The 144,179-nt window shown below is 40.7% G+C and overlaps 2 protein-coding genes and 1 non-coding gene across 7 annotated transcripts; 1 reads left to right on the top strand and 2 right to left on the bottom strand.

The window, feature by feature from the left end:
* Positions 1-11,324: 11,324 nt before the first annotated feature.
* Positions 11,325-11,407, top strand: LOC116505119. Its single transcript, XR_004254902.1, has one exon. It is a non-coding gene; the product is annotated as a small nucleolar RNA R38 (small nucleolar RNA).
* An 8,395-nt stretch (positions 11,408-19,802) lies between these two features.
* ST6GALNAC2 (ST6 N-acetylgalactosaminide alpha-2,6-sialyltransferase 2) lies at positions 19,803-77,506 on the bottom strand. 3 transcript variants are annotated; one of them, XM_032208520.1, is made up of 10 exons: positions 77,259-77,506; positions 44,955-45,047; positions 36,826-36,865; positions 34,367-34,541; positions 26,482-26,647; positions 26,157-26,295; positions 24,934-25,037; positions 23,411-23,494; positions 22,557-22,656; positions 19,803-22,193 (listed from the first exon to the last, which is right to left on the bottom strand). In XM_032208520.1, the coding sequence occupies exons 1-10, from the start codon at positions 77,378-77,380 to the stop codon at positions 22,026-22,028; spliced, it is 1,191 nt and encodes a 396-aa protein (XP_032064411.1). In that variant the 5' UTR covers positions 77,381-77,506; the 3' UTR covers positions 19,803-22,025. The 3 variants fall into 3 exon arrangements, with proteins under 3 accessions (XP_032064411.1, XP_032064412.1, XP_032064413.1); XM_032208521.1 differs by lacking the exon at positions 44,955-45,047; XM_032208522.1 differs by lacking the exon at positions 22,557-22,656.
* A 23,107-nt stretch (positions 77,507-100,613) lies between these two features.
* On the bottom strand, positions 100,614-128,255 carry ST6GALNAC1 (ST6 N-acetylgalactosaminide alpha-2,6-sialyltransferase 1). 3 transcript variants are annotated; one of them, XM_032211826.1, is made up of 10 exons: positions 128,237-128,255; positions 123,491-123,554; positions 118,713-119,484; positions 117,450-117,618; positions 115,073-115,244; positions 111,907-112,045; positions 111,587-111,690; positions 108,754-108,840; positions 104,258-104,357; positions 100,614-101,348 (listed from the first exon to the last, which is right to left on the bottom strand). In XM_032211826.1, the coding sequence occupies exons 3-10, from the start codon at positions 119,049-119,051 to the stop codon at positions 101,178-101,180; spliced, it is 1,281 nt and encodes a 426-aa protein (XP_032067717.1). In that variant the 5' UTR covers positions 119,052-119,484; positions 123,491-123,554; positions 128,237-128,255; the 3' UTR covers positions 100,614-101,177. The 3 variants fall into 3 exon arrangements, with proteins under 3 accessions (XP_032067717.1, XP_032067715.1, XP_032067716.1); XM_032211824.1 differs by lacking the exon at positions 128,237-128,255 and having other exon boundaries at positions 123,491-123,723; XM_032211825.1 differs by lacking the exons at positions 100,614-101,348; positions 104,258-104,357; positions 108,754-108,840; positions 128,237-128,255 and having other exon boundaries at positions 111,599-111,813; positions 123,491-123,727.
* Positions 128,256-144,179: the final 15,924 nt, after the last annotated feature.

The following is a 144,179-nucleotide window of genomic DNA, read 5'->3' on the forward strand; positions in this document are numbered from 1 at the left end:
TCGATCCTCTAGTGAAGATTCTGTGGGTTCAGTAAATCCCCAAATCCCACTCCTGGCTGGCCCTGGCCACCCCTCCGCTACCAGGAGGCTCCATGTGACCCATTTTGGATGCCAGGTAAGTGCAGGGCTCACGTGGCAGCTCAGAAAGGGCCTCCAGGGAGCCTCTGGAGCCTGGGGGAGGCCATTTTCATCCTCCCAGAGGCTCAACAAGTCTCTGGAGCTCGGGAAGGGCGAAAAACACACCTCCTGGAAGTTCCAGAAGGCTGGAAACGGGCCCGTTTCTGTTCTCAAGAAACCCAGGGAGAGTGAAAACGCCCTCCCCCCTCTGGTGCAGGAGGCCGACGAGGCCATGCCTACCATGGTCACATTCACCCAGCAACCAGGCAGAGAACCCGTTGCTATAAATGTTGAGGGCCACCACTGCTGCTAACATATCTCTATTGAGGAGAAGGAGGAAGCTCATCCAAACATATTAATTATTCCTCTCTTCTAGTCTGGATTTCAGAAGGGAGCTGCAAAACTATCCAACTGTCTTTCCTTTTAACAGGCCTGCAGTTCAGGAGCCAGGAGGACCAAAGGAAGATTTCCTCACGAAGAGAAAAGCAACGCTAAAAGGAAATGAACAAATGAACCAAGTCAGTTTTGCTGCTGTTTCAACTATACCTGAAACAAATTAGTTCAATTTATCAATGCTTAGGTGCCTGTGCATTGCTCATCTGTGTATTGAAATATCTGTGTATTGATCTGTTCCAAACTGAGACAGAATCCTTCCTTATGTGGAAGCATTTGTAGACGTATTTCTATTACTGATCAGTTTGAGGGGAAAAGTTGGATTAACCCCCAACTGTGAAGCTATTTTCAGTCTTCATGATACTGTAACACTATAAGACTGATATGTGGGTGTTTTTCTCAGTAAAAGTAAGGGCTGCAGACAAATTATGATACAAGCAGTAAATATTTGTGTTTCTAAACTTAGTTATCTTCCTTCCCTGTCTTTGCTTTAAACAAAATTCTTGAAAATGCAACATTTCAGTAGGGTTGCTGAAGAAACTTACAAAAATCTTGAATTTAACAAAAAGAAGATATTTCTGTATGTTAATCCCTCAGTTAGATTACCAATGTTAAAAAACACACCCAGATTTAAACAATTTTAAATAACTAAGGGCCACTGCTTCCCCATCCAAATAGACATTTTATTGCATCTACACACAAAACACTTCTTTTGTCTTAGATATCATATTTGTACATTATTTTTTTAGTAACTGTTCACCAAAGAGTGTGCAATACAAGTTTAAGACATAATAAAACAAGGTGATATCCAGGGATACTGTTCATTCAATTAAACAGGTATGTGATTCCCTACCTCACCTTCCACATTTGGAGGAATGGGGGACGTAATAAAGCTGAATTGGGGTGTATTCTATGGAACAAAATTGGGTATATATGGAGTTGGAAAGACTGATGAAAACATATGTTGTACAGCTCACTAAATACAGTTGGAAACAACTAAAATGCATATAATACATCTGTAGGAAGTAAAAACCCATCTCTCTCCTAGAAAAATGAAATATCCTGTGACATATTGAAAACACAAGATATGATATTTCCCTGGATAAGAAATGAAAAAACATGTTGTTTTTAGGCAGGAAACGGACTCACTCTTAATAGCCCCCATCTTTTTCAGTGGGCCATTAAAAGGCCTGAGCCAGTCTATTCTACATAACAAAGATCTTCCCCATTCAGCTCCAGGGTGATGGGATTAAGGCATGACAGTATTGGCCCTTTACCCATCTCACCACAGGGCACCTGGGAAGAAGCAATGCTCAACCAAACTTGGACTCAAAACACAGCCTAGAGAATACAAGATCAACATCAAAGGCCAGAGAGGGCATAAAACTCAGGGACTCTCAGCAAGCCCCTTTTCTCTCCTTTCTTTTTCACCCAACATCTTGAAGCATGTGATCCCCATTTTCTGTTCAGGAATTCAAGCCATGTGATCCTATCCACCATTAAATCATCTTTCCAAGCAGCCTCTGTGTTTCCAGTGTCTTTTCCCCCACTTGGAACTGACCCCAGAAGGACATTTCTTCCAACAGTTGGAAAACCTGTTTTGAAGGCCTTCAAGGTGAATAGGCTTGGGGCCAGCCTCACTTCTGGGGAATGATGTTCCACAGAGTGAGGGCAAAGTTAGAGGCAATTGATGCCATGATGACACTGCTCTTCCCTGAGAGATAGAGGCAATGTGACATGTATGACTTCTGCCATTCAGAGCTTCTTCACATTCAGCAACCAATTATAACCATTAGGTTCCTGCCCATATGCAGTACAAGCACAGGAGTCTCTGCTGCGGGCCTCAGAAGCAAGAGGAAGCCATACAAAGCAGTGCAACTCCTTTGCTTTTAAAAGTCAGGACTATCCCACTTCAAAAAGCAGCTTCCAAGAGTTCAAAGTGCAGCGCCTTTCCCAGCTTTGCATTGCCCAAAAGCAAGAAAGGGAACAGGCTATGCATTTGGATAAAGGTGACCAAAGCACCAATTCAGATGGGAGATTCATGGACGTAAGAGAGATTTAATATCACGCGCTCCAGTGAATGTGAGCCCTGGAGTTTTTTTTGGCTCCTGCAATATTTCCATTACTTAAGCTACGGGAACCCATAGGAAACAAAAGGGAGGGACAAAAACTGTGCAAATCAGGACAGTGAGATGCCAGTGGCATTCAGAGCAGCACTTCTGATTGAAAATCCAGGCCTCAGGAGGACATAGGAGCAGCAGCTGTATCAGAGAGCCACTATGCAAATAATTCAGACTAGCTATCAGGAGGAGAAAATGTGTAGGGTATTTGCAGAACTACAGGAGATGCATAAATGCCATACTATTTTCTATGTTTTTCTTATCTTTGTCTTTCTGTGTATAAACACAAAATAATATGGCATATCTTCTGCCAATTAGAAAATGCCAGCTATATTTTCATTTCTGAGATTATCTATCTTTTGATTGTAAGCCGCCCTGAGTCCCCTCAGGGAAAAGGGCGGCCTATAAATGTCCAATAAATACCAAATACCAAAATATCTACCTACCTACCTACCTACCTACCTACCTACCTACCTACCTACCTACCTATCTATCTATCTATCTATCTATCTATCTATCTATCTATCTATCTATCTATCTATCTATCTATCTATCTAATCTATTGTGTGTGTGTGCCAACACAGAGAGACAGAATCACATAACCTAAGCATACTGAGTTTCTCTGAATCTATTATTGATATTAGTTTTCCACTCCAAATTCATGGAAGCCTAGCCCTAACCCTAGGTGGATTTTCATCTCAATAGGATTTTCTCATTTATTTATCCAAGAAATGAAAATAAAGAAGATTGGAAATGTTAAGAGCCTCTTACCACAGCAAGCCTCTTCAAATGCATTAGTGATATTTGTTTTCCTCTCTGAATTCATTAGACACCTAACCCTAAGGGGAGATGTATTTGTATGAGCTCTCCTAAGCACAGTGTGGCACTATGAATTTTTTTATGAAGTTCATTTCCTCTTCCAAATTCATGGAAGTCACACATACACACATACACACATACACACACACATACATGTTTATATAATATGCAGAACTTCTATATATACTAAGATGTCCAAATCTTCAAAAGAGATGGGATGAAATGAATAGCCAATATTTCTCCTATTTTCAATAATGAGTGAACATTATAGAATTTTATTTGGATTTTTCTCTCCTGTCTGTGATTTAGAAACAACAACTTTACTCATGGCAGTACAAATTTTTGCAATGCATCGTATTTTTCCCAAATGAGCTGTTTCTTTCCATTCTTCTGATACTGCAAATCAAATCACTGGATTTTTTGTTTGCAAATTCTTTAATTACCCTTGTCTATCACATTTCAATCCAAATCTTGGGATAAATACTTCATGCTGTTACTACTTCGTACATGTCCTAATTTGTAGAGAATTTTCTCTTTTGTTATTCACAAAAGAATTGTCAGATAAGTGTCAGATAAAAGTGAAACAGCTTATTCTTCAATTTTATGCATATCCTTTTGAAGATAATTATGCTAAATCCATGTCAGTATATTATACAACATGCAACGTTTGTTAGCTTTTTCCTATTTGGCAAGTACTAATGAGCCGATAAATAATCCTGCCTACAGTTTTTATTTAAAAACAAATATATAACTGATTGGGGGGGGGGTATGTTGTAGCAAGACAAACCTCCTAATTTCTATGATATAATGCAAAAGCCATCAGAAGCAGTAAAATGAAAAGTTAGAAATCTGGGTGTGGCAGCAGTGCCCCCTAGTGGTAAAATGTATCCAAAATGAAAATAGCAAAATGTGAGTGTTCTTATAGTAATAATAATCCAGGGCCATGTTTATTAAACGTTTTCCCCCTACAACTCTTCCCACATTTATAAACTATGGACAACCCCCCAAAATGTTTTTATGAATTATATGTATCAATATTTACTATATTAAAAATTGACACACTCAGTGCTGCTAGCATTTCTCACAATTGCTTGATGGGATTTTATTGTATTATTTTTCAACATGAGCAGGCAAATAATTTTCATTTGTGAAGGAATGACTCTGGGTAGTTTATAAGATTAAAAACATATACACCCTCCCACAGTGGTGCCCAAAAAGTAACTATACAGTATGCGTAGTAGAAGATATCATCCTGCCTAGCCTCAAACACTTGGATTCTTCTGAAAATGTCAAACCAGTCTGTCTCAACTATGAAAAAATATGATTTCTTCAATAGGGATCATTAAAAATGGGATCAAAACTCTTCCCCAGATTCAGATGTGAATTCATGATATGTTCATACTTAGATCAAGGAGGGGGGGGAATGGGAGGTGAAAGTTTTAGTAATCTGGTTTGAGATTTCAATTTCAATTTCAATTTAATAAAATTTGTATGCCGCCCACTCCCTTGGGACTCTGGGCGGCTTACAGACAGATAAAAAGCATTTAAAATTTTTAAAGTAAAAAATACAATTGTTAAAATTACACAACATCCATTCAGTCTATGTGGGGCTGGACATTGATCAACAGCCCCAGGCCTGCAGGAACAGGCAGGTCTTAGTGGCTTTACGGAAGGCCGGGAGAGTGGTAAGGGTCCGGATCTCTATGGGTAGATCATTCCACAGGGCCGGTGCAGCTACAGACAAGGCCCTCCCCTGGGGGGCCACCAGCCGGCATTGTCCAGTCGACGGCACTCGGAGGAGGCCCAGCCTGTGAGATCTTGTTGGTCGTTGGGAGGTATGTGGCAGGAGGCGGTCTCTCAGGTAGCCAGGTCCTAAACCATGTAGGGCATTAAAAGTAATGACTAGCACCTTGAAGTGCGTCCAGAGACCAATAGGGAGCCAGTGCAGCTCACGGAGGATGGGTGTAACATGGGTGTATCTAGGTACACTCAGTATCACTCGCGTGGCTGCATTCTGGACCAACTGCAGTCTTCGAACATTCTTCAGGGGCAGCCCCATGTAGAGCGCGTTACAGTAATCCAGTCTTGAGGTGACGAGGGCATGAGTGACCATTTGAAGTGCCTCCCGGTCCAGATAGGGCCGCAACTGGTGCACCAGGCAAACCTGGGCAAAAACCCCTCTGGTCACAGCTGACAGATGGTGTTCTAACGTCAGCTGCAGGTCCAGGAGGACACCCAAATTGTGGGCCCTCTCTGTATAATTTCACCCCCCAGGCTAAGAGGTGGAATGTCTGGACTATCCTTGGGAAGCAACATCAATAGCCACTCGGTCTTGTCTGGATTGAGTGCAAGCTTGTTTGCTCCCATCCAGACCCTGACAGCCTCCAGGCACTGGCATATCACTTCCACTGCTTTGCTGAGTTGGCATGGGGTAGACAGATACAATTGAATATCGTCCGCATACTGATGATATTTGATCCCGTGCCGGCGTATGATCTCACCCAGCGGCTTCATGTAGATATTAAATAGGAGGGGGGACAGGACCGAACCCTGCGGCACCCCACTCCCACTCCCACCTCCCGTAACCGCCACAGAAGGATACCATGGTCAATGGTATCGAAGGCCGCTGAGAGGTCAAGAAGCTCTAGGATAGAGGAATGTCCTCTATCCCTGGCCCGCCAGAGATCATCGATCAGCGCGACCAAAGCAGTTTCGGTGCCGTAACCAGGCCTGAAACCTGACTGAAAGGGATCCAGATAATCTGCTTCATCCAAGGTCCGTCGGAATTAAAAGGCCACCACCTTCTCAACAACCTTCCCTACGAACGGGAGGTTGGAGACTGGATGATAGTTGTTTAAGATGGCTGGATCCAGGGAAGGTTTCTTAAGGAGGGGTCTCACCACCGCATCCTTTAGGGGGTGGGGGAGGGATCCCTCCTAGAGAGAGGTATTAACAGTCCTCTGGAGCCAACCACATGTCACCTCCCTGCTGGTTGAGACCAGCCAGGATGGACACGGGTCCAATAAACAGGTGGAAGCACTCACTGCTCCCATGGCCTTGTCCACTTCCTCAGGAGCGACAAGTTGAAACTCGCTCCACGAAATCCGATCAAGACCCGCCCCTGGCATCTCGGCTGATACTGTCCAAGTGGAGTCCAGGTCCATCCGAATCCGAGGGATTTTATCCGACAGAAACTGAACAAACTCCTCAGCTCTACCCTGTAAGGGCTCACCTGTATCCCTCCCTTTCAAGAGGGAGCGTGCTATCCTAAACAGATTGGCGAGATTCTGTGGATGCAATAAGAGCGGAAAAATGAGCACCTTTTGCCGCCCGTATCGCCACTAGATAAGTCCTAATAAAGGCTCTTAATTGTGTTCGGTCGGATTCAGAGTTACTAGCCCTCCAGCATCGCTCTAGGCATCTCTTTTGGCACTTCATCTCCCGGAGTTCCTTGGTAAACAAGGAGCCCTCCTGGATCCATTGCCGCAGAGAGGCCGTAAAGGCGCAATCCAGTTTAGAGCCTCCGCCGCCGCTGTATTCCAAGCAGCGACCAAGAACTCCGCCGGACTATGGGCCAGGGAGTCAGGTATCTCACCAAGCGCCATCTGAAATCCCATAGGGTGCATCAGGTGCCTGGGGCGGAACCACCTAATCGGTTCCCCCTCCCTACAGTGGGGGATTGGTTTCCGAAAGTCAAGCCTCAGTAGGAAGTGATCTGACCATGACAAGGGCAAGATCTCAATGCCCGTCAAATCTAGATCACGTCTCCACTGCTCCGAGAGAAACACGAGGTCGAGCGTGTGACCCGTTGTATGAGTCGGACCCTGAATTACCTGGGTCAAGTCCATGGCTGTCATGGAAGCCATGAACTCCTGTGCTCCAATCAGAGCGTTCGCCGAGCAACGGCAGGTTGAAATCCCCCAGCACTATAAGCCTGGGGAACTCAAACGCCAGCTCGGCTACTGACTCAAGGAGTCAGTCTGCACTCTCAATCCCCTCATACGTGTCAACCAAGCATTCTTCGCAAACATACCCCACAACAGTTTAAAAGATACAGCAATATAATAAAAATAATAAAATGAGAAATTATATTATTATTATACAATTGTATCACAGCGGCCAGTTGTTTCGCCGGATTTGGCATTGGTTACTAGTCGGGCCCCACCCAGGGGCCTAGGACGTCATAACGTATTTTCGTAATATGCGTGCAGATCCAAGCAGTGCGGCTTTTTTTATTTGACTGATGGTGATTTTGTCAATTTTTAACTGTTTTAAATGTAATTCCAGTGCTTTTGGAATAGCACCCAGTGTGCCAATTACCACTGGAATTATCACTGCTGGTTTGTGCCATAGTCGTTGAATTTCGATTTTTAAGTCCTGGTATCTTGCGATTTTTTCATGTTCCTTCTCAGCGACCCTGCTATCACCTGGTATTGCGATGTCTATGATTGTGACCTTATTTTTCTCAACCGGTGTGATGTCTGGTGTATTATGCGCCAGTATTTTGTCCGTTTGTATACGGAAATCCCACAAGATCTTGACCATCTGATTTTCGGTGACTTTTTCAGGCTGATGTTCCCACCAGTTTGTTGCTGTTTTAATATTATAATTTTTGCACAAATTCCAATGGATCATTTGTGCTACTGAATTGTGCCGCAATTTATAATCAGTCTGCGCGATTTTTTACAGCAGCTGAGTATGTGATCAACAGTTTCATCAGCTTCTTTGCAAAGTCTGCATTTGGCATCATCAGAGGATTTTTCGATTTTGGCTTTAATGGCATTTGTGCAGATAGCTTGTTCTTGCGCAGCCAGGATTAGTGACTCTGTTTCTTTCTTTAATGTACCTGTTGTTAACCATAACCAAGTTTGTTCACTGTCCACTTTATCTTTTATTTTTTCCAGAAATTGGCCATGCAGTGCTTTGTTCTGCCAACTCTCCATTCTTGATTTTATCACATCTTTTCTGTATTCTTGTTTCGTCTGTTGGGCCTTCAGTAGATTTTTGTTCTTTACTTCGATTAATAGATGTTCTTGACTTTCTTTTAAATAATCAGCCAGTGCATGTTTTTCTTCTTCAACTGTTTGCTTCACTTGTAATAATCCTCTGCCACCTGATTTTCGGGGCAGGTACAGTCTATCAGTATCACCACGTGGATGTAAACTGTAGTGCATTGTCATTAGTTTCCTGGTTTTTCGATCCAAAAGGTCCAAATCAGCTTGTGTCCAGTTAACTATATCAGCTGTGTATCTTATAACTGGTATTGCCCAGGTATTTATGGCCTTGATTGTATTTCCACCATTCAATTTAGATTTCAAAATTTTCCTAACTCTGTTGGTGTACTCTCGCCTGACAATAGTTTTTACTTCTCCATGCTTGATGTTATCCAACTGCAGAATGCCTAAGTATTTGTAGGCTTCATTTTCTTTGCATTTAATTAATTGGCCATTGGGCATTTCAGTTCCCTCACATGCAGTGATTTTGCCCCTTTTTATGGATACAGTGGCGCATTTTTCCATGCCAAACTGCATTGAAATATTGGTGCTGAATACTCGGACTGTGTTTGTCAATGATTGGATTTCTATTTCTGACTTTCCATAGAGTTTCAAATCATCCATATATAGTAAATGCGAAATTTTTTCAGCTTCTTTGGCTGTTTGGTAGCCTAATTTCATTTTTTTTAAGATTACTGATAGTGGGATCATTGCGATGATGAAGAGAAGAGGTGAAAGTGAATCACCCTGGAAAATTCCTCGCTTGATATTAACCATTCCGTAGATCTCATTCCCTACTGCCAACTCAGTTCTCCATTGTTTCATCGCCTTTTCAGTAAAGGATGTAACATTTTTGCTAATGCCAGTTGTTTCTAAGCATTTTATGATCCAACTATGTGATTAGCCGATCTATGATTTTGTTGTTTTTAAGCCGTTGCTCATGCATGTTCTTTAAGTTACTAGCATCTGCCCTTAATTTTTTGATTTTTTGTTCTAAACGGATTTTCCACTTTGGCTTTGATGCTTTTTCTGTTGTGTGACTAGGTACTTTAATAATAATAATTATTATTATTATTATTATACAATTGTATCACAGCGGCCAGTTGTTTTGCCGGGATGGAAGTCTCATTGTCTCTCACGCGACTCCAAACACTCCCGGCGAGCATGTGGCTCCTTCAGTCCCTGGGAGGGGTATTTCGATAAGAGGGCAAAGGCGGGCCTTTCTAATGTAGGGGCTTGCTGCAGGAGTATGGTTGCTTCATCTTCGGCAGATGTTCCTCTTTTTAGAGTAGCGCATATTCTTTAAGATTTCTCACAGTGGGCTGGGAGAACAGCTCTGTTAATACGTTGCAAAATTATATTTATTATATTTATTATTATTATTATTATTATTATTATTATATTATTATTATTATTATTATTATTTATTATACAATTGTATCACAGCGGCCAGTTGTTTTAATATAAATTAATATAATTTATTATATTTATTATTATTATTATTATTATTATTATTATTATTATTATTTATACAATTGTATCACAGCGGCCAGTTGTTTTAATATAAATTAATATAATTTTGCAACGTATTAACAGAGCTGTTCTCCCAGCCCACTGTGAGAAATCTTAAAAAATATGCGCTACTCTAAAAAGAGGAACATCTGCCGAAGATGAAGCAACCATACTCCTGCAGCAAGCCCCTACATTAGAAAGGCCCGCCTTTGCCCTCTTATCGAAATACCCCTCCCAGGGACTGAAGGAGCCACATGCTCGCCGGGAGTGTTTGGAGTCGCGCGAGAGACAACGAGACTTCCATCCCGCGCGGAGGAAGTAAAGATCCATTTTGCGCAGGCGCGAGTTCATTTCTACCGCTCGATCGTCGTGATCCCATGGCGGGTAAGACCTTGACTTTTGCGGGATCCAGTGCAATCCTTCGCGGGGTTTGTTTCTAAGAGGACGCGGAACCGAAGTAAGGACGGGGGTGGGGAGGGAAGCGAGAGAGAAGATGAATCGGTTGACTGGCTCCGTCTGCCGCTTTGTTATTTTTAAGGTTATTTCGCTTCTAGGAGCTGGAAAACTCGTGCAGGCGGGTGTTTTCTGATGGTGCATGTGATGCGGTCAGGGTTACAGACGTAGATTGCAAAGATCCCGACGATCATTAGACGGCAGCAGTCAGAATGGTCTTTGCTGCTGCTTCGTGGTCTCCCTGGTTTGTGCAGGGCCGATCTATAATAGCCCTCTTGGTCTCCAAAAGCGAAATGGAGAGCAGACCTCTGTATTAGTAAAACACAAACTTCATTGTTTCTTTAACTTTGGGGGGGGGGGGGATCCACCGATTATGTTTTTATTCTGTAACTATGAACCTTTAATTGAGACCAATATTTTGGGAAAGCTACCATTCGGCAAAGTTTAAAGAACATGGTAGGTTTAAAAGGGGGGGGGGGTTACACAGAACAATAGGTGACTAGTATTTTGTTCATTTTAGGAATAGTTTTATCATTTGTACACTTGTATATAGATTCTTCATGTGGATTCTTCAGTTCAACTCTATCCCCACCCCCTTGTGGGATAAGATTGCAGTTCCATAATTTTTATGTACCTGAAGGGAATTAATTTGGAAAAGTCATGTTAAGAGGTGGTGTGTTCCCCAGCATGTCTTGGGTGTCTGTTCACGAGTATGAATAATAACATAATTTATTTCCTAACATAGCACATCATACAGCATGGAAACATCTCAAGTATCTGTGGACTGGGGGACATAACTCTCCATCAACTTGCATGCATAAGGTATGTTTAAAATTTGCTAGGCATCAGTATTAGGATTTGTTTGCTGCTCAAAAGACAGGTTTGGTTAGGTAACGTTCATCAAAGTTAAAAAGAACTGAGCTACTGATGATACAGAGTTATCCCTGTCTGAAAAGAGAAAGTTACTCTTTTTGTGGAATTGTGGATTCTGAAGCTCACCTGAAAAATGTAAAAGCAAGTGTTGTAAAAATTAAGCTGTCTCTGATAATATGTCTGACTGATCCTCAGGTTGCAAGGCTGCATATATTTGCCATGGGAGTCAACTCAGACAGGAATGCAGATGTCACATATCTTCACTGTAAGCTCTAATCCCAAGAAAATCCCTTTTTGGAGAAGAGTGTTAGAGATGCATCTCTTCAGATCTACATTCCAAGGTATGGGTGCTTGGATGCTTTTGAAAGCTGCAGTTAGGGAAGTCGGACAACTACCCAGTAACCTTTCCATTTATAGTCATTCTGAGGTTAATAAATATTGAAGTATTAATCAAAGGCAGGAAATAGTGCTTCATGTCAGCAAACTTGCTGGAATGCTCTTTAAACACATCCAATGTGATGCATTCTTTTTGTTTGGAGAGTCAATAAGGTGTACGTATTACTGTGCTCCTTGAGGATTAGGAATTCTTTAAATTTGCTCCTGAATTACATTTGCATGATCTTGGGTGACTTTTTGGTAGCTTGCTGGTAGCCTGTTCAGGGCCATGTATTTTAGTCAAGTTGATCAAATTGAATTGTGGTAGGTTTACACAATCCTTATAATATCATGATTCATAAATCAAATGGTAGGGTTTAAACATTGCATTGAGACAAAACAAGGCACAACAACTTTGGGGTGTTCTGGTCACTTTTATGCAAATGCAGGTAGTCCTCATTTAACAACCACTTGTTCAGTGACTGTTCAAAATTACTGGTGTGCTGAATGAGTGGGACTTACAACCCATACCCATAGTTGCAGCCATTCCAGTGTCAGCATGATCATGTGATTGTGATTTAGGCATTTGGTAACTGGCTTTGCAATTAGTATTAATTGCATGTGATCACCATTTTTAACCTTCACTTCCAGCTTCCAACAAGCAAAGTCAAAAGAGAAAGCTGGAAGGAGTTCACAAATGGCAGCCATGTAACTTGGAGACATTGTAACTAAATGGAATTCACCTAATAGCAACTGGACTGCAGGAATGGTTATCATAAGTCTGGTCATGTGACATCCTGCTTTATGACCATCCGACTTAGTAGGGAAGTTCCTGGTCCCAGGGACTGTTGGTAACTGTGCTCATTTGTTTGTACTGAGTAAGTCCACTCTGCCTTAGTTTTTCAAGATCAGTTAGTGTTAATTTAAGAGTTATTTCTCCAGCTGAATTTTAACTGCTTTTCAGTTGTTTTGGCATTTGTTCACTCAAGCCTGTGATGTGATGTTATCCCTGTCTGAAAATTCAGCCGTGAGGGAAAATTAATATCAGCTGAGGCTATTCACCAGGGAGTGGTCTTCTGAAACAATTGCTTTGCAAATGATTACATTGACTTCTTGAGATAGTTAAAATTAAACGCAGCAATTGTATTTTTTTTCTTTAGAACAATCTCAGTGTTTGCTGGTAACAAGCAGCACAACCCACCTCTGAAACTTTTCCTGGAAGCAGAGTTCCATGTAAGCCTGTTGGGAATGCATGTGACAAGATTACATCTGGATGTGAGTAGCACTTTGACATGGACTGGGTTTCAAAGACTCATTACACTAAATTGTGGTTGACTAGCTTGAGGACCAAGCTAGTCAACCACAAAGAATTCAGACAATTGAACAATCCAGTTTGTGGGGGCTAGCATGAATATGGCAATGTCATATGATTGTACATTGCCAGTCTTTGAAATAAAGGAAGATGTTTATGCTTAGGGTCCTTCTATCTAACCGAGTGAAAATGTGGAGTTAAACTTGGTAAGGAAGATTGCAATTATCTCTATGTTAGCAGGATTGCACTCTAAAACCAGAGCCAAGCCAAATTTGGTGTCTGGAAGTGGCAGGCAAAAGAAAAATTGGATTTAACAATAGATCCAGACTAGGGGCTATGGAGAAAACCAAGTGCATCCTGACGGAAGATGTCATTGGAAGCAGCGGCTTGGAATGTTGTCAACACTTTGATTCTAAGCCCTTCCCATCTTGGTCATGTGACCCAGAGTGGAACATAGATTTCCCAAAGCATCTCTTTGCGCAAAGGCATTATTTGATTACATAGAAACTATCCATGCTTTTCTCCTACCTTGTAATTCTTTCCATCCCAATGGGACAGAGGGAAAAAAATGTTGTAAAGGGTCTTCCCAAGGCTCGCTCTGTTAGCTGAATAATTCCAAAAAGGACAGGATCACTTTAGGAGTGATAGTCGCAGCTATCATCAGAAAAAAACGGGAATGGCCCAAATCTGGGCTAGGTCTGTGAAGAAAAATATTTCTAAACCAAGTTTTCTCAATGTATTTCAGTTGGGAGTTGGGCAGTAGCTCAGAATGCCATGGCCACTCCAGTTTATGTCTCCCTCTCAGTCAAATGATCAAGGTTAAAATTCATGCTGCCAATCCTTGTACTTCCCCATGCACATGTACAGGCAAGCATAGTGGCAATACAAGGGGAATACACATACATACCCAGAGGAAGTATTTAGGCAGCCATTTGACTCAGAGGGAGACAATTACCCAAGTCTGAGGCCAGTGCAACATGATGACAATCTGCCAGTACTTGAGCCCTCCAGAGAAAAGGAGCTTAGGTGAAACAGACAAAGATGCTGCAATGCACCAGTCAGGCACAGACAATGATGATGATTCAGATTTTAAATCGTGCATGTCTGGTGAGCCTCATATCTCATAACATAGTCAGAATTAAATGATCTGGTCAGAGAGCGTAGATTTGTCAAAACCAAAGCAGAACTACTGGGTTCAAGACTGCAAGGATGGTGTTTGCTATCTCCAGGGGCGATATACACCGAGACACATTTGAATCCTTGTGATTCAGGTTTTTTGTTGATATCTTTTTTCCAGCTGATCCTTTACACCCATGGTGAACAAGTGGGGAAAGGGTGTGAAACACCTTTTTGCCACCATAGCTTTCTTTTCTGCCCTTCCAAAGAGGAAAAATAGAAAATTAAAACATAAGACAACTAAGGAATGAAGTTAACTACCTAGGGTTTTCTAAAGAGAAGAGTATTCTCTTGTGTTTTTAAAAGGAATGTTTTAAGAATGTTCCATGTCTTTCCTACTTTCCAAAATGATAGGAAATAAGGCCAGGAAAAATCAAAAAGTCATTTCCTCAAGCTTCATATGGAACGTTAAAAAAAGTGGAGCGGGTGAGTGGGATGTGTAGAAGCTTGCTTCCCTGCATAGGTATGTTCCTAAATGTATACATTTTCACAGTAGATACTGTGTAAGCAAATTGCACGTTTGAAATTCCATAATTGCTTTTGTTGCATTGTCTGTAGGTGTTTTAAATGACATGGCATTTAAAATCTGGAGGGAGCTGAAGGTTCGAGCTTCTAACTGTTAGCCTCAAAACCTTAATGACTTGGAGATGTTCTGCAAAGAGGACTGGGACAAAATCCCTCCTGAGACGTGGCCAACCACAAGAAACGTCCAATCTCTGATTGCCAACAAGGGTTTAGCCACGAAGTACTAAGTTTATGTTTTGCAAAGGGGTGAAAAAGTGCAAATCAATTTATAACTTTTAAGTCCATTTTTCTGGATTTTTTTCTTGTTATTCTGTTTCTCACTGTTAAACCTACCATTAAAATTACAGACTGATCATTTCTTTGTCGTACAAAATCAGCAGGGGATCAAATGCTCCCCCCCCATGTGTCTAAATATATACATTTTCAAAGCAAATGTTGTATAAGCAAATTCCATGTTTGATGCACATATCTTGCAAGAACCGTAATTGCTTTTGTTGCATTATCTGTAAGTGTTTTAAATGCCATGGCATTTTTTTTTATATAAAAAGTTGTTTATTTTTAAACATAGACAAAAACATAACGTAAAAAAATCTTCATTATGTACAGTGTTGGTTGGTTACAAGGTTTTTGTGCATTCTTTCCATAGTCATCACTTAAACTTTATATAAGGTCACATATTGTCAATCAAATATGTTTATATACATTGTTATTATAGTACTTCATTTATTTGACTCACTATTATTTCCTCATTTTAAATAATATTCTAAATATTGGTTCATTGTAGTTCATTGCATCATCTTCAATATATCCAATAATAAAATATTTTTATACCCTATTCTGATTCATTTTTTGTAACATTCTCTTAATAATTTTCAATTCCATGTATTTTTTTTTAATCTAACCACATATAAGATAAATACCATATCCTATAAAATTATTTATCTTGTTCTCTAATTTCATATGTCAACTTACTCATTTCAGCACATTCCATTGTTCATATCAATCAAATTATAGATATACAATTATGATTATAAAACATTCATTGGGTATAACTGTTGTTACCTCCTTTTTATGTGAAGCATGCTAACTAAAGTAAATTATATATTATGGCATTTCATTACATCATCCAATGGTATTACATCTTTATATTCTCACAGTTTATATAAAATTCCATATTATCCCTCTAGTATATATAGATACATTATTATCATTATTAAACATTTATTCAATTATATTATTACTTTGTCATACATAATACTCAAAATTTAACTAAGTTTAACTTAATTTCTGTTGTAACATTTCAGTTCGTCATCCTGTATCCTTCTAGAAATAGTGCCATCCAATATCTTGCCATTTGTAAAATCTGTATTCTGTAGTTGTTAGTAAATCTTATGTGGACTTCTTTTAGCAACTTGTTCATTGCATATCTTTTAAACACTCGAAACCCTTCAACTGTTCTTTCCATCAGCTTGTCTTTGGTTATCACTGGTGCTTCTGCCAAAGGTGTTCTTATCTCTGCCAAATTTTCTCCCCTTCCATTATTTTGAGGTCTAAGATAGAGTTCGAGTTCATCAACCTCTCCAATGTCAACAGTTTTCTTATCACTTTGTTCACGTTTTTCTACAACGGCGTGGCATTTTTCAAGACAACTCTAAAGGTTATGCCAGCAAATACAGTGTAGGTTCTTAATTTGTGATTCTGGGGTTTGGGGATCCTCTGGAGATGAGCAATTGGGGCTCTGCAAGATCACACAAAATGGAAACTCCTGTACTAACTGTTCCCAAACTGCTGGCTATCAAGATTTTATCAGCAGCACTTGCCTTGGTTTTGTATTCCAGGACTGCAGCCTCACTTTGCATTTGTATAGTTAGCAAAGGGTAGCTTGGTAGTGTTGCAGAGCATCCAGCCATACTGAGTTGATAACGTGTCCTCATGTTGTCAAGGGTGGGCGATCGAGTGAAATTCATGTAGTAATGGTATTCCCCCCCCCCCTTAATTTCTTACAGCTTAGGTATAAATTGCCATTTAAAGAAACAAAGGTGAATATGAGTTTGGCGCAGATAACAACAGAAATGTACTGAGAAGGCAAAATTGCAAAACTCCCATTTATTTTGGCCATGTCATTGCGGGAATTCACTGGAGAAAATAGTTACATTTGGAATAATTAGAGGTTAAAGGAAATCAGGCTGCCAAAGAACACTGGCTGGATACCATTAAGGCTGACACCAAGCACAGCAGGATTGGATGATGTGGAGATATCTGGCACAGAATTGTTATGTCCATCAAGGAAGCCCTCAAGCTTTACTATCACTCTGCCACTTCATGTTCCCAGATAACTAGGATTCAAGAGATGTGCTACTCCTGATCTGGAGGTGAGGTAGCCAAGAGAATAATTATTTTATTCACTGCTTGCCATAATAGGCAGAAAGAGTCTGGACACTATTTTGTAATGCAATTCTGGAGCACGCTGGGCATTAATCATGTTGATGTTATTACTTACTCTACAACCTTCCAGTGCAACCTTCCATAAAACAATGGATATGCGTGCTGTTCTACCTAAGCTTTTTGCAAGTTGAATATCTTTGTATTGCAGACTGGAGGGGGCAATGGATCATTACATTTGTGAATCAAATGGAACCAGTAATTTCCTCAATGAACAGTCTCTAAATAATGCCTGAGGGTCTTCAGGCCAAACTTATCATGAGAACTCTTGTGTTTGTGATAATGAGGACAGCGGTGGCTGTGCTGGCTTGAAAATACTGCATTATTGCGTGTTTCTTTTTATTTTAGTAGAGCAGGACTCCCAGAAAACTGCTAATGGGCAGGACTGAATGCCTTTTCTGGGTAGGGTCTGCTCATTCATTTTACAATGAGCGGAAAACACGGGTTTTTCTCCTCTTTTTCTCCTCTTTTCCTCCTCTTCTTCAGCCAGGACGCCTTTTTGATTTAATCTATTCAGTCAGAAGGACAGAAATTTCTATTCCTCTCTCCCACCCTCCACCCCATGAAAAACAAAAGCTGAAAGATCATTCAACATTTATGCAATTATACAAAGTGGGGAAACGTTTCAGGTTACATCTATCTATTCCCCTTATGTGCTTGCAACCCGCTGTCACTAGCCATTACTTTTCAGCAGAACAAAGACATGATTCTGATCTTCTCATTGCTATTTAAACTTACCTTACAGAAACCAATGTGAGGTGTTGGCAAGGTTACTTGTGTCAACATCCCTTTCTTTTGCTTCTTGGAACCTTGTGGTTGTTTAATTAGCTTGAGAGGAAATTTTGGCCCCCGTGGACCACAGTTAGTGTTACTCTTGCCCTCTCACTAGGTGCATTCCCTCAAACACCACCAGCCCGGCACTTTGCAATGCTTTCTTGCTCATTTAATATGACTGCGTTTCTAGATGAGGCTGTGCACCCTATGAAACAAAGCATGCACCCTGTGCAAGGGCAGAGGGATGACAGATTGCATAATGCACCTGGGTAGCAGTAGATTTTTTCCCCCCTTCTCCATTTTTCTTTTTAAAAAAAACCTATTTGGTGACACGTGTTTCTCACCACAAATTCTGCTATGGCCTCTGGGAGATGCGTCCAAAATGTTTCCAAAAGTAGCAACTGATTTTATTTTTTAACCTGAGAGCAGGTGAATATGATTACATATAGGTAATTGTAAGACAAGTAAATTTTAGTAATTGTTAATATTTTTTTTAAATAAATTATATTGCTCAGCCCATTTTGGGGGATTCCATTCCCACTTCGTTTGGATAAGATCAACTCCAGTTTGTTATTCACAGGCCTTGAAGCTTCATCCTAGAAAAAACACTTTATACCTTCTTGATATAAAAAATACTGTTGGCTTTGACCCTATGTCAGCCTTTTAAGAGATATAATCACACATGTATGTGGAAATGACTTCTATCGAGTTTTGATTAAATCAATAAGTGGATTGAAATAAATAAAGACACATCATTATAAAAACTTGACATAAAGTCAGCATGTTGTAATAAGTCATTCCAATTTTCTCGAAATGTTATTTAAAATACCACGGGGAAGAGAAAAATACTGGGAAAGCAATAAAGGAAAACATCATAAAGAACTGAAAATTCCACTAGTTCGCAATTTGAATGCATTTTATAGCCCCTTGTTCCGTAAAGCTTTGAATTTCTAAGTTTAAAAATTTGGAATTCAGAATCTGCAGCCAGTTCTATGCTCCATTGGGGGCTGGGAGTGTCTCAGCATCCTGAAATTGGAAATTGTGTGGTGTTACATTGCAGGGACAGTGTCAATTTTTTTTTAATATATGTACAATAACAATGAGAAAATTATATAGCGGAAGAAAGGGTTTTAAGGCGAGACCTTTTTATGATTGTTTCATGTCTCAATGCAGCTGTAAAAGCAGGCAAGCAATTTTACAGAAAGTAACCAAATGGGACCCCTGATGCTAGCAGCATACAAAAGCAAACCCAGTTCTCTATTTGCTTCCAAAAGAGAGGAGATGCAGTGGAGTGGCACATGTCTAGCATGACCCACCTAGAGTACGAATGATAGGGATCCTTTAACAAACTCTAGGAGAATTCTTGGACTGGAACAACTGGATTCAGAACAATGAGAATAAATTAAGGATTACAGAAGTTATTACATCACAATGGTAGGAAATATGCAGTCCCAGCCTCCCAATCCACCTTTATGGAACCACTGAGATTGTGTGAAATTGGCAACAGTATTAACTGCCATTTCATGGCAAGGAACACTAAGGCAAAAGACAAAATCCTAACTGCTCTCAAAAATTTAGCATAGATCCTAGTCTTGCTAAAGGTAAAGGTTCCCCTCACACATATATGCTAGTCGTTCCTGACTCTAGTGGGCGGTGCTCATCTCCGTTTCAAAGTGAAAGACGTCTCCATGGTCATGTAGCCCGCAAGACTCAACAGCGAAGGCGCACGGAATGCTGTTACCTTCCCACCAAAGATGGTTCCTATTTTTCTACTTGCATTTTTAATGTGCCTTCAAACTGCTAGGTTGGCAGAGGCTGTGACAAGTAACAGGCGCTCACTCCGTTATGTGGCGCTAGGGATTCGAACTGCTGACCTTTCTGATCAACAAGCTCAGCGTCTTAGCCACTGAACCACCATGTCCCTTGTCTAGTCTCGTTAGAACAATTAATTAATTCTAATTAAGTGCATTATAAACTCATGCTGTTGGGAACCGGGCTGTGCAAGTGGGGGAGCGTATAAAGCTTCATTTGCACATGGGCAGGATAACATTACGTATAGGAAACCATTCCCCACACTCCCTGTCTCCTGGTGGTCTGGAGAACCGCTGCATTATATTCTAGATCTGAGCTACTTGACCCAGCCAATTGACCTTATCAGGCCTTGTCTTCTGGGAAAGTAAGTCCTCCAAGTAGTCAGTCAGCTCCTTTCTATTGTGATCTCCTTTCTTTGAGGGTTCCTACTGGGGTTTCAAAGATTTCCATCTGAGATGGAGTCCTAGACTGGTCTTATTTTCACACCTATGGATGCAAGAATTGGAAACAAATAAGAGTGATACTCTGGAACTTGTAATGGGCAGTAGGAATAATACTGAGGGATAGGAGAAAAAGCCACAGCCAAGGCCAGTCAGATAAATGAAATCTTTGAGTTTGGGGCAGAAAAGTAATTTGAGAAAGCACTTCAGATAGAACTCTGGTTCTCATTGAAGATAATGGGAGGAGAGGGTGAGGGCACATCCAGACTTGCAAGATTCTATTACTGTAACCTTATACTGTAATAGTATTATGGGCATTCCTAACATGGATCAGCTGAAGGTCTGATAGGTGCCAACCTCCAAAGGGAGGAAAAATTAAAGACCAGAAAAGTGAGAAACTTCCAACTTTCTTTACAATATCTGGTAGGGCTAGTTATAATGGCCACCTGCAGACTCTTGTGCTGACATACAACAGGGGAAGTAGGTTGTTTAGAACAAGGGATAACTGTAACAGGCTATATTATGAGAATAATCATGTGTCACAGGCCCACATGCTTTGCTTTAATACGCCGCCTTCTGATCCTTTAGCCTCTTGTTCATCTCTCTTGTTTTTTTCTTTCTAATGTTTTCCCACAAGGGCAGGCTCATTTTTTTTCAGATCATGGAGTGCTGATCAATTGATTATGAAAGGAATTGACTGACCAGTTTGTTGCCAGAGTCTTGATATTGTGGGTTGAGAGAGTGACTCACCCAAGGTCACCCAGCTGGTTTTCATGATTAAGGTGGAACTAGAACTCACAGCCTTCTGGTTTTAGCCTGGTGCTTTGATCACTAGACTAAACTGGCTGTGTTTATTTATTCATTGGGGGGCTCTTTTGCTTTTTGATATTCCAGAGGTGTCAAAACATGTGTTCTCCACCTCTTAAAGAAAACTGAATCATTTTGAGTAACAGTGACACTCAAATTTATTGCTACTTTATATATAAATACATTTAATAAGAACACTTGGTTAGGTTTGCATCTGCAACTGTCTCTTTTCCCAAGCCACAATTTGTCTTTAGAGAAATCCAGGCTACTGAACATTTAGAGAGGTATCACCCACAACTTTCCTAGCACAGATTGATTTTGAACATCGTAATAGTCAATAGTCTTGACTACCGACTGGACAACATTTAGAGGCTGATCTCTCCCACTGTGGAGGTGGAAAAATTACTCAGTAACATTGCACTTGACTGTGAAAACAGAAGGGGGCCAAATGTTTGTACACCTCAAAGGATCCCTGAGTTCAGGTTTGTGATGGATGAGAGATCTATATAATCCAAGACAGATTGGCGAAGATGCCCCTTCTTACTAGAAACAACTATTGGAATAGTATCCTCTTTATTAGAACTTATTCACCTTCAATAAAGCCATTTTTTCTGGATGCAGGCCATGCTGAGTTTGAGAATAGGAGCCCTGTTGTGATGGCTGTGGCCTTCTGCGTTTAAGACTGTAAAATGATAGTTGTGAGCAAAGTTCTGTGGTCCGCAGCACTGATTAGCTGGAAGTGTCCTAAATGGAGGATAGTGGAGTGACGTCCAAATCTGCATAATGTAAAGCATAAGAGCATTGCTTGCCTACAATAAATAAAACTCTATTTCAGATTCTCCTGTAAAGCAGTAATTTTGCTGCATCTCCTGGCTGCACCACTGTTAACAGCAGATGGGTCTGTCTGTACCAAATCCAATGGGGATGATTCCCAGAGTCCTCAACTGTCCAATATGCCTGGAGTGTGCTGCTGATCAGTTTCATTTCTGGACACACACAAAAAAGGGCTCCTCTTCATGAGAAGAGCTCTTATACAAAGAAAGTCAAGAGAAGATTTTCATCCCCACAGAACAGCTCATCTTCATCGCTGATAGAGCTTCATGATGCCAACTCGATGCAAGCTCTTCCATAGCTCGGCTTCTAGTAACATATCATGATTGGCATAGAATACCAAGGGCTTTTTCTCCTGTTCGTAGTAATGATCCGAAAACAACTTGTAATTCTCCGTGATGAATCCATAGGCACTGACCTAACGAAGGAGAGGAAGTGAAAGGTTGAGCAAGGGACAGGCATGAACCAAGAGATACGGTTTTTCATGCTGGCTGCTTACATGGCCAAGGAATTTCCCTTGGAGAAACAAAGCTGCATCAGATGGAATGTCAGCCAGCATGAAGTAGATGCCCAAATGACACATGGTTTGGAGTAACAAACAAAAAAGCAACATTCCCATTTCCTCCAAAGCATACAAGTGGAATTAGTATACCTTGGAAGCAAAAGATAGGTCTTCCATTTCACTGTTTTTCGTAAGGCACTAATTCACCCTACCAGTAGTTTTAAATCTCCACTGTCTGTTAGTCAGCTATCAAAAACTGGAAAAAGGGACACTGAATACCTGATCACAAGTGTGTAGAGCTGTTAAAAGCATAAGTGCTCCAGTGCTGGGTATGTAGAGATGGCCAAACTGAGAATTAATCATTTCTGATTTTAAAAACCTGGGAAGAGAAAGAGGGAGGTTCAGCAGAAATTTTAATGGAAAAATCAGAATACTTTGATCTTTCCTTAGTTTTCATATGTTAGAAGCTGGCAAATAGGAAGGTTTCACATGTCTCCTTGACATGCAAGGTTTGCAAACTGACAAAATCTGATAGGGAGTGTTTCCAAATGCCTGCTTTCATGTTTGTATTATTGGAGGCGGGGGGGGGGGGTGTCTTTAAATATCATTAGGGTTTCCAGGTCAAAAAGAGTAGGTGTTTTGAACAAAACCCAAATATTGGATATCCAAAGGATGAACTGGTATATAATACAATGCTGTTCTTTGCTTCTTTGCTATTGTTCATATCAGTCAAATAAAATATTCAAATCCCCTTCTCAGCCTTGCCCCTGCCCTAGGTATGTGAAAAATTATGTGAAAGGTACATAACTTTCAGAGTTATGAGGTGGCACAGTGGTTAGACTAAGTCTGCAGGCTACTTCAGCTGACTGCTAGCTGCAGTTCGGCAGTTCAAATCTCACTGGCTCAAGGTTTACTCAGCCTTCCATCCTACCGAGGTGGGTAAAATGGGGACCCAGATTGTTGGCGGCAATATGCTGACTCTGTAAATCGCTTAGAAAGGGCTGCAAAGCACTGTAAAGAGGTATATAAGTCTAAGTGCTATTACTATTCATACATAAATGGCTACTCAGTGAATAATCAACTGCTCTTAACTTCAAGTTCTGTTGCAGCAATAAAAAACTCAAAAACATCACCTTTCTTTTAGATAATACATGAATTCTGGGTGCAGCATCTTGAATTTCCCTGCAGATGTCTCAGATCCAAAATATTTCCAAGGGCTATGGAAAGAAAGAAAAGGAAAACAAAGCTTTAGTAACACTTCTATGATTAAGCAATTCAATTAACCCCACAACTGGAAATAAATTTAAGTGATTAAACAATAGCACTCCTGGTAAGATCTGAAACAACAGGTGTTCACAGTGGGGGGGGGGGACTTCAAATATTCAAGATGGTTTGGAGCCTAGTGTCAAGATATGAAAGGGAACGTCGGATGCTGCCCATGAAGGCCTTATGTTAGGAATATAATCTAACAGTTGGGTTGGCAATATATAAATCATATAGCAATGTTGTACCTGTTTCTTTAAATCATACTGTAAAATGTGATTGGTTGCTGTTTTCCTCAATCGGACATAAGAGGGAGCCAGAACAACTATTAGCTCTCTGTTAGATTCTAGGCTGATCTGATCTGAGTGCCATGAGCTACTGTAAGTTTTGCAACTGCTAGCAAACTTTGAGTACTGAATTGATTATATGATACTAGACTATGTTATTTGGATTATCCCTTAACTGAAAGACATTGATGACTGACTGTCTTAACCGTGTATGACTTGGACTGTTTGATGGACTCTGATACCTCTATTTCCATGAAAGTAAAAGCCTATTTAAACTGCAGTGTCTCTGTATGCTGGTTTGTGTGTTCTCCAACACAATTCTCACAACGCTTCTCTGAATGCACTTGCTCTCCCAACAGGGAGCTTACCTAAACACCTTCACTCTGACCCATCAGAATACCAAGCCTCCCCAATCCAGCTAAATTTTATCATCAACTTCTTCAACAATCTTTTTCCAGCTCAAGAAAGAGGCACAAAAGAGAGGATAGTGTGGCATGCAGAGACAGTTATCCTCTTGCCCCTTTCTTTCTATAACCTGTGCTCATCAACAGGATGATTTATAAGGGATGTAGGGGAGTTATGCATGATGTTCTGTGTTGTTGTTATATGTGCATGTAAGACAGAAATACCCATTCCAACAATAGTCTCTGTGATGCCCTTTCCAATTATGTTATCATATGTGACTCTGTGGTATAGAAAACACTCTATATCTAAAGAAACGTACTGGGCTGCCCACAGTTTAATCTGCTTTGTAAGTGGAAAGTTTTTAATACAGTGGATATTTCTGAAAAAGGAGAGGAACATAACACAGGATGCAGATTAGGATTAGCATAATCCAATCCCTAAAAGTGAGATAAAGTGGTGTGGGTGAAGGTTCGTTCTCCAAGCTTGTGGGTTGGTTTCCAAACATTTCATTACCAGGCTAAGTAACATCTTCAGCGGAGTTTAGGGGATGTCAGTGTTCTTCTGTTTATAAAGGCTTCATGTGGTCAGTAGACTTTGTGATGATGAGGTCACATGCTAAACCAGAAGTTTAAAAACATTAAAATAATATTGTGTGGTTCATTAAGTAGAGGAATAAGAATTCTGCAAGCAGAATTACTTACGTATCACCCTTGTCATAGCCCTCTGGGACAGGACTGCCCAAAATGGCAGACCGAAGCATGATATAGTCTCGTACATTTGATGGAATGAAAATGTATTGTATGCCCTACAATCAACATAAAGGGAAATATAAGCATGAGGTTTGGCAAAGAAAAATATATTGCAGTGAAGCATGTATAATTCCAGCCATTTATGTATACCGTTTCCCAGATAAACCATTTTCTATCTCTGTTCCCCTAGGGACGTGGTGGCTCAGTGGCTAAGACGCTAAGTTTGTCGATCAGAAAAGTTGGCAGTTCAGCAGTTCGAATCCCTAGCGCCACGTAACAGAGTGAGCTCCCATTACTTGTCCCAGCTTCTGCCAACTTAGCAGTTCTAAAGCATGTAAAAATGCAAGTATAAAAATAGGAACCACCTTTGGTGGAAAAGTAACAGTGCTCCGTGTGCCTTCGGCATTTAGTCATGCCGGCCACATGACCACAGAGACAGAGACATCTTTGGACAGCGCTGGCTCTTCGACTTTGAAACGGAGATGAGCACCACCCCCTAGAGTCGGGAATGACTAGAATATATGTGCGAGGGGAACCTTTACCTTTATCTCTGTTCCCAGTTTTTACTCCTTGTACAATAAATACTTAAGTGGGCACTGTATAGCCATGATTTGATTGTTTTTGAAAGCTTTCACATATGCTTAAATAGCTGACTTAATTTAGGAATGTTGTTTTAGCATCAAGCCTACCACTGAAAATCATACAAGATTTTTAAAAGTGAAGCTGGAAAGACTTGTTGTTCTGCCTTCAACCTTCCTGGACTGAAAAGCATTCTACAGGCAATAATCTGCAAAACCAGCTACCCACATTAAAGCAAATGTGACTGAAGTTAATAGTATCTTAGTCCTGCAAGTAAGGAGAATATTTGTAGTTCAGGGTTAAAATTTAGGAGTCCTTGGTGCTCTCTGAGCTTGCTTGTTTTCTTGCAGATGTTTCATTGCAGAAATTGACAAACAGCCATCAGTAAACAGCCCAACCCCTAACACTCCAAGATTACCCACACAAACAAGCAAGTCACCAGAATATAAACTGACAGCAAACAGCACTCCTTACTAGCACTGATGATGCTACCTAGTTAGGATAATGAAACGTCTGCAAGAAAACAAACAAGCTCAGCAAGCATCAAAGACTCCTCAATCCTGCAACTGAAAAAAAAGGATGTAGTTTGCTTTTACTTTTCCCTGTGGGATCTGTGTGAAGCCATATTCTGCATAAGCAACAAGGGAATTCTTCATAGTGTTCACGGTAAAGCCATAGAAGGAAGTCTTTGTCCCAACATCTTCCTCAAAACCTTTGGTGACTGCCCCGTTAAGCCTGTAAGGAACGACAGAAGCAAAGACACAAGAATTTATAGTTGTCAACAAGGCACAACTAAGTAAATAACTCAAATCTGAGATTTTATTCTGAAAGTTTAAGAGCATGGATCTTGTGGGTTTATTAAATCTCCATAACCTCCCCAAAATGGTGCCTTTGTCCCATTCAAAGGAAGAGGGTTTCTACCTGAAGACAAAATCATGAGCATCTATCTTCTTCCCTTGGCGAGACCCATTCAAAATTCCTCCATTCCCAACCACCGCACAGCTGAGGCAACAGTTAAGGAACCTGGTTTCATCGACCAGTTGACTGTGGACAGACTCAGTGAGAAGCTGCACCGTGGATGCAATAACTGCAGATTAAAACAATGCAATAATGCAAGTTAGGAAAAAGTTTGAGCAACAACTCTAGCAAGAGAATGAAAACACTATCTATAGATTCAAGGCAGCAAGAGAAGTAAGTAGAGGGAACTACCCTGAGATTAAGTACCATGAGACAAGCAAAACACTCAATTCAATAGCTGAATACAAGCTATTCAGAGGACCCCACACCTTTATTTTTTATTTTTTTTATTATAAACACTTATACACATTGACAAAAAACATACACAACACTTACAAATAATATCAGAATTACGTGTTCCTTCTTACAGCAGATATCTACCAGTGGATCTTTGTAAACACTATTTCCCTCTCAATACATTCTAATTTTACACTTATAGTCCTATTATTTCTCACTCTTTTGCTTATCAGCCTGTGTTTCGTTTTTTGTATCAGACAGTCTTTGTTCTTCTTCTATTACTATATAATGTTTCCTACTTTTGCAAATCCTACTTTTCCTACATTCTTATCTCTATTTCCTACTTCTTCTATAATACAAATTACATTTCTCAAATTCTTATTTCCTATTTCTATCATCTAACCACTTATACCATTTTCCCCCACGCCTTTCATCTCATTTGGAAATGGGACATTTTAAGCTAAATCTGAGGGAGAGAAAGACCATTTTGTGGTTATGGATTGCGTTGAGCTCTATAAGGTAATCCTCAATCTATGACCATTTATTCAGAAACCATTTGAAATTACAATGGCGTTGAACATTATGACTGGTCCTTGGAGTTGTGTCATCTCAGCATCCTCAGTCATGTTTGTAATTAGGGCACTTGGCAACCTGTTCCTACTTATGATCAACTGTAGTATTTTTCAATCATAGTTTGCAACCTTTCCTACTGGCTTCCCCAGAAAGTCAAAGAGGAAGTCAGCAGGGAAGGTCACCAAGTCACTGAGATAAGTCTTCCCCACCTGCACACCCTCCCCCAGTCCCTCTATGTTTCCACACAGCCACCCAAGACACCCCCACGTACCTTGCCTGGCCTGTGCCACATCCTCACTGACCCAGGCCTCTCACACACACCCTTGCACATGCTCTCCGACCCACACTGCATCTCTAGTGCTTCACCATGCTCCCTATCCCATCCAGAATTAGTCATTTATCTGCTTGCCAGCCTGGGACTTGAAACTTTCTGCTGGCTTGTCCACTGATTTGGTTGTAGGAAGCCAGCAGAAAATTGCCTTACCTAACAACAACAGGATTCAGTTAATGACAACAGCCAAGACTACTTCAGGGATTGACTGCTGTTGCTAAGCTAGGTAGTTACACTTTATGACTGCATTGATACAGCCACTGTGATGCAGTGGTTAGAATGCAGTACCAGCAGTTCGATTCTCACTGGCTCAAAGTTGACTCAGCATTCCATCCTTCTGAGGTGATAGATAGATAGATAGATAGATAGATAGATAGATAGATAGATAGATAGATAGATAGATAGATATAGATAGACAGACAGACAGACTCAAGTATTATCCAAATATCAACTTTACAACTCAACGTACAAACGTGTATGTATGTGTGTATATGTATGTGTATGTATGTGTGTGTGTGTTTGTTTTTGTATATATGTTTGTTTTCGTAGATTTTCACTGGTGTAGGTATGCTGGTCTTGTTGTATTCGGGTCTTTTCCCGTGTAAGATTGAGATTGTCTTGGCAACGTTTCGGCGAGGTCCCACTTGCCATCTTCAGGCTGGTATTTTCGGCTTCGTGCTTGTGCGAGTAAGGCATGGTTGGAGCTGCCATCTTTCTATAAATCTTGGTGGGGAGGTGGAGTGCTGGCTTTGTTGCTGTAAGTGGGTTGATTGGCCGTGTAGTTGCATCCTGATTGGTAGACGGAGTTGATGTTTGTAGATTGGTTGGCTGTTTCGTATCATCCTGTGTAGTTGAAGTGCTGGCTGTGTGTCCGTTGTTCTTTTTGTGTTGTAACGACCTGAGTGGTGATGGGGGGGGGGTCATTTGTTGACTAGGGCTGGTTTTCAGATGTCTGGTAGGCGGGAGGTATCGTCACATTTATTCATGTTGTGGGGATGTTTCTCTAGTCTGGAGATGAGGCTCTTGGCTACAGAGTTGATCTGTGCAGGGTGGTGATAGGATTGTGTGTTTAAGTAGTGGTTGGTGTGTGTTTTTTTCTAGTAGATGGTGTGTCCTAGGGAATCATTGGGTTTTTTGTAGATTAGGACGTCCAGAAAGGGAAGTTGGTTGTTTGCTTCTATTTCCATGGTGAATAGTATTTTGGGGTGTAGGCTGTTGAGAGGTGTGAGGAAGTTGTCCAGTTTTTCTTTCCCGTGTAGCCAAATCATGAAAGTGTCATCAATATATCTAAGCCAGAGTTTGGGTTTGTGTTCAGATTTATCTAAGGCGTTAGTTCCAAAATGTTCCAAGTATAAGTTTGCGATGACGGGTGAGAGGGATGATCCCACGGGTGCTCCTTCTATCTGTTTGTATCTTTGTCCATTATGGATGAAGTATGTCTTGGTTAGGTAGTGGTTGGTCAGATCCAGGATGTGCTTAGGGGGTTGTGTTTGTTCTGGATAGCTGTCAAGGCTTCTTTTATAGGCACTTGGGTGAAGAGGGATATGACATCAAAGCTCACAAGTAGGTCGCTGGGTTGTAGGTTTTGTTTCTTTGTTGTTTCTATGAAGTGGAGTGAGTTTTGTACGTGTGAGGTGATGGATTCTGCGTAGGGTTGGAGTTGTTTGGCGAGGAATTTGGCAAGATTCTGTAGAGGTGAGCCTATGGAGCTTACTATGGGTCCACCAAATCCAAAATAAAAGCCTCTCCCATCAGTGAAGAGATCCAGCGAAGAATCAGCCCCAGAGAGAAATCTTCCAGATGCCCCAAACTCTATGACCTCCCCAAGATACACAAAGAAGGAACACCACTCAGATCCATAATCAGCTCCATAGGCTCACCTCTACAGAATCTTGCCAAATTCCAATCTACCAATCATGATACAACCACACAACCAATCATACTTTAAGCCCATACATACAGAATGCGGCCGCGTGAGCGATCGTGGGTGCACCTTGTTTCACCCACATAACACCTATCCTCCGCGAGCTGCACTGGCTACCTGTCGATCTCCGGGTACGCTTCAAGGTGCTACTTGTCACCTACAAAGCCCTTCATGGTAGTGGATCTGGGTACTTGAGAGACCGCCTACTGCCAATTACCTCCACTCGACCAATTAGATCCCATAGATTAGGCCTCCTCCGAGTCCCATCAGCCGGTCAGTGTAGACTGGCAACCACGCGGAGGAGAGCTTTCTCAGTGGCAGCTCCGACCCTATGGAACGATCTCCCCGTGGAGATTCGTACCCTCACCACCCTTCAGACCTTCCGCATAGCCCTTAAAACCTGGCTGTCCCGACAGGCCTGGGGCTAAAGACCGCAACCCACCCGAATTGTATGAATGTCGTGCTTTTAATGATGTACTGTCTTATGTGTTTAATCTGTTTGTCCTCCCTTCCTTCCGAACTGTGAGCCGCCCTGAGTCCCCCCAGGGAAAAGGGCGGCATATAAATAAACTACCTAAACCTAAACCTAAACCTAAACATACATACATACACACACACACACACACACACACACAAACAAATACACACACACACACACACACACCATATATGGTATATATACCATATATACATGGAGAGAAATGTGCAGAAAAGTTAAAGTTTACACTTAGGCAAGAAAAAACAAATGCCCGAATACAAAATGGATGGTACCTGGCTCAATAACAGTAACAGTGAAAGCAATCTAGGAGTCTTAGTGAACAATCATTTAAATATGAGCCAGCAGTGTGCTGCAACTGTCAAAAAAGCTAACACAGTTCTAGGCTGCATAAACAGAGGGATAGAATCAAGATCACAGGAGGTATTAATACCACTTTATAATGTCTTGGTAAGGCCACACTTGGAATCTTGCATCCAGTTTTGGTCAACATAATACAAAAAAGATGTTGAGATTTAGAAAGAGTGCAGAGAACAACAACAGAGATGATTAGGGGTCTGGAGGTTAAAAAAAAAGGAAGAACATTGCAAGAATTGGGTGTCTCTAGTCTAGTGAAAAGAAGGAATAGGGGTGACATTTTAGCAGTGTTCCAATATTTGAGAAGCTTCCACAAGAAGGGAGAGGGCAACCTATTCTCCAAAGCATCAGAAGGCAGGACAAGAAGCAAAGAATGGAAACTAATCAAGGAGAGAACCAACCTAGAAGTAAGGAGAAATTTCCTGACAGAACAATTAATCAGTAGATCAGTTTGCCTCTGGAAGTTGTCCCCATCACTGGAGATTTTTAAGAATTTGTCTGAAAGAATATGGGGTCTCCTGCTTGAGCCAGGTTAGACTAGAAGACCTCCAAGGTCCCTTCCAACTCTCTTATCCTGTAATATTGAAGTAGTTTAGGAATGATGGTGTGAGTCATAATTGAAATGAACACTTAATTCCTATGTGACCCTACAAGACATCCATGAATGTATATTATACAGATATATCTATGTTGCATACTGAACAACACAGTTTGAGCATATTTAATGAACATAAGTAGTACTATTTTTACTAAAGCAAAGATATACTGATGTCCACTATGAACAGTCTTTTTGTGTCAGGAATCTTTTTAAGTCTGAATTCTTTGATGAATTATATGTCTCAAAAATGATTAATGGTTCCACTCCTGCTTCTAAAATGTCAGGCGCGGAACTTCAGCTTTACTGCTTTAATAATTCCTTTTGAATTAGCATGAGGTCCTGCAAGGAGTGGTGGTGAAAAGTATTTCTTTGTTCTTTCCTACTCTTTCTTGGCACTGGGGCTACCTCTTTTTGTTGTACATCAGTCACAAATAACTTTTACACAAGAAATGTCTGGGAAAGTAGCAACCTTGCAAATAATCCTTTTACCAAGTTCTAGGTCCAGACACACTGGGGATTCTCACATGTTCTCCCTAAAGTTGTCTATCTCTAGTTTAGTCCTACGCTGCTTCACTTCTCCTTCATTCAAAGTGTGCCCCTTGCTCACTCCCGTCTGAGAGATGCAGGGCATGAGCCAGAGATATTTGGCAAATAACTAAGAATGGGCACGGGGCAGGAAGCAAGATAATTCCCAGAAGTCACTGGGTAAAAAGCAACAATAGAGTGGGTTGTGTCAAAGCCTTTTTCTTCAAGTTACTCATCAGAAAGACACTGGGATCTTTGATACAGGCAAATGTCATAAGACATGGATAGTACCAGCATTTCCAATTACGATTTCTCCCCTCCCAGAACTCAGTCTTTAAAGAAAAACAACAGCTTTCATGAACACAAAAATGGTGCTAAGCAATCCAAAATTTTGGATGCTGCAAGTAGGTAGAGAAAGAGGTTTTTCCAGTCAAATGAACTTATAAAGAGTAAAGCAAAGTATATTCCCTCTTGTGCCCAGAAACTACAGTGATCACATTTCAAAGGTATGGTGTATTCCTAACCATAGTGCTCCCTTTATCTATTTTGGGTCAAATTGGACATTAGAAAATAGCAGCAAGACTTGCTCAGCTGGGAACTTTATTTTTGTATCTTCACAACACCGGGCTGAGGTACTATAATCCCTCTGTGATATATAGATTAAAATGTATCAAAGGTAGCGTGTTTATTTCTTGCCTAAGCCGAATAATAAGCTTTATTCACATCAGAGAGGTATTGAACACATTATTTTCTCATTTTAGGGAACCATAAACAATTTGATTTAGAACATGTCATAAAAGTGTAATGTTATTGGAGATCTATTGATACTGCAAATGAATGCCAGTAGGTGGTTATGTCTTTAAATGGAAATTACTCTAGATAAAAACATGTTTAAATAATGGTAACCAAATGAGAATTGTGGTACAGGGATAGTAAAATACATAATTTTTCTTTCTTGACTTAAAATGTACAACTTGATTTGAATGAAGTATATGTAAGAATTGTGGAAGAAACACATGGAATATATTTGTAACCAACTGATACGCTTTCTACAAGATGTAACGAAAGACGATTCTTTTTTTGTGTGTTTTTGTTTAACTAAAACAATAAAAAAAATTCTCAGAAAAAAAAGCACACAGTTTGAGAGTTTCCCCCAATTTCTTGTCTATGGATCTAGAAGTAGCAGCATCCACAGGGGGATGAAAACAGGCAAGGGAATGCCTAGGGCAGTGTGATCAAAGCATTACCCATCAACAGATCAATATGTGTACAAAAGGTGCAGGGGTTCAATTGTATGCTACAACCAGCCATCAGCCATCTGATTTGACAAGCCACATTCACCCATCCCAGTCACTACTGTCTGCTATTCTGCAATTCCCAGAATCCAATAGTACTGTGATGGCGAATCTATGTCACACATGCCACAGGGGGCACACAGAGGTATGCGCATGCCTCCCGCTGGCCAGGTCTCTGCTATGCATGCATGTGTATGCAAGGCACATGTGGGAGATGTACGTCATGCACGGGGTGGGGCGCACACTGGGTGTTGCACATGCCCCTGAGGGAGGGGGTTATAGGTGGGGGTGTCTGCATGCATGGGGGGCCATTCGGGGAGGTCTCTCGTGCATATGTGGGATGGGACACATGGGAGGGTCATGTGCGCATTGCATTATGGGTGCACACACGCATGATTTGAGCACTCAGTGCTGAAAAGGTTAGCCATTACTGCAATAGTCAATACCTTAGCAAAGCATTATGTTGAGATCCACGTGTCACATTCTTTTGATCCTTAGTTGGGGCATGAGCTGCAACTAGTATGAGCACAAGTCTACCTTGCCCCACTGCTATTTAATCTACACGAAGTTCCACTGGATGTTTCCACTCACTGTTTGCACGTTTTAAAAAGTTGCAAGGTTATTGAATCTGAATTTGTACACAGCAGGATGCTAAACCTTATCCTTTATATTGCAGCTCTTACAGACTCAAGCTGCAACTTTTCTTGAGAAGAGGGATTTTTGGTTAGGGCAGCCAGGCAATAAAAAGTGTTAACTTCCTTTTCCTGCTGGCCTCATCATGGACCCCTGTGCAGTGTTTCTAGTCAACTTTGAAATGTGATTAATGCTGACTGGGAAAATCTGGGAATTGTCCTCCACACAGTTTAAACTTGCCAAGGTTAAGAAGCATTGCCCCTCTGGCTTCTCATTTAAGAGAAAACTACATCCATGTGCAAAGACAGATGATGACAGACTTCATCTTTAATACAAAGAGTGGTTTAAATCTTTAATATGATCTCTGATGCATGTTAGGGATAGTAGTCCTCTGTGATCTATATCATTTCAAATGAAAATATCAATTTTGATATTTTGATATGCATCTATTTTTTTAAAAGTACATGTTTTTTTTTTGAATAAGGCAAGGCATTGCACCATAATGCAATGCGCACGTGACCCTCCCATGTGTCCCATCCCGCGTATGCACGAGAGACCTCCCCGCAATCTCTAAAAGGGAATGGAGATGCCCTGAAGAAAATATATAATATGAAACTCCTGGCCCTGTGTCTTGTAAATTTGGAAAGTTTAAAACTCTTGAAAAATTTATGTGAATCATGAACACTGGTTTGTCTGCTAACCCTTTTGACATCTGTTGCAGCAATGAGGTTAGGCCAATAATCAAACAATTTGGTCCAACAAGACACAACGTTCATCAAAGCCCCATCTTCCACCACTAAAGCTCTATATGGGTCTATACCTGGATATGGCACATCACGCCAACCATATGGAACACTGCGATCCTTCAGTCTCCCCCAAGTCTCAGGAGTGAAGTGCTGCTCCCACATAAACACAGGGATATCAAAATCAAACTGCTTCTCAAATGTGGGATTGTGCTTCACTCTGGATTTTAATGATGAGAGGCATGATCTAGACTGAGAGAGATTAGAAGTGAGTAAATTTGAAAGGCAGGAAACATTGCAATCTATCTATAGTTTTTTGGAAAGACCACTTTCACTGGCCATTCAGAGCAATGTGCATACAACAGGTCCAAATATATTATAGCATACCTATATTATAATTCAAGTAGTCCTCGATTTACAACAGTTCGTTTAGTGACTGTTTAAAGTTACAATGGAATTGAAAAAGTGAGTTGTGACTGTTTTTCACACTTATGACCAGTATCCCCATAGCCATGTGATCAAAATTCAGAAACTTGGCAACTGACTCATATTTATGACAATTGCAATATGATTATGGGTTCCCTTTTGAGACCTTCTGACAAGCAAAGTCAATGGGGAAACCAGATCCGCATAGCAACCGTGTGACTAATTTAACAATGGCAGTAATTCACTTGACAAATGTAGCAAGAAAAGTCGTAAAATGGGGCAAAACCCACTTAATAAATGTCTCAGCAACATAAATTTGGGGCTCAATTCTGGTTGTAACTCGAGGATTACTTGTACCCCAAATGCAATTTCTGTTGTAAATAATAGAAAATCCAACTCTTGATTCAGAATAAAGTGATCAAATTTTTAAAAGATAGATTCCATTTTGACACATTCAGAGTATTTGAGATTGTCCAGGAGTTTGGTTTTTAATCTCTGGAAATCTCCTACTGCACTTAAAGTAGGCAGAAATATACAGAACGTATACTGCATACTTAAAAGTATATAGAAGAATGCGAGAATATTCCGAATGTGTTTAAATCATGTGAAAATGTACAGGAACAATAGCACTGATTTATTAACTGTTTATCGATTCTAGACTCATTGTGCTGTAGTTGTGCTGAACCATACTTTATGAATAAATCACATTGGAAAGATCATGCAATACACAGAGTCATCACCCAACGAATTATTTCACTTTGGTATGAAGTTAAGAAGGTAGGTATCTACTGCTACTTGCAAAGTTTTCTTATATGTGAGAAGTAATCGTTGGCCTTCATTTTTTGTTAAAATCTACAAGGACAATAGTTGTCAAGTCTAGGCCAGGCCGTACCCATACTTAAAGTTAATTAATCTGCTTAATTAACACAGAGATAAGACTGATATTATTCAACTGCAAGCAATAATCTTAATCCCAGTTCCTACAATAAAAAAGAAACTTTTTTTTTCAAGCTTGACACCTCAATTCCCAAGAACTGGGAAATAACCAATGTGACTTTGATTTCTGAAAAGGGATAGCTGTTAAAAGAACCATATAGGGCAATAAGCATCTCATCCATGTAAAACGGAGGAGGAGTATCATTAAAGCACGTAAGAAAAAGCTAGCTGAAGATGAACTCTTGCTTTAAAATAATGTCACGTATGATATGAAAAATAAAGAACTCCTTGACTCTTATGCAGGGATCCTGAACAAACTTAGCAGTACGAAGGTACATTCTATCCCAGTGTCTAAGGAGTTTCTCAGTCATCCAGATCATAGTTGTTCCAAAGGTGCTTTTTCAAGAGGCAACTGGACTTTCTGTTTTTTTTTTCTTTGAAGACATTTCGCTTCTCATCCAAGAAGCTTCTTTAGCTCTGACTGGATGGTGCGGAATGGAAGGATTTATAATCCTTTCCATTCATTTGCATTCTTTTAGAAAGTCCTTGAGGCCCCTTGGAGGTTTATCTGTGTCAGGGTCACCTTGAGTGGTGCAAATGGGTGTGGAGCCTTCTTGGAACTGTTGAAAGGACTGTGTGGTAGACTGGAGATAGGTATGCCGGGAAATAACCAATGTGACTTTGATTTCTGAAAAGGGATAGCTGTTAAAAGAACCATATAGGGCAATAAGCATCTCATCCATGTAAAATGGAGGAGGAGTATCATTAAATGCCTCTCCCTCTGTTGAGCAGGGGCTGATCAGTTTTGACATAGATGGCCACTTTGACCCCTCTTTCAAGCCAGCCATCCTCTCTGTCCAAAATATGGATTTTGCTTTCTTAAAAAGGGTGGCCTTTATCTTTTAAACGCAGATGGGCTGCTGAACCTTGTCCTGATGCATTTTTAAAAGTACAATTACATCTGTATGCAGCCCTATATGCAAGGGTCTGAGAGGACCCAAGTCCTTCATTTCTTCAGTAAGTGCTAGAGGTACATACTAAAGGAGGTATAGCAGAGAATAATAAAAAAAATGGTTACTAATGCATCAAAGTGGTCATTTGAGCATTATCACTGAAACAACAAACTGACAAATAAGATATTTTAATATGCATGATATGCTGATATGCTTGTTACCTTCTCCTTGGGGCTAGACACATCTTTCGTTGAATTTCTCCTGAAAATAAAATAACAAGGAAAAGGAGTAAAACTTGCATTTCATTGTTCAAAAACTATGGATTCTGCATTCACAGAAACAATAACATTTTCTGAGGAAGTTATGCTTCCTACAATTCAAATCAAAAGACCTGCATGTAAATAGCAATATTAGATTTCACTCTCATCCCTGTTATAAGCATTGGCTAAAAGACAGGCAATATGAAAATCCACCACACTGGTACATTTTGTTATCTCCCCCCACCCCCACAATGGTTAATTTTTAAGTAGACAATCATATACATTCAGCATTTGCTTGCATTGTACTTGCGAAGATGAAACCTGTGGTAATCTCAAACCAAGGTGAACAACCAGAATATTTAACCATTTAAGAATGAAGTTCAGCTGTCCCTCTAGTTCCTTCCTCTACTTTTTGGGTGACAAGAGCTGTCTGCCAGATTCATCAGGAACCTGTTTGATCTCCCACTTGGTGCAGAGTTTGTCTCCCTTTTAGAGCCAAGGTGGCGCAGTGGTTAAATGCAGCACTGCAGGCTACTGCTAGATCAGCAGGTCAGCGGTTCAAATCTCACCGGCTCAGGGTTGACTCAGCCTTCCATCCTTCCGAGGTGGGTAAAATGAGGACCCAGATTGTTGGGGGCAATATGCTGACTCTCTGTAAACCGCTTAGAGAGGCCTGAAAGGCCTATGAAGCGGTATATAAGTCTACTGCTATTGCTATTATTGCTATTTTGATGTCAGGGTAGTTAAAAGTCTCCCATTATTATTGTGGTATATTTCCTGAACATCTAACTAATTTATTAGCAGAAAGTTCATCTATTTTCTGTGTTTGGCTGGGTGGTTTTTGGTAAACACTTACGGCAATGTCATTCCTTTTATATTAACTCACATGCATTCATGAAGGTTTTCATCCTTTTAGAGGTATATTTATTTCTTACATATAATGCAACTCCACCTCCTCTTTTTTTAGGTCTGTTTCTTTTGAACAATTTAAATCCTTCTAGCAGTACATTCCGGAAATGGGTTTCACCCCTCCAAGTTTGGGTAATGGCAACAATGTCATATCTGCCCTCATGTCCTAGGACTTCAAATTCACCCTGTTTGTTCCTCATACTTAGAGCGTTAGTGGATAGGCATCCGAGTCCTTTTTAATTGACCCGTTTGCTTCAGAGGTGGTGTTCAGCAGGTTCTAACCAGTTCTGGAGAACCGGTAGTGGAAATTTTGAGTAATTCGGAGAACCAGTAAATACCACCTCTGACTTGCCCTGCCCCTATGTATTCTCTGCCTGCCAAGTCCCAGCTGGTCGGGAGGAACTGGGGATTGTGCAATAACCCCTCCCCTGGAGTGGGGGTGTGTGGAGATTTTACAGTACCCTTCCCTTGCCACACCCACCAAGCCATGCCACACCCACCAAGCCAAGCCCACAGAAGTAGTAATTTAAAAAAATGAATCCCACCACTGGTTTGCTTCCTACATCTCCTGCTTCGTAGCGGAGTTCCCTTTCTTTCTTACCAGTTGGTTGATTGCCAAAAGGTTTATGCTTTGGATTAGGTCCTGAAAATTGCCTTCTCCCTCTCCTCCAGTTTTAGTTTGCTTGTTAGTTTGTTTAGTTTAAACTGGAAACTGATCTGTGGCTTCAGCCTTTAAAATTGTCCAGAGCATTCTGAGAGTAAATATGAAATACAATTGTGTAATTCTGTAGATTTCTATCAGATCAGCTATTGAAAGCATGCCTTGCCTCCATAACGTATTTGTGTATTTACTCCAACAGAAACAATTCTTGATCATCAATTTCTAAGGACAAACATGGGTCACTCTTTTTTTTTTTAAATATAATTTTTATTAAACATTATTACCTTTAAAAAACAAGAAGAAAAATACAACAACATAAATACAACGACATAAGCAAGACAAATCATACATAACAATATAGAGTAAAACATACAGATACAAATGCCGTTTTAAACATACAACCCCCCTCCCCCCCCACGGTGACAGTCATTCACAGCCCAATTTTTTCTTTCTTTCCTCATTATTAGGTCTCTAAGCCACATCTTCTCATTGCAAGATTCAGGGATCTATTACGGTACCTACGTTAACTTTCCCCATTTTAAGTCCCTGCTGTTCTCCTAGTCGCCCACATATACCATAGGTTCCAGCTAAGATAATGTTCTGTTTCTCCTTTGTCTCTCAGCCAGCCCGTCATTCTGTCCATTTCTGCACATTCGTAGATCTTTTTAATTATAGCATCTTCCGACGGTATAGTGGTGGATTTCCAAGATTGTGCATAGGTTATTCTTGCAGCCACAATTATATGCAGGCTCAAGTGCCATATTGAACTGCTTATGTTATCTGGTTTGATGCTTAGTAACAGGTTCTCAGGTCTCCATTCAATGTTTGCCCCGGTAACCTCTTTTAACCATTTTTTAATCCTTTTCCAATATTTCGTGGCCTCAGTACAGGACCACCAAATATGATAGAATGTGCCCTCCTTTCTTCCACATTTCCAACACAATGGAGATAACCCAGGAAACATCTTGGCTAACCTCGTTGGGGGGAAGTGCCACCTATAAACCATCTTGTATATGTTTTCTTTGAATGCAGTGGATGTTGTAAGTTTAATGGTCTTACTCCATAGCTCCCACCATTTGCCCATTTCAATTTCATAACCTAGGTTTCTCTCCCATACTATTAGAAGGCTTTTGTCCATCTCTTCATTAGTATCTTGGCAGGTCAAAAATTGGAAGATCTTCGATAACATTTTCTTGTCTCCACCAAACAAAATCTTATCTAGCCCCTGAGGGTTTGGGTAGATCCCGAAACGTGCCTTATCACTTTTAAACTTGTTTCTAACCTGTAAATATTCCCACCATTCCAAATTCCTTCCCTGTTGCTCTAATTCCATTTTTGTTTTCATGTTGCCCTCTTCTGTCATGATATCTTTATATGTTATGTTTCTTGTCCAATTAAATAAACTCGGATGCGTTAAGGCCTCTAATGGTGCCAACCAACACGGAACCCTAAGATAATATTTTTTCCTCATTTTTTCCCAGACCCCCATCAAAATCTTCCGAATATAATGTCCCATGAAGTACCTATGGGGGGTGTCTCTTTCTTGCCAGAGGGAGGCATGCCATCCCTGGGGGAGGTCATGTCCCTCTATAGCCAATAGGCGCCTTCTATTCAACATCACCCAATCTTTCACCCATGTCATGATTGCTGCGTTATAATATGCTTCCCAGTTGGGTACTCCGAAGCCTCCCAGTTCTCTGCGTTTTTGCAAAGTTTGGGCTTTAATTCGTGCTTTCTTGCCTTGCCATATAAACTGTGTCACTATTGTCTCCAAGGATTTAAAAAAATTTTTGTCCAATTTAGTTGGTGCCGTTTGAAACAAAAACAAAAATTTTGGTAATACATATGTCTTGACTGTCGCAATCCTGCCCATCAGAGATAATTGTTTGCTACTCCAATTAGTCATATCTTTGGATACCTGTTGTAGCAATTTCATATAGTTATCTACCTTGATAGAGGAACATCTCTCCGTCAGCCAAATTCCCAAATATTGTACTTTGTGGGCCATGTTGATCCCTAACAGGCTTTGTACTTCCCTTTTCTGGTTCAGAGTCATATTTTTAATTAACAGTTTTGTCTTCTCTTTGTTTATACGTAGCCCCGCTATCCTGCCGTACTCCTCTATTTTACGTAAAAGTTGTATCCCAGACGCCATAGGGTCCTCCAGGATAAAAACAAGGTCATCGGCGAAAGCCTGGACCTTAAATTCCTGAGCTTTAGCTCGTAACCCTTTAATTTGTGTATCGCTTCTCACTATTCTAAGAAGGGGTTCTAATGTGAGGATAAACAATAGGGGGGATAGCAGGCATCCTTGTCTTGTGCCTTTACCAATCACAATGTCACCCGCCTCTTCTCCGTTTACCAATATTGTCGCGGTTTGTCGTACATAAATTGCCCGAATTGCATTTAAGAAGCTTTCTCCAAACTTCATGTTTTCTAGTTGTGACAACATAAAATTCCAATTTACCCGATCAAAAGCCTTTTGTGCGTCAAGAAACATAAAGGCCACTTGTTTATCTGGCCGAGCTTCATAATATTCTAAGGCATCCAAAATAATTCTGACATTGTCTTTCAAATGCCTTGACGGCAGGAAGCCGTTCTGATCAGGGTGTATAAATTTGTTAAGGAAAAATTTGAGTCTATCTGCCAATATAGCTGCAAAGATTTTATAATCCACATTCAAAAGTGAAATGGGCCTATAGTTTTTAATTTGGGTACGGTCAGCTCCAACTTTAGGCAAAAGGGTTATATAAGCCTCAGCCCATGATTTCGGTGCAATAGAATCCGTCAAGACAGCATTAAATATTGCTATCATCTCTTGTCCTAAAATTTCCAAAAAAGATTTATAGATTTCAACTGGCAAACCATCCATGCCCGGAGTTTTGTTGTTTCCCATTTTTTTAACTGCCTTTTCTAGTTCCTCTAATGTTATCTTTTGGTTCAGTACCCCTTTTGCTTCATTTGAAATCTTGGGTAGATTTGCATTATCTAAAAATTCCTTAATTTGGACCTCAGAAACTTCTTCCCTACTATATAGTTGCTGAAAAAGCCTTGGATAATTTCCTGTTTCTCCCCCTTGGTTTCTACTAATTCCCCTTTACTATTCTGCAGTTGAGCTATACGTCTGCTCTCTCTTTCTTTTCGAAGTCTATAAGAGAGCCAGCGACCCGGTTTGTTGGCATGCTCAAAAAAGTTTTGCTTAATCCCCCTAAGTTTTCGAGTGACATCCTCCTGGTCTAAAAGAGAGATCCCATGCTTAATTCTAGCCATTTCTTCTTTTTTCCTATCGTCTAGTGGGTTCTGTTGCAAGGCTTTTTCTACCACCTCCAGTTTAGTTACCCATTTTGCCCTCTCTTCTAATTTTTTCTTGTGGGTACCTATTGTATGTTTAATAGCTAGGCCTCTCATATAAGCCTTGGCCGTATCCCAAAGTATTTGTGGGGTTACTCCTTTCCTATTTTCTTCAAAAAAAAACCTCATTTCCCTTTTAAACATTTGCTGAAATTCTTGTTCTTTCACTATCTCTGTATTCATCATCCACCTTCTCTTCCTCCCCTGCCTTACTCCCTTCCACACCAATAAGAGTGGATTGTGATCGGCCCAAGTGTTGACCTCAATTGCTGCTTCCTTAATCAAGTCCCCAATTTCTGGTGTCAACCAGGCCATGTCGATCCTAGAACAGGATTGGTGTCTATGTGAAAAAAAAGTAAATTGTTGTTTCTGTGGGTGGAGTTCACGCCATACATCCTTTAATTCATATTCCTCCCTCATGTCTTCAAAGGTTTTGGGGAGAACTCTCCTCCTTTCTCTTAATTTCCCCCCCTTTTGGATGTTTCCTGGGTTGTAGTCCATTGTCCTATCTGCCACTGCGTTATAGTCACCCACCACACAAATATGATCATAGCCTAACTCTGCAATTTTTAAATGTAACCTTCTGAAGAAGGTACTTTGGTTGTCATTCGGTGCGTATATAGCCACCAGCAAGATTTTATATCGACCAAATTTCAATTCGACCATTAAGATTCTACCCTCCCCATCCGTATACACCAATTTAGAATCGATATGGTCTTTAACATACAACACAATGCCCCTTTTCTTTTCATCTGCTAAGCTTGTATACATAATACCCAGCCGGGGGTAATACAACACATTTTGCTGGTGGTTCGCTATATGTACTTCTTGCAAGCATGTCAAATCACAATTCTTTTTCCGTAAAGCATTCAGTATTTATTTCTCTTTCTTAGTGAATTCAAACCATTTATATTTAAGGAAATTAGGCGAAGTTCATCCGCCATGTTTATTTGTTTAAGGCTTTAGCTTTTGTTGTCTGCCTCGTTTGCGGTCTCTCATCTCTGCTTTGTTTCTCATTTCCCCCTTTCTCATCTCCCGGGACACTATTCTTTCGCTCTTCTCCTTGGCTTTTATTGTCCAATTCTCCCTCATTATTCTGAGTTCCCTTCTTCAACTGGCTTTCGATAAAGTCTTGCGCATCTTGCAATGATTCAATCCGAAACCTCTGGCCTTGCCAGAGAAAAGATAACCCTTCTGGGAAAAGCCACCTATACATCACCTGAAGTTTCCTCAGTTGTGTTGTTAGGTCCTGATATTTCTGCCTCCTTTCCCTCACTCTTCTTGGTATCTGTTTTAGTACTATGACCATCTCCCCCGCATACATGGTATTCTGATTACGTGCCTTCTGGTAAATTTCTTCCCTCAGGGATCGCTTAGTAAACCTCACGTGCACTTCACGTGGCAGTTTCTGTCTCCTAGTATAAGAAGTGTAGACTCTATATACGTCATCGATGTCACTCTGTATCAACAATTTCTCTTTCTGGGCGATCCCTGCTATCATCTCCACCATGATTTCTTTCAGTTTCTCCCCTCTTTCCTCTGGGATATTTTGAAATCTGAGAAAGAAGGCTGACTTTTCTAATTCCAACATAGCAATCTCATCCTCCAACCTTCTGTTAGTATGTAGCTGCCTCATTTCCCACCTCGCCATATTCTCTTCTCTTTCCTTCATTTTTACTCCTAACTCTTGAATTTGACCCTCCTGTTTCTCCATTTTTGCCCAAATCTCCTTTTGCTGTAAATTCAACTGTTTCAGTTCACCCCTCATGTCTCCCATTTCATTTTTGATGTCGGCCAGGGATTTTTCGGTGGTCTCTTGATTCCTAGCAATACTATTTTGTATCGATAGCAAAGTTGTCTGTATACTTTGCAATGTGGGTGCCTTCTCTACCCCAGCCATATTGTCTAAAGTTCTGTGTGTTATTGGAGGAGTTGAAGATGGGGACGGCTGAGTAGGTAATGTCGAGGTTTTTTTTCCCACCTTTGCCCAGCTCATATCAATTAAGTTAAGAATATCCCACTGTTTCATAAGCTATCTGCTACCAGTTTGAGCAATGTTCCAACTTATTTTGCTGCTATCTATACAGAAAAAATATATATAAATATAGTCCCATAAAAGGTCTAAAAAAGGTACAGGGAGGGGCTCATATCAGGAAGAAAGGAAAGAGGGGGAGGCAAATACATCAACACAAAAAGAAAAAAAGAAAAAAACAAACCTCAAAGAGAAGAGAATAAAAAAGGAAAAAAGGTTCAACTTGAAGTGTTCACCTTTCAAGTGTCCAACACCAGTTCCAAAAGGAGAAAAGAGAAAACAATGCACACGGTGGATATAATATTGACTGTCTCACGTGGAGCCTCAGCGCAAAAGTTTTCCAAAAGTCTTAATAGCAAGCAGGGCAAGTTCGCTGGTTACTCAGCAAAAAAGTTTTCCACAGGTCTTGATAGCAAGCTAAGCAGATTCGCCGAGTACTGTCAGCTATGCCTCTGGGTAGAAAAAAAAAAACTTCCCTCTTCTGTTTCCACCAACCTAAGCCGCCTTCAACGACTCTTTATAATGTAAATCCGTCTTCAATTGTTAGTTCATTTACTCCTGTTTGTCTTAATTGCCGCTAAAAGTCCCATCAAAGAGGAAAAAAAAGATTGCCAGAGATGCAGTAACCAAATAGTAAATCCAACTTACACTTCAAAAAAGTTAGGGCGTCCAGATTCACTCCAAAAAATCCTACACCAGACAAAAATGCTGTATCATGGCTGGGACAGCTCACGCGTCCCTCTCCAGGAGTCTGGGATCAATGCAGAGCCTCTGTTTAGCCAAGGAGATTGCACTTCCCCCCGCCTGCAGAGAAGCACCTCTATTCTTCGCTGAGTCCCTCCAAGACAGCGAACGGCAGCTCTCTATGCCGCCAGACCCCCTGATTGTCAGCACGGCTTCGGAGCAATCTCCAAGCCTGCCGCCATAGCCAATGACGTCACCGGAACCCAAACATGGGTCACTCTTGGCAACAAGAACAGTAGCAGTTAACCATATAGAAAGATCACAAAAATTTAACATGCAAGGCTGGTTTTAGCTAACGAAGTGAGCTGCAGGCTCTTGCTATCCCAAAATGATAAGTTTGAAACCCTATGGTATTTTATCAGAAGAAAACCACATTTCTATGAGAAGCCTAACCTCTTCATGATGGCTCTTCTAATCAAATCACGATTTCTTACATCTTGCAATATGTCTGCATCTTCTAGGTCCCATATTTCTTGCTGCTGTGTTCTGGAAAATAACAGGCAAGAGGGAAAGTTTAACCAAAGCAACCCACAAGGGCTTGTATGATGTTAGAAATCATTTCGCAGTGAACAACAATGGAGTACAGCTGTACCCCATTGGATTGGTGCATGGATTAAATTAAGAGAGGCAGTAATATTAAAATAAACACTGGATAAGCAATATTGTTTAAATTTCTAGAAAAATAGCCATGCTATTCTGTAGCTGCATACATTTCTGACCTCCCATTTTACAACCCCCTTCTCAAATTATGTTTCTGTATCTCCTTCCTCCAAACTATATGCAAATGTAATTTAGAATAACAATTATAGAATAACAATTAATCTGATAGTGGCTAGCAACCCATGAAAATGTACTAAAACCTACATATGTGTGTGTGTGTGTGTGTGTGTGTGTGTGTGTGTGTGTATTTTCCAGCATAATTCTGGAAAATGCCTCAAGCAATTTCAACCAAACTTGGAACACAGATGACTTACTCTCTGGAAACAAATACTGTGGGAGTAAGATACCCCTAACACCTCTCAGGGGGGGGTGTCTGTGTGTGTCTGTGTGTTACAGCATAACTCCAGAACACCCGGCCACTGAAATGAAAACGACTGAATTATATCTATTGTGTCAAGTCACAGTACTTTTGACAGTGATAATGTGTATTTTGGATTCAGGTTCTGTTAAGATACAGCCTGTTGTGCCTTACAATGGCTTCTACTGTACAGCACAGTGGAGTTGCCATGGTAATGGCTTCACAGTATTCCACAAGGGGACTCCCTCTAATGTAGGATAGGGATAGTAGTATAGTAGTAGTATAGTATAGTATAAGTTTATTTATAGGCCGCCCTTTTCCCTGAGGGGACTCAGGGCGGCTTACAACTTATGTAGGAGGGGATACATACAATGACGTATAGAACAATACATAATTTAAAAAATAGAGCAACATTCATCATTCGGGCTGGGACGGATTATAATCTTTAACCCCAGGCCTGACGGGATAGCCAGATCTTGAGGGCTGTGCGGAAGGTCTGGAGGGTGGTGAGGGTACGAATCTCCACGGGGAGATCGTTCCAAAGGGTCGGAGCTACTACTGAAAAGGCATACCCGGGCTATGCCGGGTTATCAGCTAGTTAGACTCTAAAAAACACTTTGTTAGTATCTACCACACCTGCCTGAGTCAACTTCACCTTGACTATGGCTCCCTAAAGTCAATTGATGCTGTCTATAAAGTGTTTTGCTAAGGAGGGAATGGAATTGACCAGATCAAAACAAAATACAAGCTGCTTCCATGCCACTTCTTGTTCTTCAAATCCTCTGTTCCAGAGCTGTGTTTCCATGCCACTATCACTGACCAAGCTAATTAATTTTGGCTCAACTATGGTACAGCTGAAATCATTTCTCTCTTACTGACACACCTTTTCCATTTGTAATGTTGAGGCTCTGCGAATTTGTGAGCTCTTTGTCGTTCCCATTGGCAACTCTTCCCTCCTCCCATTTCCACACTGTCAACACAGGTGCAGCATCCTGCAGAAGGCTCTGTAAAGGTTTCTTGATGGCTTCACAAGTCTCCCTTCCTATTAACTTTTAAAAAATTTACTTTGGAAAGAACCAGGCAAGTGTAGACCATTCTGCTGGTTCCATATTAAAATGCAGCCAGGATGGATTGGGGTGCTTGACTCTTGGATGATCCTTACAACTGTTCCTCAATATGCCATTAGCCTATGTAAAGTTAGAGTGAATTTTGTATGGGGCCTTTTTATTCCCTCTTTGTCTCTGCCAGGGACCAGTTGACTGCACTGTCCCAAGTTGCTTTTAAAAAAAGGGGAGGGGATCCCATGTCTGGGATATGTGTATGAACAATTCCTTCTGTATGGAGGGGATATCAGTCTCTCCCTCGCCCTAGCAATATTTGGCACCTTGCCTGTTGGAATTATTTAGACCAAGCATGTCCAGCCCATGGCCCGCCACAACGTTGCCATGGACAGCCAGTAATGCGGGCCCACAAGAATGTAACCTTTAACATGAATAGGTGATTTCTATACATCAACTACATATTTATATGTGGCCCAAGACAATTCCTCTTCATTCAGTGTGGCCCAGGCAAGTCAAATGGTTGCACATCCCTGATTTAGACTTATCTCCACTATAAAAAAAATGCAACCCCTATTAGTGTCACTGGGGAAATCATTTGATTGTACAATTACCAGCATTCTCTCTTTCATCATCACAACTTCCAGGAAGCTTTTAAGTGCTACAAAGGAATGGGAACGTGATGGCCTCTCATTTATAGCAAATAAACATAGACATTTACAGACAAATGCACGTAGTACATTTGAACATATCAGAGCAGCTAATTAACTCAATTTTCTTTCTAAATGAAGTGGGGGGGGGGAAGGGATTGTGTTTTTCTTGCTCTGAGAACTGAACAGCTCAGAATGAGACATTCACCGATTAACGTTTTCTGCAATACCCTATTGGTGAGCTGGAAAGTGGCCACTGACAGGCTTCTGGTATTGCTGGCATACACATAGTGCTCAATTAAAAGTATTCATTTAGTGACCATTCGAAGTTACAACAGCAGTGAACAAAGTGACTTATGACTGGTTTTCACATTTACAACTGTTGCAGCATCCCGATGGGCACCTGATCAAAATATGGGTGCTTAGCAATACATTTATGACAGCTGCATTGTCCCGGGGGTCATGTGATCAGCATTTGTAACCTTCCTAGCTGGCTTCTGACAAAGTCAATGTGGGAAGCCAGATTTATTTAACAATTACAGTGGTTTATTTAACAACTGTGGCAAAAAAGGTAATCAAAGTCATTTAACAACTGTCTTGCTTAGGACCAGACGTTTTGGGCTCTATTGTGGCCGTAAGTCAAGGGCTACCTGTAGTCCTTCTCTATGATAGATTAGACAGAACTTCTCCAGAAAAGGAAAGGAAAGGAGAACGCCTGTATAAGTACTCCAGCTACTCCTTCCAAGCAGACTACAGGACAGTAGTTTCCGGTAGGATTGAGCCCCGGGAGATGACGGCATCAACCATCTTATTTATGTATTCTATTTATTGGCTACCTATCTTACCACAGGGTAACTCTTTCTCAACATACTTTCTCGCAGTAATGCCCTTTAAAGAACATTAAGTTTACAAGCCTCCCTTTCTAATCATGATTGGAACTTGCCAAGGACTTCCCAAGTTCACAAAAACGGCATGCACAACTGTTGAGAAACAATCTGAAACACGTCAATTTTAACAATTTACATTCAAAGGTAAATTTTCCTGAGGTTGCAGATATGACAGGAAAGAAGCTTGTTACTGATTTTTTTTTGACAAAAGTATTTATATGCTGCTTCTCATAGCACACATTCCTGAAGCAGTTTATAAAAAAAGTATTGTGGAATTTAAAAAATAATAATGAAATTCACCTCTTAAAAGGCATGCCATACAAAAGTTAACATGGGAGGCTACTTATAAAAGAGGTGTAGAATGTCAGTTACCACAAAAAGTCATTATGCCATTAGGCCATGAAATTTACAAACCACATCTCTCAAGCCATAACTAACCAAGTTTTCTGTCCTGCACAATCACCTACTAATATGGGATAGTACCATAGCATATTTTTCAGGTATAAGACACACTTTTTACCTACTAAAGAGGCTGAAAATTTGGATATGTCTTATACTCCGAATGTAGCTTTTTACGAAGCTATTTTTCAGCTCTAATGAGGCGCTAATGAGCAAAGCGATCTTCTGTGCTTTGTTTGTTTTTCTCATTGCTGCTTCCTCTGATGATCAGCTGTCCTTTAGAAGCTGTTTTTCAGCTCTAATGAGGCGCTAGTGAGTGAAGTGATCTTCCGGCTTCCCCTGCTTTTCTCATTGCTTTTCTCTCCAACAATCAGCTGTGCTTACAAGCTGTTTTTTATCCCAACCAGGTGCGTGCTCAAAACCAGCAAACTTATGTGCTGAAGCTGACCAGACTAAGGATGCTAGCCAGATGAATACCTGGTAGGCAGGATTTTTTCCCCTATTTCCTCCCCAAAAACTAAGGTGCATCTTATACTCCAGTGCATCTTATACTCCAAAAATACGGTAAGTTGCAGAATTAAAGCCTTGCACTCTTCATCATGCTGAAAAGGATAAAAAACAAAGGGGAGACGTCAATCCTGATTCAGTAAGTTTTGCACCCCACCACTGCTCTCCATCACCCAAATAATTGATATTCTCAGCTCAGGCATCACTGATTGCCTGTAGAAGAACACAGACTTAAACACAGAACTGGCAAAGCCGATAACGCTGTCTGGCAGCATTATTGCAACATACAAACACAACAATCTGCGAATCGCAAAGGTGCTTTTTTCAGAGGCAACTGGTCTTTGTTTTTTCTTTAATGACGTTTCACTTCTCATCCAAGAAGCTTTTTCAGCTCTGACTGGATGGTGGGAAGAAGAGCTGAGGAAGTTTCTTGGATGAGAAGCAAAACGTCTTCAAAAGAAAGTCCAGTTGCGTGTTGAAAAAGCACGTTTGGGACAAGCAGGACCTGGATGACTTGAGAATCTCCATAGACAACACTCTGAGAAGCAAGTCAGGTTCTCTGGATCTGAGATTTTGCATTCTGCAGAAACACTAAACCACAATGCATGTGAACAGAATTCTCATGTCCAGCTGCACAGCATTGCTCACTCTTAGTATTAGCATCAAATAGCGTGCTTAGCATTCAACTCCTTTTTAGCTTTGGTGAGACCTGATTGCTAATAACAATGTTAATTATTATTCAATAGCCCATTCCCTGATTACGGACATCAGAGCCAGGGGCGTCAGTAGAGAATATCGACAGTGTCAAAGTGATTGGTAGAATCAAGTGATCAAAGCCCTGCTCCTTTTATATGTGAGTTGCATGCACACCATTCAAAGAGGTAAGGCTTTGATAACCCCAGTTATGCCTACCAGGTTTGTCACCATTGATTACCCTCCCACCCCACCCCACCCCATTCAGGCCAGCAACAAAAGTCTACAATCCTATAGACATTCATATATTGCCACATGAAAGCTGTAAATCATTGTGCTTGACAGATTGGATAGAGTAATAAAAAAACGAATGGCATTTAATTCTCCACCAATATTTTACACTACTACAGAATAATAAAATTAAAGATAGTCCTCAACTTACAACCACAATTCAGTCCAGAATTTATGCTGGGCGAAGTGAGAATTTTTAAAGTTAAGTTTTGCCCATTTTAAGACTTTTCTTGCTACATTTGTTAAGTGAATTGTTTCAGTTGTTAAATTAGTGACCCGGTTGTTAAGTGAATCTGCTTCCCCATTGACTTTGCTTGCCAAAAGGTCGGAAAAGGGGGATCACACGATCCAGGGACACTGCCACCATCATAAATGTGAATCAGTTGTCAGCATCAGAAAAATCACGTAACCTTGAGATGCTGCAATGGTTATAAATCTGCCAAATGGTCATAATTAACTTTTTCACTGTCGTAACTTTGAAAAGATCACTAAGTGAACTTGACGTCCGGGGGAGGGGCTCGCCGTCATCGGCAGCTTAACTGAGCTGCCCCCAGAGTTCTGGTTCGTATATCTACTTAACATCTATAGATATCTCTTTTTTCAGGCAAGAAAAAAGCAGGGAGGGGACCCAGTCGGTTAGATCCTTCTTTGTAGTTTGCAGTTTTTTTTTTTTTGGCTGTAAACGAGAAGGAGGATCACCTTAAGCTGAGTCATTTACTCCGGCCAGATCTTCTCAGCTGTTTTTTTTCAGCTCAAGGCGAGGAACCCCCCCCCCCTCAGGACATTCTTTTGAAACTAAGCCATTGAAAATAAATACAAGCAGAGACCAAACCTGTGAACTTTTCTTTATTTTTTTTCTATCAAATACCAGCTTCAATGTTATAAAAACTCCTTTGTTTAATTGTTTTAAAATGGGACTTTTTAGCTTCCGCATTTGCTATAACGATATATCTCCAACTTCCTGGCACAGAATCAAAGGAATAATTTCTCACAATTTATTAGCCCCCTTGAAGATCTTTTCTTATCAACCTCTAAAAAATTACTGAAATTATATTATCTGAAATCAACGCGAGCAGAGACTTTGTTTGCTTCCTTTCTATAATGGCACCAAAATCAAAGTTGGGGAGACATCCTCTTAGCAATACATCTCAGGCATTTGCTACAAAGTCGCAGCCCTTACCTTCTACGCCCCCTACTGGAGATTTGTTAACGAAAAAATTTCTTTCGAGACTCTGAAAGAATTTAGAGAGGAGATGAAGCAACTTATTACAGACTTATGTGATAAGCTTGATACCAAGATTGCTCAAAACAAAGGAGGATATGGTAGGACTTGTAACTGTATTGACAGATTATGTTGCTGGAATGGAAGATAAGTTGGAGCTCCTGGAGGAAGCCAACACCAACCTGACAACTAAATTGAAGTGCTGCAACAGAAAGTTGAAAACGCAGAAAAAACAACTTGTTATGACAAATTACAAAAAGATGGAGCTTGCATTAAGAGGTAGGGGATTGCGTGAAAACGAACAGGAGAACTTGAAACAGATTTTTTCAGAGGCTTTCAGTCGTTGGTGGGAAGTCCGGGACTCAACTGTGATTGGCAGATCCAAAAAATCTACCGTCATAATTCGTGGTGGCGAAACAGAGACAGCTTCCGAAGATGTAGTTATATATTTTGCTACATAGAATCCAGAAATGCGATATTACAAAAGTTTTATAATACAGGCTGCGAATTGACGGACAGGACTTGATTGTTTCAAGGAAATACCACCCCAAATGTGAGACTATGGTTTTTTAGTTAAGAACTCAGAAATCGTCAAATACAGTATAGATGGGATGCGCCATTTGGTATTATAATTACATTCGGTGAGCAAAAATATCGTCTCAACTCTGTATGGGAAGCCCGAGATTTTTATTATAAGACCCTAAAGGCGGGACATCCTGAACCACCTGGACCCGGAGAAAGACAAAGAGAAGGACAAGAGAAACAACAAAACACACAATCACAAGACAGGAAGTATAAGCTTTCCCCCTCCCGAAGAGCAGAAGACCAGAGAACAAGGACCTAGCCGTGCTCCCAGACGAATGGAAAATAAGGTGGATCGCAGCAACATCTATAGTATCAGCCATTGATTAAGGAGATATCTACGAAACCATTATAAAAGAGAAAGTAAACATCTTGCTATATCAAACAGGCTCAAAAACGACATAACTTCTCTGTAGAAAATTATATTAAATTAACTGATCCAAAATATTTGCTTAACTTTGAACTTGGTCAATATTTTGTGACTTTTGTTTTGCATAAAATGGTATAGTTGTATAACGATGAAGAGACATTAAGGCTGAAAGAACTGATGCTGATCTCTTTGGAAGATATATTGTATGGGATCTAAAAAGACTTGATGGATAATTTTGAATTTTTATATAAATTACTGATGACTTATTTCCAGGGTGAGGAGGGCGGAGATCGTGGTGATTTTCCTGGATCGCGGCCCAGTTCGGATGGAGTTGGGAGGTGTGGTGTAGACGGCAGGGTACTAGAGGTCGAATGAGAGCTTATTTGAGATGGAAACTTATTGATGTTTGTAAAATTGTTATCTGAATATACTGTTTGGAAGGATACATCCAGGGAGTTTGCAGGAGATCTAGGCGGGAGCATATATGAGAGGAGCACGGATGAATATAAAACATGTATGTGTATGTATATGTGTGTGTGTATATATATATATACATTATATATATGTGTGTATGTGTATATATATGTATATGGATACGGACAGAGGCAGGGACGAGAAGAGCTGGAAGAGGAAATCGAGAGAATTCGAGATGTGTTTAAATTGTGTCATAGAGGAAGGAGGCATAAAAGGGACAATTAAGGGTTTAACAGACAGATATTTAGATAAAGAGATAAGGCCTCTAGCTAGAGAAGAATTCTACTTGGTTAACTTACTTGGTTTAACATAGTCCTGAAAACCTGCAAGTAATTAATTAATTGAGATTAGACTGTTTAACTTTTGTAGTGATAAGAGCTGAGCTCAAAGGGAGAGTTTATTGACTTTTTTTCTTTCTTATTCTTCTTTTCTTTTACTCTTTTTTTTCTTTTAACTCTTAACTTACTTGGTTCTAATATACTCCAGACTGTGTTTGATAAAAAGTTTATACCGGGTATGGGATCTGGGAAGTCGGAAGGGGGGAGGGAGGGGGGAATCATAGGGGGGAGGGGGGGGAGGGGGGGAAATATAGTTTATGTCAATTTTTAAAACAATAAGAACGCACTTGTATACTGTTGCTTTTTTTTTTCTTTTATTTTAGTATAAAATAAGAAGCCGAATACATTGATGAATAGTAGAAATACACCGAAGTGAGGAGTAGAGGGAAAGAAGAGGGAGGGGCAGAGAGGGAGTGAGAGGGAAGGGAAGGAGGGTGAGATGGAAGGGAGGGGGAGAAAGGAATGTTAGAGGGGGAGGGGAAGTAGAAGAGGGGAATGTTGAAGGGGAGAAAAGGAAAGTTGGAGGGGGGAGAAAGAAAGGGTGTATGGAGGGTTGAAGCATTATGTTGGTTTTGTATTTTGGAATATAAGAAGAGTTATGTTTATTGCTTAATGTTATATGGCCTCAATCTTGCACAGTATATATGTGATTATATAAAATGAAAATGAATAAAAATATTTTAAACTAAAAGATCACTAAGTGAACTGTTGTAAGTCGAGGACTACCTGTAAACTATGAAAAAGAACTCACCATTTCCCCCTAGTGACTGATTACACCACTTTTATTGTTGAAAAGCTTTTTCTAACAATGAATCAACACCTCCCTTTCTGTTGTAATTTAAGTTGACTAAAGTTGAAAAAATCAGTCACAAAAGGAACAAGAACACTTTGAATTTTTTTGCCCTCTTCATTTCTTTGCTGCATACCTCCAAATTCCTCCTTGCTCTATTTGGGAGACGGAGTAGGGAAGCATTATTGATCCCATTATTCCACTGCTTCGGCTGTATAGTGAAAGAATATATACACCAGCTGAGCAATGAAGCATTATTGTGCAACTCCAGCACAATGTTACTGTGTCCAACTTTTTAGGGAGACAAGATCAGAATCATGGCATTTGCAAATGAGGCTCACTGGGAACCGGACAGGGGTAGATGCCCTGCATTAGCCTAAAATCTATATAGATATAGAAATGGCTGTCTTTGTATGTTCCAGCATAATTCTGGAATGCCTCGAGCAATTTCAACCAAACTTGGTACACAGATGACTTACTCTCTGGAAACAAATACTGTGGGGGTGTTGTAACAGCCCTCCGGGGTGGGGGTGGTGTTCTATTACGATAGTCTGTTGTGCCTTCAAATGGCTTCTACTATACTGCCATAAAATGGCTTCTACTGTACAGTGCAGTAGAGTTGCCCTGGTAGCAGCTTCACAGTACTCCACAAGGGGGAAAATCCAACATTAGAAATCACGTTTGGTCTGGACATTTTCCCCCTATAAATAAATACCAGGACAAGGGCAGATAGTCAATAAATACTGTTATGACCCCATTCACCAGCAGTCTTCTGTCTTGATCTTCAACATAAAGAACAGTGAAATTGAATATATTTTCCACATATTATAGTTCTCACTGGATGCTATTGGTTTAAGGAGGAAAAATACCATTTTATCAATGGCACAGCTAAGTCAGGGTTTCTTAAACATGGCATGCTGGCTAGGGAATTCTGGGAGTTGAAGTCCACACGTTGCAAAATTGCCAAGTTTGAAATATACTGAGCAAAGCTGAGTTAAGCTACATTACACTAAGGTTGTGCTGTTTATACCTGGAGCAATATTATGGTGTCAACGTTTTTAAAATGTTGCTAGGGAATATTTGTGCATAAGTAGGAGCCAGCAGTAAATGGCTCTAAGGGAAATATTTCTACATCCTAACACAACTGAGCTAGTTTATAAACCTGAATGTCGTGGTTAACTGCTTTGGTGTTTGACCTCAGTGATCTCGCAGCTTGCCTTTCACACAAAAAACTTCCACCAAGGATACTATGCTTTATAAGACAAGTCATGCTTAGCTGGGTAACTGCATGGATTCTTCATATAAAGCTTCAGATACGGTTAAGCTAGCGTTTTAAGCCTTCAGTGCAGAAGCCCATGTAAATATATTTATTTTTTGTACAATAATGTACACATTTCCATCTGGCCATCACAAAGGTTTTCTGGACAACTTGGTCTAGCTCTACCTACACAAACATTGACAAAAGGTCAAGTACCTAAGCTGTAACAGTTAGAATGGACTCAAGAAACCCATCTCCACAGGCCTGGAGACTATAAATATATAAAAATTGAGAATTATTTCAAGTTAAGATACATTAAAATTTGATAAGAGTTTCCTAGATCTAAGCAAGGTAAACCCGAGTGGATGAAAAATGAAAGAATCAGGACTATAAGGCTGTGAAGTTAAAAATATCACACCAGAACAGAGTGCCAAATCACATTCATGTGTTGCTCACTAGAAGTTAATCTCAGCTAGAGGGAATATTTAAATGTTTTCACTCTGGAACACAAATTCACTCTATTATCACTTAGATGGTAATTACAACCTCAGAACAGCAGCAAAATTTATCCCAGATATAAAACACAAAGCAGACACGCAACCTATTAACAGATAATGGGTGAACCTGCAATAATTTTTAGTTGGCTTGTTTACTAGTGAATCCAGCTACCTTGTATATAACAGGCTGCTTAACTGAGAGAAAATAAACAATGCAAATAACTCATATGAATATCCAGAAAGAGACCATTAAAAAGGCAACATCAAGCCATTGTTTCTATCTGCACTTTTTTTAAAAAAATCACAGCTTAAGACAATAGAGTCAACCATTTCCAGGATTCCAGAATCACAAGGGGAAATGGTTCATGAATAAGGGAATAATTAAATCTATTATTGAATATTGTTGTTGAGCAATTTGCAATGAAATAAAGAAATAAAGTAAATGGCAGTATATGAAAACATGCTCCTGCAATGGTTTTCTAGTATCTGTATATGTGTTTTCAAGTCAGTGTTATCTTCCCTGTAATTTTCTTGGCAAGATTTAGGAAATGGTTTGCCCTTGCCTGCTACCTAGGACTCAGAGACAGACCCTAACTATTAGACTACACTGGGCCCCTTTCTAGTATCTAGGCTCAATCAAAACAGACAAGAGGCTGGTTCTCGGCTGGGATTGGACTTCCAAATTCTGGATTTGGAGGAGGGGGGAGCTCTGCATAAATCATGATTTCTCAATCCAAAACTCAAGCATGTAGGCCAGTCATGACTCATAGGTAGTAGGAGCTCTGGAGAACAAGCATACATACAAAGTTTCATTCGAATTGACTACCACCAGTAAATGTTAAAAAAGACAGACCAACTTATATATCTGAACAGGCAAAGGAGGATATGAGCAATTGGAAAGGAGGACAAACAGGGAGAAGGTGGACACACAGTTTAAATTTCTTAATACCCACAAAATACCCTTTTTTAAACTGCAATATTTTTCCAACAAATCATAATTTTCAAGAACATAGGCTAATGATAATATAGCGCCAATAATACAATTCTCAAATTTGTCCATATAAACATAGGATGAGTAGTGTGGTATAAAAATTAGAATGATCATAGATTTGAAGGGAATGGGTTGAAGTCGACTGTTGGGAGTCAGGAAATGAATAACATAAATCTAGGCTGTCAAACCTGTCGACAGATGAGGAAAAGGAGCAATTAGAAAGCCATAATACCCCCTCCCCCCAAAGTTTGAACAACTACTGCTATGGAAACAGTTCAATTATTATTATTTTTTTTAAACCCAAGATATTCAAAAGCAGACAGCATTTGACATAAATTTAACCAGCCAGACAAACTTAGGACAGGCAAATTCAGCACTTCAGCTTCCAATTAAAGATTGTATCAGATACTGGTAGAAGTCTGGGGTTTGAAGCAGTGGTGAAATTCATTTTTTTTACTACCGGTTCTGTGGGCGTGGCTTGGTGGGTGTGGCAGGGGAAGGATACTGCAAAATCTCCATTCCCTTGCCACTCCTGGGGGAAGGATATTACAAAATCTCCATTCCCACCCCACTCTGGGGCAAGCCAGTTCTCTGAACTACTCAAAATTTCTGCTACTGGTTCTCCAGAACCTGTGGAATTTCACCCCTGGTTTGAAGGATAGCCTTCAAATTAAATTGACCTCTCTTAATGTTGGCAAAAGTGAAACACTGCTCTATCTGGACTCCCCAAAGAAACCAAGCTAGTGATTTAGTCACAAACAACTTTATAGCTGCTGGTAGAAAATCATCTCCTTTCAAGTGGAAAAAGTGCAGAACAGCTGCTGACATCTCTTTGGCCAACAAGGTCACTTAATTGACTTGAGCTTCCCTCCTTCCTGCAGTATGAAATATTGCACCTGGGGGGGTTTAAACATCTAACCAGATCAATAACCTTACCATTGATACTGGGTTTACATATCCTTGGTCTTTTAACAAAGACCATTAATTTTTACCTTTTGATAACTAATTCAAAGGTTAGTAGTGGCAATCTTTAATAATAAATGGAGACTTCCTGGGAGGAGCCTGCTGGTGTGGCAGCAAAAAATCAGCTGCCTCCGAATTCCTGGCTACGTACCTGTTTAGAGGATCTTCCATCTGACGTCTTATCAGGTTTCTTATCCTTCAGGCAAGAAGGAAAGAAGAAACTGTTTGCTGGCAAATGCTCTTCGATTTTTGCAGCTTTGTGCTTGCAGGGAAAGGGGGGCTAGCCCAAGGCAGAACGGCTGTCCGTGCTGGGAACTTCAAACTGCCTTGTGCAGGACAAAGTAGGTCTCCCCCACTCAGTTCAAAGTTTTGTTTGATTTAATCTTATCACGAGCTGAATCCATTTCCGTGCACAATAATTGTTTATCAACATTTAGCTTCTTTTCTTTTTCTCCTCCGAAAAATTATTTACTTAGAGGCTTTTAAAATGGCGCCGAGCAGGCTGGGTTTCTCCGGTAATAATGAAACACTTTTTGTTAATCCTCACAAGAATTCACAAGAATTCAAAACAAAAGAGATTGCTTATCATATGTTTTGGTTTCACATAGGCCAGCAGAAGCTTTTTAATTAGCTTTATTTCTACAAGAATGTTACTCCTTCATTAATTTTGCTTATCTGGAAGTTAAATGGTGATGAATCTGCTGAACGGTCTTGTTACAATGTTTACTCACTGAAAGTTTTGCCAAGCCTTAACTTCAAATAAAAGGGGAACTCAGCCTCTTTACTTAAAGCTGCATATTCAGGCAATAGAGTTTTATTAACTGCAGGCAGATAAATTTTGAAATGGCTTCAAACCAAATATTAACTTGAAGTTGTAAATTTTTTTCTTATTACTATTCAAAATACCAGCTTCAATTTTGTAAAAGGCTTTCTTATCCAGCTGCGTTACAAGATGGCGATTTTATAGCTTCTGCGTTTGATATATGACACCCTCAATCAGTTCTATTCTCCTGAAGACTTCTCCTTATTAACTGTTAAAAGTCTATAATAGTATCCCATTTAAAACCGAGGGGAGCAGAGACTTTGTTGTTTGTGCATTTTTTTATAATGGCTCCCAAATCGAAGCAGTCTAAGCGTTTCCTTAATAATACATCTCAAGAAATTGTTACAAAATCGCTGCCTTGCCTCCCACGCCCTCTACTGGAGATCTCTTAACGCAAGAATTTCTTTTTGAACCCATTAAAGAGTTCAGACAGGAAATTAAACAACTTTTATCGGACTTATATGATAAACTGGAACGCCAAGATTGCTCAAACAAGGGAAGATACGATCAGAGTTATGACTGTTTGACAGGCTATGTTTCTGAAATGGAGGACAAATTGGAACTTTGGAAAAAACTAATTCTAATTTGAACATCTAAAATTCAAACGTTACAACAGGAAGTTGAAAATGCTCAAAAACAACTCGTTATGATAAATTACAATAAGACTGCGTTGCAATAAGAGTCAGAGGATTGCGTGAAAAGGAACAGGAGAATTGAAACAGACCTTTTTTGAAGCTTTCAGACGTTCGGTGGGAAGTCCGGGATTTAACTTTGATTGGCAGATTCAAAAAATTTATCGCCAGAACTCGTGTGTAGCAAAACAACAACAGCTTCCGAGGGACATAATTATATATTTCACCACAAGAGAATCCAGAAATGCGGTAATACAGAAGTTCTACAATAACAGGCTGCGAATCGATGGACAGGACTTGATTGTTTTTAAAGAAATACCATCTCAAATATTAAGAGCAAGGAGAGACTACACTTTCTTAACTGAAAAACTCAGAGATTCTCAGATACAATATAAATGGGAAGTGCCATCTGGTATCACAGTCACATTTGAGAACCAAAAATATCGTCTCAATTCTGTTTGCGAAGCCCGAGATTTTTACTACAAAATTCTGAAGGCGGGACTTCCTGATTCACCCGGACTTGGAGAAAGACAAGGAGAAGGAGAAGATAAGCAGCGGGACACGTGGCTACAAGGCGGAGGGTGTTGCTTTCCCTTTCCGGAAGGGCAGAAGAGTAAAGAATAAAGATCCAGCTATGCCTTTAAATACTTCTTAAATTTTTAATTTGAATAAAATTTCAGGACTCCTGTCTGGTATAAAATGACAAAGCTGTATACCGATGAAGAGATATTGAGACTGAAAGAAGCGTGCTGAATTTGGACATATATTGTATGGGACTTATATAAGACTTGTTTGAATCTTAATTTAAACTGCGCATGATCTATTCTTTGGGGCGAGGAGAGCGGAGATCATAGTTTCTTGGATTGTGGTTTGGGATGAATGGAGTCGGGTGCGTGGGGTAGATGGAAGGGTAGTGAAAGTTCAATTAGATTATCTTGATCCAGAATGTAAGCTGATTTTTGTATAAATTGTTATTTGAATACAAGGTTAAGAAAGATTATCTGGAGAGCCTACACGAGGGTGGAGTAAATATGAGAGGAGCAATGGATGAGGATAAAATATATATGCGGACACGGGTAAAGGCAGGATGGGAGGTATAGAATTTATATGCGGAAGCAGGTAAGACATTGTTTAAGATTTTAAAAATAATGAGAAGCTGAGTTTAATGTTAGAGAGTATATTGACTTCTCTTTCTTGGGGGGGGTTCCCCCCCTTTTTTTCTTTTTCTTTTATTATTCTTTTCTTTTTTGTTCTTTATTTTTTATTATTTTTTATTATTTTGTAACTTCTAATCTATTTGGTTTCAATATACTCCAGACTTTGCTTGATAAAGAACGATGCCGGGAATGGGACCTGGGAAGTCGGAAGGGGGTCAGGGAGGGGGTTCAGGGGGTGGGTGGGGGGAGGGTGGAAGTATAGACTCAATTTTCAGAACAATGAATGCACTTGGATACTGTTGCTTTTTTTTCTTTTTTCTTTCTTCTTTCTTTCCTTTTATTTTCTTTGTTTTAGTACAAAACAAATAGACCAATGAATACTAGAAATACACCGAGCGAGGTTGTAGAGGGAAAGAAGAGGGGGGAATTAAGAGGGAGTGAGAAAGGAATGTAAGGAGGGTGAGATGGTGGGAAGGGGAGAAAGGAATGGCTGAGGGGAGGGGAAGTAGAAGAGAGGATTGTTGGAAGGGAGAAATGAAAGTTGGAGGGGTAGAAGGAAGGGTGTATGTAGGATAGAAGTGTTATGAGTTGTTTATTGCTTCTTTTTTTTTACTGCACAGTATTTAAGTGATTGTATAAAGGAAAATGAAAATGTAATAAAAGAATCTTTGATTATTAAAAAAAAAAGATGCCTAATAAATGAAGCATCTGAAAAAGTAGGAGTGTTAACACACTAACATATTTAGCTTTCTTCTGTGTTGAAAATTGATCATGTAGCCGGCTTTGTGGGTCACATCAGAATTGTTTATATTCATATACAATAGTACAGTTCATTTTTCTTATAGGATTTCTCTTCAGATCAAATCTAAAGTTGTCACTGAAATCAACGAAGTTCTAGGCTTGATGGAATGTTTTTACCCAGATCCAATTCCCCAGTCAATAGTGGTGGATTGATCAATTCTAATCCATCTTGCTTCTCTTCTATTTCCTGATTCAATCTTGGAATTTTCAACTTAATTGCCTAGCATAGAGCTAATTAATTAATTAATTTAGTCCACGAGATTAAAAGATCTATAGCTAGTGCTCAATACTGTCCCTTTTATAAAAAGAGGGTGGCCATTTCCAGAGGTCTTGGCATTATTATCAAAATATGCTAAAAGTGAAACAAGTACCCATCCCCACCAATAAGCTTTAGTTTAACTAATGGTGCTGTGGTATAATTATAACTTGTATTATAATGTATAACGTATAAAGTATTAACACAAAAGTACTCTCCAGATTTTAGGAAAGTAACCAGTAGATTTCCAAATTCTATTGGCCAGTAATATGTGCCCATAAGGCTTGAGCTGTTGGAAATTTGGAATTCATCATCTGGAGGTCAGATATTGCTTAGCCCTTTTGTTACTTGCTTGTTTGCTTGCTTATTAAAATATTTATATAGTTGCTATCTTATAATCAACTCTGGTTGGCTCCAAAATCCATTAAAGGATTTCCTCTTATTTCTAAATATCTGATTTTTGAGAACTAACTACTCCAAACACATGTTTCATGCTGAGTTATTCAAAGATGATGACCTTCCAGCTTCTTCCATATGTGATATGGTTATTTCATGAAGGGTTAAATGGTACAGAGAGAAAGCCAGCTAAATTAAACAATGATGTTGTTCCTTGATGTACATTTGCCTTGTTACTGATTCAACACAAGGAAGTTCACAGTATTCCCACTCATTGTCATGGAAAGTGTAAAGTAGTCTGCAGTAGTTATTACAAGGTACACTAAAGTAGTTATTTCCCAATCAAATATTTTCCAGGTAGCTTTGGTATGGCCAATACATAGTGGCTTGAACTCTGGGGACTTCCAGTCCAAACACCAGATAAAGCAAGTGTGTGTGTGTGTGTGTGCGCGCGCACACACACACACACACACACACAGGAGGAAACAAAAGTGAGGGAAGAATTACTGCTTAAAGGGAATGTTTGAGAAATTTATTTAGGATAGCAAACAGAGTTTAATGTAATTTGACTTTCTCAAGTATCTTCCATATCATTTCCATGTTTTTAGAGGGAACTTAAAGTTAACGAGAACTAAAATATAAGATTTTTAGCAGAATCTCCATTAAGAAAAATGTCCACCGATATACTGTTAAAACTTGGTTTAGACATATTTCTTGACTCCATGTTGTTCTTAGCCTTCCCAAAAATATATGCTTTGAATTAATATTTAATGAGACACATATTCTACTTTAAGTTGCTGACTGATTTTAATGAACACATTTGCAAAAATCACTCTATGAATGAACTACTAAAACTTTGATATAAACGCTTAGATTAAGTTTACTGTAAAGAGAGATCAGAGTCTGGGCAGATGGAAGGTTGGTATTCCTAATTAGTTTTGCTCCATCACAATCATTCTTAGAATTACACAACAAATACAGGCCAGAGATAAAATGATTAGTGATAAAACAGTGTATCTGAAATCTATCAACTTTTCATATTTTGTAGTCAGAAACAAACTTAGCAGATCCTAAAATGAGGATGGGCAAGAATGGTAATCTAATTAGTTAATTATAGTGGGGCATCATTTCACAGCATGGTACTCTCCAAGTAATCTGCATCTTCAGTTAGTATATGGAAGTTTTTCTTTTGCAGTGTTTGTGTTGTAAATCATATCAGTTTAATTAGACAATAAAATGAAACCTAAAACCTCAGGCAAGAATTACTGAGGAACGGATAATTTCCAGCCCCTGAAGATAAAGAAAATGGGGTCAAACTATTTTCCAAAGCACCTGAAGCCAGGACAAGAAACAATGGATGGAAACTAATGAAGGAGAGAACCAACCTAGAACTAAGAAGAAAATTCCTGACAGTTAGAACAATTGGAAAACTTTCTTTGAGAAGTATGGGGTGCTCCAACACTAGAGATTTAAAGAAGATATTGGACAACATTTGTCTATCCAATCTATATTCTGTTATTCCCCATCTGCTTCACTGAAGCTTGGTAGAAATCTTAATCTACTTCTCCCAAAACCTGAGAGAGTGGAATCTATGGAAAGATTTGGTTTCCTCTCTCACTCGATTATCGTATGTCCGAGGAACACAGCTATTGTGTTTCCCCGAAACTACGATATGTCCTGATAATAAGGCCATGCCATATTTTTCCTGTGGGCAAAAATATATGCCCTCCCCCGATAATAAGCCCCCTGGACAACCCCCCACCCTCCAGCCAGGCAGAGCACCAGTCATCAACCTAGCGATATCCGAAGGCGCCGAGGGAGGGGAGGGAGGGAGGGCAAAGGCCCTCACATTGTTTGCCGCCTTTGGGATACTACTAGTTGGTGAGTGGTGCTTTGCCCAGTTGGGCACTTGGCAACCAGCATTAATTTACAATGGTTGTTATATCCCTGGGTCATCTGATCATCATTTGCAATCTCTCAAAAGCAGAGCTTCTGAAAAGCACAATCAATGGAAGGAAGTTGGATTTGCTTAACAAATCTGTGACAAAAAAGTTGTAAAATTGGGTACGACTCATTTAACCACCACCTTGCTTAGTAAGAGATATTCTGATCCAACTGTGGTCATAAATCAAGGACTATCTATAATGGAAGCAGGGGAGAAAGGTATCATATCTCTTCCTCCATGACTTCCTCTTCCTGGATTTCTTTCTGTATGAATGAAGGCGAATATATGTGTCCCAGGATAATGTTGCAGGATCCAATCTGGGTCAGTCCCCAGCACCAGAGATTTTGCCTCTCAAGCTTTTGGACTCATGCTGGAGCCCATCCTCTCTCTAGTTTCCCTGAGGATGGGCTCCAGCACAAGTCCAAACGCTTGGAAGACAAAACCTCTGGTCCTGGTGACCGACCCAGATTGGATTCTTTCTGTATTCTTCCAAGAAGAGTCCGATGCCTACATGTATAGCAAGCTAAACCTGAATGGTGGGTAAGTGAATGAAGGTGATTGAGCTCACCTACTATGAACTATGGACCTGACCCCTGGGCCACTAAATGATACACTTCAGGGCACATTAAAACTCTTATGTGTGCCATACAAGATGACACAGAATATTACTTGACATGGAATAGATTTTATGAGTCATTAGAGATAAGAGATAGAAATTAGATGAAGAAAGATTATAGCTATGTATGAACTAAATATAAAGATGGTCTATATTATAAATATGCCAATATATTCAACAGAATTATAAATAAGTAATATAAAAAGAAATCTAGGCAAAACCATTCTGTTATATTATTACTATTGTTACCAGATACCGTATGTGTTAATATTTTTATTGGTTTTTTTTTTCATTTTTTTTTGTAAATGATAGACCCTGACAATACACTGTATTCAAAATGTTTATGAAATAAAAAATAAAATAAAACTCTTCATGTGTGCCATGCAGCATGTAATCAAATCTTCTATAATGTGTTTGAAGCTGTCCAATAGGTATGTATGAGACCCAAGTAGAACCAATGTGGAAACTTCAGTAATTGCTGGTGAAATATACGTATAAACAGAGCACAACGCAAAGAGAGAGAACTTGAATAACCAAAATGCATAAAATCTGGTTTCTAGCTGACAGGAAGAAAGAGCGATTTGAAAACTAACAGTTTGACTTGCAGTAATTGAATTAAAAAGTATAAACATGTGATTCCCAGATTAAGAAGTGTAGATAAAAGTTCCATTCCAATTTAAATGGAACTTTTATATTGACAGAGTAAGAGATCTATTTAATTAGACTGTGAAACTTGGGTCTAATATTCTAATGATTGGATTAGAGAAAGACTTTTTCAAAAATGGCCACTCTACATGTTGGGTAATCTAGACTAGGGAAAAGATGTTGGAAGGCGAAAAAACAAAAAAAAAAAAAAAAAAAAAAGAAAACAGGAAAGGGCAAGTCGTAGTCAACATCATCTGAAGACATTATCTTGAAGAATGCGTATAGTATCAGCACAAGCAAACCGAAAAAAAAGACTTTTAAACTCTCAAGTACTACAAGACTTTTATTATTATGCTGCAAGAGACTAAAGATACTCGGATACCATGGCTAAAGGGGATTCTATAGTTCTTAACACATTCATTTTGGCTGTCAATGTTTCAGAGACCATTTAAATGACTCATAAGAAGATAAGAAACACCAAAACCACATCAAAGGCATTTAAACTTTTAAGAAAACATTCTAGTCTCCATTCTACTCAAGACACCAGAAGCACATTTGTGGATGTTTAATACTACCCTATTTTAGTTTGAATTCCTTCCGGCACCTTATGTACCTCAGATCAAAAGATTGCCCTAAAGTGTGCACTTCAAAATATTTTAAAAATGGTTGCGGGAAACTCTTCATAAGAAAACCATGGACCAAGAAACAAAAGCTACCTCATTCATACACTTTGCATATGTACACACACACACACACACACACACCACTTTGCATCTTTAAAGTTCGGTCTAAATAATTAACTATGTTTTTCTTGAGAACTGATTGCAAGTAGGTAGAAATTATGAATTTTGGTGATGCAGATGATAAATGAAGGCTGTGAAATAAAATTTGTAAAAAGACGATATGCTAGAGATATTGCCTATTATTCTCTACAAAATATAGTAGATGAAAAACTGATTCATATTTAAAGGGCCTCAAAGTGTCCTTGAGGGCACATTTCCAAATATGACTAAGTAAAGAGACGCAGACAGATCTTGCTTTGTTACTTGAAGTACAACTTATTCCTGAACAGATGCAATATGGTTAAGGTGACCAGAGTCCCGATTTGGCGGGACAGTCACGACTTTGCACAATTCGTCCGCATCCCAGGGCATTCTTAAAAAGTCCGATTTTGTGACCGGACCGGACGTAAGCCTGCCCCGCCCCAGCCCTGTATGCCCATCCCGGCCGGCCGGTATTTTGTCCCTTCTGTCTCCAGTTGCTCAGAAAAGCAACTTCGGGAAGGTCCTTTGCTAGCAGGCAGGTTCTAGGACCTGCCGCCACCAAAGGACCTTCCCAGAGTTGATTTTCTGAGCAACGGGGAGACAGAAGGGACGCAATCTCCTTTCATTCTCCCTCTGCCTCATTCACTCGTTTGGGCAGAAAAACAAGAACATAAAGAAGAAAAAATTGCATAGCCGAGGACAAGGAGCCTGCAGCCTCCTCCATCAAATGTTCAGACAGCGGGGATGGGGGGGGCTTTCTTGCATGCCTTCTTTCTCGAAGCCGCGCCGGATTCAGCAAAGGGCAGAGCGGCCCTGGGATTGTGCAACAAGCGAAGAACAGGAGGCGAGGAATTCGGGTACTGCACAAGGCCATGGGCACGCCCTACCCTTTTCTCTGATAGCTCCTGGTTAAAAAGGAGGAGGCGACTCCGCTGGTCGGAGCCCATCTGGAAGACGAGGAACGCAAGGGGGATCCTCCCCTGCAGATGGGCTCCGGGCCAGCGGAGCCTCCTCCTCCTTTTAAACCAGGCAGCTATCAGAGAGAAGAGGGCAGCGCGGCCCTTGGGCTTATGCAGCAGCGAAGATCGCCTGGTTAAAAAGGAGGAAGAGGAGGCTCCGCTAGTCCAGAGCCCATCCGCAGGGGAAGGATCCCCCTCGCATCCTTGTCTTCCTCGATGGGCTCCTCCTCCTTTTTAACCAGGCGGCTATCAGAGAGAGGAGGGCAGCGCAAAGGAGGAGCAGAACAGCCTTAATCAGTCGAGCTGCCCAGTCAAAAACCCTTTCCTTTTGTAGAAAAAAAACGGGGGGGGGGAATTCCAGAGAACGACTGAAAGAGGGAATCCTCAGCCAGGGCACCTTTGCTCTGCCACAGCACCTTTTCAAGCAGGATCAGACTAGTTTGAAAGCTCACCTTCTACTTCGACGGGGAAATTCCCTTCCACCCAGGCTCCGCCTGCAGAAAAAATCTCCTTCGCTGAAACGAGAGGCAAGCGCTGCCTCCGCCTGCCAGAATATCTGGAGAGAACTTTACAACTAGCTGAGGAGCAGCGAGCAGCGGACTTGAGCATTTGCACGCATTAAGCCAAGGTCCTGCTGAGCCCCGCTACTTTGGACGACCCGATGGATTTTACGATGGATGTGCACTCCAGGAGGTGCTGAAGAAAGACAGGCAGCTCAGCCTGATCCAGGACGATAGGTGCGACAGCAGCTTACAGAGAGAGAGGACACACACACAGAGTGAGAAACACACACACACACACATGCACACACACACACACAAACACAGGGAGGGATGAGAGACAGAGAGAGAGAGACACAGAGAGACAGACACACAGAGAGAACGACAGAGAGAGAGAGACAGAGGGAGGGAGACAGAGGCAAAGAGCCATACAGAGAGTGAGAGACAACAGATACAGAGAGAGAGAGAGAGGCTGAAGGAGCGTTTATGCATATAGAAGGGGGATTTAAGATAAGAAAACTTCGGAGTGAATCCAGGAAGAGGGAAGAGAGGAGGACTGGTTTTGCTCCGATTTCTGAGCCCCCAGCTGTTAGTGACGGAAGAGGAGGAGGACGAAGGAAGGGGTTGCATTTGTCAGGCTGACAGACCATTCTATGGCGTTTTTAAAAAGTCCCATTTTTTTTTAAGCACAAAAGTAAAAATCTGCAAAAAGTCGGGGAGGCCCTGGGATTGTTCCTTGCAAAGCATCATGGTCGCAGAGAAGCAAATGAAGGTGCTTATCTCCCGCCTGGCTCCATGTCCTTCTATTCAAATCGGAGTCATGCTGAGTCCCATTCAGAGGGCGGAGGGACGCTGTGCTTTTTTGTTTTGTTTTTACCCATGTTCTCACAACCATGCAAAGATGGGTTTTGTGCTACAAGGATCTTTCTTTCTTTCCTGTCTGCGGTTCCGATTGCAGTTGCTTCGGATTTAAAGCGTTGTCAGCCTCCACTTTGCTGCTGCTTCGGCTGCCATTGAAACGGGGAGGGGGGGCATGGTATTTGGGAGGGGACTCATTGTTGTGTGGAGGAAGATTCTAGATTTTGAACTGTCCACCTTACTGCGCATTGGAGGAGGAGGCGTGTTTCCTGCCAAGGCCAACGGACCAGCATTCCATCCTGGTGATGCCTTTCAAAGTATCTCACACCTGACATTTGGGAGAATTATGATTGGACTGTGCACGGGATGCCAAGGGGAGGGGAATGAATTATATATTATTCTTCGCTTTCGCGCCTAAATATTCAGACTTAGCTTAGCTTCGCTTCTATTCATTTAATTAGTAAAAGTACACTTGATTTCTACCAATGGAGTCCTGTGGTTTTCTTCCTGATTTTGAATGAAGAAGAGCTGACACCGTTCTCATTCCTTGCAAAACTGGTGAAATGGCAGGGCTGCCTCCCTCCCCCCTTTCTTGCAGCACCCTCGGTTGCAAAATGTTCCCTGATTTGGTTTATAAGTTCACAGCAATGCGATCCAACAAATAGGAAAGTTTTAATAAGATCTTCTGACTTTATTTGGTCTCTGCTGCCCCCCACTCCGCCCCCTTAGCCCTTGGGTTTTGTCCCTCCCAAGGAGAGAGTGGGAAGGAGAGGAAGGAAGGAGGGAGGGGGGAAGGAAAAAAGAAGGGATGGGGGAGAAGATGGAAGGGAAAAGATGGCAGGGAAGGAGAAAGAATAGAAGAAGAAGAAGGAGAAGGGGAGGAGGAAGATGGAAGAAGAAAGGAAGAAAAGAAGGAAGAAGGGGGAGGGAGAAAGAGGGAAGGAGGTAGGAAGAAAAGGGGAAGAGAGGGAAAGAGCAGAAAGAAAGAGAATGAAGTTGGATAGGCAAGAGGAAGGAGGAAGGAAAGAAGAAAGAAAAAGGGAGAGAGAGGAAAGAAGAAAAGATGGAACTAGAAAGGAAAGAAGGAGGAGGGAGGGAGGGAGGAAAAGGGAAGACAGGGAAAGAGCAGAAAGACAGAGAAGGTGAAGGTAGATAGGCAGAAGGAAGGAAGAAGGAAGAAATAGGAAGGAGGGAAGGTGAAGGATGGAAGGAGGAAGGAACAGAAGCGAAGGGGAAGAGAGAGATGGAAAGAGCAGAAAGACAGAGAAGGTAGATAGGCAAAAGAAAGGAAGCTGAAAGAATGGAAGGAGGAAGGAAGAGAAAAGGGAGGAGGGAGTGGTGAGGAAAGAGAGAATGGAAGGAGAAAGGAAGGAGAGAGGAGGGAAAGAGCAGAAGACGGCTAAGGTAGATAAGCAAGAGGAATGAAGGAAGGAAGTGAGGTGTCTCGAGGAGGGGGAAAACCTTTAGTGACCAAAGTTACAATGGCATTGAAAAAAGTGACTGATTATCATTTTTCACACTTAGCGACCGTTGCGACCATATTTCACACTTAGCGACCGTTGCAGCATCATCATGGTCACATGACCAAAATTTTGTTGGCAACAGATTCGTATTTATGATGGTTTCAGTGTCCTGGGGTCATTAATCGCCTTTTTGAGCTTTTGACAAAATATAAAAATTTAATCAAACACCCCCCCCCCCGGTCAATGGTGTCCCTCTTACCAATCTGAAAATCTGGTCACCTTAAATATGGTGAAGTAGTTCAGATAAGAATAATGTTACATAATTTTGTACGTTAGCTAGTTCCTGCCATATATCTTCAGCACAATCAGAAAACCAGTATTATTCATATTTCATCTAGGAGGTTGGATGTTACATCTTGCAGTCTACCGTCCTCCTATAGCCAATGTGTCAGTTTGTTGCATAAATTCAAATCCAGAAAGCAGATAACTGATTCAGTTGGATTCATTAACTTCTTTATATACATATGAATAGATGAATAAATGTACAATACCAACAGGTGGTTCTTCCAAGTAAACAGAAGGCAGGAGAGTTACAGGCAAACACAGTTAGTTTCAGCAGACAAGCCCAGACAGACTGCTAGTTTTCTTCTCAGAGCAGCAGACAGCTTAAGTTTCCATTTCAATTCTTTGCACAGACTCAGATCTGTTTCAGCTCCCATTGGCTGACTTAGCTGCTATGCCTATTCATTGGCTAACCTTGCTTTCCTGTCTCTCCCAGTCATGAATATTTTAACAAATGAACTATGAACTCATCATCTTTAAATCCAAAACTTGAAAGCTTTTCATCTCCTTTCCCTCCTTCTCTCTCAATGACCACCATTCATAGCCCTACATTTTCACTGGAAAAAGCATTTACTATTCTTGCTGTCATAAAGTATTATCCTTAACAGAAATATTATATTTTCAATCTCATCTCCCTCACTTCTCTAGCACTCTATCAGTATTTATCAAACAGTTGAGCCAAAGGAAACAAAACTATACATCTCCTTCATTTTTTCCATTAACCATTAGTTGTGAATCCATTAAGCATTATACACACTTTCTTTTAAAGAATGGTGGCAGGGATGCCACTAAAGTGAAAGGTTGGCATCTAACCACCAGTTATTTTATTCCCCAGATGGAACCAGAAGGCCATTTTAGAAGCAAAGGTGATAGGCATCTGGAGGTGAGGCTTTGTTCTGAAGCATTTTCAGACATACAAAAAAAAGGACAGGCAGGTCTCATTACCACTACCTAATAAGGAAAGGTTTTGAGACTGGCAGTGAGGCAAACAGGCTGGGATGACTTGGGGAATGGAAAAAGTAAGCTGGGAGACCAAGATAGGGCTGCAATAGCTCAGGGCGTCTGCAAAAGCAATAGATAAGGAATGGCACGCCTGGCAAAAGGCCATGTGCTTGTTTCTGGGCATATGAAGGTGTAGGAAGTTAGCAACCCCACTTTCTTAGAAAAAATAATATCCTAGGAAATATTGAAGAGGCAGAATATTATATTTCCCTGGATGTGAAAAGGAGAAATATGCTTTTAAAGCAAAGTAGCTCCCTGCCCCTCCCCCCTTGCCAAGGAGCCATTAAAGCCTGAGCTAGTGTACTTTACATAATAAAGGAAGGATTAGCCTTCCAGAGAAACTCACCATATGGCATCTGGAAACGAAAAATTGGACCCATGGGAGCCTGACAACCAATCAGAATACATTTCTTACACAGGAACAGGAAACAGAGGTGGGGCCAAACAGAGTGTATAAAGCCAGGAACTTCTAGGGCTTCTGTCTCTTCTTTCTTCTTCACCCAACATTGAAACATTCGATCCTCCTTTTCTGTTCAGGAACTCAAGTCATGTGGTCCTGTCCACCATTAAACCATCTTTCCAAGCAGCCTCCCTGTCTCCAGTGTCTTTTTCCCCACTTGGAGCTGAACCCAGAAGGACTTCTACCAACAGAGGTTTTAGGAAAGTTTAAAAGTGAAAGATGGGGGGTGGAATCAAAGAATGGGATGGCTGGATATTGTAAGCTGAATGAAAAGAAAAAAAATTGTAAAAGGAAAAAGGCAAGAGCTGAGGTCAGGCTGAGCTAGTTGCAGCCAGAGTCACCATGGATGACTCTGCTTAGTCGACTTTTATGATCACTCGAGCAGAGTTAAGCAAGGGTTAAAAGCTGGAAAATTCCTGATGTAGATGAGGCATGTCATTCTCCTGCCTCTTCCTGTAGAGGGTACTTTTTAAGAGGCTTTTTAAACAGTTAAGCAGAGTCATCCATGGTGACTCTGGCAGCAACTAGCCCAGCCTGACCTCAGCTCTTGCTTTTTCCTTTTACATTTTTTTTTTTCATGGCAGGCAAGAGCAGAGTTGAAATCCTCTCTGAAACAGCTGGAAAGATACATGTGGGTCGGAGGGAGGGGGAGGAATTCAAACTTCATCCCCCTGGTGCAACTTGTGGTGTGTGTGTGTGTGTGTGTGTGTGTGTGTGTGTTGAGAGAGAGGGGGAGGGAGGGAGGGAGGAAGGAGAGGAGAGGAAGAAAGAAAGAAAAAGAAAGAAGAAAACTTATTTAGCAAAGGAGAAGAGAAAAAAGAAAAACAGAAAGGGAAAAACAAATGCTGTCGCTTTAAATCGGAACTGAGCATGCCTGGCTGTGGAATTCTGGGAGTTGAAGTCCACAAGTCTAAAAAATTTCTGCCTCACCAGCCATAAACCTCACCGCACGTCACTGCTAAGTAGGTATGCATGAGCGAGAGAAAGGATCATGTATATAAAGCAGTGAGATGCAGCCTTAGCCAATATCTTTAGCAATGCACTAGAGAGTTGGGGGAAATTGCTTATTAACTTCAATCATTTATCTTTCCGTGAAAAGGGCTTCTGTAGGAGTATTTTTCTACTTCAAACCCCCTCTTCCTGTGGCTGCCTTTTAGCTTTTGTAAGATTCTTTGTACTTTTACTTACAGAACTCCAGGGGGGGGACGCTAAGGAAAGAATTGATCTTTTTCTCAATAATTCCTCCAATAATCCAACTGCAATACAGCAACAGCCCATCATACAATTGCCAACCAGATACTTTTAAGAAGCTCACAAACAGGAACTGCTACTGAAGAGTTTGTTCTACAAGAGAAGTAGCGGATCATTCTTCCTTGACTTGTCCTATTTTTAAAACTATTTTGACTGGTCACTACCCCACATCTGATAGCAATGATTTCTACATTTCAAGTATGCATTGTACAATGAAAAACACTTTTTTTGGAACTAAGATGGAAAAACAGAACTTTTGTCAGCAAAGTAAAGAATTACCAATAAATCACTTCTTAGCAGACCTCAGGCAATTCTGAATTTCTGAGCCAAATTTACTTCATCCATCATGAATAGTTTATGGAAAGAAAAAAAAATCAGAAGGCTTTAGGAAAGGCTTTAGCAAAATCTGTATGCCTTCTTCAGTTTAAAAGTTTTGACATAAAAAAGAGACAAAAAAAAGTTGACTTTCTTTGTTTTACTCCCAATTCTTAACTTCACTATAAACCCTTAAACTTCAACATAACACAACTGAAGTCAAATATATTTTACTGTAACCTTTTCAGCAATAGATTTTTTTAAATATTACACTGAAAGGTAGAGAGGTGATAAGAGTAATTTATTTATGTATTCTAATTATGAATTAAAATGACATGGTTGTCACTCACCAAATAACTCTAGGAAGTTACAAGAAAGTTTTTAAAAAGGCGAGCCCTTGGTGCTCTCTGTGTTTGGTTGTTTCCTTGCCGACATTTGAATACCCAACTAAGCAACATAAGTATGGGATTTGCTCCCTGTTTATTTACAGTGGCTTGCCTTGCCAGCATTAGTAAGGGGGTAGTCTTCTCCTTGGTAGTTCCTAAATTAGGGTATTGTTTTCTGCTTGACTGTTTGTCTGATATTAATCCCTGCTTATTTATCTGCTTATCTATTAACCTCCTTATTTAAAATAAGTCCCATTAGGTGACACTGTTAAATCGATGGACTTCAAACACATCAACCCTGCTAGATCTTGTGGGGTGGTCAGAGATAATTGGAGATAGATGGTCCTGTAAATATATCCAGGTCCTCTGCAATGTAAGATTGGGAATAAAGTGATGCGGGTCCAAATCCATACTTAACTAGGGAAAGTCAGTGGTGAGTTTGAGCCAGTCACTATCTTTCAGCCTGATTTATTTTGCAAGTTTTTTTTAGTGCAATTAAGATTGTAATCCAAAAATGACAATTACTATGACCACAACAAAATGAGAAGACTATTAAGTAGGGCTTGAACATGGAATATTTAGCAGCATTTCAGCCCTATAAAAGAACCTGCCTGCGCAATTTGTATTTCATATGTAATGTTCCCACTTTGGATGCTGGATTAGTTGCCCAGCCTTGCTCTTAGCTTCAAGTTTTTCATTTTCCTGGAGAAAATAAACAAGCATGAGTCTCGCAGAAGATCCTAACAGAGATCTGCAAACTCTCATTTTCTCTCATTTTCCCACATTTAAAGAAGCATACTTTAAGCTTAATAAAAGCAAGGTTATTCATAAATACTGTGTCTGATTTTACCGTTGTTCTGAGACAACTGTGGGATGAGGCTTTGCTGTAACTTTTTGATAAGAAGATTATGCAATACATCCTTGAAATCCCATATCTCCTCAATAGTTTTGTTTACTACTAAAAGTTAAGAACAGTTTTAAAAAATGGAATGGTAGAAGAGTGAACCAAAGCTTCAAATATATTATGAGCTTGTATGACCTTTTAAAATAGAAGTTTCATTTTACATTGAAAAAGAATCATGAATTCCTTTCGATTCTATCAAACTATGATGACCTAATCCGTGATGGAGAACCTATGGCAAGCATTCCACAGGTGGTACGCAGCACCCTCTTTGTGTACATATGAGCCATCCCCTTAGTCCAGTGCCACTGTGCATGCACGCATGCCGACAGTCTCTGCTGCACATGTGGGGGCACATGCAGGGAGTGCGCACATGCAGCAGGGGGCCAGGCACATTCGCAGGGGCCACACACGCATGTACGAGGGTGCACGGTACAGGCATGTGGGGAGTGCACGTGCATTGCATTTTGGGGTGCGGGGCGCACGCGTATTCGCACACAGAAGCTTCAGGTACTTGGTCCGGAAAAGGTTAGCCATCACTGACCTAGATAAACAAACAACTTCTCCATTCACTTCAGTTTCTCAGAGTTTATAGTATAGCCAAAAGTGCTGATCCATTCAGACAAGATTATAAATAATTTTTTTATACTACAGATTTTGTATACAATCATTATCACATTATTAACAGAATAATGCTTCCCAATATGACCTTTTGAGTTTTTATAGAATACACACATCTTTCCTAGATGTAACTGAACAGCCAGTAAATCTCCAAAATTCTTTTGAAGTCCTGCAACATTGCACTTCATTTTACATTCTTATTAGAATCAGTAATCCTATTAATATATACAAGAATATAGAAAGTTACATTTATGATAACCAGGGTCACATTATTTGATGACCGCCTGATTGCTGCCACAGAATATTTGACCACAATTACACATGCTATCATTAGAATCAGAACATAGAAATTGTGTGTGCCAAAGATCTGGGATGTTGTTGCTAGGTAAAATAAATGGGTTCCTAAAATACCTATAAAAGTTACAATACAACATGATTTCAACTTCTTCTGAACCACAAGGATAAGTCCATTCAAAGGGGGACAACAGTGTTCCTTAAGACAAAAGACTTTATGATGGAAAATTATCAAGGAAAGATGCAACCTAGAACTAAGGAGAAATTTCCTGAGAGAACAATTAACCAGTGGAAGGGCTTATCTCCAAAACTTGTAGGTGCTCCATCAATAAAAAGTAATTGGGCAGCCATTTCTCTGGAACAGTACAGGATCTCCTGCTTGACAGGGGCTTGGACTAGAAGGCCTGCAAGGTCCCTTCCAACACTCACTCTGTATTCTATGACAAATGTCTGAGTCAATCGGAGACTGTACACGATAAGCATGACAAAGTCTGAAAGTTCAATTGCTCTCAAAGGTAGGTGCTTCCCAGCTATTACAAAACTATATAGCTGATTTTCTCCCATAAAGCTCATGCATTTTTAGTTTGGAATCCACTCAGAGATACTGTTTTGCAAGTTTTTCTAGGATCAGATTGTTTTGTGCTGTTGTGTTTTTTGTAGTTCCTTCCATTAGATAGGTTGAAACCAAGTTTATAAGCAATTGGCACAACTAGAGTACAGCCTGGATGGATCTGAGATAGGTTTTGCTATAAGCATATTTTGTAAGAATGAGGACATTCTTTCCTCTCTGAATGTATTTTCAGGAGCCAGCAAACAGGTACAGAAAGATTTTCTGAAATCTAGGAAATAAAAGGCTCAATGAAGGTCTACTTGTGGTTTTATTCATTTATGTATATGTGTCTCTATCAGAGCAAGCACAAACTTTTCATTTTGTAAAATAACACTCTTCAGAATATCCTGCTTTAAAATGTGTTAAGAATCAAGAGTGGACACTGCTCCCATATGCTATCTTGGCAGGAAAGATGGAAGTATTCATTCATACATCTTTATGTGGATATGGTAACATTTTAATTATGGCCACTGTCATTTACAAAGTTTAAAAAACCCAACTGACATGACTAACTTGTCCACAAGGAACCTCCACAGACCATTCAGGCTTTTTTCCTGTCTTAGTGATCTCCAAATATGCTGGATCAACTATTTCACTCATTTTAAAACTCCAGAAGCTCAAAATCTAGGAAGGCATGTATAAGAGGATACACAATGCAATAATCTTAGAGGAAAGGAGACCTTCCCAAATATTTTCTTTCATTACCCATTATCAGAAATTCCTTTTTACCCAATGTAGGCAAAACACTTTAAGGCCATTTAAATATCCATGTTGTGATTGGTTAATGGGTTTGTGTGTCATTACCCAAAAGAACATAGGGTACCTCCTTTACCCAATTTGGGGTAATTTACCCAGGTTTGGGAAGTACTGAACTAAATGTTTAAACTTTAAACTCTCCGTGGTTTATAAAATAGGCATCCTTCCCCAAAAAGTATATGTCTAAAGTAATCGATAATACATGTGTGATTTCTCCTTGACCATATCTTTTGAAACATCATGAGCCACATCCTATTACATTTCTGCATTTTTCCCAACACCGAGGTGAAGGTTTTTTTTAGTGTTAAATCCATTTGTAACTTCTCAACCTACATGGATTCTTGATTACAAGCAAAGAAACCATGGAATATATTACTCGCTCAGGGCTAGACCACAAATATGAGGTAATACAATTCTAACCCTTACCACATCTTTTCTTTACCTGCTGTTTATGGGCTCTTAGCCATGGTGGCTGAGCATTCTGGGAGCTGTAGTCCACACACATCTGCAGGACGCAGAGTTAGGGGGAAAGCCGATTACCCTTACAATATATTCAAAACCCTTCAGCTGAAAAGAAAAATACGAAACGGGCCCTCTGAATTACGGGTCTGCCTACTTTGAAACTTTTAACATCTTCCTTGGGAGGCTGAGGAAGAACATTAAGTAGTAGCTCCACCGCCTTCCTGGCTGCCTTGAGCGCTTTGTTCTTCCACAGAGATGCTAAGTGCTACTTCAATGGCACGATTGTGCATGTGTTTGTTTTCACCAATAAAAAATAAAAATGAATTACACCTTGTTTCCCCACCCACTCATCTTAATCAGAATACCAGGATGGCTGCCCTGGCTTCCGAACAAGTCTCCCATTCTCAGCCACCAACAACGTTAAGGGGTTTTTTTTCCCCACCAGCCTTTGATTTTGAAAGATTCCCTTTTGAGTCTCTCCCAAATCTTCTTACCTGGCCGCAGTCCCGGCGCAGAGGGGCGAATCCGCCGTGTAGTGAAGTCCGAGGAGAATGACAGAGAGCCCTAATCCTACTAGGAACAAAAGGCAGAGCCTCTTCCTCCGGGGAGACCCCATTCAGGAAAAGGAGGACGCGCTGAGGAAAAACGCGCCTCCTGCGCCGCGGGGACTCGTCTCGCTAGCTAGGCTGGAGCACCCTAACCCTGACTAGGGAAGAAATCAAGTCACCTCCACTCTCCAGCGACGCGCCCCCCCCCCAGCTTTAAACAGCGGAGGCTTTATTTCCTCCTCCTCTCCTCCCTCCTCCTCCCAGCTCTTTGGAAAAGTTACAGAGCTCAGCCGATAAAGGTTTTCCTTGCCGCGCCGCAATGAAGACTTTGGACTCGCCTGGTTTCTCCCTGCCCTTTCCATCTGTTGCTCGCTGCTTGATGCACCTTCTGCCGGTTAGCTAAGAGAGCGAAAAAAATGGGGGGCTGGAGCGGGGAGAAACGCCGCGCCTGACTAACTGGTTCGGACTCGTTTGCAGTGGTGGAGAGGGGCGACGCTCCTGGGAGCTGGCTTAAAATGTTCCCTTCGAAGTCTTTCACGTCGACCTTGAAAAAGAAGTAGTACAATAAGATATTTCACTGGGAGAGAAACCGGGCGGGTTTTTTCTAGAGTCACCAGTTTAACCCACACTTTGCACGGATCGATACAAAACAAGACTAGAGTACACCCAGACAGGGAAAGCTGCGCCGTGAATTCACCCAACTTCTCTACTACAGTGCATAAAAGTTAGATTGGGGGTGGGGGGGGGGGGGGAGAAGACAGTGGAGAGAAACAGTGGCAGTCATTTAGTGAATGATCCGATACTATAATGCCGGCTTGCCTTGCCCAAAAGAGCAGTCATTAGAAACCCAACAACGAACGGCGGTCGTATAGGCCTAACACCGAAAAGGGGAAGTTGAGGGATTTTCTGCCAGCTTCTAACTTGAACACCCTATGAACCAATCAGTACCCTAATACAACTGACCAATAGGAGAATGCAAAGAACATCATTCAAGTTGCCCCAGTTGGACTTGTCACCTGTTTTGGAGTAAGAAAAATCCCGGTTCCAAGAAAGAAAAAAGAAAAACAAAATATCCTGCTCATGTCCTCGTTTCCAACCTTGTTTTTATTTTATGGGTGTATTTCGTTGGTTGCAAAAACAAAATTGCCACCCCAAGTTGATTTGAGTGGAAACTGGGTGCAAAGCTTTATTTCTTTGTGCATTTATAAACTCTTCATGGCGGTAAGGAAATGAAGGTATGGTAACCATTTTGCAAATGGGTGCATGCTAATATTGCTGTTCTGATCTGGTAGAGAGGAAGAATATCTTATAAATAGCAGGCCAAGGAGGTGAATCTCAGTGGAAGGAGGTGTTGTCAGACAGAAAAGCAAGAATGAAATGTGGCAAATACTTCCAAGCTGAATGCTTTATTGTTGACACCTATAGACAAAATTGTCCCAGATTAAAGACTGAATCTACAATATACTCTGTGAACTATTGGGCTGCTGTTACCTTCTTACTCTCCTGCATGATGTACAGAGTGAGTTACAGTATTTCTTACTTCTCTGGAATGCACCTCTTCTTTCCTGGGGATCCATCTCTTCACTACATTCCATCACAGGTATAAATATAATCAATAAATAATAAATGATTAAAATCCAAGAATCAAGAGGCAGAATGAAGCCAACAGTTCCCACCAATTAGGAAACAGGAGAGATGTGCAAAACACTTTCCTGGAGATGTGAGAGTCTGCATGTGTTTGGCAGATCATTAGATGATAATACTGTACATTACAGAAGATCAACAGAGCCAGCACATTACAAAGAAAATACCAATGGACTGTTTCAAATAAACTTCAGTAGATTCACCCAACTTTTTCTAAAATTGCTGTGTATTGCACAAGGATAGAGTTGGTTCTGAACCTGTGCCAAGGATGTGGTATGGAGGTGTTCTTAATATTGCCTAAGGGGTGGGATCTTAAATTGGAGCTGAGGGGCTATGTCCTATCCTCAATCAGAAGTCAGATTACTGATGACACAGCCTCCCAGATGATCATTTTTTATTTTAATTCTACCAGTCTTGCATTTAGAACTATTACAGTAACATAATAATCATAATTTATTAAACTTGTCTGCCGCCTGACTCCCAACAACTCTGAATGATTCTAATAACAGAATCAATATCATTATCAGGTTGTTTTGTTTCCTTCTAAATATGTTTGCACATATTTAAAGTCAAATAAAGCCCTTTCAAAATTAGGGGAAGATTTTGTGTGTGTGTAATAGTATACATAAGATCCTCTCTTCCAGCTTTTTCCCTCCACAGTCCTATTGGATAGATCAAGCAGATGAATACAGGTAGAATATTCCTATTATATATTATGGGGAGGGAAGCTTCCAATGCTCTAAGGATCAGATCCACCCCTCAATTCATCCTGAAGAAAACTGAGTGCTTCACCCTCTATTTGATGGTAAGAATTGCTGATGTTCTCAACTACAGTAAAGCATGGAATCAGATATAAAATGCAGTCTCAATATATTTGTCAAAAAGTTAATGGCAAAATAGTCTTCCTCGATTTGAGGGAAATAAGCAACTCTAGAGCTAGTTATAACTAGAACAGACAGACTTAAATATTGATTAAAAGGATTATGAAAGAGTAAAAGGGGGGTATTTTCATATTGTTGGAAAATGTATCTATCTGGTTCAGTTCCAAGCTGGGAGAACGGCACTGGAGACAAAATGGAGGCTGATTGAAAAGAGGGTTTAATGATGGAGAACCACATGGGTTCTGGGCAGCTGACCACATGGAGTTGGGTGGGGGTTATACCTTCTCTTGGGTTTTGCACTTGAGCTTCCTGTTCCTGTGCAAGAACATATGTTCTATTGGCTGTTGTCAGACTCTCATGGGGCCATGTAGGGATCATATCTGGCTCTATAGGCAAACTACAAATCCTAGGTGTTTGCCTGAGCTACGTTTGGTTGACGTTTGGACTACTGATGCAATGAAGGGCAATTCCTACTGTGGCTGAGGGCTAATCCTATTTTTCTTCAGACCTTGCTGCAGGGAATTTCAAAATATCCTGTCTTGAATAGGTTTCTGCCTACAGTATTTGCTTTGCCGATGAATAGAGCTACCTGTCTCTTTATCTCTTAAGTGCTGACATCTGCTGTGGACTGCTTTCTCCCTCTAAAAAACATGTTTCTCAATTTCTCCTGTAGGGAAATATAATATTCTGCCTTTTTAAATATTTCTCAAAATATTTCATTCTTCTAAGGGGAAGGTGGGTGCTAACTTTCTTCAATATGGGGCAGGCAGTATAGGTCTGGAAATAGGGTGCCCCCAGTGGTGGGATTCAATTTTTTTTACTACTGATTCTGTGGGCTTGGTTTGATGGGTTTGGTGTAACTTGGTGGGCATGGCAGGGGCTAATATACTATAAATCTCTATTTCCTCCCCACTTCAGGGGAAGGTTACTGCAAAATCCCCATTTCCTCCTGATCAACTGGACTTGGAAGGCAGAGAATCGATGGGATCGTGGCCAGCCAAGGTATTACCGGTTCTCCAACTACTCAAAATTTCTGTACTGGGTCCTAGAAGTGGTTAGAAGCTGCTGAATACCACCTCTGGTGCCCCCATGTTTAGCTTTGATAACTCTGCAGTCAGCTGTTATGATATTTTCTGGAATATCCCGTACTTTCCAGAACTGGGTATAGCAAATAAAGCTGCCTAGATAACATTTGGCTTTTTTTTAAAAAATCATGCTTTTACTGGGCATATTATATTCTGCTCTATTTCATGAACTTCAAGGTAGTTTTGATGGAACCATTGGTTGAAGGAGATGAGGCCACAATGTTAAAAGATTTTAAAAGATACCTAGGGTTAAAAAATACTCCAGCTTAGAGACATGGAGGGGAGGAAATTGATGTCCATATCAGGCTACGCCAAGGGAAGACAGACCATTTGGCAAATTTTTTATAATCTGGCAATTAACAATAAAGAAACCTACCTGATCCATTACTGAAACTCTTCTGGTTGTTTGCACCTGACAGTAGTTCTCATGTGGTTTTCCCTTAATGGTTATCCTTACAACAACCCTACGAAGAAGACTAGGCTGAGAGAATTCAAATTCAAAACCTTTTATGCAGATGATGTTATCTCTTTTTTTAAGATTTTGGGCCCAGCTAAACCATATCTATAAGCCTGTTAAAACTCTCTTTGCAAAGCTTACACAGCCTAATTCTGTGATGGTGAACCTATGGCATGCGTGCCACAGATGGCACGCGGAGCCATTTGTTAAGGCACGCAAGGCGTTGCTCTGTCAGCTCTACCTGACTTTGGCCTTCTTTTAAGGCCGTTTTTTGCCTTAAAAGGAACGGACTTCTGCTTTGGTCTTAGGGCTGTTTTTTGCCCTCCTGAGCCTTCAGGGAAGCCTCCTGAAGGCTCTGGAGGTTCCAAAGGGCGAAAAACGGCCCTATGGACAAACCAGAAGTCACCGTTCCTGAACTTCCAGTTTGGCTGTAGGGCTCTTTTTCGCCCTCCGGAGACTTCAGGGAAGCTCTTGAATCCTCCGGAGGGCCTCGGGGTGGGAAGGCTGTTTTCGCCCTCCCCGGGCTCCTAGAAAGCCTCTGGAGCCTGGGGAGGGCGAAAAAAGCGCACCAAAAGCAGAGTGGAGTGCTGCTCACGTGTGCATAGCAATAGGGGTAGCAATAGCAATAGCAGTTCGACTTATATACCGCTTCATAGGGCTTTCAGCCCTCTCTAAGCGGTTTACAGGGTCAGCATATTGCCCCCACAGTCTGGGTCCTCATTTTACCCACCTTGGAAGGATGGAAGGCTGAGTCAACTTTGAACCGCCGAATTGCAGATAACAGTCAGCTGAATTGGCTGCAGTACAGCATTCTAACCACTGTGCCACCTCGGTATGGGCATACCCACGCACGACCTCCCTGTGCTCCCCCCCCTTTTGGCACATGATCCAAATTTCACCCTCCCCGTTTCTCAATCAACGGGTCATCAAACCTCCTCTTCATTGCAGCCATAAAGTCATTAAAATTCCTCAGGAGAGGGGAATTGCATTGGTGTAAGCCCACCATCCATTCAGCCACTTTTTTCTTCAATGCCAGTAAGACCATTCTCACTTTCATATCATCAGTTTCTAAATCCGGACCATAAATTTCCATATAGTTCCAGACCTGTATGATAAACAACCCTAAACCCCTGGGATCACCATCATATTTTACTGTTAAGGGAGGGACTTTTGCCATCTGGCATCGCCTGCCCCGCCCTACTCTTGGAGCAGCCCTAGCTGGGGGGGGGAGGCTGGTTCTGGGTTTCCTTGCTCCCAACCCCCCTCAGCCTCTTCACCCTCCCTTAACCTGTGCATGGAGTACCTTTGCTCAAATTCTTCAGCTTGCTCCCTTTCCACTGCTCTTCCATGGCTTTTGCGTTCGGACCAAGCTTCCTCGAGGAGTCTCATAGCATGGAACAATTTGCAATCCGCTTCCCCAGCGTCACCCCATTCGCTGATTTATTTATTTTTTTTGTCTCCTCGTGACTCCCGCATCCAATTCCTCCGACTCCTCTCTTTGTCCCACACCCAAAGTCCATCGGGGACGAACAGTAGGCTCTTCCTCCCTCAGTCCAGCCAGCCTTTCAGTTAAAGATGGTTCTGCTGCCGCCCCTTCAGTTTCCTCTTGATCATTCACATGCAAAGACATTCTTTTTCTTCTTGTGAGGACACCCCCTCGGTAGGTTGTAGCTCTGGGTGGGGTGAAGGTGAGACTTAGCTTAAATTGTCAGCCCTTCTTCATTTAAAAATCAGGAAAGAAAACCACAGGACTCCATTGGTAGAAATCAAGTGTACTTTTACTAATTAATAATGAATAGAAGCGAAGCTAAGCTAAGTCTGAATATTTAGGCGCGAAAGCGAAGAATATATTGTATAATTCATTCCCCTCCCATTGGCATCCCATATACAGTCCAATCATAATTCTCCCAAATGTCAGGTGTGAGATAACTTCGAAAAGCATCACCAGGATGGAATGTTGGTCCGTTGGCCTTGGCGAAACACTCCTCCTCCACATGCGCAGTAAGGTGGACAGTCCAAAATCTAGAATCTTCCTCCAGCACAACAATGAGTCCCCTCCCAAATACCATGCCGTCCCCGTCCCCGTTTCAATGGCAGCCGAAGCAGCAGCAAAGCGGAGGCTGACACCTAGATTAGAAACCAGGAGATTGTGAATTCAAGTCCTGCCTTAGACATAAAAGTCGGCTGGATGACTTTGGATCATTCTTTCTCAGCCTCACCCATCTCACAGGGTTGCTGCTATGGGCAAAATAGAAAATGGGCTTTCAGCCTTCATATACAAAACAAAAGTAGGATATAAATAATAGCTGAGTTTACACAATACAAGAAAACCAAACTTTATAAACAGTGTACAGTAACTGTTTTCCACAGTAAGGGAATCCAGTGTAAGATCCAGATAGTGAGTTTCCTATAGAGCAGGAGTGCCAAACTTGTAGCCCATAGGCTGGATGCTTCACACGCTAGCCACACCCACTCCCATTTTAGCGGGGGGGGGGGGTTGTGATAAATCACGTGACAACAACATGTCACAAATTTTGACACCCTGGCTGTAGAACAACAATTAAGATTGAATAAATAATTTCTTTGTGTCTCAAGAGATTTATAATTTCTAAATCTCTAGCAAAGTTAATATGTCCTAGGGCTGCTTATTTTGTCTTAGGGTTGCTTATTTTAGTAGCTGACATAGAAAAAGAAAATCATTCAGTGAGCTCTCTAACAATCTGGTGTATTTTGCAGGCATTGTGGTGGTTTTTAATTGTATTTTATTGCTTTATATTAGCTTGTATTGTTATCCATCCAGAATTATTTGCTTAAGATGAGTAGCCATATCTCTTTCCCAAATAAATAAAAATCTTTTCTTCATCCCTATCATCATTCATCAGGTAAAAACTCCATTTCCAGCTAAACTTAACTGACCTAAGATTTCTAGTTCAGAAGATATCCAAGAGTTTAGTTAAACATCCCACCTGATTTTTATTTTTATGTTTTGCAAATCTGTCCCTCATTTGATTGGTGATAGCAGAATTTTTAGAAAGGTTTTAAAGGCTAATTATCTCATAAATTAATAAATAGTACATAAATTACTATAAATTGGTCAAAACATTATTAAAGAGAAAATAATATCTCAGTCATGATCAGTTTTACCAAAATAAAATTCATACTACTATAAAGGAAACCTCTGCCTCAGTCACATTTAAAGTTCTTGTATTTCAAAAGTTTTATTTCTTTTAAGGCAAACATTTCATCATTCCTCAATCAGTAAGACATCGAAGTACAGTTTTTTGTATGTCAAAATAATTCTAGTTTACCACCAAATTCTTGTCTAGCCTAATATATAGCCCTCCTTCCCTCCACCCTCTCCCCCAACCCTCCTCCTCCTCCCCCCCGACTTCCCAGAACCCATACACGGTATGGATTTCTAACAAACAGTCTAAAATCTATTGAGAAAAAAAGAAATAAAAAATTAATAACATTCTACATTGACCTTAGCTTCTTCTTGCTGAACCAACTTTAAACAATTTAAATCATTTCTGATCTTAAACATAGGCTAACTGGAATTTGTTGGTCCCGTATTTATTTTGTATATAGTCAATCCATTTTTTCCAGTCTCGTTTATATCTCTCATTTGAGTGATCTTTAAGATATGCCGATATTTTAGCCATCTCGGCTAAGTTTGTAACTTTCAATGTCCATTCTTGAGTTGTAGGCAAGTCTTCCTTCTTCCAGTATTGCGCCACCAACAGTCTTGCTGCCGTTATTAGATGCAGAATCAAGTTAGTCTCTACCACTGTAAAGTCAGTACATATACCTAGTAAGAATAGCTGAGGAGTAAACTTTATCCTTCTTTTAAAGATATTTTGCATAATCCACCATATTTTTATCCAAAATGCCTTAACCTTTTGGCAGGTCTACCATATATGAAAATATGTAGCATCAAGAGAGACACATCTCCAACATTTAGGCTGTAAGTTCGGATACATAGAAGCCAGCTTTTTAGGATCTAAATGCCATCTATAGAACATCTTATAAAAATTTTCTCTCGGGTTTTGAGCTTGTGTAAATTTCACATTTCTTACCCAGATTCTTTCCCATGTATCCAGCATTATTGGTTCTTCAATGTTTTGAGCCCACTTTATCATACAGTCTTTAACTAATTCTGTTTCCGAATCCATCTGTATTAATACATTATATATCCTGAAGAAACCATCTTTGGATCCAGCCGTTCTTAACAATTACCGTCCAGTCTCCAACCTCCCCTTTGTTGGGAAGGTTGTTGAGAAGGTGGTGGCCTCCCAGCTTCAGCGGTCCTTGGAGGAAGCCAGTTACCTTGACCCATTCCAGTCCGGCTTCAGGCCTGGTTACAGCACAGAAACCGCTTTGGTCGCATTGACCGATGATCTCTGGAGAGCCAGGGATGGAGGCCATGCCTCCATCTTGGTTCTCCTTGACCTCTCGGCGGCTTTCGATACCATCGACCATGGTATCCTTCTGCGACGACTGCGGGAGGTGGGGGTGGGAGGCACTGTTCTGCAGTGGTTCTCCTCCTATCTCTCGGACAGGTCGCAGTCGGTGTTGGTCGGGGGGCAGAGATCGACCCCTAGGCCCCTAACATATGGGGTGCCGCAGGGGTCGGTCTTGTCCCCCTACTATTTAACATCTACATGAAACCGCTGGGCGAGATCATTCGGAGGCATGGGATAAGATACCACCAATACGCGGACGATACGCAGTTGTATCTGTCCGCCCCGGGCCAACTCACTGAAGCGGTGGACGTGATGAACCGGGGTCTCGAAGCCATTAGGGACTGGATGAGGGCTAACAAGCTTGTACTCAACCCGGAAAAGACCGAGTGGCTGTTGTGTTTTCCTCCCAATAATTTGGCTAGTGTTCCATCACTCAGGCTGGGGGGCCAAATATTATACCCCGCAGACAGGGTTCGCAACTTGGGAGTCCTTCTGGACCCACAGCTGACCTTTGATTACCATCTGTCGGCTGTGACCAGGGGGGCATTTGCCCAGGTTCGCCTGGTGCGCCAGTTGCGACCCTACCTGAACCGGGAGGCTCTCACAACAGTCACTCGTGCCCTTGTGACCTCTAGGCTGGAATACTGCAACGTGCTCTACATGGGGCTGCCCTTGAAGAGCATCCGGCGACTTCAGCTAGTCCAGAATGCGACCGCGCGAGTGATTGTGGGTGCACCTCGGTTCGCCCACATAACACCTATCCTCCGCGAGCTGCGCTGGCTACCTGTTGATCTCCGGGTGCGCTTCAAGGTGCTACTTACCACCCATAAAGCCCTTCATGGTAGTGGATCTGGGTACTTGAGAGACCGCCTCCTGCCAATTACCTCCTCGCGACCTATAAGATCTCACAGATTAGGCCTCCTCCGAGTTCCATCTGCCAGTCAGTGTCGACTGGCAACTATGCGGAGGAGAGCCTTTTCAGTAGTAGCTCCGACCCTTTGGAACAATCTCCCCGTGGAGATTCGTACCCTCACCACCCTTCAGACTTTCCGCACAGCCCTCAAGATCTGGCTATCCCGTCAGGCCTGGGGTTAAAGATTATAATCCGTCCCCACCCGAATGATGAATGTTGCTCTATTTTTTTAATTATGTATGTTCTATACGTCATTGTATGTATCCCCTCCCACATAAGTTGTAAGCCGCCCTGAGTCCCCTCAGGGAAAAGGGCGGCCTATAAATAAACTTATACCAAATACCAAATATACCAAATATCCTCTTTATATGCTTAAGCTTTGATCTCTTATTTGTTTAAACAGATTATCCTCAACTTGAATAAAATCAATTTTTTGATCTATTTTCCACCTAGCCTGTAATTGCCCATACTGGAACCATGTTTGAACTACCTTCTCCTCTTTTAATACCTCTAAAGAGTTTAATTGTAGTACCCCCCTTTCCGAGATAAGAAGCTGTCTGTAAGTAATTCTATCCTGTTTTTGTGCTATATTCATATTTTCAATTGCGTGTCTAGGAATTGCCCACATGGGTATCTTGTCATTTAATTTATATTGGTATTTTTTCCAGACCCGCAGTAAAGCATTTCTTAAAATATGACTTTTAAAATTCTTATCCAATTTTTTGTTGAATAACAGGTAAGCATGCCAACCATATACCAGATCGTGTCCCTCAATATTCAATGTTCTATCATTAGTTAAATGAGTCCAATCACTAATTACAGATAGTGCCACTGCATCATAATATAGTTTTAAGTTAGGTAGTTTCAAGCCTCCTCTCACGTACATCTTGCATTATTTTCATCTTTACCCTCGGCTTCTTTCCTGCCCATACAAATTTGTTGATACCCTTCTGCCATTCTAAAAGATTCGCATCTTTTTTAAGTATAGGTAACATTTGGAAAAGAAATAAAAATTTTGGTAAGATGTTCATTTTCACTGCCGCTATCCTACCCAACAAAGATAAGTGCAATTTCTCCCATTTTTTCATCTCTGTCTGTATACTATGCCAAAGTGGTTCATAATTGCTTATATAATTTCCCATTTGAAGTTAAGATATTAACTCCAAGATATTGACTTTTTTAACTACCTCACATCTTAGCATCACTCCTAATTCTTCCTTTTGTTTAGTATTCATATTTATAGCTAATATTTTTGTTTTTCCTAAATTTATTTTAAAACCAGACACTTGACCATATTGATTAATCGTATTCATTAAGACCATACTGGATTCCTGCGGTTGTTCCAATATTATGACCAAATCATCCGCAAAAGCGCGCACTCTGTATTCTTGCTGCCTAATCTTGATCCCTTTTAGACCATCCAAGCCCCGTATTTTATTCAACAATACTTCCAAAGTTATAATAAACAATAATGGGGACAAAGGACAGCCCTGTCTTGTACCTTTTCCAATTTGAAAAGAGTCTGTTAAACTTCCATTGACTATGATTTGTGCTGTTTGCTGTTGGTATATTGCTTTAATTGACTGTAAAAAATTATCTCCTATCTGCATTTTTTGCAATATCTTCAACAGAAATTGCCAGTTAACTCGATCAAAGGCCTTCTCAGCATCCAAGAATATAAACGCAGCAGGGATCTGGTTGTTCTTTCCCAAATATTCTAATGCATTAATAATCTGACATTACTTTTCATCTGTCTCCCCTGTATAAAACCTGTTTGGTCCGTGTGTATCAATTGTTGAATGACCAGCATTAACCTATTTGCTAGTATTTTAGTAAAGATTTTATAATCTACATTAAGTAATGAAATAGGTCTATAATTTTGGGTTGGGTAGTATCTTGATCTTCTTTGGGTATCAAAGATATAAACGCTGTCTTCCAAGATGGAGGCACTTTACCTTCCGTTTGAATCATATTAAATAATTCTCTAAGAGGTTCTACCATTTCTAACTGTAAATTTTTATAGTAAACCGCTGTCAAACCGTCTGTACCTGGTGCTTTCCCTAACTTTAATTGCTTAATTACCTGCAAGATTTCCCCCGAGGTTATTGGTTGATTCAATTTTTGCCTGTGCTCTTCTCTAACTGAAGGTATTTTCTCTTATCTAAATTTGTCTATAGACCATTAATTTTATCCCCTTTATACAGTTCTATAAAAAATTCCCGAAATGCCTTTTAAATCTCTTCCTGTTGAAACACCTCCTTCCCTCTGTAAATCAGTTTAGATATTTTGAGTTTTCCTTTTCTTCCTAATCTGATAAGCTAACCATCTGCCAGGTTTGTTTGCATTACAAAAAGTATTGTGTTTTGCATATAATAAATTAGTGGCTACCTGATCAGAGATCAACATGTCAAATTGAGATTTTAATATGGTAATAGCTTCCTTAACCTTTGTATCGCCTGGGTTCATTGTTAACTCCAACTCTTTTCTCTTAATTTCCTCTTCCAGTTCTGTTCGTTTTAACCCTTGTTTATTTCTATGTGTTTTATTTATATTCATCAGCACTCCTCTCATATACGCTTTGCTTGCATCCATACAAATTCCATAGATGTACCCTTATTCATATTCAAAACAAAATATTCAGATAACAATTTTTTACAATCATTAATATACTTTCATATCTAAATAAGTTTTCATTCAATCTCCAAGACCTTCTTGCCTGCACTACCCATCCCAACTCCATCCAAACTGGGTTATGGTCCGAAAGGACCCTAGCCGCAATCTTTGTCTTCTTGACCCTAGAAAGCAAATCATTAGTGGTTAGTATAAAATCAATCCTTGAAAGGGATTGATGCCTATCAGAGAAGAAAGTGAAATCATGTTCCTCTGCATTTCTTTCTCACCAAATATCTCTCGATTCAAAGTCATCCATGATGTCAAAGAAAGGTTTGGGTAACTTTGCTCACATCTTAGTATTTGGGCGAGAAGTCTTCTTATCTCTCTTAGTATCTATCACTCCATTCCAATCACCCAATAGTATACAGGAACTATAATCCCACTGTACTAATTTAGCATGAAGATTTCTATAGAATCCATCTTGCTGTTGATTGGGGGCATAAATTCCCAAAAGTAATGTCTTTTTCCCTTCTAGGATTAGGTCTAAAGCAATATATCTTCCGAAGGGATCTGCTTCAATTAATTCAGCTTTCATGTCTTTTCTTAAGTATACAACTATACCATTCTTCTTTTCCATAGCAGAAGCTACAAAATGTTGACCAAGTTTTGAGTTAATCAAATATTTTTGATCAGTTGATTGATATGAGTTTCTTGCAAACAAATTACGTCATTCTTAAACTGTTTGAGATAGTGAAATATTTTCTTTCTCTTCTGTGGAGAATTCAGTCCATTGACATTCCATGTTAAAATCTTAGTTGTCATCTTTGGTTGGCTGAAGCATTTTAGAGCTTCCTGCATGGCCTGTTTAACCTTAGGCCTAGCTCCTCCCACTGCTTCCAGACTTGTTATTGTAGCTCCTTGATCGATGGCCGGTGATTGTTGATGTTGTTGTTTTTTAGCTTGTTTCTCCATTCGTCTAGTAATCATGCGGCTAGGTCTTTGTTCCATAACACCTTGCGCTTCTAGAAGAGAGAGATGCTCCATCTTATCTGGTGGTTGTGTAGTTTGCTGTCTATCCTGTCATTCTTGTGGTCTTTCTCCAGGTCCAGATGATGCAGGATATCCAGCCTTCAAAATATTATAATAAAAATCTCGGGCTTTCCATACAGAGTTGAGGTGATATCTTTGCCTATCAAATGTAAATATAATGCCAAATGGTGCGTCCCATCTATACTGTATTTGACGATTTCTGAGTTCTTCGACCAAAAAAGCGTAGTCTCTCCTGGCTCTTAACATTTGAGGTGGTATCTCTTTCAAAACAATCAGGTCTTGACCGCCAATTTGAAGCTTAGTGTTATAAGACTCTTGTAGTACCATATTTCTAAGCTCTCTTGTAGTGAAGTATATAACAATGTCTCGAGGAAGCTGCTTCTGCTTTGCCACCCAAGAGTTAACTCGATAAATTTTGTCGATTTGCCAGTCGAGATTGGTCCCTGGTTTTCCCACCAGGCGGTCACATTTAAAGTTCTTGTGTGAGAGTGAATCAACATGTGTGCACAACTGTACTTGCAGATGATTACTTCTATTTTTAATAACCTTTTGTTGAAATTCTGCACTAAAGTCACCCGAAAAAAGCCTTGGGAAGAATGGAGAAGCCCTCATATGAACTAGTGACTTGTTCATAAACTGGAAACAGAAGATGGCCCCTCACAAAGAAATTCGAACAGTGGCATGAAATCAGCATTGGAAATAATTTTGTTAGGGATGACAGATAGCCAGGAATACTGACAATATCAAATTATTTAGGAGAAATTAATGGAAAGAATTTCATAAAGAATTCAAAATTCTGTTGACTGAATTGAGTGGCAATATGAATCTTCCAAATAATAAAATGGAATAATATATTCAGACTTGGTGTGATTAAATGGCAAACTCAATGAGTTAAAGGTAGATATAAAACATGTGTTTCAGATATATTTTATTTATTTATTGCTTTTAAAGTAGTAGCAAAAGAAAAAAAGGAACATGACAATAACTGTGATACAGTTAAAGAAAAAAAATACACAGAAGGTGCTTTAACAAAAAAGTGAAAAATTACAATAAAGAAAAAAATAGTATGTTATAACACTAACAGTAAACCGTTACACTATATATATACTTATCCAATGCAAATATTATTTATGTATGTATATATTTTAGTACATCTGTACAACTCTTTTTAACCTCTGTATTTTGAATAAATAAGTCCCATATTTCATTTTATTGTTCCACACGATCTGCTCATAGGAGGCAAATGCAATCAGGTCTTCAGTGCATTGAGTGAATGGAGCAATACATTTATCTTTCTGAAACTGCAGTATCAGTCTTGGCCATAGTAAGGGCATGTAGAATCCATTTATATTGTCTGGTTGTCAAAGCAAGTACTAGGTATGTAATTTCAGGATAAGGTTATCCTCTGAAAGTTTTAGCTCTTATTATGCCATCATATTTATAATCCACTTTTTTCTCCCAAATCCTAGTAAGTATAGAACATTGCAAACCATACTATAATATCACACAGACAGAATTTATGATAATATGTTTATGACAATGATATTGGGAGAAGAGTGAAAGACCTGGTAAAATGGCTAATTACTTAAAGCAAAAATAAAATAATAAATAAAAAATAGGGCACTGATTTCACTTATTAGAGATTAAATTTATAAAACTTCAGTGGGTATAAATTGACAATGTTTAAAATTCCATTTAGAATTATGTAGCAAACCAGAGTATATTGAAAATACTAACTTTTTAAAATAACATTAATTTACCTCATTTAACTGATGCACAAAAACAATTTTTATTTGCTCCTCTGTCTAAGGTAGAGAGTAAACAAATAATTTTAATCATGGGAAGTGGTAAAACACCAGGATTGGATGCATTCCCAATTCAGTGGTATAAAACATTTATAGATCTTTTGGTGCCAAAACTTAGTTAATTGTATGATGAGATATTTGATAAGGAAATTTTATCAGCAGCATTTAATCAAGCTTATATTACAGTTATACCAAAGATCACACTCCAAGTGCTAATTATCATCCAATCTCATTGATTAATGTTGATACAAAATATTAACAGCAGTGTTAGCAAATATATTATAACAAGTAATATTGTTTGTTGTTAAGAATGATCAAGCAGGGTTTATAAAAAAAACTCAGCAAGAAGCAGACAATTATAAACATAAGAGATTTGAATAAAGGTAAAGAACAACTTGTAGTTTTATCATTAGGTGCTGAAAAAGCCTTTAACAAAATACATAAACAATACATGTTTACCGAACTAGACAAGTTTGGATTTCCTTTGGAATTGATAAAAGTGGACAACCTTGACTAGTTCCTCTAAATAGTGAAAAAGTAGGAGAAAACATACCATTAACCTTCATTTTAGATGTAGGAGACTGATATAATATCTTGAGCCATTTTATGAATTCCAAAGGAAATCTAAACTACGTTCAGTAGTTTTAAACTGATGAAAGAAAAGTCCTTCTGGGTTCGGCTCCAAGTGGGGGGAAAGACACTGGAGACATGGAGGCTTCTTGGAAAAATGGTTTAATGGTGGACAGGACCACATGGCTTGAGTCCTGAACAGAAAAGGTGATCACATGCTTCAATGTTGGGTGGAGAAGAAGAGAAGGGAGCCTGAGATGCTGAGTCCCTGGTTTTATGCCCCCTCTGGCCTTTGATCTTGAGCTTGTACTCTGATTGGTTGTCAGACTCCCATGGGGCCATGCAGGGGCAACTCTCTAGGTAGGCTGTGTTTTGAATCCAGGTTTGGTTGAGTTCTCAGATGCCATGTGGTGAGTTGGGTAAAGGGCCAATATTATCATGCCTTAATCCTATCCCCCTGGAGCTGAAGGGGAGAACTCTTTATTATGTGAAGGGACTGGCTTGGACATTTTAATGGCCCATTGACAAAGGGGAATGGGCAGGAAGCTGCAGGGAGCTACTCTGTCTTTTTAAAACATGTTTCTTCCTTTTCATATCCAAGGAAATATAATATTCTGCCATTTCAATATTTCCTAGTGTTAGATTGGGTAATGGATAGGCACACACAGGCTTAACAGTAACAACAGCTCTTTATTGAATACAACAAGTGAGAACAATCCAGCAAAGGTTGAGTCTGACAGCAGTCCTTTTATAGGGAGCTGTCAGACCCTTCGATCAATAGGATTAAAGCTCTGTTCCTGCCGGAACAGAGGACCTTGGTGGAAACCACAGTAGATAGGGTGAATATCTAACACCCCTCCCCTCTTAGATAGAACAATCCTACTAGTAACATAGCCACGCAGGTAGGCGGGCTTTTGGACAGCTCTGCTTGACCTGTGCAGTTCAGTAGGAGGGGTTTCCTTGGACTGGTTGGATGGACCTGTTTGCTCCGTGGCTCTGTTTGGTGGAAGCTCCTGGAACCTTTTACAGGCCGCAGCTGGAGCTTCTAGAGCCGGTTTGCTTGGAGTTCGCTGCGGGCCTGCAACAAAACCAGATAAATTGGGGGGCGATGAGGCAGAATAATTGGGGTGTAGCCGGTCTAAGTGGGACCTTAGCCGGCGACCCATGAGAAGCTCCGAGGGGCTTCTCCCTGTACTGCACTTGGTGTGATGTGCTGAATTAGCAAATAGTAATCAATCTGTGTTTGCCAATCTCCCGGGCCCATCCTAGGGAGGGCCTCTTTTGCAGATCTCACCATTCTCTCTGCCTGACCATTGGAGGCCGGATGGAATGGCGCGACTAGGGCATGCCTGATTCCCTGAGCTGCTAGGAAGGTCTTGAATTGTATGGCCATGAATTGGAGCCCGTTCTGAGCCAAGATGTCGGACACGCCGTGCGTGGAGAAAAGTCTCCATAGAACCTTGATGACCACTTCTGCCAAAGTGGAGGTCATCAGGACTACCTCTAACCATTTCGAGTAGGCATCCACAACTACGAGAAATGTCTGGCCATGAACTGGGCCAGCAAAGTCAATGTGCACCCTAGACCATGGTACTTGAGGTGCTCCCACTCCTAGCTGGCGCCTCTGGGGGAGCTGGTCTGGACTCCTGGCACGGTGTGCAGATAGCCACCCACTCTTCAATCTCCCTGTCCATTGTTAGGCCACCACACGTAACTCCTAGCCAAAGACTTCATCTGACAATTCCAGGATGCCCTACGTGTAAAGCCTCTAATACTGCAATGCGCAGTGTGGATGGAACAATGATCCACCCCCCCCACAGAAAACAGCCATTAACAACCAATAAATCATGACATTTGGCAAAATACATTTTGAAATCAGTCCCAACAGGCCCCTTGAGCCACCCTCTCCCACACCCAGTTGAAAATTTGCTTCATGGTGGAGTCCTTTGCAGAGTGATGGGCAACATCACTGGACAAGACAGGCCCAATCTCAAGGCATTCAATGAGAAGGACTAGTGTCTCGGGGTCAGGTCAGCGAGAAGTTCTAGCAATGGGCAGCGGCTCAAAGCGTCAGCGTTCCCCAAAGTGGATCCAGGTCAGTGGATACGGTGGTAGGAGTAGGCAGCTAGGAAGATGGTCCACCTGGTCATGTGAGGTAATAACGACACTGGAGTAGGTCGGGCCCCAGCCAGTAAACCAACAACGGCTTGTGGTCAGTAACCAGTTCAAAGTCCCTGCCGTAAAGGTTCTTGTGAACCTCTTTACTCCAGCTACTGCAGCCAAAGCCTCACGGTCCAACGGCTGTAGTTCCGCTTAGCGCGGACAAGATCCTGGAGTAAAATGCAATAGGGGCTTCGGTTCCGTTGGGCATGTGGTGGCTGAGGACAGCACCAATGCCAAAAGGGGAAGTGTCGCAGGTCAGTACCAATGGTAGGGTCTGGCTGTATTGGACTAGAAAGGAGTCTGCCAACAGGAGTCGTTTTACCATGGCAAATGTGGCAGCCTTGGCTCTGCCCAGGATCATTTCACGTTTCTTAGCCAGGAGACAGTGTAAGGGCGCAGCAACGGTGGCTTTCTGTTTGAGAAAGAGGCTGTAGAAATTAAGGAGCCCAAGGAATGCCTGCAGTTTTGGTTTGATTGCAAGGTGTGGGGGCATCCTGAATAGCTTTAATTTTTTTGTAGTTGGGTGAATCCCAGACCATCGATCAGGTACCCTAAGAATTCAACACTTGACACATTAATTTGGCATTTCTCTTTTTTGAGACGGAGGCCTTTGTCTCTAATTCGAGCCAAAACTGTTTGTACGTGTTTAAAAAGTTGCACCTTGTTTGCAGCTGATACCAAGATGTCGTCGAAATAGGGGACGGACTCCTGGAATCCCCTGCAAAAAGCCGTTCCATGATACTTTGGAACAGTCCAGGGGCAATATTAATGCCGAATTGCAAGTGGTAATGTTTGAATGTAACCGTGCATCACAATGGTTTGGGCCTCCACCGTAGCGCCATCTACAGGCAGTTGTTGGTATGCCTGCGCCATTGTCTAATTTTGCGAAGATTTTTCCTGGGCCTAGTGAATGGAGTAAGTGCTGTACAATGGGTACAGAGTAGGCGCTTGTTGTAGGGCTTTATTTATTGTGCATTTGTAGTCTATGCGATGCGGACAGACCCGTCAGATTTGACAGGTGTCACTATAGGGGTTGCCCAGCGTGCGTGATCAACCGGTTTAGGATTCCTGGCTTACGAGCTGGTCAATTTCCCTGTCAATTTTGGGGCGAAGAGCAAAAGGTACTCTCCTGGGTTTTAGCCTAATTGGGGCTATGCTGGGGTCCAAACTAAAGGAAATTGGAGTCCCCACATACTTACCCCAGACCGGTGCCAAAGACGTCCCCGAATTCCTTAAAGATGGCCTCAGCGCCATCGTCTTTCAAGGCGTTGATACCTGTCACTTCTAGGCCCAGGCTTGGAACCAATCTAGCCCTAGGAGGCTCTGCAGGTTGCTGCTGACCAGTGTCACTGGGAGTTTCCTGTTGAATTAACTTGAAGTTCATCTGGAAGGTGCCTGGCCCACTATGGGAACCCGGTTTCCCTGGTAATCAGGCGGATGTCAGGGGTGCGTAGTGCTGCTTCTGTAGGCTAGGGATAGCCTACTTTAGGGTCGACCATGGTAATGATGGTCATGAGGACCCAGTGTCGATCTCCATCTCACATGGAGAGTCCTCATGAGGACTGTGACCTTCAGCTTTTTGGGCCACCTGGAGCAGGACTTGGCCTATTGACGTATGGTAGGGTGACTCCATTGTCGCCCCTGAGCGCCATGGTGGCTTCTGCCAGGCCCCTGGTTGGGCCTCTTGTTGGCGGCTTGGTGCACTTTTAGGCTGCCAGGTGGATCTTTAGCATCTGCTGGCAGCACGTACCAGGGAACTGTTTGAAGCAGTGTCGGCTCAGAAAAGTTTTTTGCCATCGCAAACACTTCCCGCCACAGAATCCGAGGAACATGTTCTTCTTGCAGCCTTTGGGAATGCCCATGAGGTCATTTGCCTTGAGGAAACAGTCAAACCGTAGCATGTACGATTCCCAGTGCTTGGTCACTGGGTCATATGGAGTCGGTGGGGCATGCATAGCCATTTTTGCGTACAGAGGGCGATTTGAGTTTGCCGCTCAAAAATGGCTGCTTGATGCCGCGCTGAGCTCCAGGCTGGATGTACTTTCTGGATTGCTATGCTCTTTTTGGTTCACCTAGTTTGCCTTCCAATCCCATCCTGGTCGCCAGTGTTAGATTGGGTAATGGATAGGCACACACAGGCTTAATGGTAACAACAGCTCTTTATTGAATGCAACAAGTGAGAACAATCCAGCAAAGGTTGAGTCTGACAGCAGCCCTTTTATAGGGAGCTGTGAGACCCTTCGACCAATAGGATTAAAGCTCTGTTCCCACCGGAACAGAGGACCTTGGTGGAAACCACTGTAGATAGGGTGAATATCTAAACACCTAGGATATTTCATTTTTCTGGGAGAGGGCTGGGTGATAACTTCCTACAAAACTATTAATAAGAGACTCATGGAAATGTGGACTTTTGGAAAGAACAGAATAATAGACATGTGAGGTTCAGATGGGGAACTGCCATTGAGTAATGTTTATTTGTACCTTCAATGTTCAAATTCAAAATACCTATATGAGTATTTCAGAAACCATGCCCTATTTTACAGATTTCTCCACCTTTTGAGGGTGGGGAATTTGTAATGGCTCAGGTGCTGGTGCATGACAATGGTACCTATTATCTTTAACCATCCCAATTAAAAACAACTTTCAAGTAACATCTGGACAGTTATATTTTTCATTATTTTCTTCCGCTCGCCATATTGCCATAGTTCTTACTGCCATTACATCTATAATTATTAGCAGCATTAAGAGCTTTGACTTTAAACAATGCAAGCAAATTATAGCAACCTTATTGGTTTCTCTGTGTGCTTGACTCTGCTGTCTAGTGAAATGTCCATCTTTAGAATCAGATATACTATATTCTCTTTGTCTTTCTTCCCTGCTGCTCTATCCAATTTAGTCATGTATTCTTTGCTATTTATAAAACCCGTTTTTCCCTGCATTTTCATAATAAGCACTAGTAAATACCAAATCAGAAAGGTCATTGAAGTTTATCTAGATCTTCAGTAGGGCAAGCAGTCTGTTGCTATAGAATCTTAGTGGGTCAGCCTTTGCTTGAAAATGAGAATTGCTGAGAATTCATCATCTCCCTGGGCAGTGGCTAGATTCCTGCATCATGCTAAGGCATGTTGGGTTTCAGTAGGGTTTGTTCTATTGTCCATATTTGAATTTTAATGGGTATATGCTGTCCTGAAACATGCTGACAAAAAGTGAAGTTTAGGACATAGAATCCTTAAGAAGAAACGTGTCAGATGTAAGAAAACTTTTCAGACTGGAGAGCAGTTCTCCTTAACTTCCATGCCTCTTGCTCTGAGTCAGCCCCAGATGGACAAATGTTCTTTGCCATGTACTAGACTACCTATAACTGGGTTATACCTGTATAGATTAGCCTAGAATATAAATAAGAACATATATTTTTGCTGATTGTAAAAAAACTGGAGATCTGGCCTTGGAAAGGGGGAAGAGAGCAGTGAAACATAAATGGAGAAGAAACAGCAGTTTAATCTCAAGAAAATGAGATAGAAACTCAAACTAACCACACTTTGATTCTGTTTCATGGGACAGAGAGAAACTCTGTCAGTCTTCAAGATTGTCATTATACCTTACAACAACAAAACAGCATTTTTAGAATCTCCACTGCTTGTTTCTTGGGCTTGAAATTGAATAATGTATCTTCAATAGCAAGTGATTTGTGCTGCACATATTTCTATCTCTGAATTATTGCAGGCCAGTAAAAGCATATGCAATACATCCCAGATACCTGAAATAGGGACTACAGCAGATGAACAACTAATAGGAAGTGAAAAAATCCTGATTGAAAATCTCTGCACCAGCTGTACTCATTTGTAACCATGATGTGCAATTACATGTTTGGGTTATTGGTAAATTCAGTACCTCTCTAATTATAAAATGCCCTAATATCATCACACTGTTTCTGATATAAAATTTTCAGAGTTGATCCAATTTCCAATTGTACCATAAATATGAAATTGATGTGATATTTAACCTATGAAATCATGATTTCTATTCCATTACAATTATTGATCTCAAACCATTTATGTGATCTTTATGGAACAATATAGAGATGGTCTGGGCCATTCAAATAATCTTTGTTCGTGTTTCCATTTCCTTATTTATTCCATTACTTTCTAAAGGACTTTTCCACCATCTTCCATGTTGTGAAGGAGACTAAGATTAATGCCCTCTCTGCAATAGAAAAACACAAGGGAGAAAGGGGGCCTCTACAGAGAAAAAACATTTGAAAAACATTCAATTGTAAAGGTCCTATTCAGGCTTGAAGAATACCAGGACAGAGTTGTCACTTAGCAACCTGGAGCAATGTGGCATGATTTGGATTCCAGAGTGGGAAGGCGAACAATAACTCCTTGCTTCCCTACTGAGAACTCAAAAGCTGGAGGCTCTACTCTTGAGAGCAAGCAACCAAGTGCGAAGGATGAGGAAACATCTCTATAGAGAACAGTCTTTATTAGAGAGATGGCAAATATAACAAATGGTTTTGCAAATTCCCACTTCACACCCCCAAATATCAGGAAGAAAGGCATCACTGTTGTGGTTTGCAGTTCTCCAGCGGAAATCAAAAAGTTAAGCAAATCTAGAAAGTTACATTAATTTCCCAGTAGCAAGAAGAGAGAAATAAATTTTACTCCTCTCTTCTTTCCAACATAGGAGGGTCCCTTAATTTAGGTCATCTTGCTCAGTTGTGCCTACTCTGTTAGCCAGTAACTTTGCAGGGAGTCATAAGGGAATTTTTCGTGGTCTCTTAAAACTCCAATGAGACCCTTTTAGGTGCAAAATATGAGAGCCCCTCTGTGAGGGAGAGGGGTGATTGATAAGTTTGGTTTATATGAATAAATAAATAAATATCTGCTTCACCATTTTTTCTAACTTAATTCTAGAGCAAAGAAAGAAAGAACAGTCCTCACAATCTACATATGAAATTTTTCTTTACTGTTAAACCAAGTCCATTTTGATATTGAAAGGTAATGGCTTCACATTAAAACCAATCATGGTTCTTGTTTGTCTACCGATGAAGGGGGGAGGAGAGTTCACATTTATGCAGATAGGGTTCAAGGCTAGTATTTCAGGTAGGGCAAGTATATCAGGGTCCAATGATCAGGAAGGCAACTAGGTAGCACCTAAGAGTTATCTGTATCCCTTTTGGTCCTATTTAGTGGTTACCGGTATTTGGATTCAGATTTATTAGTTTTAACCTCAAGTATCAAAAATCTCTTTATCTGAACATTTGGAAAAAAAGTGGTCAGACGCCATAAATTGCTTGTGACACTACCTCTCTCTTAAGTGTAATCAAATTCTAGAATGTAATTATTCCAGAGATGGGTTGCTCCCGGTTGGTTCACCAAAAAATGCACACTCGACAAAAGCGTGCCAACAAAACAGTGGCGAGAAAACCGCGAGGTTGAAATTGCACCGATGAATGAGCGTAGAAGCACGCCAACAACAGCGCGCCGACAAAAGCGCGCCTTCAACAAAGAACTAATAACAACCTAATAACCCTAACCCTAATCCTAAACCTAAACCTAACCCAAAACCTAACCCTTACCTTAACTTAAATTGCGCTTCCCTTACCTTAACTGAAATCGTGCTTTTGTGGTTTTGTCGGCGCGTTGTTGTGGGTGCATTTATGACATTGCGGTTTTATCGCTGTGGTTTCGTTGGCGCGCTTTTGTCGTGCACGCATTTGTCAGGTCACGCTCCCGGTTCAGCCTTGCTCAGACTGGGTTGCAAAACTGGCAGTGACCCAGGCCTGCCACGCCCTAGAACTGGTTTCCTCACCGCTGCCGGGCTGTCGCCATTTTGGGTTTTAGTGGCTGCATGTGCATAGTTCACTGTATATTGTTCTGTGCATGCATGAATAACAATTTACATTGAACAGCATGTACACAGCACGCATCTGGCATGCACGGAGGTTCCGAACTGATAGTAAAACCAGCAGCAATCCACCCCTGAATTATTCCTACATTAAATTATGCTCTTAAATTATGTAATCTTTTTGTACTAGATGGATAATAATGGTTCATGGTCTGTATATTTTTGGAAATATCTTAAATGTTATGGAAACATTCAGAAAAAGAATTACTAGTGCATTTTAGTTAACAGCATGTCCAAATAACACCTTTGTTTTCAGAGTTTCTGCCCTATAGCAATATAACCCACTCCAGTCAGGAGTTCATAATCTCCTTCCATCAGGTTCGTTGATAGAGCTTCATAATATTTGCGTCATGAAGTTGTTTCCATACCCTTCGTTCCAGATCAAAGTCATGGTTGGTATAAAAGATTAAACGGTTCTTTTTTGTATCATAATAGTGATCTGAATACTTTTGGTAGCCTTCGGTGATGTACCCATAAGCGCTTACCTAGGAAAGCAACGGATTATCATTGGGGAGGGAAATAAATGTGGTTAGTTTGAAAAAAAAAAGCCTAGTAAAATACATTAGAAATACTTAATAAATCCACAAGCTCATTGGATTTACTGAGATAGCTTCTTCATTATCATTATCTACCAATAGCTCCATGGGAAGCTTGTTTGAAGGCTGGGATAGTAGCAATTTGCTCTTTCCCCCAGGGTTAATGATGATGGAGGAGAAAAGGCAAAACTACATTAAATGCTATTCCTATGAGATTGGGAGGGTGGGGGAATCAATCTTCTTCAGACCACCAACTCCCCAATCTTAAAGACAACCCTTATAATGCAATGAATAAATTGCAAGAGATGGGACAATAGATCTAACCAAGTATGCCACACAATATCCACAGAGTATAGAGCTTTGATTTGAGAAAATGCAAAGCTACTTGCTGTTTAAAGGCAGTGCAAATGGATGAAGACATACATATAAGTATGCATGTTTGTTATCTAGATAAAGCATGCATTCCTTAAACAAAAATTAGGAGCTGTAACCAAGAAACTATGACTGTTAAGATGTTGAGTTACATATTCTATTTTTTTTTCAAAAAAATTATTTGTTTTGTTTATGTAATATGTAAAAATTCAATTTCAGTCAAACTGTGTTGTCTGGGTATAATTATTTTTAGGAATCATAATCAAAGTATTTACAATAGTATTCATCACAATGATAGTTGTGTCCCATGTCAAAAAGTATTCAGTTCCTTCTTTTTCCTTAATAGTAAGCATTAATCTGTCAATTTCTGCACATTGTAATATTTCTTTAAATTACACTCTCATCTGTCGGGATCGCTTCACTTTTCCCTTATTGTGCAAATACAATTCTGGCTGCAGTTAGCACATATAAAATTAAATATATATTCCTTTTGTCATACTTTTCCAGTAGGATTCCTGTTGTGACTCAGCAGTTATGCTGAGAGCTTTTTCAGGATACAAAATTCAGTGTGGGGATTCAGCAGTTCTGCTGAGAGTTTTTTCAGCATACAAAATTCAGTGTGGTGATTCAACAGTTCTGCTGAGAGCTTTTTCAGGATCAAGATTCATTATGCAGCTGGGGGCGGGTTTGAGGCAAGTTTGGAGATAAAAGGACAGATGCTGCCATGCCCCAGTTGCTGGAGTCAACATACGTTCCTTCGTGTGTTCCGTGTCTGATACAATATTGCTTGCTTATTACTCGTGATTATGCCTGTTACATTTGGAGAAATGCTTTGATGTTTTCATGTAAAACTGTTCCATGAAGACTTTGGAAGAAGTGCATATTGCTTGTAAGCGTTTGTTTTGGAATTCTTATCAGAGATTTATGTTTATGTTATTTTCTGGGCTCGAAGCCAGTTTGAACTGAAAACTGATAAAAGAAAGCCTTCCTTTTAAGTTTTGCCTGCGTTTGTTAACGAGCCGTGCAAGAGGGGGTCAGAACAGATTCCCAACAAAAATATTTCTGGTTTCAAATCTATATGCTGCTTTATCATTTTTTCCAACCAAGTATGTATTTTCGTCCAATATTTTTTTGGTTTGGGGCATGTCCACCACATATGATAATACGAACCAGGCGTCTGGTTACATTTCCAACATTTAGCAGACCTGTCTTTAAACATTTTTGCCAATCTTATTGGTGAGAAATGCCATCTATAAAACATTTTATACAGATTTTCTTTATATGCAGTTGGCATAGTTAATTTAACATTTCTATGCCACAATTTCTGCCATTAATCCAGTTCTATTGCATATGCAAAGTTTTTAGACTAAGCTATCATTATCTCCTTTACTTGCTCACTTTCCAATTTGATGCTTGGTAAATATATTTTGTTTATTAATTCTTCATCTGTTCCAGTTAATATCTGGTTCAATTCTGCTAATTCTTTATTAAAACCATACATTTTAGCATCTTTCTTAGATCGAGATTGTGAGTTACGTATTCTTATATTTTGTCCAGGACATGAGTAAATGTCTGTAAAGCTTAGTTCTTAGTTGCTCAACAATTAACTAATCCACACTTTGTCCTTCCTCTGGAGAGCATTTCCATGAGTAATGTGAAAACAGGCAACTTCAAACCAGCTATGTGAAGTAAGTGGGGAGAAAAATATGTGCTATTATAGCAACCATTATTCTGCAACTGAGGATTGTTGGAAGATGAGGGGGAAGCATAGCACGTAACCTTGAGAAGGGTGCTTAACAGTTGAAAGTTAAAAAAGAAAAGGGAAGAGGAAGAAGGCAAGCTAATTTAAACTTTTTTGGAAGAATGGGAGATGGCTTTGCCCCTCTATGGATATGGTGAATTAACTCTGTGGAGATGTCAAAGAAATGCAAGGCTATAAGAGGAAGTTGAGGAAAGAAATGAGCTTATCTCATTAAAATCTGCTCTTTAAGAAGCCTTGGGGATGTTGGGACTTTCAGAGTTCCTTCAAACATTTTTTTTACTGAAATTAACTTCACTAAAATATGAGAAAGACATGCAACAGAAAAGGTTTAACCACAAGTTAAGCATTAGAACTGCATTATGTGGCTGGCATGCAGATGTGGCATTCATGAAGTAAATCAGTGCCAGGATAACTCACTCAGGCAGAAAGGGTTTTAATTTGAGGTTTCTGTTGTTTTAAGTCAAGAAAGGAAGAGTTGAAAGAATATGATTAAAGGAACAGCAGCACAGAAGTGGTCATGCAGGGGGACAAGGGCTAAAAGCACATATCCCTGCCCTGGGGCATTTCTCTAGTGAAGTAGAGAGGGGAAAAAACCAAATGTTGAAATAGCAGCAGATCCACTGATTGCTAAATACGTTTTTCCTAAAGGATGGTGCAAGAGACAAATGTCTCTGTTAACTTTGTGGCTCGCCTTTAAATTCTCTGCAGCATCTTTGAACCTTACCTGATCACAGAGATGGAGTGCAGTCAAAAGAAGGAAGGCGCCTGTTGTAGGTCTATAAATGCGCCAGTAGGACTTTTCTAGACTTTTGGACTTCAAAAACCTGGGGTGGGTTGTAAAATGAGATTTCAAAAGGTGGCACTGGGAGACAATGAAAGCTGAGCAGGTCCTCTCCTTGAGGCCTTCTCAGAGAATGAGCTGCTGTTCAGCACTCAACAAACAGGTTGAAATACATTTATAAGGCATTCTTTAAACTGACCATAGACATATGCTCACAATGAATTGTGTTTGTTTTCAAAGTTGCCTTGGGTTCAATCTGATAAGGCAGTGATGGCTAACCTTTTCAACACCGAGTGCTGAAACTGGAGCGCATGCGCATATGTGCATCCACGCCGGAGCACCGGAACCCAGAAGAGAGCAGCTGGCTCGTGCGCATGTGTGCAACGGAACTCAGAAGAGCAGCTGGCGATGGCGCAGTGCCCACAGAGAGAGCTCTATGAGCCTGCTCTGGTATGCATGCCATAGGTTCTCCATCACGGTGATAAGGTTGTGAAGGAGGAATAGTTTCAAGAGACACACTAGTTTTTCACAGCTACATTCCAGACAAATCTTGCTTAATGCCATCCTGATTACTCAAACTCCAGGAATCCCATCCTGAAGCGAATCTGGCAGGTGGGGATGGCAAAAGGTTCCATCCTTGGAACATGCCAAGCACAAAAGAGCCATTTCAATGTTCTGAGTGCAGGTGCTTTGAGAAATTTTATTCTGCGCATGAAATAAAATTCGTACTATTTTATTCCAAGCGAGAAAGAAAATTTCAGCCATTTCAAGAGGCCTAGCTTTGAGGGTTTTGACTGCTCCAAATCCTGGGATGGAGTTAGCTGTTTTGTGGTTCGTGTTTGTGCTTCTTCCTTCAAAGTTTCAATACTGACTAGTTCAGAAGCTTGAACTACTCCTGTTCCTGCTATTGTTGTCTGGGAGTGGATGGAGCAATGTGAGGGTAGAACATCAAGAGGGAAGGGGAAAAATGTAGGTAAATACATGGCAGAAGAAGATGGCTGCCTTCCTGGTTAGTTGGTTTTTAAAGAAACTTTTTTCTGGGGAAGCTGGAGTTCATGTGGGTGGATGGATGCTTCCTATGAGAACAAAGATTCTCTCCCCTCCCCCTCTCCCAGGAAATAATGCAAAGGGGAAGATCCAGAAGTTTGTGTCCTCTCCACAAGAGTTCTTACTATACTGTTCCTGAGATTCAAATACAAAGATTAATAATACAGGATTGGCATGCTGAGCTTTGTGTATGTGTATATCCTGTGCATCAGGGGTGGGTTCCTCCCGGATCGCCCCAGTTCGCGCGCACCGATGGGTCGGTGAACCCGGAAGTAAATAACTTCCGGGAATGCCGGTACCGCTCCTTGCCCCTGTCGCTGCAAAGCACCCTTGCCGACAAGGCAGCGCGACCCGCTCGGCATGTAGAAACAGCAAAAGAAGGAACAGGAGAGGAGTTCCAAGCAGGGCTTTTCAAACAGCCGAACTCCTCTCCTGTCCCTTTCTTTTGCTCTTTGAACAAGCCGTGCGGGTTGCGCACCCTTGTCTTTCATAGCCAGCTCATTTCCAATTGGGGTGTGAATCCATGGAAAGGGACGGAAAAAATCAATTTCTTCCCCCTTCCCCAATTGGAAACGAGCTGGCTATGAAAGAAAAGGGAGCGCAACCCACACGGCTTGTTCAAAGAGCAAAAGAAAGGGACAGGAGAGGAGTTTGGCTATTTGAAAAGCCCCGCTTGGAACTCCTCACCTGTCCCTTCTTTTGCTGTTTCTACATGCAGTGCGGGATGCGCTCCCTTTTCTTTCACAGCCAGCTCATTTCCAATTGGGGGAGGGGAAAGAAATTGATTTTTTTCCGTCCCTCTCCATGGATCCCCACCCCAATTGGAAACAAGCTGGCTATGAAAGACAAGGGGGTGCGACCCGCACTGCATGTACAGACAGCAAAAGAAGGAAAAGGAGAGCAGTTCCAAGTGGGGCTTTTCAAACAGCCTCCTCTCCTGTTCCTTCTTTTGCTATTTGAACAAGGCGTGCGTGTTGCACTCCCTTGTCCCGGATGCCCCGCTGCCCGCGCGCGTCTATGTTTTCCACAGCATGGAGCGATTCCAAAGCCCATCTGTCACCCCCATGGAAAACATAAGCACGCACGCGCAGCCTGCACAATTACAGCCCCGGAGAGAGGAGACTCTCGGAAGGAAGCCAGAGACAGCGGGGCAGCCGGGTCCCTCACTCTCAGAGGGAGGAAGGGCCAGTTGGGAGAGGGGCTTTGGTCCTGTTGCCTCTGGTGGACGAAGCTTTACTGGCCCGTGGCAAAGATTCCGTCCCTCATCCCGGAGCCATTGGTCTTGGGATGTTCTGCGGAGCCCCGCAGGGAAGAACGCCTCTGCCAGGTACTTTTAACCATATATTTTGCCCCCATGTCTGCAGAATGCTGCAAAAAACCATGAATACAAGCCAGTTGTTTAGTGTTTCAAATGTGATTGGAACACTCAACAAAGTGACCACAGTATGTGTGTGTGTGTCTGTTTCTGTGTCTATGTGTGTGTGTGATAGAGACAGACAGACAGACAGAGGCACAGAGATATAGAGAGAATGAGAGAGACACAGACACAGAGGGAGGGAGGAGAGAGATACACAGAGAGAGAAAGAGAGACAGACAGATGCAGAGAGAGAATCACATAGAGAGACACAGAGGGAGGGAGGGAGGGAGGGAGAGAGGCAAAGAGCCACACACACACACACACACACACACACACACACACAGACTCACACAGAGAGAGAAAGAAAAAGGAAGGAAGAAAGAAAGAAAAAAAGAAAAAGTGAGAGAGAGATGAAAGAAAAAAAGGACAGAGAGACAAAAGGAAGGAAAGAGAAAGAGAGAGAGAGAGAACACATGGCCGGCAAGCCACTCCCACTAAGGAGGCCACACCCACAGAGTAGGTTCGAAAAAAATTGAAACCCACCACTGCTGTGCATGCTATCAAATCTGATCATAACATTACAGAATTATTATTTCGGTTAGGAAGCATCATCAATCTGCTGGTTCATCCCAGAATGATTCTGTTGCTTTTGTTAGGATTGCACCTGGCAAGCAGGCCAAAAAATAAAATAAAAATCTGTGCCTTCTGAAACTTAGCTAAGGAAATGTAAACAAAAACTTAAACTAATTTTAAGATAACAAATCAATCACCAAAGACTGAAAGAAATGCTAGATAATTTAGGGGGGGGGGGGTTGTATCCTAATGTGTTGGGTAAGTGACCCTGAAGGTTTACTTAAAGAAGAAACATCATCTCTTCTTTCTGTTGAGAAAGAGTAGGGGAATGGAAAAGAGCTGATAACAGATGCTAATCTAAATATAACTTTCAGATGTTTTTGAAACTTGTTTCTACTATTTTCAGCAGAGATCTTTTGTAAGAGGTTGATGTTTTTAAAGTCACAAGTTGTCAAATGTTCTTCCATTTGAGCATTGTGGCATTCTCTGTTGCAGCCTCTGCCCTATGGAGCAGCCTTCCCCAATTTGGTTTGTCGCCCTGATGACAGAGCAGTTCTTCCCCCACAGGCACTGGACCAGGAAGTTAGAGGAGCCTGCTGTGCAACATGTATTACGTATCTGGTTGCTGGTATAGGGTGTTTCACATTATATTTTTTCATTGTCGTTGTCCTACATATTTTTAATCCTTGTTAGCCACCCAGACTCATTTAGCAAGAAGGAACCATATAAATACAGGCAGTCCTGATTTGCAACAGTTAACTTAGTGACCATTTGAAGTTACAGTGGCACTGAAAAAATGATTTGTAACCGTTTTTCACTTATGACCATTGTAGCGTCCACATGGTCACATGATCAAAATTCAGACACTTTGCAACTGACTCACATTTATGACTATTGCAGTCATATGATTACCATTTGTGACCTTCGGACAAACAAAGTCAATGGGAAAACCAGATTAATTTCATAAACATGTTACTAATTTAACAACTGCAGTGATTCATTTAACAACTATACACCCCAAAAATTCATAAAATGGGACAAAATTCACTTAACAAATCTTTCAATTAGCAACAAAAATTTGGGGCTCAATTCTGGTCATGAGTTGAGGACTACTTATAATTTAAATAAATCAATGAAATGCCACCACTACCATCTAATTCTTATAATCCTAAAATAAATGAAAATAAGGCAGTAGCAGCTGGCTCCAAATTCTCATTGTTTCCTATACAGTCAGAGCACAAAATATTTTGGGTTTTGTTTTGAGCAGATATTGAATGCTCAACTGTTTTATGTTTCATTCCAATAGCATACAGCCAATTTGTAATACTTTTTATGGAATGTTTTGTACTTTGTTGCAAATTTGAAACAAATGTTTTGTACATCTATTCATACTGCCAACATTGCTTATTTAAAATCTTGAAACTGTTCCTGAGGTTTGAAATTCACTTCACTTATGTCTTACCTGTTTTTAGTGTATCTGAGGAAGTCTGGATGAATCACAAAGTATTGATCCAAATTGAAATTGTCAAATTTATCCCGGGGCCTTCGTCTATAAAAACAAGATATATCTTAAGGAAACTATGTACAGTTCAAATTATAGCTGGTTTGGCCAGGTTTTCTATAAATTAGAGTGAATGATGCAAGGTCTTATCTTTTCGCACACTGTATCTAAGATCAGAATGGGGAAAACTGAGACTTCAAGGTTGTATTTTTATACTGTATTCTTTGGTTAAAGTCACGTTGACATAAAATAACAGCTATTATTAAAAGGAAAAGTGAGAAAAAATAGTGGATCAACCGAGTGTTTTTTGAAAAGAAAGAAGGTGGCAAAATTTTTAAGGAATATGATTGTTTAAAAAGGGACCAGAGACCGATGGCAAAACGTGGGTGATACAAAACATATGTCAGAAGATATGTACTTAATGGCAGTATTTGAACGATACCTTTATGCACGTTTTGGCTTCCCTCTGATTTGCTTAGGACTCTACCCTGTGGGTTCAGCTACACAGCTCTGAGATGTTCATCTATTCTTTGTGGAGGACTTTTCATTCCCACAGTGTTTCCTCTATACTGTCATCCCATTCCTGAGGGAGGCTGAGATCAGGTCAAGGAAAGTAACATTTTCCATCAGAAAACGGAACAAAACCATCCATGTAAACAATCTGTACTCCTAGTAAACATTGGAAGCTTTCAGGGCTCCAAATGATAAGACCTTGCTCTATCATTGACAAAAGTTATTCCTTCTATAGTTGCCAGAGAGAACAAAACTTCACTAAAATTTTCTCTTTTTTTCAACTCAGGGAATATTGACCTTGTGAAATTCCTTCTCTGAGGCCAGACTTTCTGTTGCTGTAGCATCTTCTACCATGAAGGCCTTTGTGAAATGGGCAATGCTACAAACACTTACTTTACTCGTCCTTCTCCTCTTTGGTCCATTATCTTAGTCAATCATGGAAGGAATATTGCAGCAGTGCACAGGAAATATGCCAACCTGTTCAACAACCTGTGTTTGTGTTTTTTCTCCCCTCCTTTTCGGTATTATTTAAATGTTACTGTTATGGTGAATGTTATTTGATGTTACTTGATTTTTGACAGAATTGTGGGGGAACTGAAAATTGTAGGCAAAGAAACTGGGTCGTTCAGCAAAATAGAAATAGACAATTGAATAAGAGGAGGGATCCCAGTCTTTTTTTCTCCTTAACTCTGAAAATATTCATTTACAGGCATTTCACAACACATGTCTTTAGCAAGAAATGAGGAGGGCCACTGCAATGGTGAAAGTCAGCTGGGTCACCAACTTCCGAATGTTCTTAAAATTGTTAGTCCAAGTCCCAGTGAGGGAGGAAAAGGGCACCAGAGGGCAAGAAATTGGACAGTGGCTTCAGTGGTGGGATTCACATAATTTAACAACCGGTTCTCTGCCCTAATGATTTCTTCCAAAAGCCAGTACACCAAACTGCTCAGAAAGTTAACAATCGGTTCTCCTGAAGTGGTGTGAACTGGCTGAATCCCACCACTGAGTGGGTTTCAAAACAACATACTTCACTCCCATTGTAAGAACAGGAGAAAGCACATCACAACAAGACTGAAGGGATAAGCTCTATGAAAGATAGAAATTGTTATACTCAAAACTATTTTTTTCATCTCTTTGCCATTTATTTTCATTAACAGGAAACTGATGGACCACCAGATATTCTTGAAAATAGAATTCACAAAATTAATCTAAATTTTGTCTGGTTCATCTCCTGATTATTCACTAAAATATTGAGGGTGGGAGAATGTTTTTAGAGTTCTTATTTGAGAATGTTATTTCTCTGTTATGTCAAATGAGATGTGGGCACAGTGTGCCAAAATGTTAATAAATTATGAAAATGCAGCCATCCTTATTAACGTTTTACACACTGAAGAAAGATCTTCAAAATGTTTGCAAGGAGTCAGCAATGCAAGGTCGAGAAAATCTCTCTCCCTCCCCCTCTCCCTCTCCCTCCCTCCCTCCCTCCCTCCCTCCCTCTCTCTCTCTCTCTCTCTCCACATACATACATACATACATACATACATACATACATGCCATATTTTCGGAGTATAAGTCACACCTTTTTCCCTCAAAAAATCTGAGTGCATCTTATACATTGAGTGCAGCATTTTTTGCCTCCTTAAACTCCACCCCCTTCACCAAAATGGTCATGCATAGCCTTTAGGAGGCTTTCAGAGTGCTCCTAGGGGCTGGGAGGGCATAAATGAGCAAAGAACGGCCCGTTTATTTTGCTCAATTTTGCCCCACAGCCCCCAGGAGCACTCTATAAGCCTCCTAAAGGGTATCCATGCCCTTTTTTTGACAAAAAAATGCACCCGTTTTTGTGAACAATGGGCCATTTCTGGGAGGTTTGCAGAGTGCAAAAACCTTTTTTTTTTTAATTTGCCTCTTCAAAACCTTGGTGCGTATAAGGCAGTACAAATACAATTTTGCATCTGGACCTGCTTTCAATTGAATATGTCTATTATGCTACATTAGTTTTATGCATTTCAAATGGGAATTTTTATGCCCATATTCTATTGATACATATTAATTTCTGCATTTTTCTTCTCAGCAGCATCCGTAGTGAACTACACAACGACACCGCAATGTCATCAGGCATATCCAATACCATTATGTACTTGCAACCCAACACCTGACGTTATGAGATTATGCAAATCACAACATTTGCAAGATGACCTTGTCACTACATGTCTTGTCATTTGACCCCTCTTGCCTTCCATTGTGGCAGTCCTCATCAAGGAAGCACAGCACTACTCACCCATAATAGTCCAAAAATCCCTTCCTGACATTGATGTTCTGAAGAAGAGCTTTCAGCCATTCATAATCTCTTGCTCCTTCCAGGAAGTGTAGATACTTGATCTCCTAGGAAACATGCCACAGATACACTGGGAAGGGGCGCAGCAGATGGTGTGCCACAGCGGCATAAGAGATAGGGCTGGGCACTCTCTGCTGGCCTTGGGTGAAAGACGGATAAAGCAGAGTTGGCTTGTGGAGGAAAGTTACAGATTTTTAATCTAAGTTGCTCTCACAACTACTGTTCAACTAGGCGGAGGAGAGATATAAGGATATCTGCCTTACTTTTCCTGCAGGGATCTTCTTGAACCCACGATTCCCCAGAATCATAATTGAAGTCATTAAGGAGTAGGATGTGAATCCATAGAAAGAAGTTCTTGTTCCCACATCTTTTTCATAACCCTTGATCACAGCTCCGCTCACTCTGGTAAAAGAGATCATATAAAATCACCAAGTTAGCTAAGTGGAGCTACTTCAGATACATATGCATAATTTGCAAGATTCCAGAAATATTAAGATACATTCCATACATGCATACACATTGGTCAATGAGTGAGAATTGCTCTCATTAATTCCAACTGGATTCAGGAAATGTCTTAGCTTTAAGCTTTCACAGAGCACTTCTGTCGCCTTTTTTGTGTGTCCAGTCACTAGCAAGAGTTTTTCCTGCTGTCTAATTTCCACAGCGCTGATTACTGACTTCCAGTAAGTCATCTGCCGGTGCCCCCAGCTGGCCAAAGGGAAAGTACACAAAAAGCAGCTAGACAGCTGTTCTTTCATGTGAAGAAGAAGGGGAAAAAAATCAAAGCCAGCCAGTCACTGTGGAGACATTGTCTGGGAAGAAGATATGTCAGAAAATCTTAGATGCAGGAAGAACTTGCAGGGACCAGGAAGTGGAACAAGATGAAAGTTTCCTTCAAAGGGAATACATCTTCCTTGCTGCACTAGAAGGAAACTTGCAAAACTGCCTCTAGAAGAAGAACTGAGCTGATAGTTAATCAGCTCAGTTTCCCAAGGTCCTTGCCCACAGGCATAGATATGAAAGAAACCTCTCAGCCGATCAAATATGACAATTGGAGTAACAATCACTTTGTTTTTCCAAGAAAACCTTAAGAAAGTACCTTGTTTCCCCAAAAAATAGGACATGTCCTGATACTAAACCCAATCAGGCTTTTCAGGGCATGGGCTAAAATAACCCCCCTCCCCAAAATTAGCTGCCCCAGTAAAAAGAGCGCTTGCCGCAAAAAGAACACCTGCTGCGCCTCGCACCCCACTTGCCATCCCCAAATTGCACCCCAGTGCGAGACACGCATTTTACCAGATACTGGCCATCACATCTTTCGGCTGGTCTGTGCAGGGAAACACCTTGCACAGTAAAGAAAAATCTTCTCACGAGTTCAAGAAGTTGTTAATTGCTCACGCTTGCGAGAAGTTTTTCTTTACTGTGCAAGGTGTTTCCCTGCACAGACTGGCCGAGAGATGTGATGGAGCTGTCAGTGTCCAGTAAGATGCATGTCTCGCAGCCTGCCCTGCCACATCCCCCGCCCCATCTGCCACCCTCCAAAATTGCACCAAGCGTGAGACACGCGTCTTACTGGACACTGACAGCTTTGTTGCGTTCCTCGCCATTATGTCCAGGGAAACACATTGTAAAAAAACTTTATCGTGAGTTCAAGAAGTTTGAACTCGTGAGAAGGGATTTTTTTTATGTGTTTCCCTGGACACAACGGCGAGGAACGCAACGGAGTTGGAAAGGTAAGACGTGTGTCTCGCTTCTTGCTCACCCCACCTGCCAGAAAATAATAAGCCCACGTCCCCCTCCTCGATAATAAGACCAAGCCCTTATTATGGGGGTCAAAAGAAAATAAGACCCTGTCTTATTTTTGGGGAAACACGGTATATTATTAGCAGTATTATATTGGTACTGATAGAATGGAACTAAAACTGACTATTCCTGGTTCCTGTTTGGGTAAACTAAGGAATCATCCAGACATCCTGCTTGTCATGGCCATGAAGATATCTGACTGTTTGTGGAGAATGTGAACATACAATATTATCTATTCTGGCCCATTGCAAAGGCAGCCACTGTCTGTCTCTTCTTCAATTGCTTCAGGGTTATATTTTCCAGCTTCTTCCAGCAGTAGTCATGGACCCGGACTGAAAGACTGAGCATCAGACAAAGGTAAGATTAGAAGCAAGATCCATTGGCTAACTGAAACTGCCACAGACCTTTTTCTGATATTTGGTCTCTGATTTTCAGCTCCATTTGCTTTCTGGCACTGGGCAAATCACAGCTTTCACTCTGTGCTAAACAAAACACTTCTCTTCTGCGCCGAGGTGGCGCAGTGGTTAAATGCAGCACTGCAGGCTACTTCAGCTGACTGCAGTTCTGCAGTTCAGCTGTTCAAATCTCACCGGCTCAGAGTTGACTCAGCCTTCCATCCTTCCGAGGTGGGTAAAATGAGGACCCGGATTGTTGTTGGAGGCAATATGCTGACTCTGTAAACCGCTTAGAGAGGGCTGAAAGCCCTATGAAGCGGTATATAAGTCTAACTGCTATTGCTATTGCTACTAATTAAAAAAAAACCAATATCTTCCATCTCTTTTAATAATCACTAGCCGATAACCCAGCATTGCCAAGGTATTTATTTATAGCAGGAAAATGTCCGGACCAAACATAATTTCTAATGTTGGATTTTCCCCCTTACCAGAAGGAACCCCCTTGTAGAGTATTGTGAAGTCATTACCACGGCAATTCCACTGTTCTGTACAGTAGAATCCATTTTATGGCAGTACAGTAGAAACTATTTTAGGGCACAACAGGCTGTATCTTAACAGAACACACACCCCGAGGGGTTTAAGGGCATCTTACCACCACAGTATTTGTTTCCAGAGAGTAAGTCATCTATTTACCAAGTTTGGCTGAAACATACAGTACATACACACAGCCGTTTTTATATAGAGGAGGAGGAGGAGGAGGAGGAGGAGGAGGAAGGGAGGGAGGGAGGGAGGGAGGGAGGTAAGTATATTTGGTACCAGTTCTCCTAGTCCTCAAAAAGCTTACTTCTCTCCATGGAGTGGCAGCTGAAAAGCCATTTTCCAATTCTCTTTCTCCAGGTAGCGGTAAGAAAATTGGGGTGGAAATAGCTAGCACCTTCAAACTTCGTTGCAGCACAGAATACAAAGAGGCACAATACAGCTGCCTATTCCAGTACACTTTGGGGGGGGGGATGCTTTTTATTTCTGCACCCAGCAGTCTTCTGAAAGGTGACTGACTACCTGGCTAAAGAGTTCCTGCTGTAACATAGATGATGCAGCAGTTAAGCTGGAGGGGAGGAAGTAGCTATGCTTCAGGGATGACAGCAGAAGAATTGTGACTGTGCAGGTGGCATCTTAATAGGTAAATCTGCATACAACTTAGGGCCTTCTGCAGAACTACAGTTACTCTTACCGGAACACATAATCATGAGAGTCGATTTCCTTGCCCATTCTGGAATTATTCAGTATCCCTCCATTTCCTACTACTGCACAAGTGATGCACTTGGAGGCCTGACTGTTGTTGTGTGCAAAGAGAATGTGATGGTAGGGTTTAGAAGGAAGCATGGATATCACTTCTTTTACCACTGGAAAGAAATGAGACACTATTATTCATAGGAAGAGGCTAGCAGGTTACATAAAATCAGACAGGTCCAAACTGGGTAGGACACAACAAACATTTCGAGCATAGCTGAAAAACTAAATTAGAATATATTACATCGACTATCTTGTCTTTGCATTGAAAGTTCAGTTGTACATAGAGCTTGTGATCTTCCCTGATACAAATTGAATCTGGAATTGTCAGTGCCATCTCATAACCCTGGTCAGAAAATAAAAAGCTAGCATGTTTTCCCCAAATCACTAGAATATAGGAAGGAGAAAAAAGTACATGCAACATTCTATTATTATACAGGCAGTCTTCAGTTTACAATTGTTCGGCAGGCATTCAAAGTTACAGTGGTGCTGCATGAAGGGTACTTACAACCGGTCCTTGAAATTCTGACCAAACCCCTCCGGTCATGTGATTGTGATCTGAGCACCTATCAACCAGATCACACTTAAGATGGATGCAATGTCCCATGGTCATATGATTGTCATTTGTGGCCTTCCCTGCCAGCTTCCCACAAGAAAAGTCAATGGGGAAGCTGGCAAATCACTCCACTCCCACTGTTTTTTTCTCTCGAGGAGCCTGGCTATGGTATATGAGATTCCAGGAGACTTGTATTTCCTAGCATGCATGCCCTTGTAGCAATCCCTCCACCTGCCTTCTGTAGTATCTGCCCACAGACACAATAGCAAAAAGCGAATCATTTGCCTGATATTATAATGTGCATAATGGAATTTGGTCCCTTGCATGCCAAGAGAATGAAGTGGCTGGATGGAGTCACCGAAGCAGTAGGCGCGAGCTTAAATGGACTCCAGAGGATGGTAGAGGACAGGAAAGCCTGGAGGAACATAGTCCACGGGGTTGCGATGTGTCGGACACGACTTCACAACTAACAACAACAAAATGCCAAGTCTATTGCATGGAGGTATTGCTCTACTCTGAATGAAAGCCGAACACCTTCATTAACGTGCTTCCTATGGAGCATGTTCCTTAGTCTGGTAACTATGTAAGAGAACATCCTTTTCCATAGTTCCACAAGTTTACTTTCTAGCAACAGGAACATCTTCAGATAAGTTTTTTTTCCCCCAGCTAATCTATGTAACCTGATGGGTTCATAGCAGGAAAAGTGCTCCTGCAGATAATTGTGTCCTAAGACATTTAGAATTTTAAAAATTAAATTATACCTAGTAGATAACTTGTAGCTAGGACAAATCTTTCAACATAATTGTATTTATGTCCACCTTTCTCAGGATATGACTCTGGGCAACTAATAACAATTTAAAGCAGCAACAATAATGATAATAAATAAAATGATACAGATAATATATCCATCAATACAGCACAATTCATTGGGGTTTAGCTGAAAAAAAAACCTCCCAACACTGAAATCATATGAATCATAATCACTTAAGGTTTGGAGAAATCTTAAAGGCCTTATAGAAGACCAAGAGGGTCTTTGGGGGTGGAGATGGGGTGTTTAAAGTAGGGACCATGACAGAGAAGGCATACTTTGGGGACCTCATTACTCTGTTTCATAGAAGAGAGTTGAAGCATGCCTGCTATGTCACATCGGGTGGGATGGGCAGAAATAATTGCAGATAAGGGCCCCCACAAATAACTTGGTTCTGTGCCATGATCATATGACCCTGTGCCTTGCTTTAGTCATCAGAGGAGAGAGTACTATTATCTCTCATTGTCTTTCATCACCTATTTTTCTGTATGAAGGATCCTTTTCCACTCATGTGTTTAATGGCATTGTATTTAGCAGAGAACCAGTAATATTGCACTCGAGTTTAGAATCAGAGTGCCATTGGGACACAAGACAGTTTAAGGCATAGAAAAAGGCTATAATTGTTGGCATCGTCCTCTATAATTGTTGGCATCGTCCTCTATAATTGTTGGCTTCATCCTATGGTGCATAGTAAACCAACCCTATTACTGACAATAAATTTTGTAGTAGATATTAATGCAATCACATGTCAATCTAGTGACTTTTGTTTCTTCTTTTCTTAGGATCACGCTGAGAATATGGACTTTTCCCTTATCACAAAATGGGGAAACATGGAGCAGGTTTTGGGTGGATGGATTGATAACTGACTCAGTATATGACTTCTAATACCTTCTACCAGAAGAAGCAGTCTTGTTTTTAACCCACACTATGCAACCCGATAATAGTAATGCTCACATGAGTAGTTTAGCTCCATGAAGCCAAACGGTGGAGCAAAATGGTCCATACGCTTCCATTCACTGTCACTGAAGTGACTCCTGTCCATGAAGATTGTGATGTTGGGTAGGAAAATGTCATGTAACCAATCAGATTTGGCAGCCTTGTTCCTCAGAGAATCTGGACAGGTCTAAGAAGTGGAGAAAGAAGGGAAGAAAAGTTACAGGACAACTGTTTGAAAAAACAGTATTTTGCCCAATACTTAATATTCATGTATGTATATGAAAAATCATTGAATTTCTATTTCTTCCCAGGGTACAACAACACAATCACAACATGAACTAGTCTTCAGATTCATCTTCCGTGGAGATTGTTGCAATGTATCTTTAGGAAATTTTGCTCTTTTCTCATTTTATAAGGTCCTATGCAATCCTACCCATTTAGATACCTAGATGGGCATTGCCTAATTTGATAAGTAAATAAAATACATTTGGATTATGTGGTTGGAGAGTTCAATTCCAAAACTGTCTGAAAGTTGGAAGAACCATGCAGGCAAGCATGACATGACGTTTACTCTGAGTTCTGCTAGAAGTGAAGCTAAGCAGATGTTACAGCCCAGGATGGGCCTTCATAATATATGATTTCCCAGAACAATTAAGTGCCATTAAGAGAACAGGAAGCATCGTACATCGCAATAAAACCTACCCCTTGTTTGCTTATATCACATCATATAATTATTAATGTGTGTGTGCGTGTTGCAGCAAGCACACGTCTCTAGGAAATTTATGGTAAGATCGCGCTATGGTACTTACCAGAGGTGGGTTCCTGCCAGTTCTAACTTCTTCTATAGAAGAGGTTCCACAAATCTACAGTGCCGTTTAAAACTGGTTCCAGCTCCCTCCCCCCGCCCGTCCGCACATCATCAAGATGAAGAGCAAGAGGAGGAATTCTGGGAGTTGAAGTCTACAAGTCTTAAAGTTCTCAAGTTTGAACACCCCTGGCGTTTTTTTTCTAAAGGGTTAGGGGTGCAAGGGTCTTGTAACTTGACAGCTGTAAGACTTGAGTGCTTCAAATGCCAGAGTTTCTGAGCCAACATTTTGGTTGCTTAGCAAGAGCGTTGTTAAGTGAGTTTCACCACATTTTACAAATTGCCCACGCCCACCCAGTCACATGACTGGCAAGCCACTCCCTCTTGGTCACATGGCTGGCAAGCCATTCCCACAAAGCAGGCCACACATACAGAAGAGGTTCTAAAAAATTTTGAAACCCACCACTGGTACTTACCGACCGCGGTGTTGAATTATCCAAGAGGTAAATGTCATCAAACTCCCAACGGGGCTCAGATTTAAAGTCAGCTGCTTTTAATCTTTTAGGGGTTGTTGGTAAAGGAGCCGGATGTGTGACATGTTGAACATCAGGTGCCTTGGCAGAGTGTTCTTTAATTAGGTTTGTGTTGTTGGACTGGTTTCTCAGGTGAATTTGATTTACTCTAGAGGGCAGTGTGGCATTTTTACCAAGGAACTGCTGCTGTTTGGCTGCTTTTCCTGCAGTCTGCTGTCTTGGGGGTACTGGTGTCACTCGTTTAGCCTTTGCTTTCTCCTTTTCTTCATTTCCTGGTGCCATATCTTTATTTGTTTCTTCCTTTTTGTTGGAGGCTGGTGATGAATGATTCTTCTCATCTATAAATGATCGTGTTTCAACCAAAGTTTTGGAAAGGGTTTGGCTTGCTCCTGGTATCTCCTTACTCGCATGAGTTTTGTTTAATGAAGGCCTTTCTTTCTTCTCGGCTGATTTTTGACCAGTTTCCACTATGACAAGCCTACTCCTGTTTTGCTTTTGAAGTGATGCTGATGCACCTTGGAACTCCGTAAGCCTCTCATGGGCATTGTAGTTTGCCGGTTTCTTCACAGGATCTTTCTGTTGTGAGGAGCTGCCTGGTCCCACTCTTGTATCTGGAAGCTCTAATGTCTTTGGATTGGTAGCTACCACTTCTTGAACATTGTTTTGGATGTCAAACAGAGACACGTTTTTGGCATATTGGAAACTAAACAAATGGCTGAAATGCAGTTAAAAAGATAATTGGATTCAAAATGTATTTATTTAAAGTAATCCATATGTATGGCATTTAGAACGCAGATGCCTACATATGATAAAAATCAAAAACCTAAGTAAATCTCCTGAACCCATCTGGATTGCAGACTTCCTGTTCAGAAATGTTTGCCTTTCAAACCATCCCTTTTTATCTTTTTAAATGCTGCACCTAATTACAAATTGCTATAGGTATATTTTTATTATCTAGTTAATTCAAGAAAAATGGAAGAATGGAATGGAAGGTACGGACAAGCAGTTGCAGGAGAACTTTCAAAACAGATTTCACAGAAAGAGGGAAGTGTGAGGGGAACCTCTCCCCACAAAATAACCTAACCTTGATTTTAGTATAGGATGGGGAGAAACCAATATGGGGAGGCTTTCAATACCCCGTTATTCTACTGTCCTACAACAAGGAGCAATTATCCTGCTTTGAACACATTACACAAAGACTCTCTGGAGGAGGCTCTAAATGCTGGGGGAGTTAGGAGGATTACCAGCAATAAGGTGGATAAATTCAGTTACAGTGATGGTGAAAACTTGAAGGACCAAGTCAGGGGCAGATTATCAGAGAGAAAAATTACCTATGTGGTCACCAAGTCCATATCATAAGGATAGCAGAGCCAAGGTGGTGCAGTGGTTAAATGCAGCACTGCAGGCTACTTCAGCTGACTGTAATTCTACAGTTCGGCTGTTCAAATCTCACCGGTTCAGGGTTGACTCAGCCTTCCATCCTTCCGAGGTGGGTAAAATGAGGACCCGGATTGTTGTTGGGGGCAATATGCTGACTCTGTAAACCGCTTAGAGAGGGCTGAAAGCCCTATGAAGCGGTATATAAGTCTAACTGCTATTGCTATTGCTAATTAATCACAAACAGCAATGAACATTCTTGGAACCCCTGCAGTGACGGTTTCTTGATGTGGCCAATCTCAAAGGGTTCACAAGACCACTCCATACTACATTTTATATTTGGCTTTAGGTTGCAAAGGTGAGGAGTATACCAAAAAGTGTGATAATGAGGACACAGATTGTTGGGGGCAATATGCTGACTCTGTAAACTGCTAGAGAAAGAAAGGGCTGTAAATCCCTGTGAAGCGGTATATAAGTCTAAGTGCTATTGCTATAATAACTATCTTTTGGGGTTCTCCACCATATTTATAGATTGTATTTTCATTTAATTTTAAAAGTGGAAAAGAGAAGCAAAACTCCTATTTCTTTATAGCAATTAGAAATTTGGTATATCAGTATCTTGGATGGTAGGAAAACATAATCAGTCCACCTCTCCAGATACGTTTATATAAATATATGTAGATATAATGCAGTAAATTAACAAAAGGCAAAAAAAATCCCCAGTGTACAGATACTGTCTAGTGAATGGTTGTGATTTATAAAAGCAGTTTTTCCTCCTTTCTTTCCTTCTTCCATCTAGGGTTGACATTGCAGCTCATAAATTGTGTTTGAAAATATTTATTAGGTAAGTAAAGGGACGAAACAGTTCTTGCTGGAACATAGTCTGCAATGATTAACATATAGATATGAAGTCAAAGAAAATTCAGTCTACAACAAAGTGTTTATATGCCTCAGCTTGCCATGGCTTTGAAAAAATTGTATGGTAATGATGGTATACCCATTTATCATTCACGGAAGTGCAATGGAAATACACTGCTAAGGTGCCAGCCTTTTAAAAAATGATTTCTGTGAGAATTGTTGGCCTCTCTCTGACTCACAATTGTGTGCTGGCCAGTATGATTTTTCTAGAACTGTTTCCCAACCTTGCCAAATTTAAGACATGTGAACTTCAACTTCCAGAATTCCCCAGCCATGTTGACTGGAGAATTCTGGGAACTGAAATCCACATGTCTTAAAGTTGACCAAATTAGGAAACACTGCTGTAAATAATAATCCAGCTGTAGACATAAGACTTTGATTTATAAATAAATATTATTTCTTCACTCTCTGAACATTATTCTACCCTTCTTTTGCCTTAAGAGCACACATTTAGATTACATACTAAGTCTTTCTAAATGAACAGAATCTTAGACATATTATTAACCAACTTCAAACTTAAAAAGATGCCAACTTTTAAAAACAGAATATATAAAAGTTTCCAGTCACATAGTTACATGCCTTCAATTGTTAAACACGTCTGGAACATTTAGTAAACATTGAAGCACCCTATGAATAACACAAATAGATTCAAGGAACATGTAATTTATTCTCTGTGCCAGTCAGGTGAAATAGAAAATATTGCAGTCAAACTTTGCAAGAAATAAGAGGCATGAATAACACTTCTTCCTCCTGTGAAGGCTAAATAATCGGTTGTTGTCTTCTTACAACAATGGAAGAAGAACCAAGAGGAGGAGGAAAAAGTCCCATTCTCCCCTCACCGCCATGCCATCACTCTGCTAAACAGCTAATTCCCACAGCACTGTCTTATGCTTAAGGATATCTAACCATGTAGTAGGACTATATTACTATTATCTTTTTCATCTTTTCTATTACCTACTCCTATTGATATCTTATGGCTATCATTTTGTTGTTGTATCTTATGATTTATGACTTTGTTGCTTTGTTGTTATGTACACCGAGAGCTTATGCACCAAACACAAATAGCTTGTCCAATCACACTTGCCAAAAAATTATATTCCTATTCTTATTATTCCTGTTCCTACAAATTCCAGGCAGTGAACATATCCAACATTACTTCCTCCTCCTATTTTCCCCACAACAACCTGTGAGAGAGGTTACTAGAGAGAGAATGACTAGAGCAGACAGCTTTCATGGCTAAAGCAGAACTAAAATTGCTCCAGGTTTATAATTCTTGACCTAATAAAAACTTTAAAAGATTTTCCTCCTTTTTATCTAACAACCAAACCCCAGGTCATTACTTAGAAGAGTTAAACTCATGCTCTTTACTAATTTCTGAGTGAAAATAGTCACACCTGAAAGTGCTATAATTTTATAGGTAGGAAATGGCATCTTTTGTTTTGTGATCTGATACTATTTTTAAAAAATATTGGAAAGTAGCAAGAGTTCACTACCAACAGTCTAGGAAAATTAAATGATCTTTCACTTCATTGCTGCAGAACGTATTTGTGATAAATTATACTTGTTGCACTCCATTATCCATTCTTTTTTTGAAACAAAACTTTATATCAGTTATTTACCTCAGCAATCTGGTAAGCTACATAAATTCTACCCTGTCATTATTGTTTAAGGAATATGTTACAAAAAAATGAAAACTTTTCAATTAAACATGCACACACACACAACAGAAACGGATATGTTTCTAGACCTAATCATTCATATACAAATTGGTAGGTATTTGTATACCCATAGATATGTACACATTTTAATAAGTTTTTAGATTTCTGCTTTCTCTAGAATCATAATCACTTTGCTTTTACTTATGTCCCAATAAAAGAAATTTCAGGTGGGACATAGAAGATCAAAGCAAGAATTGAATCTCTCCAAACCCCCTTAAAAATGATCACAATGATATTAAGGATTGGAAGATACCCACACTCAGCCTATGGGCAAAACAACATGATTTTCAGGGACTGCCATGGGCTGAAAGAGACAAGGATGAGGTTGAAGCATACTGCTGGGAGCAGCATTATTTTTATTGATGTTTTATCTATATTATGCACAAATTTGAGGAAAGGTTATTAACCTTGGGAACAACATTAGTCACATTGCTGGGACCTATCCTGATAACGCAAAAGACGTATCTTGCAAAAAACAAACAAAACTGACCCCATCCCAAAGCGGGATGGGAATGATAATAATGGAAGATATTTTATAACTTGACAAGTCACAAATACTTGCCTGGAGAACATATTGCCATATCCACAAAAGAGAAGATATAGATAACTACAACACATAGTACTTCTCAGTACCCAATCAAAGACCAGCTGATCATGTTAGAGCAAGAAGTATATAATTGTCATTTGAGAAGTTGAATTTCTTCTTACCTGTATGGGTATTTTTCAATCAAGCCAATGTAAGCAGCAAATGACAGAACGAGGAACAAAAAGCCTAGGAGAAAGAGATGGGATGATGTAGGAAACTTCCCCCTTAATCTCATGGTGTTATCCTGAACGTTCAGACTATCCCTACCTGTCCTGGCCCCAGATATAGTGCAGATTGGCTAATCCTGCAGCCTTTGTCCTCTGATATCACCTGTCCAAAGAGGGAGGGAGGGAGGAAGGGAGGGCAGGGCAGGGCAGGGTAGGACTAGAAATTAAAATGTCTAGTCTTCATTCCTTTGCCAGAAAATTAGAGAAGACTATTTCCTCCTATTAGAATTACTGTTCTTGGGGGCAGGCTGCCCAAATGGAAAGACTCACACAAGTTAAACAAGTAGATGCAAATATTTCCTGAATTCACAAAAGTGTGTAGTTAAGATGAATGAGTTATGAAAGGAACCGGGCTCCTTTGCAAAGTTGCAGGAGATGCAATTCTCCCTCCCCCAATCTGCTTAAATAAGATGCACCTGCCCAAATCCCCTCCTTTTTTCTGACTCCTTTCTGATAATTTCTTAGTTGACACAGAAGAAAGAAGAGTAATTTTTGCCTATTGCTTCTTGCAAAGTTTGGGTGCAATATTTGGCTGTTCTGCTTATTTGCCCCAAATATTGACTCCTTCAGAATTAGAACAACAGAGTTGGAAGGGACCTCAGAGGTCTTCTACTCCAACACCCTTCTAAGGTAGGAAACCCTATACCACTTCAGACAAATGATTATCCAAAATCTTCTTGAAAACTTCCAGTGTTGGAGCATTTACAACTTCTGGAGGCAAGTTATTCCACTGATCAAATGTTCTAACTGTCAGAAAATTTATCCTTAGTTCTAAGTTGCATCACCTACCCTCAGGTGCTTTGGAGAATAGCTTGACTCCCTCTTTTTTTTAAAAAAAACTTTTTTATTTTGTTTGTACAAACGTCACATCTTTGCAACATTACATTTTTTTTACATATCTGTTGTGGTCCTTTTATCTATACAAATAAATATTTTATAACTATATATGTGTGCGTGTGTGTGTGCATTTATATTATTTCACATTTTTTTCATTCTATATATAATATTCTATCTATACTATGTATAACAGTCTTTACTACATTTGAGTTGTTTTGTATAATATTTGCTACAGTCTATCTCATATTTCTATCTTTTAATCATTTTCCGGTTTTGTAGTTGTTTATTAATTTGTTGATCTTTCTTCCCTTTTTTGCTTTCCTGCTTCCCCCACCTTCCTAGCCAATTATACAATAAATCCCATACAGAGTAATATTCAGATTCTTCTTTCTCTTTTAGTTCTTTCGTGAGCCTATCCATCTCTGCACTTTCCAATATTTTTATTACATTTTCTTCTGTTGGTGTATAATTATTTTTCTAGTTTTGTGCGAATGTAATTCTCGCTGCCGTGATTATGTGTAGAATTAAGTATCTGTTTTTTTTCATAATTTACTTTTATAATTCCTAACAAAAATATTTCAGGTTTTAGTGCAATTTAGTGTGTAGTAATCTCCTCTAGCCAATCTTTTATTTTTCTCCAATACTTTTTCGCAGATGTGCACATATGGTAGTATGTTCCATGTTGTTGGTTGCATTTCCAACAGATAGGTGAGCACTCTGGGAACATTTTCGCAATTCTCGCTGGTGGGAGATGCCATCTGTAGAACATCTTGTACATGTTCTCTCTATATGCCGTTGCCATCGTTAATTTGTAATTTTTTTCCCAATTTTTTTCCCATTCCGACAATTCTATACTATACCCAAAATTTATCACCCATGTTATCATCGTTTTTTTCACAGTTTCTTCTTCCATTTTAAATTTTAATAGATAATGATATTTTTTTAATCAATTTTTCTTAGTTCCCTGCAGAATTTTATCCAGCTCTTGTGGCTTCTTATAAAATTCATCCCTTTCCCTGTCTTTTTTATACCTTGCCTGTATTTGTAAATAGGGCCACCAGCGTATATCTATTCCCTCTTTTCAAATCTTGCCTTGATTTTAGTCTTTCTTGGTTGTCTAATATATCTTTATATCTTATTATCTTGTTTATGTCCAAAATGTTCGGGTATATCAGAGCTTCCATGGTAGATAGTCAGGTTGGGATTTTGTTGTAGTGTTTTGTTTTGATTTTTAACCATATTTGAAGTAGAGCTTTTCTAATTAAATATTTTTGGAAATAGCTATGGATTTTGTCTTTCCGATCCCAGATAAAGGTGTGCCAACCCAGTTCCAAATTATAACCTTCTATTGTTAGTAATCTTCTGTTTTTTAGATTGATCCAGTCCCTTATCCAGGTGAGAGCCGCTACTTGATAATAAAGCTCTCAATCGGGAAGTCCAAATCCTCCTTTTTCTCTACTATCCTGTAACAATTTTAATTTAATTCGTGGTTTTTCCCCCTGACCAAATAAAATGTGCAATTAATTTGTTTAAATCTATAAAAAAGTTTTTCCCTAGGCTAATCGGTACCACTTGAAATAGAACTAAAATTTTTGGTAGTAGCTTCATTTTAATGATGGCAATTCCTCCTATTAGTGATATTTGTAGTTTCCTCCAATTTTCCAAATCTTTCTTAATTTTCTGAATCATTTTATCATAATTATCTTCCTTAATTGTTGAACATTTCCCTGTCAGCCAAATTCCTAAATATTTTACTTTTTTTACTATTTGCATTCCCATGTTTTTCTCTAATTCTTGCTCTTGTTTTTTGGTGAAATTCTTCGTAATGATCTTTGTTTTGTTCTTATTAATTTTAAGTCCTGCTACCTTACCGAATTCCTCTAATTTTTGGATTAATTTAATTCCTGGTTTTAATGGATCCTCTTGTTGCAGAAAATGAGACAAGACCAGCTCTTTGTCAAAGGGAAAGGTTTATTTGCGCAAAGGTTCAGGAGCAAAACCTGAACCCCGAATGACAGTTGTGTACAATCTTTTATACTCTTTGACAACCTATCGATCATCCCCAAATACCTGGCCTTCCTGTGTCACGTAGACCCCTTTCCTGTGTCATGTAGACCTTTACACAATCTCCCAAAACAGAGACATGACATTCATTACTCATTTACCTCCCCACAGGGGGTATTGGTAGAAATATCCTGTTTCATTTGTTTTAGTTAGGGGAAGCAAACAGAACAACTAATCTTAAGGGTAATCATTCCTTTTTCCCATTCCACACAGTAAAGAAACTTTTAATACCCAAAGAATCTGTCTAGTTGTCAAATTCTCTTTTACTCTAATATGAATACCATATCATCTGCAAATGACTGTGTTTTATATTCCTCTTTTTTAATTTTTAATCCCTTTATTTCTTGATTGTTTCTAATTTCTGTTAATAGAACTTCCAGTATTAATATAAATAATAAAAGTGATAATGGACATCCTTGTCTCACTCCTTTCCATATTTTAAATTCTTTGGTAGTGTCACTATTTATTATTATTTTTGCTGTCTGAGCCGAATATATTGATTCTATCTTTTTATAAATTTTTCTCCAAATCTCATCATTTTTAACTGTGTGATAATGAAATGCCAATTCAAATTATCAAAGACCTTTTGGGCATCTAAAAAGACCAGTACAACTTGTTTTCTTGGATTCTCTTCTTAATATTCTAGTGTATTTATAATTATTCTCATATTGTTTTTTAACTGGCGTTTTAGTAAGAAGCTGTTTTGCACTGTGTGAATGATTTTATGTAATATTTTTTTTAATTAGCTCTGCCATTATTGATGTAAAGATTTTCTAGTCTGCATTTAGTAAAGAAATTGGTCTATAATGTTTTATTTGTTGATGGTCCGAATCTTCTTTGGGTATCAATGTTATATATGCTTCCCTCCATGATTTTGGTAGCTTCACTTCTATAAGTGCTTCATTAAATAAATCTAAGATCACTGTTTCTGTCTGCTCTTGCATGGCTTTATAAAATTATACAGGTATACCATCTGGGCCTGGTATTTTATTATTTTTTTGTCTTCAATGCTTCCTTTAATTCCATCATTGTGATTTTTTTTGTTTAGCATGTCTCTTCTCTCTTCCTCAATTTCATGTAGATTCTTTTTGTTTAAGTATTGTTAGATATTGTCTTGTAATATGTTTTGTTTGCTGTATAGTTTTTTGAAAAATTAAAGAAATTAATAAAAGAAATAAAGAAATAAAAAAATTACAAGCAGGACATATAAAATCAAAGCAAGAATTGAATCTCTCCAAACCCCCTTAAAAATGATCACAATGATATTAAGGATTGGAAGATACCCACACTCAGCCTATGGGCAAAACAACATGATTTTCAGGGACTGCCATGGGCTGAAAGGGACAAGGATGAGGTTGAAGCATACCGCTGGGAGCAGCATTATTTTTATTGATGTTTTTTCTATATTATGCACAAATTTGAGGAAAGGTTTTAAACCTTGGGAGCAACATTAGTCACATTGCTGGGACCTATCCTGATAACGCAAAAGACGTATCTTGCAAAAAACAAAAACAAAACTGACCCCATCCCAAAGCGGGATGGGAATGATAATAATGGAAGATATTTTATAACTTGACAAGTCACAAATACTTGCCTGGAGAACATATTGCCATATCCACAAAAGAGAAGATATAGATAACTACAACACATAGTACTTCTCAGTACCCAATCAAAGACCAGCTGATCATGTTAGAGCAAGAAGTGTATAATTGTCATTTGAGAAGTTGAATTTCTTCTTACCTGTATGGGTATTTTTCAATCAAGCCAATGTAAGCAGCAAATGACAGAATGAGGAAGTCCGGTCGTCCGGGGCGAAAGATCGCCTGGTTGTCCCATTCTGGGGTGCCAGAAATGTTGCAGAAAATGAGACAAGACCAGCTCTTTGTCAAAGGGAAAGGTTTATTTGCGCAAAGGTTCAGGAGCAAAACCTGAACCCCGAATGACAGTTGTGTACAGTCTTTTATACTCTTAGACATCTTACTGATCATCCCAAAGTACCTAGCCTTCCTGTGTCACGTAGACCCCTTTCCTGTGTCATGTAGACCTCTACACAATCTCCCAAAACAGAGACATGACATTCATTACTCATTTACCTCCCCACAGGGGGTATTGGTAGAAATATCCTGTTTCATTTGTTTTAGTTAGGGGAAGCAAACAGAACAACTAATCTTAAGGGTAATCATTCCTTTTTCCCATTCCACACGGTAAAGAAACTTTAATACCCAAAGAATCTGTCTAGTTGTCAAATTCTCTTTTATTCCCCCCATTGAAACTCTTCCGCCTTTTAGGAGGAGTTTCACAATGTTATGTACCCGTTATTCTCTCATATTCCCACATTGCCATCATCTGTGTCACTGCCTCCCTTTTTGCTAATAATCATAGGCTGTTAGTTATCGTTTTTATGAAGATGGGGAGAATGCATGGGATGATGATACAACCTCATTAACCTGCGATTAAACCTATTAGAGCCAATTTAGCTTACAGACCAGGCAGTACAGGGAACCATCCACTAAAGATCTCTTTAAAATTATATCTACTCCATTTCTGGTCAGCATTATGAGTGAGTTGTCTCATTTCAGTGGTCAATTGTTTAATGACTTTTCCTGTTTCACCCATTTGTAAACAACAATTAGAAAGGTTAAATTTTCCACACACACCTCCCTCCTTAGCCAGGATATAATCCAGAGCCAATCTATTTTGGTATTCAGCTATCCTGAGTTTGTCCGTGGCTCCAGATAATACGTTTAGGGCCTTATCTAACCTTTTACCAGCCAGATCCAACACCGCTTGTAATCGGATAATTCAGTTTAACATATAGATAGGTGTCCGGTATCCATATGACCCATCCTCTGCCCAAGTAACTCGCCCATAGGTACAGACTATTCTTTCCGAGTCCCAAACATCAGTCTTTTCATACGCGTCCAACTCTTTACAGGGGAAAGTGGAAAATGCTGTTTCCTTGTCCCTTCTACACCATAAACAGGGACTCCCAGTACCTGCCTGGACTGGATGGGTAATAGGAAGAAGGAGGGCTTGAGCCATCCAAGAACACAGGATCCTGACCAAATCCCTGGTAATCTCTCATATGCAAGGTTGCCACCTATCCAATACATATTATCTGGGGCAATCCACACTTCTGATTTACTACCCAGATAATGAAGTATGGTGGCATCAAAGTTTTCAGGCTCTGTTCCATTATTGGATGACGTCCAGAATTTATATTCCTAGTCCCAGAGCCCTAAACATATGAGGTCTCCCAATGTTACACTCTTGTTTCTTGTAAATCAGTTCCTTCCCATTAAGTTGGTTGACAGAATCCAGATAATACCGGCAAAGCGAGTTCTGGCTGTGATGTTTCTTGCTCTAAACATATTATTGAATATCTGTGGGATAGCTTCCAAGACTTCCCATGGCCACTGTTCTCCCATTTTCGTACCACCGCACATAAAACAGTTTTTTTTTTTCCGTAAGAGTTTTCTCTTTTTCAGCCAATTGTACAAACAGATTTTCAACTCTCATGGAGAATTCAGGCAATTCTAATGTTTCAAATTCCCAATATTATGACTAAATATACTTCTATGTATTTGTTTTAGTTTTTTTCAATACTAGCCAACCCTATGGATCTTTTCCTTTTCTATCTATTCCAATTCCAAATTCTTTATATTGTGGTCCCTTTTCCAGTGATTAATTGGTGTATAAACACCTTACACCCAACACACAAAACACAATCAATACAATGAGAACAACAACAACAATATCCACAAGTACAATTACAAAACCAAGACATTCGAGAGGGCACGCAATGGAATTTGTTCAATCATAGTTTTCTGCAATTGAGATAAGAGCATAGGCAACCACTCTGCTCTTCATAACACAAAAATTAGTCCGAGTGCAAATATTTCCCTTCTTATCGGTAGCATGATTGTCCACCAGTCCATTAAGTCCATTGAAACTTCAGCTTCAGTGGGTCTCCTTGGTGAGACTCCACCTTCCATTCCTTTAGGGCTGGCACAGGCTCTCTCATTCAGAAGTAATGAGTCCCTTTGTCAGCAGTACAAAATGCAGTCTCAGTAGTTTACAGGACAATTAAAGGTCCTTCCCAACTTGGAGTTTGTTTTCCATCTCTCCAGGTCTTCATCAGCACCCACTGTCCTGCTTTTAACTGGTGCACTGCAAAGTTCAAGGGTGGTGTTTTGCACATGAATGCCTTTCTGTCTTAAGAAAAAAACATCTGGACAGTTCCTGTAGATATTTTCTAAAGATTTTCTCTTTTACTTCAATGTTTGGTAGACCTTCCCTCCCCATATTTGGTATTCCAAATAACATCTTAAATGGTGATATTCCCACTTCTTTCCTCTGGGTACAATATGTTCCAACAAAATTCTAACAGTAGTTTTTGCATTTGCATTTCCCCGCATCGAGTCAAATGATCCACAATAACCAACAAACGTTTCATCCTTCCCATCCTATTCTTCATCCTCATCCATCAGTCAATATACTTGCTGTTCCCTCTCTCTTTCTATTTCCTTTTGTGGACAGTTTCTAGAAAAATGTCCACCCTTTTCACATCTAAAACACTGAGTCCTTCCACTTTGTTCTGCCCACATTCCTCTTCCCCTGCCTTGCCACCTTCCTTTCCATTATCCTCAATTTCCAAAGTCCCTTCTCTTTCTTTTCTGGTCTCCTAACCGCTTATCCATCATTACTCCTACAACTGACAACAACACTTTCTTATCCTTTCTTCCATCTTTATTCACATATACTTTCTGAGCTTCTGTCACAATTTCCATTCCACATTTCCCATCTTTTAGATTTTTTTTCCTAAAAGGGGCAACAACTTGTGATGCCCCAACAAAGCATTCAAAATGCATTCAAACATAAAGGAAGGGGAAAAATAGGGGTAAGAAAAGCAGCTTCAAAAATAAAACAAACAATCTAAACAAAAGAACCTAACTTTATTCTTTAAAAGAGTGCATGGCACTCGTTTTTTTCCCCCCAATGTGTAGTTCTTTCTTGACGACACACATTTTAATTCCTGCAGTAGCAATTTTCAGCAGTGTGTCGATTCAGTGGAGGTTGGTCAAATACGTATAAGAAAATAGGAAATGTCTCACAGTGCATATTCTATTGCCAATATTAATCTATAACAACAAACTCAAAAGGCTAAATAATAAATTAAAAAAAGTAGTGAGCCACAAATCTAGAAACTTATAGAGGATCAATTTTTTTTTTTTAGCAAGAAGTCTAATTACTTAAATATCTTAAATAAGATCATTTGTTTTAGGTGAGTTTTGCTGGTTGGACTAGACAAATTAACTCTCCCACTGCAATTCCGGTGTTAATTATTAACTAATATTTTGAGTGTAAAGGGTAAGAGTGTAAACTTTCCCAGAAATAACAAAATTAAAATTATATTCAGAGCAGAAAAGAAAATATAAGAAAACCAAAACAATGAAAGGCAAAGCTACATGAGCAGTCCACCTAGTAGCCCCTCCTTTCTCAGACAGAAGGGTAACAAGAAAAAAATTGTTAAAGGGAGCAGAAAAGCCAAGCCGCACTTCCCCCCTTTCCTGATACTCGCTCTTTAAAGGAAAAAAATCCTTAAGTTAACAACCAACTTAAAATGGATTAGCTCAGGGTTTAATGATTCATTGACAAAGAGGGGGAATGGCAGGAAGCTGCAGACACCTATTCTGCCTTTTAAAACATGTTTCTTTCTTGTCACATCCAGAGAAATACTCTGCCTTTTCAACATTCCTAGGATATTACATTTTCTGGGAGAGGGCTGGGTGATAACTTCGTACAATCCCTCCTTTTTTCCCCCCCAAAACATGTGAGTGGAACGCACATGTTCTTGACAAAAGAGTAATATTGGTCAGATGAGGGAGTCCTAATTCTCCTAATGGAAAGGCATTGAGACAGCAGAAGGATCCCTTCAGTGGCTCCCAGAGAGCTTTCAACCATGAAGGTCTAGCAACCAGAGCACAATTTCTGGAAAGAAATTTACAGTATCCAATTTTCCATGACAATTAATACCAGATATCTCTTCTGTGAGCTTCCAGCAAGCAGAAACCCCAAAAATCTTCCAAAATTCTGCACAGTCATGCTTTCCCTTTAAATTACAGGCTGCCCATTTCAAAGGGATGGTTCTTGAATCTGCCCTAGCTCTTATTTTTGTGAGGCCAAATTGAGTTTAGCTAATGTGCAATCCAGGCTTTTCAGTATTTTTATTTTAAATTACACACAGTGAGACCGTTACTCATGAGACCACCAGTGCATCATAATTCTGAATGGGGTCTCTCTCTCTCTCTCTCTCTCTCTCTCTCTCTCTCTGCTTCTACAATACAGAAAATACAGACATTTTAGACAAATTTTCCCTCCCACTAGACAGAAAGAGGACAAAGGGAAAAAATTAATAACCCACACCGGAATGTCACTCCTTTTTTTCCACTCTACATTCTCTCAACAAATTTTCTCTGTTTCTTTAAGCAAAAGGGAATGAGTACATTCACACTAACTCACTAATTCACCTTTGCACTGCAATCAGACTGCTTGTGTAAATTAACTTCACACACAAAAATCCCATTTCATTCATTCTTCATGCAAAGCAATTATTACAATTATTTCAGGGAGCTGTACATAAGCCAATGAACTCCATTTCTATTATTAAGGGATCTCAACTTCCCTCCAGGTCTGAAAATGATTACACACACACACACACACACACACACACACACACACACATATATGCACAAATACCATGAAACAACACTTTCAGGTCTGGGGGAGATTCTGTCCCTTTAAATCTTCAAATTTCTTTCCTTGGGGAACTTGTGGCTCATTCTCCAAGCAGTGGGGAAACTCAGAGAGCAGCTTAAATCCTAACTACGCTCCCGTTTCCCACAGCTTCAAGCCCAAGCTGATAAGCTTATTTATTCTGCTAGCTTGGTTAAACATATCACAATCAATTCAACGCCATTCAATTCTATATGTTATTAGTATAGATGCACGCCTAATAATTTTTTAACAGACATTACATCAAATTAATCAAGTCCAATTACCTAGGTCTTCCCATTCAGTCAGGCTTTACCTTATTACCTGCTAAATTTCTTACTTTTGCTTGAAGTTACGCTCGTTGTTCTATCTCTTTAGGCACTATTTTGTTAATACCTGTCTCTGCCCTGGGATGTTCCGTTTCTATCTTGATCTCCCAGCAGAGCGCTGGCATATTTTTAAAGGTCAAGATTTATAGAGACAATGTATAGGGATGTTTGTCCACACATTGTTTGGCCAGGTTCTAGGTTGGACCTCCCAGCAGAACGCTGGCATATTTTTAAAGATCCAAGATTTATAGAGACAATTTTCATTAACACATCACTTGCATCTGGGTGGGGCTCGAGCTCCACTTTCTTTTTTAAAGACAACTATTGCTGCTGTGGCAGCTTTCTAACTATCCCTGTGGACTCCTCAGTCACTTTGGGTTAAAAAAAAAAAAAAACTAAACAAAACTCAGGTAGAACTTCTCTTCAGTTCATCTGATGGTGGCCAGTTCCCGAGTTTGTTACAACTTGATGGACTAAGCTTATAACCCTAGGATCCAGAGTTCCCTCTGGGGGGCCATCCTACACCAAAAGTGGGCCATTCTGACTCACAAAATATTTTTAAATTAGCCTGGGTTGCTGGGGGGGGTCCCCATAATCCCCATTATATGCCTTCTTAAGCAAATGACAGAATGAGGAACAAAAAGCCTAGGAGAAAGAGATGGGATGATGTAGGAAACTTCCCCCTTAATTTCATTGTGTTATCCTGAACATTCAGGCTATCCCTACCTGTCCTGGCCCCAGATATAGTGCAGATTGGCTAATCCTGCAGCCTTTGTCCTCTGTTAACACCTGTCCAAAGAGGGAGGGAGGGAAGAGCAGGGTAGGAGCTCCATGCAAAATGTTTAGTCTTCATTCCTTTGCCAGAAAGTTAGAGAAGACTATTTCCTCCTATTAGAATTACTGTTCTTGGGGGCAGGCTGCCCAAATGGAAAGACTCACACAAGTTAAACAAGTAGATGCAAATATTTCCTGAATTCACAAAAGTGTGTAGTTAAGATGAATGAGTTATGAAAGGAACCGGGCTCCTTTGCAAAGTTGCAGGAGATGCAATTCTCCCTCCCCCAATCTGCTTAAATAAGATGCACCTGCCCAAATCCCCTCCTTTTTTCTGCTATAAGCAATGACTCCTTTCTGGTTGTTAGATAAAATAGGGAATTGGGTTAAGGATCCCACCAAGGCAACTGCCACAAGCCTGGAAGCTACTGGAACCCTCAATTATGCTTAAAACTACAAGACATGAGTGTGCAGACAATCTGCTTCTTGATGTCATATTCCCCCTTCCATTGCATAGAATGGTATGGAGGCAACAGACAATTCCTTAATTGACACTGTGGGAAGTGATCATCCAGCCCTCTCCCAGAAAAACGAAATATCCTAGGAAATATTGAAAAGGCAGAATATTTCTCTGGATGTGAAAAGAAACATGTTTTAAAAGACAGAATAGTTGCCTATAGCTTTCTGCCCATCCCCAGCTAATGGGCCATTAAGATGGCCAGGCTAGCCCACTTTACATAATAAAGATTTCTCCTCACTGCAGCTGTAGGGGGAAGGGATATTACTCAACTCTCCACATGGCATCTGAGAACTCATCTATACCTGAACTCATCACAGCCTAGAGAGTAGCCCCCTGCATGGCACCATGGGAGTCTGACAACCAGTCAGAATACATTTCTTACACAGGAACAGGAAACAGAGAGGTGGGACTGAACAGGGTATAAATGCCTAGCAAGCCCCTTCCTCAGTCCTTCTCTCTTCTCCATCAACATTGAAACATGTGATCACCTTTTCTGTTCAGGACTCAAGCCATGTGGCCCTGTCCAACAATAAACCATCTTTCCAAGCAGCCTCCATGTCTCCAGTGTCTTCTTCCCCACTTGGAGCTGAACCCAGAAGGACATTTCTTTCAACAACACAGAAGAAAGAAGAGTAATTTTTGCCTCTTGCTTCTTGCAAAGTTTGGGGGCAATATTTGGCTGTTCTGCTTATTTGCCCCAAGTACTCACTCCTTCAAAATTAGAATAATAGAATTGGAAGGGGCTTGTCCTGCCTTCAGGTGCTTTGGAGAATAGCTTCTCTCCCTCTTCTGCGTGGCAATAGAAGAGATATCTGAACGCTGCTATCATGTCACCCCTAGTCCTTCTTTTCATCAGACTAGACATATCCAGTTCCAGCAACAGTTCTTTAAATGTTTTAGCCTCCAGTCCCCTAATCATCTTTGTTGCTCTTCTCTGCACTCTTTCTAGAGTCTCTACATCTTTTTTACATCGTGGCCACCAAAACTGGATGCAGTATTCCAAGTGTGACCTTACTAAGGCATTATAAAGTGATATTAACACTTCACGTGAACTTGATTCAGAGGTGGTATTCAGCAGGTTCTGACCAGTTCTGGAGAACTGGTGGCGGAAATTTTGAATAGTTTAGAGGACCGGTAAATATCACCTCTGACTGGCCCTGCCTCCATCTATTCTTTGCCTCCCGAGTCCCAGCTGATCGGGAAGGAATGGGGATTTTACTGTATCCTTCCCCTGCCATGGCCACCACACCACACCCACCAAGCCATGCCATGCCCACCAAGCCACGTCCACAGAACCTGTAGTAAAAACTTTTGAATCCCACCACTGTCTATTCCTCTATCCCTCTGTTTCTCAGGCCTAGGACTGTGTTGGCTTTTTTGGCAGCTGCGGCACACTGCTAGCTCATATTTGAATGATTGTTCACTAGGACTCCAAGATCCCTCTCACAATTTCAACTATTGCACAGGTACATTTTATTTTTCTTGCCTAAATATAGAAGCTTACTTTTTTCACCATTGAATTTCATTTTCATTCACTCTGAGGAAGTATATGAAAGAGAAAGAGGAGAAAGAGTACAGCTTAACATTTTACCAAATATGCATAGCATTTTTATTGTACATGCAATGCACATTTTTGAAGGGAGTAGGACCCACCGAATTCTTTACACTTTCAAAGTAAACATGAACATAAAGAACCAGGGAACACATTCTACTTTTATGGAAATAAATAACTGTCTATAAAATAATGTATTTTTTAAAAGTCAATATTTACAATTCTTGACTTGCCATTTTAACAAAGCATATCTAGTTTAGATTATTTCCTGATTTATATTTTACACTGATTAATAAGTACATAAATGGGCTGGGTTCATATAAATATGGCAGGTGTATTCAGTGTGTTCCAAGTTTTGTTTGCATAATAGTGTTGCAGCAGATTGTGGTTAGTAATCTACTTACGAAAGAGCAGGACTTGAGACCACAAAAGTGAGAGAAACAGGTTTATTGGATGCATTGAGTTCAGCGTGTTCACACACCAAAATCTGAACTGAACTGAGCTCTGCCCAGGATCCTACTTTTATGCCGTGTTCCACATGGTGCATTCTCAAGGCGTTTCCATACATGAGACAAGCATGACATTTCAAAAAGCAGAAGTTCATTTGGACTGTTACAGCAAAGTACATAGGAGAAATATAAAAAAGAGAAGTTCCTATTTCGTCTTAAGCTGTCAGCAGCTTTCACCTCTGTTCTATCTCTCACCCACGTCTGGCTTCCTGTGGCTCCACTTTACAGGGTCTTGCCACACTGTTCAGCCCTATTTGTAATACTTATGAGGAAGTTGGGGAGAAGTTTCACTGCAGCTAAAAGTCAACTTTGGGACTCCAGGGCACTGGAGTAAAAGCCAAACTAAAATGAATCTATAAGGTCCATTCTATTAAGACCACCTAACCTGGCCAGCCACTGGTGGGTTTACCTGTGCAACCCATGCTGTATCATTCCCCCCTATTGAAACTTCACCCAATCCTAAGATTACTGTGTAGTTTCATAAATGGCAGGTTCCTCTCCATGAAGCATGAACCCAACATATTTGCTCGAGCGTCCTTCTTCTGAGCGTCCCACCAGGGCCAGGACCTTTGCAGTGGCCCATTTCTCCATCAAGAGGGGTGAAACCCTGGCAATTTCGGGAACCAGGAGTTAGAAGTGGAGGTTAAATCAAATCCTTTCCATTCCTACCCTGGGAAATGAGTGAATTGCCTCATTTCTGTGGTGAGCTGCTTAATGACACGTCCAGTCTCATCAATGTGAAGGCAGCAATTAAACAAGTTGAACTTCCCACAGACCCTCCTTCCCTTGCGTGGAGGTAATCAAGAGCCAATCGATTTTGGTACACTGCAGTACAGAGTTTGCCAGTGGCAGTGGAGAGGATATTCAAAGATTTATAATCCTCTCCCCAGCCAGGTCCAATACTGCCTGCAAATGCATGATCCAGTTGATCATGTAGATTGGGGTGCGGTAACCCCAAGACCCATCCTCAGCCCAAGTGGCCCTCCCATATGTGCATACGATTCTCTCTGAGCTCCACATGTCGAATTTCTCGTATTCAGCCAGTTCCTTACAAGGAAAGTTAGAGAAGGCTGTGTCTACCTTCCTCTTCTGACGGAGGGGGCTCACTGAGTCATTCACCAGGACCCCTAGCACCTGTCGTGATTGGATGGGCAACAGAAAGAACGTACGTTTTATCCATCCAAGAACACAGGGAGGACTTCGTAGGCCAATGTGCCACGAATCCAATACATTTTCTCCGGGGCTTCCCAAGTGCTAGATGGGGTTTGTGACTTTTTTCCCCATTTTGTCCTTCTGTGGATCCTGCAGGCATTGAGTGCATTCCAATGGAGAGGGGGAAATGGCCTCCCTTGTGGCCCTGGGTTCCCTTGGGGCTCCCTTTTCCTTCCCTTGTGGGCCGCCCCTCCCATCCTCCTGAGGGGTGCGTGTGGGATGGGGGTTCCTACCCTGTTGTAGGAGTGGCTCCAGAACCACCATTCCCTTTCCCTGTGTGTTTAGGGTGGCTATAGCTGTTCTGCTGAGGTTCTTGTCAAGTGTCCCCGCATGGCATTGATATGTTTCCAAGTAGTTGGATTGGGTTATCCAGACCTCCAGGCAACTGGCTTTAGCACTATGGTTACGTGTTACACCTATCTGCCAGTACTTACTCAGACCTTGTGCATTCATGCTTGACAGGTTCTCATCCTCTGACCACCATTGTAGAAACCACTGATTCCCTACATCCCCAATAAGCTGACAAGTTATCTCCACTATTATGGGAATCTGGTCATAAGTTATGTCATATTCCATTTTTCAGACTGAAATCAAGGGGTGCCCGCTTCACCTGAGCCCTTGTCCTTTCTGGAAAGGGGTCTAGGAAGGGTCTCTGAATGGGCTTTTTGCGATGGCACCTAATGGTCAAATTGTATCATTTGTTTGGTGCCCAAGTTGTGACATTGGGGTTCATTCGACACTGCCAATAGTTCCCTGTCTCCTCTGAACAGGGGGATTGCCCCTCCTCCGGATGGCAATTTAATAACCAGCGTTCATTATACACAAAATGCAGTCCCTGTTCACCCTGATAAAAGCAGTTTTTTTGCAAAGGGGGAAAGGCCCTGAACCCATTTCTTCTAACATTGGCTCAGAAGTTACCTGCAGAGGAGAGTCATTTGTAGAGGTGAGGGGCCTAGCTTCCGGTTGTTGGGGAATACCCTCATTATCCTCATTCCCCCCTATAGGAAAGGATGGAGCAGGAGAGGGGGTTGGGTCCTCGTAATCAGTCGGAACCTCCCACACCCCCAATGGGGCCCCACCCTTTGCTCTGGCCCAGATTGCCTGATAGAGATAAAGAGAGTCAATGAGAATAGAAATGAATAGGAGAAAAACCACGATCAGAACTGCTGGCATCAGGCCTCTCCTAATGCACGCAGCTTGGCGTAGGCGCTAGTCAGTCTTCATGGTTGTGCCTGGGCATTGGACGGGGCGGAGTTTCCATGGTAGACGTGATAGGTTGCCTGTGCGATGGGTGTCGACGGCACCTGGAGCGACACCTGCAGAGGGCGCTGGTTCTTCACCACCTGTTCGTAAAGCGACAGCTTCCCGTGTGTCCGCAGAAGAGGTGGCATTCCTCCTGGTGCTTCTGGAACGTGAGGCACAGAGGCACCGTGTGGTCACTGGAGGCCTCCCAATAAGCTTTCGCAGCCAATTTAAAATGGGTCCAGTGAATCCAAGGCCTAATTTCAGCCACCTTAACAACAAGGGGAGAAAAAACAACAACAGTATACGGCCCACACCATTTGGGGCCCAATAGTTCCTTCTACCAGTCCTTCACCCAGACTTCTTGTCCTGGGTGGAAGTTGTGGACTGGAGTTACATTTCCATGAGAACGACAAGACAGAACATATTTTTGCAATTTGTGGACTATGGCATTCAGGGCTTGCAACTGTTTGAGCTTCACCATGTCTGCAACTTGGGGGTGAGCAACACCTGTGGGCCAAGCAAATCAGGAACCCTCCCATACAACAACTCAAATGGCGAGACACCCAACTCCTTGGTGAGAGCGCACCTCTTTGCCAGCAACGCCATGCTGTGGGCATCATCCGGCCATTTGAGATGGGTTTCCTGACAAATTTTGGCCAACTTATCCTCTATGGTGTGATCTGCCCTCTTGACCCTCCCACCTGAACTGGACCTTGATGTGGGTTATTAGCAGCACATACCTGACATTGAGAGCAAACAGCAGCTGCCAGGCTAGACAAATTGTTGATATAGACCTCCCTGAGCCAAGGCTTTTTTCAAAGCCGTTTTTCCTAAGTGCAAATGCTTATGCAGGGAGGAGACAGCATCCATGTTCCCTCTAATTTTTTTTCAGTGTGAGTGGGAAAGTATAGTGTTTGAGCGGCACAGTTTCATGCCTGAGCACCTAAGAGAGCAACAGTTTGAACTGCTGTCACGTCTGCTGGACATTTGTGCAACATTCCAAGCGTCAAGCGCCGATTGCGAGCAAGGTTTCAGCCTGATGAATGCCAGGCATGAAAAGTGCCACTCAAACACTATACTTTTCCGCTCACCCTGAAAAAAAAAAAACTTCTGCTCAGCTTTTAGATTGTTAGACTGGCTAGAGAGAGACATGGCACCAACAGGGTCCTGGGTCCTGGCATTTTGCAGGCAACCTGTCCTCTCACATATCTTTGGAATGCAACCCATCACATTTGAATTAGATTTTGCCAATTATCCTATTAAAAGATAATCCTATTATTCTAAAATACGACTAACTCAATATTAAAAATTGTAAATATTTAATGCTGATAAATAATAGAAGTAATTGTTATTTAGTATGAGTAAAATCAGTATTGATATATCAATATAATATCTATCAAAATTGACAATAAACACTAAAATAACAATACAAATATATAATGTGAAATATAAATGTAATAAATATAATATATAAATGCAACATAAATGTAATAAAATAATTTATCATGAAACTCTCCCCCTTTAAAGTAGTAAGATCAATTAAATAGTCTAGCAAGTTTGGACTATATGCTATATGTTATGTTACTTAAGAATATATATACCTCAGAATCAGATACAACATCCACATCATTTCCAACTGAATCGATAAAACCATATGCCATGCCAAAACTATTTTAAATAAAGATATGAAATTAATCAAGTCTTGCATTTATTTTTCAAAATGAATGTACTATTTTTTTGTTATTTAAGTTTGTACCCCATCTTTTCATCTCCAAGGTATTCAAAGCAGCTAAAATATTTTTTTAAAAAAATTTGAAATCTACTTAAAAACTGGTGTTAACATCACCATAATCTAATTCAAAAAGCCTGGCTAAAAGGGGAATTATCCTTTTCTAAAACCAAAAAAGAAAGAACTGCTTGTATTCTGTAGTATTTAATCAATGCATAGCTTTCAAATGTAATCCAAATTATATATCTAAACAACATTATAAATCATTTAAATATCAGAAGATTTGAGCATTGTTTTTTCTGATCTCTTGGCAGAAAGGATGTGTACTGGCATTTTATGGAATTTAAAATGATTAAGTCCATGACACAAATTGCACAATAGGAAATCCAGGCCAGAATGCATTTAACTCATTGTATCACCAGGGACCAGAATTTAGCAGGCCCAGGGAAAAAAAAGTAGGTAAGGCCACTTTATAGCTAAATTTGATACCATTAAAAATTAAATAGGATTAAAATCTGTGGTTTATAATTTACCCAGTTGTGCAATGTCGCCCGCCCCACTCCTTTCGCCGGCAGTAGCCCGCTGCACCAAGGGGGCATGTAAGAGGGAGGGGGAAAACAGGAGGAGAGGTTCAAATCCAGATTTCCACCCGGATGCCTCCCAGATGGGCCCGAAGATTCCGGCCAGGGTGACCACTCTGGCGCTGCCTATCATTCCTGCCGCTCCCCGGGGAGGTGGGGCAGCTGCGTGGAGATGCATCTGCCTTTTGCGCCCACCGACAAGATACGGATCCCAACCCCGGGCGTAATTTGATTCCCCTCTTCCCTGAGCTCACAATAACACCCTGTCTCACAAACCAAGAGCCCATCAGGCCGAGTTCGACGGAGAGGCTTCGAAGAAACAAGCCAGCATATATTTTTTTCCAAAAAAAAAAACAAAAACCAGTCCGGAGCTCAGCTGAGCTGAGGCTGTTGGATGAAGCCGTCACCAACACGTTTCCCCCTCCTCCCCCTCCCCCGTTCCTTCAATACAGGAAAGGAAATTAGGTCCGTGGGCCACATCCAGCCCAGCCAATCAGGCGGGACCAGCCGGCGAGGCCCGATCCTGCCTTCGCTGGCAAAGCGAGTCCAGGCAGCAATTATTAGACAGAGGCGGGTAGAGAAAGACGGACGAGCAGAAGCCCAAATGAACGGAGACAGGCCAACTCATGCATTGACGATTGGGAGGGAAGGGGTGGAGAAACAAGGTGAAACGAGAGCGTCAACCAGTTCCCCACCCACCCACTCACTCTCCACTGCCGCTCTCCGCATTTTCTGGGCGGGGTCTCGCAGTCGCAGGAAGGAATCCCCTCTCCAAGGGATCCCCCGAACATGGACTTGAAGAGCCGTGCTCTTCAAACAAGTCTGGGGAGGTCCTTTGCAGGCGGCCAGTTCTAGCCGCCTGCAAAGGACTTCCCCACGTTTGCTTTACAGAAAACTCTGCGCGGCAGATAGAATCTGCTGCGCGGGCTTTTTTTGTGACGTGCGCGGCCGTGCAGGCGCGCACCTTAGAGGGAACAGTGGACAGCATCCCATGCCAACTGCTGGGAAACAAACACCTTTGTGTCCGGCAGAACCTACCACCCATCTAGTAGTTCCACCCCTATTGCTTCAGCTTGCTGGATTCCTGAGTGACTATACGATGGGGGTTGTTCTTCCTGGGCTGAGTGAGGCATGTGGCTTGTAAAGAAGGGGGATCCAAGGCCACTGCTCTGGCAACTCGATCAGCTTTGTTGTTTCCTCTTTCAGCTGTTGAAATCCCTTTCTGATGCATAATGGCAACTTGTTTGGGGGCCCATACACCGTCCAACAAACGCAGAATTTGGGGGCCATATTTGATGTCCTTTCCTCCAGCTGTGATGAGGCCTTTTTCCTGTGAAGAGCTTTTTCCTAAAACTCCATGGGCTTGGATGGTTAGGAAGGCCTATTTGGAGTCTGTGTAAATGTTGACTCGTAGATCTTGTGCCAATTCCAAAGCCTTGTGAGGGCATGTAGTTCTGCCAAGTGGGCACTGGTTTCTGGTGGTAGGGGCATGGCTTCCCACACATCATCAAGGGTGACTACAGCATAAGCTGCTTTTTGCACGCCCTCATATAGAAAGCTGGTTCCATCTGTAAAAAGAGTTGCATCTTTGTGGGGGTTTATCCTTCAAATCTGGGTGACTGGCATAGGTTTCTTCAATTGTTTGCAAACAATCATGAGTAATTTCAGAGTCTGGTTCAGGCAACAGAGTTGCTGGATTCAAAACATATGACTGAACAAGTTTGATGAGGGGGGTTATGTGTAATAAGCCCCTGGTATTTCAACATTCATGGATTGGTAAGCCACAAATGACCTTTCTGGGGAGGACAGCTCGAAGAGCATGGGGGGTGTAGATATTTAATTGCTGTCCAAAGGTGAGCTTATTGGCTTCCTGGGTAAGTAGGGCAGTTCCTGTCACTGCCTTGAGACAGGCTGGCCACCCCTTGGCCACCTGATCCAGCTGTTTGGACAAATATGCAACCAGACGATACCATGTTCCCAACTTTTGGGTCAGTACTCCAAGGCCATATTCTGCTTAGTGTCCACAAACAACTGAAAAGGCCTGTTAAGTCAGGAAACTAGGAGCCTGAGTCACAGCATGCTTCAATTCCAAAAAGGTGTTCTGTTCTTCTTCCTCCCAACTCAAGGGTTCCTTTTCCATTCCCCTTGGTAGCTTCATAGAGTGGCTTTGCTAACAATGCGAAATTGAGAATCCAAATGCGACAAAATTCTGCTGCCCCCCAAAAGCTCCTTAATTCCTTCCTATTTCGTGGGGCTGGCAATTGGCAAATGGCTTCCTTCCTCTCATGGCCCAAAGTTCTTTGTCCCTGCTGGATGTCGTAGCCCAAATACCTAACTTCCAATTGGACTAATTGGGCTTTGGTCCGAGAGGCCTTGTAGCCTCTCTCCTGTAGGAGGAGCAGTAGGGCTGCTGCAGTGGCATGACAGGTTTCCTCCGTCTGGCCTGTGACCAACAAGT

Source organism: Thamnophis elegans, chromosome 2 (assembly GCF_009769535.1).
Source record: "Thamnophis elegans isolate rThaEle1 chromosome 2, rThaEle1.pri, whole genome shotgun sequence".
NCBI lineage: Eukaryota > Metazoa > Chordata > Lepidosauria > Squamata > Colubridae > Thamnophis > Thamnophis elegans.

Bases quoted from the DNA above. Each gene is read 5' to 3' on its own strand.
- ST6GALNAC2 (XM_032208520.1), bottom strand. From the start codon at position 77,380: ATGGGGTCTCCCCGGAGGAAGAGGCTCTGCCTTTTGTTCCTAGTAGGA. The intron at 36,866-44,954 runs GTTAGGCTTCTC...TTTTATTTTCAG, and splicing joins AGAAGAGCCATCATGAAGAG to GAGAAATTCAACGAAAGATG. The intron at 26,648-34,366 runs GTATAGACCCAT...TTTAATCTGCAG, and splicing joins GCGTGATGTGCCATATCCAG to TTATTGCATCCACGGTGCAG.
- ST6GALNAC1 (XM_032211824.1), bottom strand. From the start codon at position 123,603: ATGAGATTAAGGGGGAAGTTTCCTACATCATCCCATCTCTTTCTCCTA. The intron at 117,619-118,712 runs GTAAGTACCAGT...TCCACTTCTTAG, and splicing joins ATAATTCAACACCGCGGTCG to ACCTGTCCAGATTCTCTGAG. The intron at 108,841-111,586 runs GTGAGTAGTGCT...TTGTTTTTATAG, and splicing joins GGATTTTTGGACTATTATGG to ACGAAGGCCCCGGGATAAAT.